This window comes from Panthera leo, chromosome C2 (assembly GCF_018350215.1).
Source record: "Panthera leo isolate Ple1 chromosome C2, P.leo_Ple1_pat1.1, whole genome shotgun sequence".
NCBI lineage: Eukaryota > Metazoa > Chordata > Mammalia > Carnivora > Felidae > Panthera > Panthera leo.
In genome coordinates this window covers 28,647,231-28,791,409 of record NC_056687.1, presented here as the reverse complement: position 1 = coordinate 28,791,409, position 144,179 = coordinate 28,647,231, and the positions used below count along the sequence as shown (strand labels likewise).

At 36.1% G+C, this 144,179-nt stretch overlaps 2 protein-coding genes and 1 non-coding gene across 3 annotated transcripts; 1 reads left to right on the top strand and 2 right to left on the bottom strand.

The window, feature by feature from the left end:
* Nucleotides 1–30,406: 30,406 nt before the first annotated feature.
* On the bottom strand, nucleotides 30,407–79,797 carry SAMSN1 (SAM domain, SH3 domain and nuclear localization signals 1). The gene is made up of 8 exons (XM_042903357.1): nucleotides 79,654–79,797; nucleotides 57,772–57,843; nucleotides 54,195–54,344; nucleotides 49,790–49,919; nucleotides 47,080–47,231; nucleotides 43,758–43,964; nucleotides 41,686–41,836; nucleotides 30,407–30,609 (listed from the first exon to the last, which is right to left on the bottom strand). Exons 1-8 carry the CDS (start codon nucleotides 79,708–79,710, stop codon nucleotides 30,407–30,409), a joined length of 1,122 nt encoding a protein of 373 aa, XP_042759291.1. The 5' UTR covers nucleotides 79,711–79,797.
* Nucleotides 79,798–86,679: 6,882 nt separating this feature from the next.
* Nucleotides 86,680–86,782, top strand: LOC122198971. Its single transcript, XR_006193257.1, has one exon. It is a non-coding gene; the product is annotated as a U6 spliceosomal RNA (small nuclear RNA).
* Nucleotides 86,783–112,184: 25,402 nt separating this feature from the next.
* On the bottom strand, nucleotides 112,185–141,764 carry LOC122198651 (putative uncharacterized protein ENSP00000383407). Its single transcript, XM_042903358.1, has 5 exons — nucleotides 141,733–141,764; nucleotides 139,910–139,996; nucleotides 132,361–132,440; nucleotides 113,957–114,083; nucleotides 112,185–112,584 (listed from the first exon to the last, which is right to left on the bottom strand). Exons 1-5 carry the CDS (start codon nucleotides 141,752–141,754, stop codon nucleotides 112,220–112,222), a joined length of 681 nt encoding a protein of 226 aa, XP_042759292.1. The 5' UTR covers nucleotides 141,755–141,764; the 3' UTR covers nucleotides 112,185–112,219.
* Nucleotides 141,765–144,179: the final 2,415 nt, after the last annotated feature.

Sequence of the window (144,179 nt, the reverse complement as noted above, 5' to 3'; positions counted from 1 at the left end):
AGGCACCCCTGAGTCATCTATGTTTTAAAAGGAGCCTTCTTAGGAAATTTTCTCACCCACAGGTGAGATGAGACACCATACCATGGCAGTTTGATTACTGGGGTGTGGAGGCTAGGGCAGAAGACAGGGAAATACTTTGCTTTTTGCTATGTTACCATTAGATACAGGGCCTTAGTATCACATTATATAATACCTAATAAATATGCTTATGTGTAGACCCAGGTTTGTTTGAAGGGAACCAATCCTCTACAAATGAGTACATTTATTACTTAGAATTCTAGAAGTTCCCAGACCTCTCTTGTGCTAAAAGCACAAAGTACACATAGTGGGGGAGATATGGGAAGAGGTCAAATATAGAGGTCTGTTGCTCTAGTCATCCTGCTTCAGGTATCCTTGGGTTTTAAAACATCATCCTCCAATTTACATTTAAGTTCAAGTACCTGATAGGAGGTGGTAGTAGGGAGAGCATAGAGAATACCCGTCCTAATTTGGGATGAGGTTGAGAATGCTTAGGAGGTGGGATGAGAGAGTGCAGGTAGGAATGAGAAGGGAGGGAGACCACATAATACTTTAAAAGACCTGAGGTTTATACTCCTGTAAATAACTAGGTTTATATTCACGCAAATAAACTAGAGTCTATATTCATAGGAAAAACTCATATAAATATCAGAAGGCAAGGCCCATTGCCTTTTTCTTTCTGTTCCAAGTTCTTTTTTGCTCAAGCTCCAGATTGTTCTTTTGTGTTTTATTTTCCCCTTTAAGATTTTCCTTGATTCCCACAATCTCTCTTCTTCATGTAGGTGATATATCTCTGCTCTGTCTGGATTTGCTCCATAATCTTGAGAGAAACCTGAATTTAACCATATTTCTTAACTAGGGATGCTTAAGAGAGGGGTTTAAAGACAACTAGGCAATGACTTAAGATGATTAAAACAAAGAGATGTGTGGTTAGGCACTCATTTGCCTTGTTTATGTTGTTCTGTCCCTCATCGAAAACTGTTTGGGAATCATGGTTTTATAAAAGAAAAGTGAACTAACAGTTTTATAATGCCTTCTAAATTTTTTAAACATGAAAGAGTTTTCAATGGAAATTCAACATAGTTTATAACATTCAGACCAAATGCCCAAGTGGTTCAGTCAGATTAATAACAGAATCAGGAAAATAGTCTACAAACTAAGAATGCATCCCACTTTAAAACAGAATCTGAACCAGGGTGTCTGGGTGGCTCAGTTGATTAGGCATCTGACTTCAGCTCAGGTCATGATCTCACAGTTTGTGAGTTCAAGCCCTGCATTGGGCTCTGTGCTGACAGCTCAGAGCCTGGAATGTGCTTTAGATTCTGTGTCTCCCTCTCTCTCTGCCCCTCTGCTGCTCTTGCTCTATCTTTCTCTTTCTCTCTCTCTCTCAAAAATAAATAAACATTATTTTTTAATAGAATATGAAGCTTATGCTATTTACAGCATGATTTTAACTGCTTTAATGCGGGACATTTTTCCCAATGGAGACACTTTTACCAATCAGTCTTTGCTGCTCTGAAAGAAGCCATTGTAAATTTTTGGATAAACAGTATTTCACCAGAGTGCAGTGTTTAATCTCAGATATGCATTCGACTCTTAACATTGTCTTTTTAGTCTGATTAAATGTGAATTTTTCATATTTAGTCCTAGGTTATGACATAAAGATGTAACTTCACCTTTTCTTCCCTCCCCCACTTTCAACTCTTCTCCCTTAGTAAGTTACAAGAAAGCAGTTAATTACAATTTGTGAATGGTGATCATAGTGATTCAAAACATGAGACATTCAAAGTACTCACTGAACTCATTTTTGATTCCATCACAAATCAATTTTATTTTCACATCATCTTTAGAAACTACAACGTGAAGAGGGGGAAAAAGATGGAACCCGTGAGCCATACCTACCTCTACAACCTCTGCCAATGCCTGCAGCTCCAGAATCTTCATTTCCCTGGCTGGGCCCAGGGAAGTTTTGTGCTTAATTTGGGAAAACAGAACGGAGGAAAAAAGGTAGGAGAATGAATTTTGTTCTGTTTGGCTTATAAACTGTGTTAGATAGAATCAGTGGGGAAAAATAGACAAGTTATCTTTTAAAAAGTATTTTTATTTCAAAAATAATACCTGTTCCCACAGAAAATACTGAAAAAAAATTTTAAAGAATTTAAGTATCTCTAAGAATCTCTAAAGGATAAAATATCCAATCCCCATGACCTGGAGAACTCCTATTAATGTTTTTTCAACTTTTGTGTAGGTTTTTCTTATACGTACATACATACAGTGTATAATATGTATAGAAGCCGCTTTTAGGCAACAGGCTTGAGCAATAGAAACTTAATCAGCACAAAAGGGCCCAGAGTGACCCCAACCTCATGACTGAATACAAACAGGCCCATTAAGCGGCCCACCTCAAAATATCCATAAACCCTAGCTGACCAATGGACTATTACAACCAGGCAGGAAAAATTCCATATGTCCCCATAGCTTCTCATCCCCCCTTTAAATACAGCCCTCACCCACTGCCTCTTTGCAGACTTCTCCTTTGCTGTCTTGCCTGCTGCTCCCTTGCAGTATATTCAGTGTATTTAATATACTTATATCTCCTTTGTCCTGCCTATGTCGCTGGCTTCCAGCTGATGGGGTTGCCCTACATTTAGGGGCCCCCATCCAGTCAGGAGAAACACCACAATATATATGTGTGTGTTTCATATATATATGCCCATATGCACACATATATACACTTATACAGCTGTGCATTTTATTTTATAATTTTAATAAGCTAGTAATAAATGATACATTCCAATGCTATTATATATAATCCTCTGTCCCCAAAAGCAAACAAATAAGCTAACCATTTCTCCATTGCATATTTTAGGTTTTACCCTTTCACTATATGTTGAATCTCTACTCAGTGTTAAGGATACAATTTTTGCTCTGGAGAGCAATCAAATTAACAGAGAGTGTAAACACACAATTTCCTGAGAGTGATAAATGCTGTAGTAGAAGAATGCCCAGAATTATATGGGAGCACACACATCAGGCTATTGAATCATAGTGAGGATATCTGGGACATTCTTTCAGAAAATGTTAGTATCTGAGCTAAGTCTTGAAGGCTGATGAAGAATTTCAGTAAAAGGAGCAGTCCTAGGTATGGGGAGCAAGGGGGTGTGAACCAGTTTGAAAGGTTTGAGAGCAAAGCACATTGAAAAATTAAAAGCAATCTCCTATCACAAGAGGATAGGGTAATGAGGTAGGAGTGGTGGAGTGATGAATGATGAAGCTGGAGAATTAGGTAGAAGCAGATAATTAAAAATCAGTGTAAATGTTTGAATTTCTTTTAGATAAAGTACTTGAGAGCCAGGGAAGGATTTTCAGTTGGGGAGTGGTGTAATCAGATTTACATTATAGGATACAGTCTGGGGAATGTATTGGAGACGATCAAGTATGGAGTTACTGAGATTAGTTGGAATTTTGATGGTATAATTTTGAAAAAGGAGATAATTACATGTCCTGAGGCTGAGGCAGTGGGCAGGAAGGGGAAGGAATAAGTTTGGAGTATAATGTTTTGGCATTGATGGGAGAGGAAAGAATCAATGGTCATTTGGATTTCTTTCTTTTTTTTTTTCTTTTCATTTTTATATTTCTAATTGGAATCTGGGTGGATGATGGAGCACTGGTAGAGAATAAAGTTTTGGAAAGAAGGTAGTGAATTTAATTTTGAATAGGCTAAGTTGGAAATTCATGTGAGACATTGAAAGTAAATCATTGAATTGAAGGGCTGGGCTGAAAATCTAGAATGGTTAGAATCACTGAGGTAAGTGAAAATATTGTTTTAGTTATTTTGGATACAGATCTGGGAGTGGAATTGCTGAGTCATATTGTAAGTCTACATTTAACTCCATGGGACCTCTATTTGAAGAACTGCCGAAATGTTTTCCGAAGGGGTTGTGCCATTTCCCATTCTTACCGCAATGCCTGAGGGTTCCAATTTCTCCACACTCTTAACATTCGTTATCATCTGTCCTTTTGATTCTAACCATCCCAGTCAGTGTGAAGTAACATCTCAGTGTGGTTTTGATTTTCATTTCCCTCATCACTAATGATATTGAGCGTGTTCTCATGTGCTTTGGGGCCATGCATATATCTCCTTTGGAGAAATGTTTGTTCAAATCCTTTACTCATTTTTTAATTGGGTTATTTAGTTTTCTATTATTGTGTTGTAAGGATTCTTCATACTTTATGGATACAAATCTATTATCGGATATATGATTTGTAAATATTCCCCCCAATCTGTGGATTGTCTTTATATTTTTTTGGTAGTATTTTTAAAAAAGTATCCTAAAAAATGATTTTTAATTTTGATGAGTCCAGTATATCTATTTTTCATTTCTTACTTGTGCTTTTTGTATCATCTAAAAAATATTGCCTAATACAAGGTCAGGAAAAGTTTAACCTTATGTTTTCTTCTAAGAGTTTTATAGATTTAGCTTTTGCATTTTAATCTATGATTTACTTTGAATTAATTTTTCTTTTAAAAAAATTTTTTTTTTAACGTTTATTTATTTTTGAGACAGAGAGAGACAGAGCATGAACGGGGGAGGGTCAGAGAGAGAGGGAGACACAGAATCTGAAACAGGCTCCAGGCTCTGAGCAGTCAGCACAGAGCCCGACGTGGGGCTCGAACTCACAGACTGCGAGATCGTGACCTGAGCCGAAGTCGGTCGCTTAACCGACTGAGCCACCCAGGCGCCCCTGAATTAATTTTTCTATTCTGTTTAAGTTTATTTTTTGCATGAAGATATCTAGTTGTCCCAGTAGCATTTGCTAAAAATATTATTTTTTCCTCACTGTAATATCTTGGCATGCTTGTTGAAAATCAAGTGGCCGTAAATGTCAAGGTTAATTTTTGGATTCTCAATACTATTCTAGTGATCCATATGTATAACCTTATGCGAGTATTTGGAATCAAGAAGTGTGAATACTTCAGATTTGTTCTTTTTCAGGATTGTTTTGACTATTCGGTGTCCTTTGCCTTTCCATAGGACTTTTAGGATCAGTGGGTCCATTTCTGCAAAATGGCAGAGGAAATATTGATACAGTTGCATTGGATATGGAAATCATTGGGGTGAGTTTTGCCATCTCAGCCATGTTGTCTTCTAATCCATGAACACTGGTATCTTTCCACTTATTTAGGTCTCCAGTTTATTTCAGTTATGTTTTGTTTTCAGTGTACATATCTTATACTTTTTAAAGATTAATTCTTAAGCGTTGTATTATTTTCCATACATTTTTCCAATTGAATAGTTTTCTTGATTTCCTTTTGGGATTATTCACTACAATTGTAAAGGAATGCAGTTGCTTTTTTAATATTGATCTTATATCCTCCTTCATTACCAAACTCATTTATTCTATTTTTTAAATGTGGAGAGGGAGAAAGCATTCATTCTTTTACCATTAACTAGGATGTTTTATATATATATATACTAATAAGTGTTTTTATCACGAAAGAGTGTTGGGTTTTGTAAAATACTTTTTCTGCATCTGTTGAGATTATAGAGATGATAAATTTTTCTTCATTCTATTAATGTGATGTATTACATAAATGGCTTTTTTTTTATGTCAAAACACCCTTGCATCCTTGTGATAAATCCCACCTGGTCATGATTTATAATCCTTTTTATATGTTGTTGTATCTGTCTTGCTAGTATTCTGTTGAGGGTTACTGCCTCTATATTCATAAAGAATATTTATTTGTAGTTTTCTTTCCCTTGTAGTATGTTTTAAGCTTTTGTATCAGAATAATACCAGCTTTATAGAATAATTTGGGAAGTTTTCCATTCTTTTATTTTGGGGGAGATTTTCAAAATATTGATGTTAAACATTCTTTAAATGTTTGATAGAACTCACTGGTAAAGCTATTTGGTTGTGGGCTTTTTTTTGTGGGAAGGTTTTGAATATTAATTCAATTTCTTATCATGCTATAGTTCTAGTTGAATTTTGTTTCCTCTTGAGTCAGTTTCAATAATTTGTTTCTTTGTAGGAATTTTTCTATTTCATCTAAGTTATCTAGTTTGTTGGCATGCAATTTTTCATAATATTTTTTATAATTCCTTTTGTTTCTGTGTAGGCAGTAATCACATCCTCTTATTCTTGATTTTACTAAATTGATTCTTTCTATTTAACTTCGTTTAGTTTAACAAAATTAGATTTATTAATTTTGTTGTTTATGTTAGTTGTTGATTTTTTTCAAAGAACCAGCTTTAAATTTGTTGATTTGGGGGCACATGGGTGGCTTGGTTCGTTAATTGTCCAACTTCAGTGCAGGTCATGATGTCACAGTTCAGGGATTCGAGCCCCGTGTCAGGCTTTGTGCTGACAACTAGGAGCCTGGAGCCTACTTTGAATTCTGTCTCCCTCTCTCTCTGCCCCTCCCCTGCTTGCACTCTGTCTCTCTCTGTCTCTCAAAAATAAATAAATAAGAAACTTAAAAAATTTAAGTTTGTTGTGGTTTTTTGTTACTTTCTATTCTTTATTTTATTTATTTCTCCTCTAATCTTTATTATTTTCTTCCATCAGCCTGCTTTGGGTTTAGTCTACTCTTCTTAGTTCCTTAAAATAGAAGGCTAAATTATTAATTTGAGATAATTCTTCTTTTTCAGTATAGACATTTACCCTATCAGTTTCACTCTAAACATGGTTTTTGCTGCATACACTAAAACTTGTCATGTTGTATTTTCATTTTCATTTATCTCAAAGTATTTACTAATTTCCCTGGTGATCTTTCACCCATTGATTATGTAGAAGTATGTTGTTTAGTTTCCACGTATTTTTGAATTCCCCAAATATCTATTGGTTCCTAATTCATTCCACTATGATCAGAGAGCACACTTCGCACTATTGCAAATTTCCAATTTAAAAAGAATTATCACGTAGCTGTATACTCAAGAATGTTCCATCTGCCCTTGAGAAAAATGTGTATTCTTCTGTTTAGATGGAGTGTTGTATAGATTTCTGTTAAGCCTACTTGGCCTATTATGTTATTGAAATCTTCTATTTAGTGAATGACCTTTTGCCTAGTTGTTTAAATGTCACTGTTTTTATCTTTTTAATAATAAAATTTAACATAAAATCTATTTGGTCTGAAATTTAAAAAGCCAGTTTAGTTCTCTTTTGCTTAACTCTGCATATCTTTTCCTGTCCTTTTGCTTTCATCCTATTTGTGTCTTTGAACTGGAAGTGTGTCTCATGTCAACAGTATATAGTTGAATCATGTTTTCTAAAAATCCATTCTGCCAAAAGGTCTTTTTATTTTTTATTATTTTTATTTTTTTAACTAAGTTTCTTATTTTAATTCCATTATAGTTAACATACAACATTATGTTAGTATCAGTTGTAAAATATAGTGATTTAACAATTCTGTACCTTACTCAGTGCTCATCGTAAGTGTACTCTTAATCCCCAGCACCTATTTAACCCATCCCCCTACCCACTCCCCTTCTGATAACTGTAAGTTTGTTCTCTGCAGTTAAGAGTCTGTGTCTTGGTTTGTTTCTCTCTCTTCTTCTTTGCTCATTTGTTTTGTTTACTAAATTCCACATATGAGTGCAATCATATGGTATTTGTCTTTCTGTAACTTTTTTCACTTAACATTGTACTCTCTAGTTCCATCTATGTTGTTGCAAATGGCTAGATTTCATTCTTTTTTTTATGACTGAATGTATGCCATTCCTTCTTTATACTTTCATCTATTGATTAGCACTTGGGCTGATGACATAATTTGGCTATTGTAAATAATGCTGCAGTAAACATAGGGATGCATGTATCCCTTTGAATTAGTGTTTTTATATTTTGGGGGCACATACCCAGTAGTGAGATTGCTGGATCATAGGGTAGTTCTATTTTTAACTTTTTGAAGAACCCTCCATACTGTTTTCCAGAGTAAGTGCAACAGTTTGCATTCCCACCAACAGTGTAAGAGGGTTCCCTTTTCTCCACATCCTTGTCAACACCTATTGTTTGTTTCTTGTGTTGCTGATTTTAGCCATTCTGACAGGTGTGAAATGATATCTCATTATGGTTTTAATTTGCTTTTCCCTGATGATGAGTGGCGTTTAACATCTTTTCATGTGTCTGCATGTATTCTTCATCTGTTCATGTCTTCTACCCATTTTTAGTTGGGTTATTTGTTTTTTGTGCGTTGAGTTGTATCAGCTCTTTATATATTTTGATTACTAACATTTTATCAAATATTTTTTTGCAGATATCTTCTCTCATTCAGTACGATTGCCTTTTAATAGAGTTGATTGTTTCCTTTGCTGTGCAGACCTTCTTATTTTCATGTAGTCCCAATAGTTTATATTTGCTTTTGTTTCCATTGCCACAGGAGACATATCTAGAAAAATGTTGCTACTGCTGATGTCAGAGAAATTACCGCCCGTGCTCTCTTCTAAGAGTTTTATGGTTCAGGTTTCACATTTAGGTCTTTAATCCATTTTGAGTTTATTTTTGTGTATGGTGAAAGAAAGTGGTCCAGTTTCATTCTTTTGCATGTAGCTGTCCAGTTTTCTCAACACCATCTTTTGAAGAGACTGTCTTTTTCTCATTGGGTATTCTTTCTTTCTTTGTTGAGGATTAATTGACCATATAATTGTGTGTTTATTTCCAGGTTTTTTATTCTATTCCATTGATCTATGTGTCTATTTTTGTGTTAGTACTGTGCTTTTTGATTACTACAACTTTTTAAATATAACTTGAAGTTTTCCAACTTTGTTTCTCTTTTTCAAGATTACTTTGGCTACTTGGGGTCTTTTGTGGTTCTATACAAATTTTAGTACATGCGCTGCTGAAGTGAGCGCTCTGTACAAAGTTTAGTATTGTTTATTCTAGTTCTGTGAAAAATGCTGTTGGTATTTTGATAAGGATTGCATTAAATGTCTACATTGCTTTGAGACTCTAGGCATTTTAACAATATTTGTTCTTTCAATCCATGAGCATGGAACATATTTCCATTTCTTTGTGTCATCTTCAGTTTCTTTTACTAGTGTTTTTTGTTTTGTTTTGTTTTGTTTTTCAGTTTTCAGAGTACAGGTCTTTCACCTCCTTGGTTAAGTTTATTCCTAGGTATTTTACTAATTTTGGGTCAATTATAGATGAGATTGTTTTCTTAATTTCTCTTTCTGCTGCTTCATTATTAGTGTATGGAAATGGAACAGATTTCTGACATTAATTTTGTATCCTGCAACTTTAGTGAATTCATTTATCAGTTCTAGTAGTTTTGATTGACTCATTCAGGTTTTCTATATAGAGTATCATGTCGTCTGCAAATAATAAAGATTTTACTTCTTTCTTACCAATTTGGATGCCTTTTATGTATTTATTTATTTATTTTTTGTTTGATTGCTGTGGTTAGGACTTCTAGTGCTATGTTGAATAAAAGTGGTGAGAGCGGACATCCTTGTCTTGTTTCTGGCCTTAGGGGAAAGCTCTCAGTTTTTCCTCCATTGAGTATAGTGCTCACTGTGGGCTTTTCATATAAGGCTTTTATTATGTTGAAGTCTTTTTCCTCTAAACCTACTTTGTTGAGGGTTCTGCAAATTCTGTCTTTTAATTGGAATATTTAAACTATTTACATTTAACTTAATTACTGGTAAGGTAGGATTTCTGTATGTAAGTGTCTTTGTGTTCATTTATTTCTCCATTACTTCCTTCTTTTGTGATATATAGATGTTTTGAATTAGACTGTTAAAATTTCTTTGTTTATTTTACTTTAAAGATTCTTAATAATTGTACTGAGGATTACAGAGTTGTAAATTTTAAAAAATTTAATTCTTATTAATAGAAGTTTAACTCAAATAGTTTGTAAACACTTAGTCCATTATAGCCCTGTTCTCTCTCACTTTTTGTGCCATTATTGTCATACAGATTAAATTTTTACATGTTATAAGGCAGTCAACAGCTTTATAGTTATTGTTTTCTGTAATTTAAATCAAATAGCAGAAAAAAGTTACAAATTAAATACATTTATAATGTTTTTTATATTAATGTGTGCACTTATCTTTACCAGTGATCTTTATTTGTTCTTGCACATTTTAGTTATTGTTTAGTGCCTCTCATAGCCTGAAACACTCCCTTAGTATTACTTATAAAGTAGGTCTGCCAGCAATATATTCTTTCAGTTTACAATTACTGAGAATGTCTTCATTTCTCCTTCCTTTTTGCAGGATAGTTTTGCTGAACATAGAATTCTTGAGAACATTGGTCAACAATGTTTTTCTTTCAGTGCCCTGTACCTGTCATTCTACTTCCTTCTAGAACCTATGGTTTCTCATGAGAAACTACCTGTTGATCTTTGAGGAACTTTGTACATTATAAGATACGTTTATTTTGCTACTTTCAAGATCATCTCCTTTCCTTGGTCTTTGACAATTTACTCTAATTTGTCTAGGAATGAATCTGTCTGAGTTTATCCTACCTGGAATTTATGTTGCTTCCTAGGTGTGCATGTTCATGTTTTTTTTTTTTAAATCAAATTGGGAAGTTTCTGGCCTCAGTTTCTTCAAATTGTTTATTTGTTTGTTGTTTTGTTTTGTTTTTTACCTTCTCTCTCTCCTTTTTTTTCTGGAACAACCATGATGTGCATATTGGTATGCTTATTGGTATCACACAGTCTCTGAGGCTCTGTTAATTTTTCTTCATTAACTGTCCTTCTATTCTTCCGCCTGAATAATCTAAGGTGTTCTGTCTTAAGATTCTGCCATTTCAAATCTGCTGTTAAATCCCCGTAATTAATTTTTTCATTTCAGTTTTTATACTTTTAATTTCCAGAATTTTTATTTGACCCTTTTAAAAACAATTTTTTCCTTTTATTGATATTCTCTATTTGGTAAGATATAGTCCTTAAATTTTCCTTTAATTCTTTAGACATGGTTTTATTTAGTTCTTAGAACATATTTATAATAGCTATTTTAATGTCTTTGTCTAGTTAAGTCCAGTATCTGAGCTCCTCAAAGACAGTTTCTTTTCACTTATTTTTTTTTCCTTTTTATGGTCTATAACTTCCTGTTTTCTTGCATGTGTTATAGTTCCCCCATGCCTCACCCTTGAAAAATAAATCTTTCTGACTCTGGAAATCCAGCTCCCTCCTCCCCCTCCCACATTCCTTGTAGTTTTGTTGTTTGTTATTGATTTGGTTGTTATGGATGTTGGTTTGTTTATTCAGTTTCCTGAGCAAATTCTGTAGAGTCTGAATTCTTTGTCTTGTATAAAACTCAACATCTCTTCTCAGTTAGTGTAGTGGTCAGCTAATGATTGGACAGAAATCTCCTTGAATGTACTAAACCAATAAGTCTTCCCAACTTTGTTGAGGGATTTGTGTGTGTTGGGGAGGAATATTTCAATACTCCAGTAGGCAGTTTAAAACACTACAATAGCCTTCACTTCTTGCTTGTGCAGACTCACAGGCATCTACACATGGGAGATTAGAGCCTCCTCAACGTCTTTCCTGAGCATGTGCACATTCTTGCACATGCATATGGCCTTTTAGATTTCCAGGAATATGTCGAATATTTTCAACATCCCACATAAAAATTTCATTCCCTGGTTTTTCCTTTATAATATTTTAGTAAGTTTCTTACTTAACCCAACTGGTATTGCTACCTCAGGCACCTGAATTTTTAAACGATTGATATTGATTTTCTTTTGACAAATGCCATAGGGGCAGGTCTGTTCACACCGAGTGAGCTGAGTCAAGTTTGATTCAGCAGTCACCCAGTTAACAAAAAATAAGTGCTGAGAATGGAGATAAAAAAACAGGTAAATAATGACAATTTTCTAAGGATGCAATTTTTTTTGGGGGGGGGTAGTAACTCCAAACCTGTTCTGTTTGTTCCAGTGGCTGCTAGGCTGCTGTTTTTCACAATGAATAAAATCATGTAGCTTTTGGTTTGAAGGCTACAACAGAGATTGGGGGTAGGGGTAGGGATAGGAAGAATCAAAATGCCACAAAACTTTGTTCTTACCAAGTTTCAGCTATTTTTCTTGAATAAATGCTTCTTATATTTTTGAAAACCTTTGATTAATTTCCAGAGTTCTGAAAAAGTTTATTTTGCCTATTTTTGCTAATATTCTCATTTCTTTTATGGAGGAATGGATACATGGAGGCCTTTACTCTGCCTTTTAAAGTGTTTTCTATTAGAATTTTAAAAGCTCCTTATGGACAGCTTCTAATGTTCAGGCAAAGTTGAAACCCACTTATTTTTTAGAGAAAGGTTCAAGGGCCTGATTATAGAAAACACAAGGCATTTAAGACCAGGACAAAAACAAGGAGCTTATGAATGAGTCAGATAGGGATTGGTTCAGAGATGGATGGGGCTTATAAAAAACAAAAGAGAAAAGAGTTTTAGGAAGAGAATAGTCAAAGCTATTGAATGCTGCCCACATAGTTCAGAAAATGGTTTGAAAACTACGGATTTGAATGATCTACTAAGAGGTCACTGTGATCTTTGTTAGAGCAATTGCAGTGGGGTGGAAAGGCAGAATCTTAACTACAGTAATTTGTAACATGAATAGGAGGTAAAAAAGAGAAAACAAGTTTAGAATGAAGAGCCTGGACTGTGAACAAAAGGAGAGATAATATAGGTCAGTAGCTGGAATAGACTGTGAAGTCAAAAAAGTTGCTTTGTCCTAGGGATCATTTTAAACACTTTACTCTTATTCACAATTTTTTTCTTTTGGTCTCGACCCTAGACCATAGGGCCATCACTAGTGGCTTGTATTTGAGGATAAGAAAAGTGACTTTTCTTCCATTGTATGGGAAAGAAATGTGACCTTAGACAGGTAAATTTTGCCTCAAAACAGATTCTCGGTGAAACTGTATGACTGGCATTGTGAGGGGTAGTGGACTGGGACATATATAAAGTCTGAGAAAACTGAGTTGAAATCCCAGCTCCGTCACTTTACTGGTGCCAGCTGCGTGATTTTAGTGGAGCTTCTTGGCTCTTTCAGCCTCACTTGTCTCATGTGGATAGGAATACCAATCTTTTGAGATTGTTGTGTGGATTAATTTATATAATACCTAGGTTTTACAGTAAAGAAGAGGATGTTATATAAGGAAGAAAAAGTTAGCCATTTAATCTCAGTTTTCTCACCGATACCATAAAAGAGTTGTATTATGTAATCTCCATGATGTGTTTCAGCTCTAACCAAATGGGCCCCCAATATCTTTTCATTCAGTACTATTCTGAACGAAACCTCTATTCTGGACGAGGTAGATATTTGGAATTGGTTGATGACCTACACCATTCTGTGTAAGATAGTTTCCATTAGAAAAGACATTTAGAATTCCAAAGGATTGACTTACAAATAAATTTGAAGGATAGCTTTGCTGAGCTGGGGTGTACTTTTAAATAGATGAGCTCATCCCAGGACATATAAGAGAGAGCACTCAGCAAAGCATATTTTAGATCCTTGAGAAATGAGCTTTGAGGAGATATACATCTGGCATGATATCAGATCCCAAAGATACCATATCTGTATTTGGGAATACAGATTGATTGTTCTGGATTGATTGTTCTACTTAAAATATTTGTGTTTGTGAATGTTTATAACTGCTAGTTTTGGGCGGTTGAGGAAACTTTGAAACAATAAACCACATGAAGAAGAAAGGCAGGTTTGAAACCAGCCAGAAAGTGCTCAGGGAAAGAAATAAAAGGTGAAGCAAGAATGAGTCAATGTATATAGGAGGCTTGTGAGACCAACAGAGCAAAATGAGAGTAGGATTAGATAAGGGACTCAGAGACACAGGAAAAAGTGAAACCAGAGGCCAATTGAGGCTGAACTGGACTAGAACAGGAAGAACAAAACAAAAATGATTTGCTTCGTCAGAGACTGATTTATTCTTCCTACCAATGCTCTCAGCTTGTTTTGTTGAGTTCACTGATATATTTTAGTAGAATTTTATTTGGTAGACATAGGGGGAGTGCCTCTCATTTCTGGCAAGCATTGAAAACTTGCTTTTCTATTAGCAGATTAGTGATTTAAAGATTAAGAAAATATGCTCTGTGATTTCAAAGATGAAATGCCTATAAAATAAGAACACTGAAACACGGTGCCATATTTATTGTAATTTTATTAAAACCACTCTCCGTGAAACTGAATCCACAGTGTCTCAGATACAGCTTCTTTCTGAATTATGAAAGATTGTACTTTGGTTCTTTTTTTTTTTCTTCCTCTGCTGATTCTTCTCAATTGGCTGTACCATAACTTTACTTTTAAAATTAAATATACTTGGCAAATTTTGCTTTAGAAGTGTCCCAGTTTCACACTACTTCTTCAAATGACTAGAATTGTCCAGGGTGGACTATTAATCTATATTGTCTACTTTACCAGAGGCTTCATATCCGTTCAAGACACTTTGCTCACATGTAACTTTTGGCAAAAGAGGATGACTGGCAGGTCATTGGATGGCCCCTTGTCAAAGTGGACTCTTTAGATAGGACTATTGATGAGCAGGGGCTTTGTAGGCAGCTGGGCAACACTGCAGCCCAAGCGATCTTCCTCAGCAACCTGCAAATGAAACTAACGTTACAAAGGATTTCTCCAAAGACAGACATCTTAAATTAGGCAAAGTCCTATAACAGGACACTTCTCAGGAAGATTTAAGGCAGAGCTGGTCGCTGTGCCAGCCAAGGGGCCTGCTCTGCCAGTTGAAAGGCAAGCACATCCTTCCCTGCCAGCTTGCAACGAGCTGGTTCTTGCCGTGATAGCACATCTACCATGCATGTTTGATTTAAGGCCCGCCATTACCATGCGTTTGTAATTATCATCAGGCAATGACGAGCCCTGGGAAAGGTAGAAGTCTTAAATATGGAGATCCAGGAGCCTAATCAAAATGCAATGCATCGAATATATCTTTCTTCTTGATGCTCCACCTCTTTCCAACCAAGCGTTACTGGTTTGAGGAAAACTGTAGCACAACCCTTTGCCAATGATTGTGATTCATTTTCACTTCACTAATCAAAATGTGTTTCATAAGGTCCTGACGGCGTTCAAGACTTCTTAAAGGAGGTATGACTTTTCTCTCAGTTGACTGGCATAGATTTCATAATTTACACGCAGATGTGGCAAAGATTTGTGAAAGCCTCCTTGGGCTTATAAATTCTCTTATTCTCTATTAGCATCCTCATAGATTCTTATAGATTCTCATCAGGATTCTATACGGGCAAACATTATATTGCTGACAATTTCTATTTTGTTATTACTTTGGGTCAATGATGTCCAAACTAGTGATTCTACTTTTTTCCTACTTAGGGACCATATGTTATTGTATAGTGTATGTATGTATAACACAGATTTCAGAGAATTTGTATGGGTGGGAGAAGTTACTTGTTCTTGATAAGACATAACTTCAGTCAGCGAAATTATGTTAAATATTCAACTTTACCTGGTACCCTGTGTTACTCCTATGGTGAAGCAGCATGCTATGAAGGAAAGATACCTGGAGTTAATTCCAGAAGATCCCAATGCAAATCTGAACTCTTCTCATTTGTGAATAGATGTTATCATGGATGGACCTTTATTCCTCTAGGCCTCCATCTCTTCTACACCATGATGGCATTGGAACAGACCCTCTCCAAGTCCCCTCCATGTCTGACATCTATGATTCCTTGAAGTCAAGAGTCCCTTCTTTTAAGGATATAGCCATTAGTATTCAAATATCAAGTATATAATTTGTAAAAGTCATTCTTTATGACACTCAAGTGACTAATATATAGGGACTCCTTTCTCCTAAGATGTCACCCCTACCTGTATTGTATTATTGTAAATATTTGAAATTTGGGGGAATTTGAAATAGAAGAAGGCTTTATTTGCACCATTTCCACATTCATGGATCCAGGGTTACAATAAGAATGGCTTCTTTTGGTTTGAGGAGTATTATAACCACTGAGACACTTGTGTCTGATAGATTCATTCAGCCTTTAATGTATGCCCCCCTTGTATTATTGTGTCATATATAAAACCTGACCTCCTAAACAGAAGATAAGTCCCTGAAGGTCTGGGAGTATGTGTAGGGGTTATAAATCTCCCTAACACCTACCATTTAACATTTAGCCCCACAACTAATCACCTATTATGTTATATGACATGATATTTTTGTGTATAAAAATGCTTATGGAAAAATTATATAGGCTAAAGATTTCCTTTTATCACTGAAATGTAAACAATTTTCCACAAAAATAAATGAAAATGGAATGTAGAAATGAATAATTTGGTCTACTGTGGGACATTGAAATTCACTCTGGGGTGATTAGTGATTATTCAGTTTTTAACTGACAATAACTCACATAAGTCATATTGTATACAACTAAGTAGTTGATACTTCAAAAATAGCTTACCTAGTATATGGTTATATAGTAAGTGTCTGTTTGGTTTCCGCCTCATTCCCCCAAAAAATATATATATTGAGGACCAGAGTGTCTCAGTTTAGAAGGCAAATATCCTATCTCCCAACATTTAGCGGTGTCTCCCTTCTTTGAACTCTACAGCTATTACTTTGTCCTGTTGGCTTGGCACTATGATGCATCTCTTGTTACAGGATTCTGTTGCTATGATACTTTTTGATATTTGTCATGCCTCCTCAGCTAGACTGCAAACATTTTGAGAGAAAACACCATGTATCCTATGATCATATATTCCAAAGTGTCTAACAGAGTTTTAATTATCTAAAAAATATTCAATTTGTATTTGCTGGAATTATATAGATAGGGCAAGAGACACATTGTCCATTGCAAGTTCACAATAAAATCAACATTTATCTACTTATTGAACTTCCTAATTCATGAAACATCCTTACTGCATAAACAGCTATTTTTCTCTTATAGAATTTAACTTCTCTAACTTTTTGTCATTCTGTTTCTCTTATATCAAAAGGTATATTTAGGTCTTTTAGATATTACCACAGTTTAGTCTGGGATCTTTTGTGGGAATTGGGTATTTCAACATTTACAATACCTTTAATTCATCTAAAATAACAATTTATTGGATAACTGAGTTTTTTATCAACATGCAGTACACATTAAAATTTGAGACAGCTTGCTAATTATTGAAAAAAGATAGTTGATTTTTATTAATAGAAATTTATGTGCTATCTGATTCTTGTTTCAGAAATGCACTAGTAAAGAATCCTTAAATTTACATACTTTGCCTACATTTTAAAGAGTTTTGGGGCTTTATTCAGAGGAAAACTATCCTAGACCTCTTAAAGCATAGTAAATAAAACATTTATAAAGGCAGTATAAAAGGTACACTCTAGGAAAATCTACATAAATCATAGTTCCCAGAGTCCTTTTTAAGATTCAGGATAAAAAGTAATTTCTCTCATTTAACTCCCTTGGTGTGAATATGATACTTCAATATTTCATAAATATTTAATGAATTATTATTTCCTACAACTTATGAGTATTTGGACAATTGAAAGAATTATTTGAAATACACGTATATGTCTGGCTGTGTGGAAAAATGGGTGATTATAAATGCTTGACACTGTGTGTCTTTAAAAAAATTGGGGAAAAATAATTTCTAAATTTTAAAGAAGGCAGGAAGGATGTTCGGTAAGATTCTTTATTATATAAATTTGAAAGTGCCTGGGAGTGCGCCTTCATTCTTAATTTTTTTTTTAATGTTCATTTATTTTTGAGAGAGAGAGAGAGAGAGAGAGAGCAGATGGTAAGTGGGGGAGGAGCAGAGAGACAGAGGGAGACACAGAATCTGAAGCAGGCTCCATGCTCTGAGCTGTCAGCACAGACCCCAATTCAGGGCTCGAACTCACCAACCATGAGATCATGACCTGAGCTGAAGTTGGACACTTAGCCAACTGAGCCACCCAGGCGCCCCTTCATTCTTAATTCTTAAAGTATTATTACCAAAGATAATATCACTAATACAAACAATGGACCTGACAGAGGTAAAACATTGCAGATATCATGCTAGGTGCCTTACTTGTTCAAGTTTGTTTAAGATACAACTCTGCAATGTAGGCACTAATGTTTCTTTTACACTGGAATAAACTAGAAGAACTTGAAACAAATAAGTGCTGAAACCAAGTCTTATTCCAAATCTCTCACATTCCAAAAATCTATGCTTTTAAATTGCATCATGTTCATTTCCTGTGTTGAGGAAAAGTTATTTTTCTTTTATTATCTAAAATATAGGTAGTTTTTTGCATACTGTTTCTGGCACTGTCTCACACAGGAGCTTCCAATAACTGCCAGTCACATGGTGACAATTATGCTTGATTAAGCAGATCCAGTAAGTACTTGATCGACTTTTTCCCATAAATGCTGACATTCTGCAGCCAAAGGGAAAAGAACGCTTGCCATTATTCTAAGCACTCTGGCCATCTCCCCTTGTCCCTCCCAGTAACACCAAACCGAGTTTCCTAAGAGCAGTGTCCCCAGATGCTTAGACTCAGCCCAGATTCCAAGGTTTCTATCAAATACTTACTTGGGTAATCTGAATTATTGAGGTCTGTAAGTCCTATAAGCTGACAGGTGACAATTTGTGAGATTTGAAAGGGATGTATGACAAAGTGTCATTGTTGCTATTGGTCATTCTATCCCTGATAATTCACTGCTATAAATTTTGAAGTCTTTACAATGTCCCAGAATCCTCTAAAAATACATAAGAAAGAGTGCTTTGGAAACTATAAAATCAAATAAAAGAGAAAGTAAATTATAAATTCATGTTATTATAAGAATGTAAAGAACTCCATGAGATAATACCATAGCTATTGACTAGCACATTGGTTTATAGTCAACTGAGAAGATGACTTTAGTCATTGTTCTCAAAAGGTGTTTCAGAATCGCTCAATGAGCTAAATACCGGTCTGGGTCCTATGCTCCTTGTCTCAGACCATCATACTATCAAACATAGAGTATTAGGGTAATAATAAGTGGCTTAAGACATTAAAGTTTAATTTTGTGTGGCACTCTAATATGGGTCAAGCCGCATAAAGAGCCTGAATGGTTGTCCTCCAAAAATGACCCGGGGGTTCAGGCTTTTCCTATAATGGGCTCTTTGGTTCAGAGTTCATTGTTTCCAGCTATACAAATAAAGGAGTGGGAAAGTACAGGAAAGAATAAGGGAAACCTAGAGAGGTGAGAACATGAACCTCAAAGGAGATCTTAGGAGCTAGGTCCTAACTTTGGCCAGAACTTGTCACACAAACCCAACCGAGTGCAAGAGGGCTGATAGACACAGTTTAATGAAACGATAGCATTTTTTTTCCTGCTTCATAGGTTAGATAAGTTTGTATAAAGCAGAGAAAAGAGAAATCAAGCAAGCATGAAAAATTTTGATCATAATAGAATTTTAATGGGTCCCCAACAATGCCTTTATAGTTAACATAGGCCTGTGCAAAAAAATATATGACCATAATGTGACTTTTAGGCAGGTTATTCTCATTTTCATAATCTATAATATGGCCCTTGGGACAATCCAAATGGGGACAATTGATAAGGAATATCTGAAACCAGGACTAGTTTTACAGACATGTAGCCTGTGTTGTTGCACAGGACTCTGTTCCCACAAAGCCTCCGTATTTTTTTAATGTTCTGCTACTACTGTCTTAAGAGTCTTAATAATTTTGAATATGGGGCTCTGCATTTTGATTTTGTGCTAGGCCATTATTCTAAGCTCTCGACATCCCCCATTATGTAGCTAGTCCCACCTGAAACGTATGCTTAAAATCTTTAAGATAAATAGTTAATGCTAATTAATGTTTTAAAGAAGACAAGTTACAATAGCAAAGTATACGTGCATGCATATAAATATACGCCCACGCAGGAATGTATCTTTTTAAGAAAGAGTTTATTGGGAGGAATTTGTTTTAATTGATATTCATCGAGCATCATCCCATTGCTTATTGTTAGTTACTCATGTGAAGAGTTGGTTGATGTCTATAGCACAAGCATTTGTTTCAGATAAATGGATGTTTCAGTTGGATAAGTTTTAATTAAGCAACCTTTATTGTACAAGTAGTTGTTTTTGAAACCATGAGAAAACCACCATAATTTGCTAATTCCGTTATCCAAAATCTGAAGGTGTTGTATCTTGTCTATAACCTTGAATACAATTTTGTCTATAAATGTCTCAAATAAGGAATAAGAAACTTTTCCACTGTAATGTTAAATTCTTTTTCTACCAAGACACAACTTAACTCTTCTCAAGCTTATAGAATCATCTAAAGTGAATGATTTATCTTTAGATCCTGCTTCCACACCACTTGCTACGGTCACTACTTTAGCATTTCACATTTCATAGGAATTTACTTATTTACACATTTGCCAAAGGAGTAAACTGAACTCTTTAACTCCTTGAGAACAGGTGTTGTTGCTGTTCATCTTGCTATTTCCAGAGCCTAGTATAGTTTCCAGGCACCCAGAACATGTTCAATCAATATTTAATGAAGGAACGAAGGAATGAAGGACGAAATAAGTCATACAAAAACATTTTTGCTTCAGCAAAACATATATTTCCAAGTCTTAAAGAAGGTTCTACTCTTAATAAAGCCAAAATTAGTTTTTGTTTTGTTTTGTTTTACAAGAATGTTTTAAACTTGCATTATCCTTTAGCTCATAACAGCTGTATTACAGGGGAGGATGAAAGAAAGCATACTCCTATTAAGTGAAATTTTAAAACATCTGAAGGGTAAGAATAGTATGTATTTAACTGTCATATTTATAAATTAGGTATTTTAATAAAAGAGCTTTTTTTCCTATTAAAAAATGAGTTGCTTGAATACATTCACCTAACACATGTAAAAGTAAGGAAGAACAATATACACAGGTTTCAGCAGATATATATGTTAATATTCCTTTGTATTAAATTGGTTGTTAATACTGTAATTTTTTTCCCATTGTCTACTAGTAATACCCATGTATAGGGGTTACTATCCTTCTCTTTAAGGCTGGGAATGGTTTATCCATGGTATTAGTTACTTGTGGCTGCTATAACAAGTTATCACAAACTTGGTGGCTTAAATTTATTTTCCCCTAGTTCTGGAAGTCGGAAGTCCCGAATCAGTTATCACTGCACCACAACTCAAAACATGTCTGGAGAGCTACACTTCCTCTAGAGGCTGCAGAAGAGAATCTGTTTCCTGACTGTTCCAGTTTCTGGTAGCTGCCAGAATCCCTTGGTTTATGGCCACATCACTCAATCATCAAAGCCAGCATCTTCAAATCTCTTTGCTCTGTCTTCACACTACATTTTCTTCCTTGTGTAAGAAATCTTTTTCTATTATAAGAATATTTGTAATTATATGTAGGGCCCACCAAGATAATCCAGCAGAATCTATCTATATAAAGATCCTTAATTAATCACATCTGCAAAGACCCTTTACCCAAATAAGGTAATATTTATGAGGCTCTGTGCACTAGGATCTTCTGTCTTTGGGAATGGTTAATCAGCCTACTATACTTTTACCCTGCCCATTTTTGCATTACTGACTAAGAGGTGGAATTCTAGATGATGTATAATAGTATATTTTTCTCTATGCTCATTGACACAGGAATGAGGGTGTCATACAGTAAGTGAGTGCTGGAGAACTATAAACTAAATAGTTCTATAAAGGAAATGCTGCCTAAAGAAGCAGGCTTTGGCAAGTAGGGCTCAGAGAGGGAGCTCATAACTTCATGATAATACTTCACATAAATTAAAGTAATGTTAATTGTCTCTTCCAAAACAAGGCCATTAAGCAGTTTATTGCTCCTACCTTAAGAATTTATTTTGGTATTTCTTGTGGTCCTACCTTTCCAATGGTATTTTACTTTTTACCCAGTGGGGATATAAACACCTCCATGCCAGTCCTTTCTGGTATATTTCATCTCTAAGGATAACAAGAGGAGGAAATAAATGACCAAATAGGTCCCGATAAGCTCTGCAGCAATCAAAAAACAAAAGTCTCCAGGAAGATATCAGTAGGTGGAGCTTCATTTTGAAATACAGTTCCTGACAAATGGAAAGAATAAGTTTGTCTACATTGCCTAGTTGTGAACAGCTAAACTGTCAGTGACCTTGTGCCTGAACAGGGAAGAATTTTGTTTCATTTTTTCCACTGTGTGGAGGTAAGACATTTGAACCAGGAGTGAAGATGCTTTATTTTTTTGGCCCATTTTTATTCATCTCCTACTATGCGCCAGCTATTAGGTGTAAAGCCCTGGTTAATGCAATTGCTTTCTTTGTCCCTCTGTCAGTGGTCTTCCATTTCATTTTCAAGTTTCTCAAAACTTTGCAGTCTTATGCTTGGTCATCTACAAGTGATCCAAGGTCACAAAAGGACAGCTTAGCTGGAAGGGAAAAAGAAGAAGAAGAAGAAGAAAAAAACAAGAACGCTAAGAAGTTGCATAAATGTCCTCTAGCACATTCCCTGTTCTGAGGGCTAATGTACTGTAGCAATTCATCAGTCATTCTAATAGTCTTTTAACTTCTGTCAGAAAGCCTACTAAATGCTAACATCTTAAATGTTTAATATTCTAAAACATATTTTCATTAATCATGCAAATTATCTGGGCATCCATATTTTACGATAACCTCTTTTGAGATTAAGAGTCCTGAGGCTTTGTGTATGAGAGACCCATGTTAGCAAATGATATTGTAGGTGAAATATAACTTAGAATTAAAGAATTTTAGCAATGAAAAGTCACTAGTAAAATTCCAGTATCAATGTGCCATCTCATTTATAAAAAAGCCAAAATGCTATTAATGTCAGATATTTTTGATTAGGTAGCAAGCAGCTAAAATATGCATTTGCTTCATTCTATTTTATTACATAGTTGATGGATGAATATTAATGTTGGTAGGTTGTATATTATCCCAATAGAAATGATCCTATGTTTCACAGCAAAGTAGACTGTTATTAGGAAAGGATAGAGCATGTGTTCCATGCATTTAGGTTGGTATGAACTGCACCATGAAAACCTTCATTTATATGCTGCCAATCCTATTCCAGTGATTCTTAGCTGCTTGGAAAAAGGAGAAATATGTGCATGGGCCTCATTAAACAGATTAATAAGAAATTGAAAGGGGTAAAGGGCATGAGTTTTGGTAGTGTTAGTGGAAACGCTTTACCTTAAAGCTATTTGTCAGTAGGGATGGAGGCTGGTAGTGAAACAGATAGAAATGACCTGAGACCATGTAAATGTAGTTATGCTGGAGTCATGGAGCAATGCTCATTAGACTCAAGAACATGACCTAAGTAACTGAAAGTCATGAGCGATGATAGATCAGTACACTAGTCCGGCTACCAAAAGGAAGCAGATGGCACAATCAAATTAGGATAATTCAAGGAAGGCTGATTTATAAAGGGACTAATTGCAACAGTATAGGCACGGTGAAGGGTAAAGGAACCATTAAAGGCTGTGCAGGTAGTGAGCTAACAGCCACAGAACAGTTATTAAATCTAAGCCTTTAGAAGTAAGAGGAAAGGAACAGTTACCAGAATCTGAAGGAAGGAGAATCATGTACAGAATGACACTTTTAGACCTTTCCTTAAGGGAGACAGGCAACATAAGGTGATCTCATGGGGTGAGCAAATACCCTGACCTCATTCCTCTCTCTCCCTCCAGTCTCTTGATGGGGCTTCCCATTCATTGAGCCCAACAGGAACCCGAGGGTACAGATCAAGGATGTTGTCCATACAGATGCGCCTCTCTAAAAGGATATCAGGGCCTCACATGTGGAGAGTGGATCTGAAGGGAGACATGCAGGGTCAGAGACATCTAATTTTGGTATGAATACAACCTCTTTGGTTTTGTGACCAAAATTCATAGTTACACTTTGAATGATTTTCTTATGTCCCCCCCCCTTTTTTTTTTACCCATTTCTTAAATTTTCTTTTATGGTTATTTTCTTTCACAATATCTCCTGAGGCTGTTTTCATTAACAAAATTTCTAGTAGCAATGCTACTTACCCAGTACACAAAGAAGAAACAACTTTAGCCTCTGAGTAAATATATGTATGTATATTTATATGTATGTATATATATATATATATATGTGTGTGTGTGTGTGTATGTATATATATAATAGCTAAATGCTATCCAGACAGTTTATTATTCTCTCTATATAGCTTTTTTTAGTATATCAGTGTGAATTTTTTTTTTTACATTTATTTATTTTTGAGAGACAGCGTGAGCAGGGGAGGGGCAGAGAGAGAGGGAGACACAGAATCAGAAGTAGGCTCCAGGCTCCGAGCTGTCAGCACAGAGCCCGATACGGAGTTCGAACCCATGAACCGTGAGATTATGACCTAAGCCGAAGTTGGACGCTTAACTGACTGAGCTACCCAGGCGCCCATATCAGCGTGAATTTTAATGTCTGTAATCTGTATTGCTAAAGGGATGGTGAAGTCTTCACTTTTCTACATGGTTTGCCTTCTAATTATATTTCTCTGGTACAATATTTAACCATCATTTCCTCAATCATGGGTTCTAAGGTGCAATGAAAAAAAAGCTAAAGGGAAATATATTTGTTACTTTTCAAAAAGATTTTTTTCTGGAGCATTTTCAATGATTGCTGCAGGAATGAATGAGTAAAGGTTTCAAGAATGAATAGTTGCAGAAAACCAACTTACTTTTGTACAGAAGTCCATGCAGCAGCCCCCCAGGGTAGAAGTACTTTTGTATCTCCTTTTGTTGAGTTCTCTATTTTTTTATGAATATGCATATTGGGGGAAAAACTTCCATCTGCTCTCTTTTAGCTGATTATATCACATTTTGGAGCTGCACATCGTTATGGAGCTTCAGAGAAAGATGATCATTTACATTACATATGGATATAAAGTAGAGAAGGAGTTGATGAATTGCAAACAAGTATAATTTATATGGACAAAGTGTGCCAGAAGTGCTTTTCACCCCATTTTACTCTGCAAATGGAATGATTCCTGCCCATTCACTTGGCACGGTTCCCAAAAACTCAGAGAGGAAAACGATCCCGTTAGCCTTCTGCATCAGGATTCCACTCCTTCCTTAAGAGGAGACAGTGCTCTGCCCTCAGGCCCACCAGGGACCCCAGAAGGCCAAAGGAGATCTCTGAACACACTAATGTCACTTTTAAGATTTTTCCATCATGGCTTCTTAATTTATAATCTACATCACGCACACAACCTAATAGTCAGACTGTTGGTAATTCAAATGTGAGAAGTTTGCATGATGAAGAAAGAAAGGGAGAATAATGAAAAGCTCATATTTTCCTCTGTGCTGTGATTTTCCCATGGCAGATCATTTGCCTAAATGCCTGTAAGCTTTGTAAATATGTGAAAATCTACAGTTAAGGTATCTTTCTAAAGGCTTCTGTGTGGGCTATTGCACAGTCAGCTGTGACTCCATATTGTAAAGACCTGGGCCCAAGATGCAGTAATAAAAGTAATAACCCCAAATCTTGTTTTATGTTATTTAATTAATTAATGTGGGCATTTAGTTATATATTCAATCATTCAGTCCTCAAAAGTGATTATTCCTATTATGTGTCAAGAGTGAGGAGTCAAAGCTAAATACCATACAGCCTCTTCCTAAACTGTCGTAACTCAACAAAGAAATATTCTGTCAGGACAAAACAGTCATTTATCTGTGAAGTTCTGGTGAATCAGCTGATTCTCATTGCTACTGGAAGACACAGTTGTCCTAGCCCTCATACAATCTGGGTCTGAAGAATTTCAATTAGTACGAGCCTAAGCCCGTCCTATGGTAGCATATGCACTACTTTTATTTTATGTTCAGATATTAGTTTTTATGCATGCAGTGCATGCACTGTGCTGAGTGTTTTGCACACATTATCTCATTTAATCAACACAGAAATATGAAATATTAGTATTATAGTATTTGTATTTCACAGAGGAGGGAAAAAAAAAAAAAAGCTTGGAGGATAAGTGATCCACCCAAAGTCACATAATCCTCAAACCAGGACCTCTGGGTCAACATTGGGTGTGATCAGATGAATTCAATGGTAAGATAGGAGGTAGCCTAAAGTAAGGGTTACTTCCATCTTAGTTCTGTAGGCAGAAAACCTGGTCAAATTTAGAAACTGCTGTTCTTTTACCTATATTTAGTCCCTATTCATTTTTCTCTCAACCTTTACATAATTTTAGCATGACTTCCCACTTTAGGAAGGAGTTCTTGAAGTGTGCATGCTGATTAGTTACACAGTTTTCTTTGGTGGTGGGGGGGGAATGGAAGCGTGTGTGTGTGTGTGTGTGTGTGTGGCGTGACAGAGTATCTAAAATTTCTTCATGTTATTTTTCTCAGAACTTAGGCCTGTAACGGAAGTTTCTCAACATGAAATGTCATCAATTTGGCCTCACACAGGAAGTTGCAAGGCGCTTGACTAACCTCAGTGAACTGGATGTTGTCTAAAACCTGATAATCTTTAGCTATCACTTTAGAAGTTTTAAAAGTTATTTTATTTCTTAACTCATTATCTTAGAAATGTAACTGATAAAAAAGAAAAGCTTCTGATAACAATTTCAGGGTTAAGATATATTGGTACTTATATCAGGAAAAGAATCGGATGAGGGGGGAGAATTTAAATGATCTCATTTTTGTTCTTATTATCAAAAAATTATTATAAGGATTTTATCCATACTTAGAATAAAATTTCTCTAGCCATGCATACTTCACATCATTCTTGAATTTGTAATTTCTGATTCCTGGGATCAGAATAATCATTGCATCCCAGAACAGTTTTACAACATTTCTGTACTGAAAGACTCAGCTTGTTCCAGTGAGAGACTATGGCAAGATTTTAATGCAGATTATCTGAGCCAAAGGGCCTTTATTGGCATAGTCTTGGGGAGCATATATGTCTTGGGGAGCAAATAAATGAACAAGACTGGGACTCTCTTGAAACCAGGTTTCAACCTAGAACCAGTGTGATCATCTGGTAACCATTAAAATGTCAACTTTCTAACCATCTTCACATCCACTCTTGAAAGGCTCAGATTCTTGTCTATCTTCTAGTCAAGGGCAGTGGAAGCTCTAAGTCTCTCAACTGCCTCACAGCCTTGGATGAACTATGTCTTGCCTTTTCACTCCTCTTTATCCAGCTTCCATAGTTGAGAGAAAAACATAAGGAAAATGAGCTTCAGGGATCCAGTTTGTGAAATGAAGGCAGCAGTACTCTCTTTAGTGTGGTGTATATGGCTACAGGTATCCTTTTCAGTGCTGTGCTATGTGATGGGGTCATCCTTCTGGTAACTTGAACCTCATGGAATCCAGTCTCTCTTCTTCTTCAATCTCCTCATGGCCTTTGTGGCATTTCTGCTCATAAGCGTTTCCATAAATCCTTGACTGGATACCAGATATTCATTTTAAAAGGATAGAAATCATGGCTGAGGACATTTCACCAGCAATTTCTACCATTTTACATTTAAGCGGTTCCTTAGATGGTTCCTAACCTACAATTTCTTGGTATCTTCATAAAGAAGCTGTACTCTCTGGAACTCCCTGAGGCAGCAGGTTGATGAAAATTTAAAAATTATGGTCAGTGGCTACGCAGTGTCCAAGGAGGTCCTAGAATAATCTATTTGGAGTGCTGACCATGGCCAGGAGTGGGGCCATGATGCAAGAAGCATGTTAGAGGGTTGAAACTGAAACACTATTTCCTGCTGTGGAGAGGGGAGAATAGAAGTAGGCATGTGATTTACTCCTGACCTGGGCGCTGCATATAGGATTAAATCTCATGGATCTGGAAAAATACACTAGAGATTAACAGTGTAATATTGTCTCCCAGCATTTGAAATAACATTTTGTGTTTCCTGATTTTTCCTAAAGTATTGTGTTTTACATATTTAAGAAACTTTTAGATCACTTTGGCAGGCATTTACCTAGAGACTAAGTACATTGATTTAAACATAAATATAGAATTGTTATATGGGAATAATTCCATTCAATGCACTTCACAAACATTTCCTAAGTTCCCATTCTGTACCCAGTATTGTACCAAGCACCAGGGATCTCTTTCACAAAAAGATCACAGTGTTGTGGAAGGGCAAGTGCCTTTCAAATAGATAAAGTATAATATGCTAAGTGCCATAACCAACAGAGATACAAGTTGCTATGGAAACACAGAGAAGTACACGAAGGAAATCATGGAACACTTCACAGAGTAAGTGACTTTTGTGATGTGTCTTAAGAGGAAAAACAGAGGGAGGCTCCTAGACGTAGAAATTCATAGTAGCCACTCCAGGAAAATAAATAGCATAAGAAAAGTCACAAAAGAAATAGTGAATTTGTAGAATTGCAACTAGATTGTTATGGCTGCAGAGTGTAGAATGAGAGAAAGGAGAGGAAAGATACAACTCATAGGTTAGGTAAAAAAAATGGTTGTGAAGAACCTTATGTATCTTGGAAGAAAGTTTAAATATTATACTAAAGATAGTGAGGAGCTAAAAAAAATTTCAAGCTGGAAGTACATGATTTGATATACAGGTTAGATCTTTCTGGAAGCTGTTGGGAGGATGGATTAAAAGGTAGGGCACAGGTAGAACAGGGGTGAGTTGGAAAGCCATTGCACTATTTAATATATGAGATAATGACATTCCAAAGCAATACAGGAGCCATGGGAATGGATAGAAAGCCATGAATGGCAGAGCACATCTAGAGGTCAGACTTGATTACATATTGAATCTGTATGAGAAATGTATGAATGAGATGAAGTGAGAAATGATTTTCTGTTTTGGGTAACTGGGTATTGGTGCCATTAAAGAGAGAGCTTTGTTTGGAATAAAAAAGGAGAGGAAAATTTTTAGAGAAAATCAAAGATTTAGGTATGTTGAGTTGAAGCTTCTAGAGTGTTATGGGCTGAACTGGACCCCTCTCCCCACAAAGTTCATATGTTGAAGCTCTCACCCCCAGTGTATGGTACCAGTGTATGGTATTTATAGATGGGGTTTTGAGGAGATAATTAGTTTAAATAAGGCTGTAAGGGTGGGGCCTTCATGATTGGACCAGTGCCCTTCTAAGAAAAAACACCAGAAAGCTTACTGTTTCTGATGTGTGAGGACACAGTGAGAAGGTAGCTATCTGTAAGCCAGGAAGAGCTCTCATTAAAGTCCACCCATGCTGCAACCCCATCTTGGACTTTTGGCCTCCAGAACTGTAAGAAATTAAATTTCTATTGTTTAAGCCACCCAATCTGTGGTATTTTGTTACACAGCCTGAGCTGACTAAGACATAGAAGTATTCAGGAAGTTGGATGACACAGATCTATCAGGAGGAGACAGATTGAAGTGTTGATTGATTTGGAAATTTTATATATATATAAAACATATATAATAAAATATTATACATATTAAAATAATATATGTAACAATATATATATTGTTTCCATAAGTAAACAATGTATTTGGTTATTATTATTAAAGAGATATTTACACTCAGATATTCAAGCCTGGCTATCCTAGAAGATAAAGTTTGCCCTTTTTTTTGCTCACTTGCAGTTTTGTGGGATTCATATATATATATATATATATATATATATATATATATATATATTCATATATATATATATATATATTCATATATATATATATATATATATATATATATATATATGGAGAGAGAGAGAGAGAGAGACTATAAAACCTTGTATGGCAAGAGATATTTTGTCTAGAAGTCAAAACATTAAAAAATACCTTAAGCACCACTCGTGTGGAAAAGAGTAAATACACGTAGTTCTTTTTATTATTAAAATTAAGCTATTTCAAAATTTAAAATATTTATAATTGAAAATGAAACATCTGTACAATTATTAAAATTAGTTTTACTAAATAAGAATTGACAACATCTTGTTAACTCTTCCTTTATACCAGATAACAGTGAAGAAATCAACAAAAAATAATTACTAAAACTCCACTCTGGATCAAGAGAAAATGTCTCCAGTGTCAACTCACACTTTCCTATTAAGTATAAAAATGAGTGTAACTGCTGCTTGGACAATTGGTTATACAGATACTCGCTCCATTACTATTTGTTCAATAACGTACATAAGTTCAAAACTGGCAGGGATGAAAAAATGAGTTTTTCACTGCAGAATTTTTCATGTTGCACTTAGAAAATAAAGATGAATAAATCTTATCTCACACACACCAAAGACTTACACCATACCTTTTCTCATACAGGCAAATGAAATATTAACATGTAGCATTCAAAATAATAAATATACATACTATTTACAATAATTGGGAATGTTGGAGACATGAACTTTTGTGTAAAATCATTCTGATTAAAATATTTTAACTTCAGGTTGTATTCGCAAATACTTCTCTTTCTCTCCTATTTGATCTTTTAGCTCAAATAGAATTAAAGTGGAATGTGTCTGTAGATACAAAGTTGAGAATGTGTATTCAGTCACTTGGCTCTGTGATAGTAATCTTCTGTACCATGTCAGAGAGATTTTCAGACTCCACATCTTCTTTGCCATTATCTGAATTTTCTGATGAGATATAACAACCAGAGTCCCTTGGGCAGTCCTCTAACTGTGACTTATTTAAGGAGATGTCTGGGCTTAAGGATAGGGGCACAGATTCATTTTCTTGCTCTTGAATAGCTGTAAATGGAAAAGAGGGCAGTAGTTAGGAGAAGCCAAGACAAGTTTTATTCATGCACTCATTCATCTTTGAGCCATTTTAACTGTACCAACCTTGACTTCATTACATTTGAAACTTCCATAAGTAAACAATGTATTTGTTTATTATTAAAGAGATATTTACACTCAGATATTCAAGCCTGGATATCCTAGAAGATAAAGTTTGCCCTCTTTTTTGCTCACTTGCAGTTTTGTGGGATTCATGTGAACTGCTTGCATAAGCAAAGATCAATATGGACTCTCATTTTACATTAATGATAAGTTGCCAGAGAAAGCAGATTGTATCCACAGTTTGACTGATGCCTTGTCCAAATACTCCTTAAAGTAACATTAGAAAAAGTCTTTTGTAGTTTAACTGTACAATACACCTCAATGGTGATCTTTGTGAACAATTCTAGAATCATGATAATGTAGATTAATGAAAAAAAATCTCTGTGGGCAGCAATGTACAGTTAGACTTCAATTACTTGGAATTTAACTAATAAAACTTAAAGCACTCAGATTTTCCTATGTTTGCATTCAACAGAAAAATCAGCATAAGAACCAGGTTGCTTTTAGATAGTAAAACACCACCATTTTCATTGGATCTGAATTGTTTGGTTTGTCTTCTACATCTTTGTAGTTTTGGATAACAATTATTTATATTCAGATTGGTGACTCTGTTATCACAGCAGTATTCTAGATTCCACAGACAGTTTCTTTGAAAAAAAATTGATATTAGAGATGTAACAAAATATATATTTACTTTTTTGTAATATTTTTCATGTTTATAAATTTTGAGAGAGAGAAAGAGAGAGAGAGAGAGAGCGCGCACATGAGGAGGGGAGGGCCAGAGAGAGAGAGAGAGAGAATCTCAAGCAGGCTCCAAACTGTCAGTGCAGAGCCTGATGTGGGGCTCGAAATCATGAACTGTGAGATCATGACCTGAGCCAAAATCAAGAGCCAGAGTCCTCAACTGGTTGAGCTACCCAGGTACCCCAGAAAGTATTTTTAAAGAACCTAAGCAGCACTATAAAGTGTTACTCTTCTCAAGAATCCTTCAGCATCAATGTTCCCTTTGTCAATGCAAAGTTTCTTTGTATGACTTCCCTGACACCAGTAAATGTGTGTTTCTCTGCATCATGAGATGGGGTCCTCAGGGAGGAGATGTATCTTAGGTCACCACCTGTCAGCAATATCAGCATGGCTAGCTCTTTCCCCTTCTAACCCCAGAGCTTCCCCACTTTGCACGATGTGAGTAACTCCACTTTGGAAGAACCAAACACATACATTTCAGGGTGGGACAAGACCTCTGCTGTCAGAAACTATGTACTTCATCCTATTCTAGTGAGGAGAAAATAAATCCCAACTTCAAAATCCTGGAAGAAGGAAACTGTAATTTTCCTCAATAGACTTTTAAAAAGTAAAATGCTAAGTAATTTATCTTTAAGAAATTCACCCCTTGTCTTCTCTACAAATATCCTGCTTTTTAAATGCAGTTTCTAGGCTCCAGATATCTTGTCAACATTATGTTCTACTGTGTATCCAATTGTTATCAACATCCTTTATGGGAAAGAATTGAGCTCTGGTGCCCTGAGGCATCCTTGTATGTAATGAATTAACTTCAGTGTATCTAGAATGGTACTCTTTTACATAGCATCCATGGAAGAATGGAGAAAAGAGTCACATTTTTTGTATTCTGTGGTTTGGATGAGGAACACAGGTTGAGAAAGGTTGGGGAAAAGGATAAAGATCATTTTAGTCTACTCATCTTCAAAATGAATCATAACAGTTCTTTTAACCTTTTCCTCAAAGCTTTAATTTGCAACAATAAAATGTTTATGCCATTATTCTGAACCTTTGCTATATTTGCCACAACTTTATTTTTTTTTTATTTATTCTTTTTATTGAGAGAGAGAGAGAGAGAAGGAGAGAAAGAGTTAGTGGGGAGGGGCAAAGGGAGAGGGAGAGAGAGAATCTTAAGCAGGCTCCAAATCCAGTGCTGAGCCCAACTCAGAGCTTCATCTCAAGATAGATCGTGAGATGATGACCTGAGCCGAAATCAGGATCCCCATGCCACAACTTTATTGAAGTGTGGATTCAAGAATCAGATATTTAAGTCTGGTGATGTTTTAACTACTTCTAGGTATAAGGAGCTTTAATTTTAATATGTATCAGTTGAGATTGTTATTTAAAAATTTTAGCTACTATGAAACATTTTCTCTTTGTTAGTTAGTCTTAGCAACTTTTTAAGTTTAGGAGGAATCTTCTTAACTTCATTAGTGTTTGTGAATAAGGGTCATTAGGTTTTGTTTCCAAGCCCTTCTGCTATGAAAAGACAGCGATGAAATGGGACCTCATTCTCTGAAGAAAACCTAGCTCCCCTGCCTCTGCTTTTGTATCTTATTGCCACTGAAATGAAAGAACAAGCTCTGAGTTTCATTATCCAAGTGTTTCTGGAAAAGGCCGGAGAAATTAGTCCTTTTGTAATGCTTCCTGCTACATCAGCAGTGATTCACCATATTTGGAGTGTGAGCTGAGCCATATTTCCCCAGATTGTATTTGGGCCTATCACCTCAACACAAAATTAAAAGAACAGAGTTAATTCCCTTCAGACTGACATTTTAAACGGAGCTTGGCATAATAAAAACTGCTCCCAATACTGTGTTCTATTTAGATTGATTACTGATTGTGGGTCCTCTTTAAGATATGACATTTAGACTTAAAGAACTCTGATTTCCAAAACCAGCTCTTTTCCTTTCAAAAGATAAGTACTTAGCTTGTTATTTCCTCCTCAGAAGGCTGTGTCCATTCACCTCAAAGGGTAACGAAGAAAACAAACAATAAATGAAAATCTGACTTTAACAGAGACTATGTCATTTTTTAATATTGGCAATAAAATGTATTTGTTTGTTTTTAGTTTCACACGAGAAATGCTATATCACATTCTCTCAATTCTAGGAATTGGTTTGTTTTAAATACAAATTATTTATTGTAGAAACCTTTTATCTGCAATTTCTATGGAAAAAGGAAATAGTTTCTCAGTATGAAAGTTATGCAGCACAGTAATTTCCAGAACAGCAGTAATTTGCTAAATGATTTCCTAGTGAAGTGAAAACATGACTATGCTTCCTTAAACACTTCCCACCAGGCTAGCAATAATTTCAGGCAGGTGATCAGCTAGAGCCCCTCAACTGTAACTATAAAAAGAAAAGGCAGGCCATTATGTTATATTATGGGAATGAAAGCTATATAGTATTCAGTTTTTGTGTTTGGAGGTCAGGGTTTTCCTTTTCTTCTTTTTTTGTTTTGTTTTTGTTTTTTTCCATCTTGACACTAATGACTTCGGGATTGGCACAAACCTAGGTCTAGTGCTATGGATAGTTTTTCCAGCACAGGGGATGAATTCATGCTAATATATCCATATTTTCTTTCTAAATCATTTAGTCCCTTCATGTGCCCGTGAAACAGAGTAAAGCTAACTGACCTACCTAGACCTGATGCTAATTGATAACCTTCTTCGGTTTTGGCCCATGGTCCAATCATCTGAGCTAACCAGGCAAATAACACATTGGAATAAGGGACAGTTTGCCTCCAAAATTATAGACTTACCATTATGAGATATGAGTGCATCTTTGCTTAATATAAAAAAAAATCAGTATATATGATTAAGTATTCTATTATCAACATTATGTGACAGCATATAGGCATATGTATATAATTCACAAATGAAAGTGTTAAAATTTTAGATAGATTTCCTCTTTATTTCTCACATCACCATAATGTTTTGTGTTTTAATAAAAAACAAAACAAAACAAAAAAATAAAATGGTACAGTTTTTCAATAAGCCCCTGAATGGTTTGCAAATACTCCAAAGACTATACATTTTCAAATCTGGGTATATTGGGGAATTATTAAATAATTTGAAAAAGGGTGTCTCTTATCACTGCCAGTTAACAGCAGGAATACTCAGAAGGCCAGAAAGCAGCCCCAAACAGTTCTGTACTGTATATAATGAAAATAAAATAATTATGTTAAAAAATTGAGGAAATATTTTGTCATAAAGAGCTAATCTGAATATTAAAATATTTTATTTCTTACCAAAATGTTTATGGAATTGTGTAAAGCCCATGGTTCAACATTTTAAGATAGTCATCAATAAAGATAAAAAGTGGCATGGTGATTAAAACAGAAGACAGCTAATATAATTATTCATAAAATAATTATATTGGAATTGTGACATTTAATTAATTAAATATAGGCAATTTCAATTATACTAAAAGTGAAGAAAGCTTTAAGGAAATCAAACTAAATCCTAATGCTGGAGAAAAGTTCTCATATTCTAAAGAGAGAAATCTGTCCTATATTCACATAGGTTTCTTTCTCAGGTTTCTTTACCCAAATATTTCAGATTTTAACTTTACTGTCTTGTGTGTCTTAGGTATGATGCTTCTGCCTCCTTTGGGCTTCTGTTTCATTATAACATAATGCAATCTAGAGGGCATAGAAGATGCCTGGCCAGGGAAAGTGCTCAATAAACATATTTTTTAAATAAAAAGAACGTGATGTTCAGATTAATTAAAGGAAATAGGCACTAAAGATCAAATAAGAAATGTTGTTGAAATTCAAATGAATATGCCTCTTGGCTTTTTGAATTACTATCCTCTTTTTCTCTACTGGTGCCATCTCCAAAGAGAAAAAGCCAAAGTTATGTCATCCTCTTTGAGGATGGCTCAAAACCTCACCCTCATGTTGGAGCCCCACTTGAGTCATTCAGAATAAAACTCAGGCATTCTCCAGGTAACAACAGCTGCATTTATTTGTACATGCGCAGTGTTGTCCAAGGAGGAGCATTCAGTAGACAACACGGCACAACTTGTAGTTGTTTCTGAGTTTGTTTTAAGCACATCCTTACATTATCTGAACATGTTGATTTTATAATTATAATGAATGTTTGGTATTCATTTCATTTAAAGACTAACCCACCTTTTAGAAAAATCCCAAATTAAAAACAAGAGTCCCTTCCTGGAATAACCAGTTGCTATTGTTTTCTGGAGGCCACGAGAACACAGGAACTGAAATGATCTCCCTCTTTTTGCACTGCTCTCTTTGCATCTTAACATCCTAGTCCACCTTGTAATGAAATGTGGGCCAGGGGGTGAATCTTTTCACTCACATCTGAAGCACCTTCCACTTCCAGCATGCTGGCTGCTTCAAGAAGGTCAGAGGCAAACTCCCCTAAGAGCTAATCACTCAGAACCAGCACAGATGCCACTCTGGGCAATCAGACGCCCTTGTGGAAGGCTTTGGTCCCAAGAAATATTTACCGTTGGTTGAGTTGTCATACTGGGCAATTTTGATAAGAATCTTTTAAATAAGATCAAAAACTATCATTACATACTGCTTAATTATGGGCCTTGGGAAATGAGTTTCATTTTTCTTATAGATTAAATTACTTGGTATAGTGAAAAAAAAAAACCACCTAATTTCATTATTTTAAAGCTTATTTGACAAAAATAGGGTTACCCTGCATGTCACTGATTTACAATTTGCTTGTACTATTTTAATATGTTTTGGACATATTTTTATATCAGTATGCATTACATTCTCTTAATATCTTCATTCTACTTTATTGTTTGCATATACTAATTAATTTAACAATTAATTATTACTGGAAGTTCACACTTAATTAAAAGTACTAGTAATTTAACTAGTATTTTTTACACATTTATATGTTGCAGTTAATCAAATTTCTGGATACAAAAGTTTGCACATTTCAAACTTGATAGCTTTTACATTATTGCCCTCTAGAAAAGTGCTCATATGTACTTGTGCATATACAGGCACACGTGGTTAGCATATACATAACACACATTTTGACCACACATACAAACACCCATCTGCCTACTAAAAAACTTTTATGTGCGGGGTGGGGTTACCAGGGACTTAAAGCTTTACAATCAGAAAAGCGTTTGCCTACAATTTATAAAACTCTTCATCCCCTCACTCAATGATGATTCATTGTACTTGTAAACCATCCACTCAATGCAAAGCACAGAACTAGGGGCTTTGGGAAGGCATTTGGTAACAGAGGATTCAGTCCTGTTTGACCAGGGTCATCCTCACAAAGTCACCCCTAGTACACAAACATAGTACAATGTAAAAACAAGCACATTACAAGTTCCTTAGGTGACAGGTTAAAATTCCGCGGGCTTTTTACTCTGGGAGTGGTTCTCTGATAGAAGAGTAAACACGTTTACATTTCATTTTGTTGTTTTGTGTATCATATGGAATATGGCATCGATTGTAAATTAAATCTTGGTTTTGGGGGAGGGACAGTAAAACTGAAGAGTAATCTGAAGAAATTGAATTGCATAAAGCCCGACAGCTCTGACTAGAAATACGTATTTTTTTAATTTAACAATTTATAAACATAAGTACATAGGAATAAAATGGCTGTGTGCCTTCTCTAGTGTGTATATGTGGATGGTTAGCATATCTTTTCTTAAAAGCTGTACCTTTCTTGAATCTAGATTCAAATCATATGGCAAGCGGGTTGGAAACACCAGGCATGCATGTCAGGGGCTAGGGCACCAAGCTACCCTGGCACGCTGTCAGGTCAACTGCTGGACTGCTGCTTGGCAGAACTACAAATCTCCCCGCTGGCAGCTCGTGTTCCAGGCTCCTGGCTGGGCTTCGCCTCTTGCCCTGCGTCGTTTTGGGCAGGTAGGCAGGCAGGAAGGCACAACTGGGGATAGCTGAGCAATGTGGAGCTGCTGTGACCACAGCTGGTGCCAACATCCTGGCACGCAACCCGCCCCACCCCTTTCCTCCTCACCAAGCCCTGCAAACAAAGGTTGCAGTTAACTAAAATATATTATACACAGCTTCTCGTACAGTGTGCTTATGCGGTTATTCAGTTGTTTTTTTTCCCTCCAATTTAAAAGTTAATTATTTCTGTGCTATAGGGACAACAAGATATTTCCATCACCCATTTTCCCTGAGGACAACGTACACATTCTCATAGACACACTTTTAAAACACATCAAAGTGCCTCTAAATGTGGGAAAAGAGGAACAAGTTCAGAATAAAGAGATAATATTTACTATAAATAGCAGTTAACTTTCTTATTATTTGCAAGAGGCATTTATTAGCTAGGCAAAAGGGTCTTGAAGGTTGTGTTTATGAACAACACACACACACACACACACACACACACACACACACACACATTCTCTGTTCTTACTGGGGATATTTATTCAAAGCAAACAAAGCATTTTAAAATTCAGATGATAAATAGAGAAACCCTAATGTGCACAAAATAAACAGATTCTGCTCTTTTGCTCCTTCAAAAGCTGAGTCTCACCCCAGTTTTCCTTCTTCTTCTATCCTCATCTAGATTCCCAGCTGAGGGAGCCAGTGACCTAATTCTGCTCAGTTCTAATGCAACACGGGAGTGAATTCAGAATATCTCGGTACTGGCCTTGCTGGGATTGCAGAACCCCAAAGTCATTCTCCTGATGCAGAGGTAATCCTGTAATCAGCGCTAACACCACTCACCAACCCTTCTAACAGCTTGTAGGAGAAACCCCTTTACCTCCTGTCAAGCAGTGACCTAAAACACTTTAATCCACTTTACATTCTCAAGGTCAGAGTGGGTACAATGCTATCTATTTTGGCCTAAGAGAAAAGGAAAATTTCTTGCTCTAAGTATTAGATTTCTACTGTCCCACCCTCTTGGTCCTTCTAGATGTATGAAAGGCTCACATGGGGCTTGTAGTATTCCCTTCATCATCTCAAAATTTTAACTCGTCCTCGAAAGAGATGCCCCTTCTCAATTTTTATACTGAAAAAATGGCAAGCAAAACTTCCCAGTTCCCAACCTAAGAAGCTCTAAACTAGGAATTTATTGACATTCCCCAAGTTGGCTTTATTCAATGATCAAGATAAAATGCATGCATAAAATCCTGGCCAATTTGCATACCTTATTCTTACACACACACACACACACACACACACACACACACAGAGCTAACTATTTTTTAACCTGTGACTGTGACATACATTTGTTTTTAATAATATCTTAGTTTTATATAACCATATATTCAAGGTCTTTATCATTCAAGGTACATGAAGGTTGTGCATTTAATCTTTAGCATGGTTGTAGAAGATATGATTCACAGAGTAGAGAATAGATAAAAATAAGCATGCAGCAGCATGGTGCCGAATCATCAGAACTCACCATCTTATCAACAAATAGAAGTCATTCTTCTTTATTTCTTGAGCAAAGCAGTTTCATATAAGATAAATAGCTTTCAGTCAGAATAGCCTAACATGCAATATGCATCTTTTTGACATGTATATTCTAGCACTACTTTAGACCGTAAGATTAAAATAAGAAAAATCTCAGCGTTGTGTGTTGACAACAAACACTGGTTGCATCGGGATTTTTCTCTAGTTTTCATCCCCCAGAATTTGACTCAGTGTGTGTAGGTTTGTACATTACTGGCTATTGCTAAATGGTCAGTTTCTAGTGACCTTCAAATACCATTTTCTAAAGTCTTATAGGGGAAATAATTTGGGAGATTTGTACTTTTTTATATTAAACATTGAAAGTCACATCGTGCTTTGGAGATACTGTGTTTCATTTTCAGAGATCAGGGCAGAGTAGAATATGTTTATAATAGATTTAGGAGGCTGGGTTCTAGATATGTGACCTTGGGAAGGCCATTTAGCTAATCTAGTTTTAGTTTCTCCATCTTGCAAAGGAAGCATTTGGGTCAGATGGTTTTTCAAATTACACCTAGCTCTAATACGATGTCATTGATACATTATTGTTCTTTTGTTAACATAGAAAGTAAATAGGGAATAGGGAGGTGGATGAATAAATTAAGTAGACACCTTCCATGGCCCAAGCCTTTGGCACTGGACCAATCTTCCCTCCGTGGGTCCAGACTGACCACTGTTTTATGGCTAAAAACCCTTCTCACCCAGGCTGTCTAAGCCCCTCCTATTCTCAAGTCCTGTTGCAATGCAGCCACAGTAGCCTTGCACCTTTAAGGCAGTGATGTTGCTGCAAGGTTTCTGTTCTCACTGAAATATTAACTTCTACTTTCTGAGACGGAAAACCTAACTGAAGCCCTTGAGAAACCTGGCATCATAGAAAACTTCAATTTTCAAATATTCATTGTTCTTTCTATATTTACCAGTTTGCATGTGTGGAAGAAAGAACTTGGATTTTTACAGCAGACTGCCTTTGCTTAAAACTCCAGCTCTGTTACTTATCTAGCTCTTTGGCCTCTTTGCAACTCAGCTCTGAAATATTTTCTCATCTGTACGATGGACAAAATACCCACACGGACAGTATTATAGAAGAAAAGTAATGTATTTACAAGTGTTCAAAAAATGCTCTCCTTCCTCGCTCTACTTCAACGTCAAATTATTTGGGAGGGTATTGACAACGATACCGAACATTCTCATTTACAAGAAATCTACAGAATCTCTTTTGTAGCCTGTTATTTAGTGAGAATCCATGTTTCGAAATGATAAGGGTGAAATAAACTGCCTCATTTACTGAAAGATCCTGCTACATCAGTTGACACTGATCAGTTTTGTTTTGTCTTGTACTATTGAGTAAATTGGCTCCTTTCTTAAGGCTGACCTTTGTCTGCCTCTGTGACCCCATCTCCCTCTCCTAGTCTCCACAACTTCAAAGAATGCGTGTAAACACATAGGCTAAGATTAAATAAATTCTGCAGGTGCCAAAGTAGTCTTACATGTGAAAGCTCTTTGAAAAGAATGAAGCTCTATGCAAACTCAAGAGAACTGAAATACAGTTTCCAAAAGAGTGCATTTATTCCTGCTAGATAAAAGGCCAGTGTGGAAACACGTACTGTGCCCGTTTTGGAGCAGATGAGGTCTAGGATATAGTATAGGCAAACGTACTGAGAGACACTCAGGAGGCCTGGGTCCTAAATACAACTTTCCTCCTTGCTCTCCATCTGGGCTGTTATTTGTGGAAAGTATAGTAGCATCACAAACACTGGTCCTGGCTCTCCAATTCGCTACGTGTGTGAACTTGGACAAGTTACTCATCTTCCCAGTTTCTCGTTATAAATATAGGGATAGTACTATCGAACTCACAGAAATGTGGAGTGCATGGAAGAAGATAATAAATGTAACGATCTTGGATCACGTTTTCCTCAGAATATACATTCAAAAAAAGTAGCTAATGATCATGGTTCATATCATTTTTGAAAGAGAACAGTTGAATTAGACAGTGTAAGTTCTTTCTCATCTTTAAAAGTCGACACCTTCCTCTTTTCTCCCTAATAAAATATTCCTTGTGGAGTTTGGCATGTTCTGAGCTCAGGGTTTCAGAAGGCTGAGCAGATTTAGAAAGACGAGTGTTCAGATTGGGCAACTGTAAAAACAAAAGCTATCCTATCTTTACAAACCCAGTCGGTAAGTGAATGTGCATGAATTACTCCATCTCCAGTTTATACGTTACAAATACAGAGAACCATCTCAGATAATAAAAGTGAGTGCTGAATATTTTTGCAAGCTATTATAACATTTTGAAGGAATACTATAAACACATACAAGATGTGACTATATGGTAATGAAATGAATTTTCCTGTGTGGCGCGAAAGCTCATTAGCTTAGAGCCTTGTTCTGTGCTGTTCTGCAGAAGTTGCATATGACATTTCTCACTAATGGCTCATGCTGTCACTAAATATTTGTCTCGAACTCCCTCAGTCTTTGGGAATGCAGACATCCACTTGTGTGTAAATTAATAGCTCTGCAGAATCTAAATGAGATGCCCGGAAAAGTCCTTTTCATTTGCTGAGTCCAATAAGGAAAAAAAAAGTCCTTTTCCTAATTATAGACTTGACCAGAGTTGTTGTTTCCAAATAGATAAGAAATTACTTGTTCTATGGGAAAGGATGCTTTGTATGATTCTCAGTAAATAAAACTGGGGCTTTGTTTTTAATAATTCTACTCTTTACATTGAAATGTGATTTTCAGCAAAGGAGAAAAGTAGGTGTGTACACTTACTTTCTTCATCAAGGAGATTTTCAGCAGCTGATAGTAACCTCATCCTGTCTTCTGGGTTTTTAATGTTTAATTCAATGAGATGACTCTCTTTTATATCCTTTAAATCTTCTAGGGTCTCATAACCGTTGAGTAACAGTGTTGAGGTATATTCCTATAAGGGAGAAAAAAATATGTATAGTATAAACTAGCCAGATTCAAATATTTTATTTTTAGTTCTCTTTAGATTTAAGGAAAGTGTAGAAATGCATATGGAAACCAAAGGCACTGATAGGACTCTTGTGTAACTTTATTTAACTTGTACTAGTTTTCCACATCTGAACTCTAGGGCATTTAGAAGAGTATGTTGGATAATTCTCACCTTCTGGAAGGACAAATGTAAAGAAGAAATAATTACCTTAAGCTGTGCAGCGCTAAATCATGGATCAATTAAATAGCTGGATCATTCATCCCATTTGGCACTTTTTCACTTCTCAGATAGCTCAATTGACAAAGCTAGGGTGTCCTTATGTCTATCAATAAAATGCCTCTGGAAGAGTAATTATAGTAATATTTCTGAATCTCCATCTCTCCTTGTTTGCTTGCTTGCAAAAATATTTGCCCTCACTAACTTCTTGGGGTAGTTTGAAAAGTGAATATGAAACAGGCACAATTCTTTATAAAAAATAGACCTAGCATTTTGTGAAATCATTATATAAACCGAAGGAACTCCAGACTTTCTATTTAATTAAAAGCTTTTATTAAGCATAAAAGCATTGTGGTTGGGAAAAGTATTGTTTCCTTTTCTCAGCATGTATATTTTTGTCCATCATTTGCATCAATATATATTAGTTTAAAATTCATAGGCTTCTGATTTCTGAGTCTGTATGTTATTTATGTAACCTCTGTTCTCTCTAACGGAATAAAAATGCAAAGTGAAGTTGCTTTACAACTTCCTCAAAACTTCCTTCCATTTTACTTGATCATAATTTCAATATCCTTATTTTGGTTACTAAAACTGAATAAGAGGAGGTATAAAAGTTTTAAGCAATTGGGAAGAACTACCAGCCCCTTTTTACAAAAGAAAGAGAAAGAAAGAAAAAGTACCACTTCTTTTTAAAAAATAATGTCTCCTAGATGGAGTACTAAGTTAGAACAGAGAAACCAAAATTCCCATTCTGACTTATGTCTGATTGTGGGTTCTTGAGTAAGTTATTTCACTTCCTCAGACCTGGGTTTTCTCATAGGTCACAGGGCAAACAAAAAGAAGAAGCAGGGTTTAAACTTGTACTTCATCCAAGCAGTGCCCCATTTGAGGGGCACCCATCGTAATGTAGGAAGGCCGAGGTAGTTTGTCTACAGACAGGAGTATAACTAGATAATTCAAGAGAAACAATTAAGGAAAGCTTAATTGGCTATTGCCTTGATGAATCTTGAAAATTATCAAAGTACTGCTGCATTAATTTTAGAAATGGATTGCAAAACAGTAAATTGAGTGAGGCTAGGTAAATTGTATGTACACACCATTGAACAAGGTAGATATTTCATAGAAATTTTGCTAATATAACAAGAAAATAATTGGATTATAAATATAAACAACAGTTTCCTTAACACAATCATCATGGGGGTTTAATGATCACTATTTCCTAACAAATTGCTTTTGGAACAATTACATTTATTTGTCTTCTCTTGACTTGCTTTTGATCTCTGCCCTATAGAAAATGCAATTTTCTTTTCATTTTTCCTTTCAATTCTCTGGATTTTTACCTTTACTCTTCATACTCCATCATTCTCATTTACATGTTTTCTCTGGGCCTTTTATTCTCCAAGGTATTTTCATTTTTCACTGCACTTTCTCAACATTAATCTCTACTGTCACTGCTAAGTACCATTAGAGTTTAGTCCAAGGGATGTTATATCAAGACCTGTCCTTGCATAATAAAAGTAATAAAGGAGAAATAAGAACTCTTCTTGGAAAACAGATTTCCCTTTGCTGTAAGTCATATATTTTTTAACACTATACAAACACTGATCCATTCTCCTCATTTATTCCATCCAGATGCCACCAGAATCAAACAGGCCACAAGTTTGCTAACCTGAAGGTCAATCCTCTGTAAGAACTCCTGCAGAGTCTTGGGTTTTTCCTTTCCACTCCTTCGGTGTGCCTTTATTTTCTTGGGGGCTGCTTCCTCTTCTGAGATGACATCCACATAAATAAATTTGAAGTTTCCCACCTTATTGTTCAGCATTCCTGTCCACATCCCCATTGGTGTTTTGCAGATAATGTCTATTATGTCTCCTTTCTAAAGACAAAGAAATATACCAATCAGTTTTCAGAGAACTCTGGTGCTATAACAATTGGTAGAAAGCATAGAATCATAGAAAACTAGAATAATGAGGGAATATGCTAAGGGGGGGTTACTCATAACAGAAATAAATCTAAGAGAAAAATTCTTTTAAAAGTTCAAGGGAACTATTTGCTAGTAATAATGAAGAAAATTTCAACCAACTTGAAAAAGCTCTTACACACATTTGACGATATCTTTATGTTTTTGGTATATCAATTTATGAACTTAAAATTGTACAGCACAATGGAATTTAGAAATAGTTTTGCATATACTGAGTCATTTTATGCCCATGATACACTGCTTAGGTACATATACAAGGTTTCATCATTACTCTAAATATTAGAGAAAAGAAATGCAAACATTAAATTAAATTTTGAAAATCATGGCAGTTGTCTGAATTCAAATGACAGAACCAGAACTCAAGTCTAAGTCGTCTGAACTCAAAAATGATGCTCTTTTCATTCATCTTGTCAAAGCACTAGACATGTAACAAAGCTCAAGCCATGATTCCTGGAGGAGCTCCCAAATAAGGAAGGGGAAAAAAAAGAAGTCTGTATCTCAGTCCATGCTTCTAGTTCATCTGAAAATTTTACCTACAGTATAAAATAAACCATCTAAGTGTAGCATTCATCTAAAATAAGGAAACTGTTAAGAACTTTGTATATACCAACTATGTAAGAAAAGTATGTGTGCACTATGGATAAATTATGCTACTTAATTATTTTAAAGAAGACAATACTTAGATTTAGTTCCACACCAAAGTTGGATTGATGTATGACTGAGCACATAAGCATGGACAAACCAATTGGTCTTTTTCTTTATTCACATCTGAGACTCTAATTGGTTATAGGCTGCCAGTTATTGGCAAGAGTAGAAAACACACAGGGGTACTTCTTTATAAGGAAAATTGATTTCTATGCAAATACAGTGCCTACATTTAAAAGTCATAGCTACTCCTTTGAGACTTATAAGTTTCTACCCCAGAGAGGACATTATAGATTTGATATTTTTACCATTTTAGGGGTCTACCCTCAAGCAAAGCATTAAGTCTGCTACTAAAAATACTTTTTTACTGGTGCTCTATGAATGTGTATTCTATCTAAAACACAAATTGTATTTTTAATAGTGGGATTCAATGTGATCAAAAGATCTGATATTTCTGATTTGTGATCATCTGCTTGTTTGACCCTATCAGCTTTTCATCTCGTTCTTCCTGCCTCTAACTATGGGGAATCAAATCCTGGGCTCGATAAGATCAGCTAAGCAGACCTAGAAAATCCCCAGAAGCTCTAAGGGAAGTTGCTAAGCATGGGAGCTCTCTGCTGCATCCTTCCTATTATCCTTTAAACTCATAAAAAGTATACATTCCAGGAAAGCCCATAGGTCACCAAGCAAAGACCCAATTTCATTGTGGATAAGACCCCTGATATAAACAATAGCATTCAATCCCCAGTGGTAACTGTAGGATTTTTATTGTGTCCTACAAGAGCTCTACAAATATCACCTTAGGCAGGACAAGTGGTGATGCACTGGTATAGCATTGTAAGGAAGGCGAAAAGCTTTCCTGAGTCAAATGGGTTCAATTTATTCCCTTATACAGTCCTTCCCCAACTATGGTTACTAGGCTATAAGCATTCTTCCCCCCAAGTCTTGAATTTAGACTTCGAATTATTTCATTCCAAGGATTGAGGAGCTAACTATGAAGAATAATGTTTTCTTCGTTCTCCAGCTGAGCTTACTCTGATTTATTATCCTAAAAGGGATAAAGAGAAAAGCTGAGTGTCTTGAATATTAAATAATAACATCAACACTTCATAACTTATCATAATTACTGGTTAATACTGGCTTGATGTTGGTAGTATAGAAAATTCATCATCTTTGTCCTTTTAGCTATATCTATTTGTGTTGCTAAAAGGAATAATTTAACATGTATAAAATGCTTTGGCACTAAACCTTCTATTTGTACTATTGCAACAGCACCTCCCTTTTAGTGTGAGTAGAACTACAAAAATAATAGATCTCATACCCACAATTATGTTGTATTATAGGACACAAGGGACTATGCAGATATAATTAATGTCCCAAATTAGTTAATTTTGTAGTTAAAAGAGAGCTTATCTGGATGTTTCCAACTTTATCATGTAGAAGCCCCCAAAAATAAAGAGATTTGAAACATGAGTGAGTTTTTCTTCTGAAGGCTTTGAAGGAACAAACTGCCATGTTATAAAGAGGACCATGGCTGGCAGCCTCAAGGGGCTGAGAATGGCTCCCAGACAGTATCCAACAAGAAAGCAGGAACCTCAGTCCTACAACCACAAGCAACTGAATTCTGCCAATAGCCAGTGAGCTTGGAGGAGGACACTAAGCCCCGGGTGAGGACACATAGCCCCAGCTAACAACTTGATTGCAGCCCAGTGAGACCTTAAGCAGGGAACCCAATTGAGCCATGACCAATGGATGGCCCATAGAACTGTGAGGTAATAATACATTTGTGTTGTTTAAAAAGCCTCTGAGTTTGTGGAAATTTATTACACATCAATGGAAAATACAGATAATAAGAGTAAGAAGAGGGAATTCAAGAGATAATATCGTTGGGAGAAGGATATATGGTCACTCATAGCAACCAACTTAAGTACTAAATTTGCCCAGCCAAGTCTGGTTCCCAAGGGAGTTGCTCTGCACGGCTCTTGCCAGATATCTCCAACTCTTTTCTCTCGCTCCTTTTACTCCAGCAAGCATCAGGCAGGGCTGGGCACCTCCAGTAACCTGTGAGGCTTTTGGCTTTCAGAAAAATGTAGACAATTTCTTCTCCCCTGACAGGCTTTGATTCTGCAGTATCTATATAACAGCGACATATGTTATGGCCTCAACAGATGGATTCCCTTACCCACCTCTCATGTTTTGTTCAAATTCTTGCTACATTAAACCAGTGCTCAGTTCTACTGCTGGGAAGAACACATTTAACCACCCCACCCCCCACACACCCGGTTCCCACTGTGCATTTCCTGACACAGATCATACAACCAGCACTAGACAGACCATACAGAATACAGATATGATGTGCACACACCTTGATTTTGAGGGAGTCAGTGTCATAGGGGCTTGGTGTAAAATCAGTATGTACTCTGGCACGGCCACAGAATGGTCCAGAGTATGGGCCATCATCATCAAGTCGAAAACTGTCCCGGTTACTTGTACCATCTGAACAACTTGTTACTCCACCTGATGAAAGCAAAGCAGAAGTTAACGGTTCTCCCTGAAGGTTCAAAAAATCCTGAACCATCGTCTGGATACAGCTAAGCAAGGACAATGCTGAAACATCAGATGCCAGCCTTTTGAGGGGGTTCTAAGTGATGGATTCCTATTTTTTTTTCTGCCTCTCAGTCACTCTCCATTCATGACCTCTGTCTCTGAGCCATAGCTGAACTTTCTCCAGCCAATCTGACTCCTCTTTCCTCAAACACTAACCAAAAACACCCTCTCACTTAGTCTTTATGATCTGATCTAGTAGCATTGTGTTTTGAGCACTGAACACTTGCTAAAGAGGCAGACAGTATAGGCTTAACTCCCTGTGCAGGCCAGACAATTAATTTTGTACCTGTAAACAAAGACAAAAACCTATAGCAACAGTTTGATCTTTGTATGCTACTGATCATAAATGTTCAAAGAATAAGACCACAAGTTTCCCCATGCTTATCACAATACAGCTGGAATACTCTCCCAAACTTCATATTATGTACCACAAGCCATTTTGAAGCAACATCTCTATGCATAAAAGATAATGCTTTTGCTTGTTGTTTGAGTGTGAAGGAAGGAGGATATGTACCTGTACCCAAATGGTTCTAAACTTTCTAAACTGGGCTTTTAAAACTGCTCCAAATCCTTGTTCTCTGATCCTTTTCCCTTCTGAGTTGGAAGCTCAGGGAAAAAAGAGAAAACGGATTCCATTTTGGATGCTTGCGAGATGGAGGCTAAAATGGTTCCCAGTGGAAGTAACTCTGTTTGTCCACCACTCTCTGTTGTCACCTCACTTTTTCTTTCAGTATGGCCCTTCAGTGTTCTGTTCAATGATGGAACAGCCCTGGTTTCTCTATGTATTCAAATAATTATGGCAATACGGTAAAGAACCTTAGAGATGCTCCATATTGTAGATGAACTGGTATAAAAGAAAGGTGAGCTGCATGTAATTACAGAAATTAAGCTGCATATTACAACAGCTAAGTGGGCCACCGTTTCCTCACACCCTCCCTTCCATGACCACTTCAGGCCTCGGCTTTAAACGGTATGCTCTAGTTAGTAAAATTCTACCCACATTCAGCATTACAGTTTAGAATTTTAAAACTTCCAGCAGAAATGAATACTAATGAAATCTGAGTTTCATGCATGCAAAAATATATCCTTCAAATGTTTCTGCATTAGCTTTTTTTTTTCACAAAATAACTGTTGTACAGCCAATAGGAAAATAAAAATATAATTCACAATGTTTGAAACATCTGGTCTTTGTGATCTGTCTTCAAATAAGAGAAAGTTGATTTCAAAGGAAATACAAGATGAATAAACCTTGTGCAACAACAACAACAACAACAACAACAACAACAACATTTAAAGCCCAGAAGAAATTAGAAGGATGTATAACAGTATACATATAATAAGTTATAAGGCATCATTCAGTTATCAGCAGTTTCATCCAATTATTGTAGTAGAAATGTGACTGAAACCCGAATGAATTCCTTCTTAGAAACACATGATGATTCATTTCTGTCACCTAATTAGTGGTATTCCTTCTATTTAGTATTTACATAGTATTTCACTCTTTACTCATAATGCTGGATGGAGACCTAAAAAGTAAATGTCAGAATTGATGCATATGTCCTGCTCTTTTCAGAATACTTCAGGTAAAATGGAAGGAAAAAAATGAGAGAGGACAGGAGAGGGAAGAAAGAAAGAAAGAAAGAAAGACAGAAAGAAAGAAGAAAAAAGAAAAGAAAAAAGAAAAAAGAGGGAAGGAAGGAAGAGAAAGAAAGAAAGAAAGAAAGAAAGAAAGAAAGAAAGAAAGAAAGGGAAGGGGAGGGTGGGAGGAAGGAGAGAAGAAGAAAGAGGAAAGAAGAAAGGAAGGAAAACAAAAGGAGGAATAAAGAAAAGGAAAAGAAGGAGAAAGAGAGGGAGGGAAGAAGAGATAGAAAACAGGATTTTGTTTTTCTGAATTCTTCAACTCATGTTAGTAATTATGACGCAAGATAATCCTAGTTCTCCCAAGCATACGTTTTTTTATCTTAAGGATGAGGATTTAATTACCCAACGTGATCTTTTTGAGACATGCCCCTAAGAGCCCTGCCAACTACAAAATTAAGTTTCAAAATAATTCATAATTCTAATATGTTGTATATCATTTTAAACAATAGCAATTTTATGGATTCATCATATCCTACATTTTCACTATTTCTCCTATGAAGTAGCTGGAACCTTGTTGCTAATGTGATGAGCCCCAAATCTATTGTTGTTTTTCATTTGCAATTTGTTTCTTTTGCACTGTTTTTTATTTTAATTCTGGTAGTATTAGCATCCAATGTTATATCAGTTTCAGGTATACAACATAGTGATTCAACACTTCAGTACATTACACAGAACTCATCATGATAAATGTACTCTTTAATCCCTATCACCTACGTCATCCGTTTCCCCACCCACCTTCCCTCTGGTAACCATCAGTTTGTTCTCTATAGTTAAAATCTGTTTTTAATTCTCAGACCTCCCAGTTGTCCCTTATTCTATAGCCTTACTTGATGAACTCCGCCCACTGTAGAGACTATCCATGGAGTCACTGGCTTCGAGGGAGATCTTCTCTGTGTGAGATCCAATCATTGGGTCACTGTTCCGGTATGGGAGGGTATCCTCTCCATCCTCCTCATCCTTCAGAAAAACATCAGAGGTTAAGTGCAGAGAACTGATTTCCTTGGAGATATTCACTGTGTGCATTGATTTAACAAACGAGACATATTTTAGCAATAAAATGCTTAGGAATACATCAGCATAAAATATGAGAGTCATTAATCTTTAGTTCAATTTCTAGCAAAACATATTATACTTGGAAAAATTCTTTAGATGAAACATTCCACATTATGGAATTCAACTGAAATTATAATAGTTCATTTGTAAATTAGGATGAATATCACATCAAGACTATTTAATCAGAAATGTTAGATTTATTAACATCTATGCTTTATCCGTGAAAGCATTTTTATTTCTTCATGTTCTTATCATCTATTTACCACCATTACTAATCCTTTGAGATCTGATATTACAAGTTTAAATTCTGCATAGTTGTTTCATGTCAGTTATTTGCACCCTACCAGATCACTAGATATGAATAAAACATGCACATTTTGCAATTCTAAAGCAAAGCTTATCTAAGAAGCTTTACAAATCTCATACCGTGCTTGCACACCTAGTCAAGTGAAAAGCAAATCCCGCATAAAATTAGGAAAGACAGACAATTTCAAAACAAATTACATCTGCTTGAAAACATCTCAAATGTCTTCCATATTCAGATTTTTGGACAAAACCTATACATTTCTTAATATTCATCAAAATGTAATTCAATATTCCTCATTTATGAGCATTTCTAAACATTGATGAAGTTTCAGAATACATATATGCTATGTATTCAGCTTGATTCTCTGCTTTTATTCATTCTTTTATTCACTTGTTCAGTCATTCCCCATATGTTTATAGAATACCTTGTAAGTACCTCTCATGTTTTTTGGAACTAGAGATACCATAGCAAACAAGGTAACAGGGTCCCTGCTCTAATAAAGTACGTTTAGTGTGATGGGCTGTGTGTGTGTGTGTGTGTGTGTGTGTGTGTGTGTGTGTTGTGTTTGGGGACATGTGTATAAACAAAATGGGCAAGAAAATTGCAGAGAAAAGGTGCTATGAAGGAAATAAAACAGTGATATCAGAGGATTAGATACTAAGATTAAGGTTGGGGAAGGATAGCTGATTTAGATGGAGTAGTCTCCAAAGACTTCCTCTACAAGGTAGTTTATGTTCTGAAGTTTTGACCTGAATGCTAAGATATAACATATGTGAAGATTTGGAGGCAGTTTTCTCAGAAAAAGGAAAATAAAGAACAAAATAATTAAATTCAGAATTAGTTTGGGTTATGCACAGGAAGACAAAGCCAATGTAGCTGGAGCTGAGTGAAAGCAGGGACAGTTTTAGGAGATGAGCTGTGAGATGGAGACTGGAACCAGATAAGGGAGAGCTTTATAGACCATGTGTGGTGGTCATGGAAATGTGCCACTCAGATCTTTTGCTGCAGGACCCTTCTTTGCCAACAGCCCAGCTACCGAATCCACCACTGTGTCTGCATGGAAGCCATGCTCTCTGCCAATCACTGAAAGAATGTGGGTACCATTTGAGTCGATTTGGGAGGATATCGGTCTCCTCTAGTGAAAAACTTTGGTTCAAGGACTGTCTACCAATCTGGCTAAAGCTTTGTTCCTCTCCTTTCACAGGTGTCAAACTTGCACTGTAGTCTGAAAGCTTTCCCTACCCATTTATTTTTTCTCTACTTTATCCTTCACAGACATTTTCCCCAATAATCTTTGGTGTGTCTATTCCTTTCTTAGGCTCTGTTTCTCAGAGCACTGGAATGAACATACCATAGTAAAAGAATGCATTGTGAAGGCATTGTAAAAAAAATTTAATCAAGGGGAGTGATGTATTCTGAATTCTACTTTTCAGAGGTCTTTGTAGCTTTCATTGGAGAATGGTTTTTATGGAGGAAAGAATGGAAGAAAGACAACCAATTAGGTGATTATTATGTTACTTGAGGCAAGAGAAGTTGTTGTTATTGTTTTTGTTTATTTGTTTGTCTAAAGCAGGAATAGCTTACATGGAAGAATTAGGGGTTTTAGATAATGCTTTGAAGTTTGAACCAAGAGGATGTGCTGATGAATTAGTGTGAAAAATGAGAGAAAGAAGGAGTTTTGAATGATTCTTAGGCTTCTTTCTTCTCTCCTCTCCTCTCCTCTCCTCTCCTCTCCTCTCCTCTCCTCTCCTTTCCTTTCCTTCCTTCCATCTAGAGTTATGGTAGTGTTATGGTAGTGTTGTCTATTACTACTAGGAAGACTGGACAAGAAACATTTTTTTTGGTAGAGCATAGAGAATTAATAATCCAGTTTTGGATATATTGGGTTCCAGTATCTATTGTACATTTAAGTGATGATATCAAATTCACAAGTGGTTGTTTAAACACAACAGATAAGATGTCATAGCTAAAGATATAATTGTGAAAAGCAGTCATGACATTGGATGAGATCACTTAGGAGGAGAGAGTACATTGAGTAGAGCATCTAGGAACAAGCCTCAGGAAGACTCAATATTTAGAGAGACAGGAAAAAAAAAACAAAGCCAAGAAAGGAAACTCTGAGAAAGAAAGAAAGCCAGAAGAACACTCAGTTAGATGAACCAAGAAAAGATGATGTTTAATATATATTGAAATCATCACTTGTCAAATAGAGTTGAAAAGTAATATAAGAAGAAAGAAAAGTTATCAGTGAATTTGACCACACAGAGGTCAACACTAATTGTGACTACTGTTTTAATGGAGTACTGGGGACAGAAGTCCTATTAAAAGGGGTTAAAAAGAGAATGGACATAAGACATACATATCAATGTAATAGAATTGAGAGTCAGAAATTAATCCCTATATTTATTACCCATAATTATGGCCATGTATTTATTATCAACTGATTTTCAACAAGGGTGCCAAGAAAATACAATAGGAAAATAGTTGTCTTTTTACCAAATTAGTGTTGAGACAATTGGATATACATATTCAAAAGAAGGAAGTTGGACTCCTACTATATTCCATAGAAAAATTAGTAGACCATACACCAAAATTTAAGAACTACAACTATAAACTCTTAGAAGAAAACACAGGAGTAAATCTTTGGAACCTTAGGTTAAGCAATAGTTTTTTTTTTTAAATACAATACTTAAAGTACAAATGAGAAAAAAAAGATCAGTTGGGCTACATCAAATTATAAACATTTGTGCTGCAAATGTTACCATCAAAAAAATGAAAATACAATGCACGGAATGGGAGAAAATATATCATACTGCAAATCATATATCTGATAAGGACCTGTATCCAGAACATATTTTTAAAAACTTTAATGTCAACAGTAAAAAATAAATAAATAAATAACCCAAGATGCCTGGGTGGCTCAGCTGGTTAAACATCTGACACTTGATTTTGACTCAGGTCACAATCTCATGGTTCCTGAGATCAAGGCCCATGTCAAGCTCTGCCCTGACAGCATGGAGCCTGCTTGGGATTCTCTCTCTCCCTCTCTGTCTCTGTCCCTCCCTTTCTCTCTCTCTCTCACTCTCTCTCTCAGAAATAGATAAACTTTAAAAAACCCAAATAACCCAATTATAAAGTGGGAAAATATTTGAATAGACATTCCTTTAAAGAAGATATATACAAATGGCTCATAAGAACATGAAAGATTCCCAACATCCTTAGTCATCAGGGAAGTACAAATCAAAGCCATATTGAGATTTCACTTTACACCCATTAGGATGGCTAGCAACAAAAAGACAGTAACAAGTGCTGACAAGCATGTGCAGATATTGGGATGTTCACACATTGCTAGTGGGAGTGTAAAATGATCAACTGCTTGGGTAAGCAGTTGCTAATTTCTCAAAATATCAGATAGTTACCATATTCCCAAGAGAAATGAAAGAATATCTCCACACGAAAACTCACACACGAATATTTATAGCAGCATTATTTACAATGGCCAGAAAGTGGAAACATCCCAAATGTCTATCAACTGATGAAAGGAAAAATAAAATCTAGTTTCCCTATAAAATGGAATCTTAGTTGGCAATAAAAATAAATGAAGCACTGATGTTTGTTACAACATATGACATACTGTTCTTCATGTACTATATGTGTGATCTTTCCAAGTGTCTGTTTCCTCTATTAAAATAGGAGTAATAATGTTGTTGTTGTTTTCCATCCAACTTCTGGGAAAAATTATTGAGGGAGAAAACAGATGTTTGAAGTCCTCCCTAAAACATCAAGTAATTCTATGTCTATAAGAAGAATCTTTGGCTATTTTAAGAAAAAAATTAACAGAAAAATACACATGATTAACAGAGGGTGCTTACCTTTTCCTCAGAAAGGGCTTTGATGTATTTTTTACCCACTTTTTTCTTCATTGTCCAGGAAATAGCTCTCATTTTTTTCCCTAAACTTCCTCCATTATTTGAAGTTTTATTTTGTTCTCCATTTTCATTTATGGATTCCCCTTCATACACCTAGTTAGGATAGTTTACAAAAGATAGAATAAAAATCATATGACTTCACTCATATGAGGACTTTAAGAGACTAAACAGATGAACATAATGGAAGGGAGACAAAAATAATATAAAAACAGGGAGGGGGACAAAACAGAAGAGAGTCATAAATATGGAGAATAAACTGAGGGTTATAGGAGGGGTTGTGGGAGGGGGAATGGGCTAAATGAGTAAGGGGCACTAAGGAATCTACTCCTGAAATCATTGTTGCACTATATGCTAACTAATTTGGGTGTAAATTTAAAAAAAATAAAAAATAAAAGATGAAATAATAAAGCAATAAAAATCATTTATTTGAAAACATTATTAGAGGGAAGATTCCAAATTTGTGAACTTCATATACATCGTATACCGCAGCTTCCAAAGTTTCAATCTGGACATAATACGTATTTTTAAAGTTGTCCAAGCCTGGTTACATGTGTTATGAATTCAGAAAATCAAACTTCTGATGTCGAAGGACCTGAGCTTCACATCTAAATTTTTTTAAAGAATTTAGCTATTCTTTAAATACCTGTACAGTAGAGCCACTTTAGTTTTACCCATTTTGAGATGCCAAAAATAGAATTAAATGCCAGGAATAATGAGTGGCTAAGTCTGCAGAGATGGGAGATACTTTACTGGAGGCTTTAGAAAGGGTATAGTGGGCCTTAAAATATCCTCTTGATCCTTATAGAAATAGAAATGGTCATTTCTTAAAAAGTTTTGGAATTAAGTAAATCCACTGAGAAAGTGCATTTTTTTTTATCTTTCAGGTAAGTATCCCATACATATTTCCCACATTGTCAAGCAATAGTAAATATGAACTTCGTCCAGGCATTGGTACAAAAATCTTCAAGTAGTTAACATGTAATTTATTCTTCTAAGTATTTAACATTACCTGATAATATATTTGTTTCTTTGATTGATTATTGCCTGCATCTCCCACTACGAGATAGGCTCCATGAGACTAGAGATTTTGTATTTCTTACTTATTCTAAATGTCTAGAATACTTCCAGGAACTGACAATATTTTTTGAATAAGTTAAACTTCTCATGTAGAACTTTGGAGTGACTTTTTTTTCTTGAAGGACATACTTGGGTTATATATCCTTAATATCTCAGATTGGCAAGAAAAGACCCTTTAAGGTCATCTAAGCATTGCCCACCATTCTCAGTGGATGGACAGCCAGATATTTCTTGCATATACAGAAATCAGGGAAACTTCTCTTTAGTGAACATGAATATTTTAATATGAAGGTTTAACCACAAAATTAACAGCATTATTAATAAATATTATGTTTTGCTTCGTATCTTACCCCAAATTGCCTGTGATAAATATGAATGGACAGCCAATTTAAGTACTTATTGAACTTTATTAATATCTACATTCAAGGTTATAAAGGCAAAGAGTTTTTGCTTAATCCAAAAGCCCTGAATAAAATATAACTTGGAAACACTTTAAATTTTTAAAGTTAGCCCTTTTCTTCTCTCTTCTCCCTATGTAAACTCTACCTTCTTTGTAAAACTACAAACTTAAAAAATAATAATAATTAAATAAATAAGAAAGTATATTTTTTATTACCACCAGTGTTAAATTACCATTGCCTAAGCATCAAAAAAGTATCACAAATATTTGTAATTTTAGGTTTTACTATCATTCTTTACAGAAGTTTCGAAGAAACTACCTCAGCATATTTTAAACTTGCACATTTTTCTATACTGTTCTCTTTCATAGCCTGGATTACAACTTTATTAGGTATTTATTTACAATTGTTGTTGCTTTTCTAAGATCTGTCTCTCCCTCTAGACTTTAGGCTTCATGTATTAGGGATCTTCATCGGTTATTGCAGTAGTAATTTCTGAGTGCCTACTGGAAACCCTGTCATAGAGTAGGTGTTAATAAACACTTGTTAAATGAATGAATGCTGAATTGCTGAAAAATGTGTGAACTACTTTTTCAGGTTCACTAAATTCTTTCACAAATTACTAAGTCACCATTCCTAATCAATGAACCTGAATGAGCCTAAACTACTTTTACAGGTTAACTCTAGAATTATAAAGTAAATAGTAATAGAATATATCTCTGTGTGGTTATGGAAAGTTGAAAGTGTATATAAGATTATAATTGGAAATGAAATATACGCTTTCTCACATAGGTCTGTGTATATATATATATATATATATGGATAAAAGACTATATATGTAATATACATATGTATAAAAGGGGATATATTATACCCACGTGCATATATGTATACTAATGGATATATTTAGAAAGTAATAATAGATGCCATTCTATTTTAATTTCTTTTGTTTAGAATTTCCACTACTGAAATAAAATTATTTAAAAATATTATAGATATATACACATAAGAACCTGAAAAGTATGTTGAGAAATTAGATATGATAAATGGAAAAATTCCCTACAAAAAACAAAAAGTAAGCATACAATAATGACAATGAGTAACTAAGAAATAGGTAAGCTCCAAAACCTACTGATCTAAAATGTATCACATGTGGAGTTGTTGAATCACGTTCAATGATAAACATGTATTCTTAGTTTTCTCAATATATATCCTCCTTTTTATCATTTTATTAGTTGTTATACCTTTCATTAATCACTTATCACAGTTGACCTTTCGTTTGTGAGATAGTATAACAGAATGGCAAACTTGAAGTCAGACAAGAAACTGACTTCTGTCTTTGTCATTTATTAACTGTGTAATTTAGAAGTAATTTTCCTCAATGAAATGTCTTTCTTCAATGGTAAAATAGTAATGTTAATAGTTCCTACACTATAGGTAGGTAAAGTGTTTAGTGTTGTGCTTATATGATGATGTATTCAATTAAATGTAGATATTATTAGAACTATTACTATTATTATTATTTACACTTAATTTTATGGGAAGCTTTTCTCGTGCTACATCTAAAGTGTTCATGATTTGCAAACGTGTATGTAATGGTCACCTATGAGACATTTAAATGCATATGGTGGAAATGTGAGTACAACTGAACAACTGTATGCTCTCCTTGACAAACTTACAACTAAGCCATTTAATTATGCAATTAAATTAAAGCAATTACAACTTACATAAAATTTAACATATACATTGTTTTATTGTGGAAATGCTCAGAAAATTTGGGAATATCTGTATTACTTTACATTGTAACTCTCTTCATAAGTTCATGTTCTGCTTTTCCTAATATGTTAGGTTTCTTAGATAGCTGTTGACTTTTAACACCCAGCATGGTATTAGGTACTAAATTGTTTGTTCATTTATCATAAAAATATTGGCAGGACTGTGATTTTGAAATACACTTATTTTTCTTACTGTACTTTGCAAAAGTGATATTGGCTTCATAATTTTTCATAATGTGTTTGCCTAACAATTGTAACAAAAATACTAACCTCAGTTGAATCATCTGGTTTTGAAATGGAATGATTCCGAAAACGATCGAAATTCCCAAAACTGCTGCTGCGCTATAAAATAGGAAAGAGAAAGGAAAGGGCATTTAGGATTTGTGACTTTCGCTGATAAAATTGCTAAATATATTAGATTATGGTTCAATAAGTGTCAGTATAGTGCAATGATCGGATTAAAAAAAACTTTCTCTCTGGAATATCTAAAGGCACTGAAGGTATAACTATTATTAACATTATAATATTTACGGTTGATTAAATGCCTTCATATGTTTTATGCTATAGTGTTAAGCACCTTGGAGAAAATCTATTACATTATTTTCAATTGATAGTGTTACTTCTGCTCTTGGGAATGGCAGCTGAAGAATCTAAGAATTCTAAGCTGAGCCTTCTTGAAGTGAGTCAACCACAAACTTATTTCCATGAGGGAATGGCAAGAATTGAGAACTAACCGACTAATAAATATATAACAACTAAACAAACACAGACATCTAAGTAGATCCATCAATATGCCTCATAAAGATCATATTTGTCAAAAAGCCAAAACTGAACACAAATACATTTATCACTGATAACTTGATAATTTGAGACTCTCCACTTGGTGTCAGAAAGAGAAGGCATACACAGAGACCTGTTCATAAATTGAGAGCAGCGTTTAGGCGTACACAGTCTAAGGCTGGGAGTAAAACAGACTTTGTCCACATTTAACATGGAATAAAATGAGACCTCTGGGGAAATTTCATTCACTGGTTTTGACAAAAAGCTCAACATGTTAATGGAAGACTTGTTCCCTTGGATACTTTTTGCCTACAAAACTAAATTTTTATTCTCATGTATGTAACTCATTCTAGGCAGGTAATTATAAATAATCCCTGATATGTTACAAAGTAAATTATTATCCTAAATACATGTTCAACAATCTTTAGGGTCGAGTCAAAACACTGATGTGTCTTTACTGCCTGTTTACTTTTATCCATTGTTTGGAATGGTGGCTATCTGATATTATGCCCTTTATGTATCCATAAATCCTCAGAATATGTTCTATACAGAGAACTTAACTTCATTCCAATCTTATGATATTTTCAAAACAAGCTGGTGGTATTGCAAAACAACCTGGTGATTTGAAAAGTTAACAATGGGTGTCTGTAATTGATAAAACCTTGTATTGTCTTTTCAGAAGTCACAGCCCAGATTAGTTCAAGTCAGTTTCAAAGGCTCTTCCTTCGTCCACGCACTCTTAGACTTATGTTTCCCCACCAGCTATCTTTGAAACTCCCTGTTTCCCTTTTAAATGAGCTGAAAATAAAAAGATCCTGACGTGTGACAAGGGGTTAGCTTGATAGACAGTGTGATACATAATACCGCTCGGAGGATGCTGGCTGTGTTAGACACAATTAACGCCTTTTGCTGACTCGCCACCCCTGCTGAACCAGCCCTTCGGCTTGTGGAGAGAAGAGAGAAAGACAAGGGCTGAGACTGAGAACCACACTGGAAAATACGAAGTCTTCTCATGCAGGGCTGACTAACCTAGAATGACTTCCCGAGCATTAATCACTTCAACCTGCCTAGTAGGCATTTCCATGAGGCTATCACCGCCCAGAGATCACGAAAGGCAGTTGAATGTATTGTTGTCCTGCTTATAAACAATCTGAACACAGGGAAATCTGTTACTCTTATATACTTGAAACATTCTGATGGCCTATTGGAGCCTATGCCTGGGGCAATTTTGTAGCCTGCATCCAGCCTGTGTCCTGCCTATTAAATATTAATGAGGGTTACAGCATGATTTCCACCACTGGATAATGGGTCCTGTTGCCCAGGAGGGCACAGAATAGGCTCACTTCAGCATTTCTCAACACTATCTTCTGCCATTAAGTAATCAATAGTCACCACCTTTTAAAATTAATTCTCCCCTCATTATATCAATAAAGAGAAGCAGATTTAGAAGTAGTGGCTTAAGAAGTCTCTAGACTATTACTTTGGGTTTTGTCAGTCATCTCATTGTGAATCACTCGACAGCTTTAAGCCAGAGGAGTATAATATCAATCCATGATAAGACACCGTTAAGAAGCGAATCAAAGCATTTAAAATGCTGTTTTAAAAATTTCATTATTCTCTAGTCTAAAAGTTAGTGACTTTCTGAGGTGGTTTCATAATGTATAGGTTACGGCTTATGATGAAAGGGCTAATGCCTACTATGAGGTATGCACAACGAACAAATTTATAATTTGTCCTATTAAGTTTCTAACAAAAAGGTGAATCATGTGGAAGCAAGCTGGCTTCCCAGATAATAGTCCTTGATAAATGAGAATGTATTTGAATATCAATAATTTTGCATTATAATCATAATGGATTAGCTTTAGCAAATATTATCTTGTGACAGAAGCTCCCATCAAGACAGAGCCGTTATATAAACGAATAGCTATCAATGGGAACAGTAACTTAAATAAAACTGCAATTCATGTTTCAGATAAGTCTTTGTTTCTGTTGACATTAGATAATATTTAGTTTTAATTCCACTCTTTCTCTATTTATGCAATTTTTCCTTCTGCAATTAGATATGCATTTGTAAAATGGCACAACATTTATGGAGGGTAATTTGGCAAAACTAACAAAATGACATATATATTTGCCCTTTGACCCAGGAATTCCATATACCAGAGTATACCAGAGATACTCTTAGCTATAAACTGATTTACACATCCACATTCATTGTAAAATTTCTATATTATAAAAAAGCTGTAAACCCTAATCTTCGTCAAGATAGGTTGAATGATTTATGGTAAATCCAAACAATAAAACAATACAACTGTAGAAAGTTAAAATGTATCTCTTTATACTACTATGGAATGATCTCCAGGATATAGTGTAAGTGAAAAAAGCCAAATGTATGTAGAGAAAAATGTACATAGCAGGCTGCCACTTATCTAAGGATTTAAATATATGCTTAAGTTTTAATACAGGCAAATACATATTTTCTTTCTTAGAGAAATGGGGCAAAATGAATATACCTTGTTTTGTAGATTTGACTTTAAAACTATGTAACTTTTACATATTTTTAGCAGAAGTAAATAAAATAAAATAAAAACAATCCTGAGGTAAGGGGGCACCTGGGTGACTCAGTCAGTTAAGTGTCAGACTCTTAATTTTAGGTCAGGTCGTGATCTCATAGTTCCTATGAGTTCAAGCCCCTCATCAGGCTCTGCATTGGCGGTATGGAGCCTGCTTGGGATTCTGTCTCCCTCTCTCTCTCTGCCCCTCCCCTACTTGTGTTCTCTCTCTCTCTCTCTCTCTCTCTTTATCTCTCTCTTTCAAAAATAAGTGAATAAACATAAAAGCAAAAACAAAAACAAAATATTGCCTGGGTGACTCAGTCCTTTGACCATCTGACTCGATTTTGGCTCAGGTCATGATGTCACGAATGGGCTCCCCGCTAACAATGTGGAAACTGCTTAGGATTCTCTCTCTCCTTCTCTCTCTGCCCTTCTGCTCACGCTCATGCTCTCTCTCTCTCTCTCTCTCTCTCTCTCTCACAAAATAAGTAAACTTTAAAAAGATAAATAAAGGGGCGCCTGGGTGGCGCAGTCGGTTAAGCGTCCGACTTCAGCCAGGTCACGATCTCGCGGTCCGTGAGTTCGAGCCCCGCGTCAGGCTCTGGGCTGATGGCTCCGAGCCTGGAGCTTGTTTCCGATTCTGTGTCTCCCTCTCTCTCTGCCCCTCCCCCGTTCATGCTCTGTCTCTCTCTGTCCCAAAAAATAAATAAAAAACGTTGAAAAAAAAAATTTAAAAAAAAAAATAAATAAATAAAAAGATAAATAAAAAAGAAAAGCAATCCCTAAAAATTTCAAATAAAAATGAAACAAATGAACCTAATTGTATGTTGAATTGGTGGCTTAGAGAGAAGAATTCTTTTAAGTGATTTTTAAGAACAGTAATTTGACTGTCCAAAGAAAAGAAAACAATGACAAATTAAATGTTAACCCATTTTCAGTAATCATATTGTTATTAATACTATCAGTATATATAAATACATATGTTGAGGGACAATGAAAATAAGTAATGATGTTAATGACATTTGCAATTAAGATTCTCAGTCAAAATTCTCATAGTGGTCATAGCATAAAACAATAAGCTTTCAAAGCCTACTATGGCTAAGTCAAAACAACACAGGGGCCATTCTGAAAATATTCTCACTGCGATAGATTGCATCCAAAGATGGGATAATTTTCGTATCAATGGGAATAATAAGTGAATATTGAAATATATCAAAGTTCATGAGTTCATAATGATACCAAAAGAAAAAAAAAAACAGTGGCCACATTTGGAAACATTACAGTTATATTATGAAAACTGGCAAATAAAGGGAAATACTTAAATATTTAATCTGCTTTTCATGTATGAAATATATTTCAGAGTAAATAGTTTATGAAAAAAAATTTATCTTTGTGTGTGTGTATTCTAGCTAATCAATTAAGAATGGTGAAATTATGGAATTACTGAAACCCCTGAGGAAATAATGGATCCCAGCGATAATACTCAATAGCTCCTAGAATTTCAAAAAGAAAGAACCAGAGTATGTGTTTCATAATAGTAGCACCTAATCCCACTAGTGAAGAACCTAGTAAATAAATTAACAAAAGCAATCACACCAAACTTCTGTATGTAACTACCAGATTACATAAAATACAGAGACAAGGGAGCATCTTAAATGACATCAAAAAGATGCAGTGAATCAGAAAAATCTAGACAATGAGAAAATCTACAGGACAAATAGCCTGGTTTCTTCAACTAATCGATAGAAAGAAGGAACACATAGATTAATAACCTCTAAGAATTGTATGATCAAATATAGCCCATGGATCTTGTTTAGATATAGATTAAATAAACCACTATAACAAAAACAGCCAGGAAAAAACTGAGGACATTTTTTAAATAACTAGCTATTTGATGATATTGAGAAAATACTGTTATTTTTTAGTTGTAATTCAAGGTAACCTAGTGAGAATATGAAATTTATGAGAATATGAGAATAAAGTGTATGAGAATAAAGAAAAAATATGACTGGTCATTATTTAATGATTAACCAGGTGATAGATACATGAGGTAGATTGTAGTAACCTCTTTTTACATATTCTTGAAGCTTTCCCTAGGAAAATGTTAGGCTAAAAGAAAAAGAGAGAGAGAGATGCACCTATAAAATATCTAAAAAATAATTTACAAAGAGTTAATCACGTGTGGGGGCAGAAAGGTTCATGGGAAACTGTACTTCCCTCTCAATTTTGCTGAAAATCTAAAATTACTCTACAAAATAGTCTTTTAAAAAAAGTTGATGGTCACATAAGTTTCTAAGGAAACAATTTGTAAAAATATCATCAATATTTCTTAGCTCATAGTTGTTTGGAAGTATAGACATATTTAAGGAGAAAATAAAGTTCTGCTTTCCAAGTTTATTTTAGAACAACCAACTTTCTGACATTGATGCACGTTATTAGATTGACTTTTGAATACTATCTGCAATTACATGAAGCAGATTACTTTCTTCCACTTAGTCTACTTGGTTTCCACCTAAAAGGGCTGAGCAAGTGTCATTTGGTGTGTTTGAACATGTGTGTGTGTCCCTACACATGCAATGAATAATATAAAAGAACTTAAGAGGATTCATTTTTTTTTTAGTCAAAATTTTTCTCTAGTTTTGTTTAACAATTCTAATCATTACAGAATGTCATTACATGATATATAGATGACAGGGTTCTTGGAAATTATCTAATCCTTCTCAGTGAGGAAACTTATGGGAACAAGAACTTGCAAAAATAAGTTCCTTCTTTTTCAATTCTTCACACTGATGTGCTCTCAACTATGACATTCCATTCTAAAGTTTTGATATTGTCTTCCATTTTCAAAGGAACTTGCTATCTAAACAGGGTGGAAATTTGGAAAGTTAGCTTGATAGAGCAAATGGAACTAAATAGAATTCTTAGAACAATGGCGAGCCTAAATTTATCAACATGAAGGACAACTGGCGGCGGCGGGGGGGGGGGGGGGTCTCTTTTTGGAAATGTGAATCAACTTTTTGGCCAAGGCCAAGAGAACTTGACCCTTATTTTCATTTCTTAACCAGCCATCAACTTTCGGGGTATTTAAGTAAAATCTTATCTCCAGCCGTTTGGGTAAGGAACGGGTGGAAAAGTTTCACAGTCTATTTCAAAGAAAAAATTTGCATATCTGACTCAGACATCCGCAGTATTTTGAAATGTACTGGCAAATTAAAAATTACACACACTCTGCCAATGCGTTCTCACATCTTCTAAATACTGCACATAAAGCAATGGTTAGTAATGTGCTCTTGAAGATCAGAATTGTTTCAGCATGCACTTGTGTGAATATTTTCCAATAATACTATGCTAAATCTCAATAAGCTTTCAGCCTTTATCCAAAGGCATTCGAGGATTTGATTGTCCTAACTTAATGAAGGTGCTGAGATCTTTTGAGGAGTGCGAAACAAATTTAACTCAGAATAACCTGTTAGGATTGCTTCAGTGTTAAATAATTACACTATCATGTGGTGCCAATGGAAGATGGTTGTGTGGAGTGTCAGGGGGCTGCAAACTAAAAGACTGCCTGAGCTGTGAAACATAACCTTCAACACTAACATTTTAACCTTGAGTAAAGGCCACCCAATGTTCAAACATATATCAATGCTCTAAATATTATTAATGTAGATCTGGGCTCTTGGAACAAAAGTTAGTTTACTTGATCTTTCTGGTTCAGTGTCTTTTCTGTCAACTGCAAAATATCTAAAGGAAATGCAGATTCTGACTCCACTTTAGTGTTTTAAAGTTGTGTCAAAATTTCCATGTGAAGCTTTACTTTCAAAAGTCGATGTGCACTAGAGATGTTTTCTGCAAATTGAAACTGCCTTAAAGAAAATTACCCAAATGAAAGAAACTAGAATTAAAAAAAAATCAATGCAGAATGACCCATTACCTGTAAAATGGTTATTCATATCAGCCTATTTAATGTAAAAAAACAAGTTTTGTGAGTAAAAAAGACTCAGATATTTAAAATTGTCAATTGTACCTCTGCATGATTTATTACTGTATGTTATGATTTACATTACATCCACAGATTGTAAGTCATGCTGCAGTTGTAAGAACTGAATGGAAATTAAGATAGTCTATTTTAGTTGAAAAGAGTTTTTAAAATAAATAACATCGATAGGTCTTAAATATCTTTTTTCAGGTAAAAAGCATAATGTGGCAAAAGTTCAGTCACCTGATATCACCAGTTCTTACAAAATCCTGTGGAATAAAAAGGAGATGAAAAACTTTTTAAAATGTGACCATAATCAGACTACCCTGAACTGATCAGCTTCTTGTTTTCCCTATTGTACAGCTTCTGCTTGGCTCGCTCACTCCTAGACTATTGTTATATATAGTACACTGTCTATTCCTTCATTCTCTCTTTCTCCAACTACTAAACCCATTAACAAATACACTAAACGGTCCCTCTTGATCCTCCTGGAATTGTTTCATTATACCACTGCTTCCTTGAAATCTTCAAGAATTTCTCCAGGGAACCCACATTCATAGCTGTTCTAGGCCTCAGTGGCTTCTCTGCCTGCCTTCGTGCTGGAAGGCAGATGTACCAACCAAGGGCTCTTTCTGCTTGTATCCAGTTGCCCCTGAGGATCTGCTTTGATTTTGCCTTCTGAGCCATCTCCCTGCGCTCTTGGAAACCTATATTTGCTCACTTTGGGAACTTTGGCCATATAATGGCCAATATACCACACACGCAGTCTTTCAGCCTCCACATCTGGTCAATTCTTTCTTGAAATCTCTGTTTTAGGCATTTATTTTCATTACTGCTGGTCAAATATGTGCTGATAGCCTCATTCCTGAGCCAACCCACTAACATTCAGCTTCTTAGTCCCCAAACTCTTGCTTTTCCAATCCTCTAACACCACACCATTGAACTAATTTTCCAAAAATACCAGTTCTTATCATTTGGTTCCTCTCAAAGTGTAAAGCTTACTCCATATTGTTATGATGGTTACTGAGAATTTGCTCCATGCTGAGAGATTTATCGACAGTTATCTCATTAAATAAACACAATCACCCTCTGAGCTCAGTATAGATGTCTCCAGTTTACAGGTGAGGAAAAGTGAGTCTCAGAGTTTAAGTAGCTCTTCCTTAGGCGATAAAATAAAGCTCAAACTCAGCATGATGCACATCCATGGTTCCCCATGGTATCAGGTAATGGTAGTCAGTCTTATTCGGCAGAACTTCGGACAGTTCTTGCTGGTCACTGTGGACACGTTCACTTTTGCTTCTAAGCTGTTGCTTATGCTGGTTTTTGTTTGGTGTTTTTCCAAGGAATGTTCTTCCTCTTTTCTTTTTCCTCCCACTCTGATCCAGTCCATTCTTCAAGGGCAGGACCCAGGCCCATCTTGCCTATGAGATCACATGCCAGTGCCTCCTCAGTTTAGCACGCAGTGGTTGTTCCTGCTCTGCTATGGCTCTTAAGTGCTATATAATACCTCTGCAGAAAAGTCCTACTGCCGAGAGGTGTGGGAAAACCACAGCAGATAACATCCTACATTCCTCTTCAGGGTAAATGCCTCAAAACCATATATTTCATGGTTAACACAAAAGCAAATTATAAGCTGGTCATGTCATAGTCACAGAAGATGATTTGCTGATGTTTAATTAAAGACTGTAATTCAACATAAATATATTATGCAGTTCAACACAAATAAATTAAGTGGCTTCTATGGCTAAACTTTATAGTTGGGGTCAGGCTGTCTGCAGGAATAAGACAAGAATCTATCCTGGAGGAATTTACACTCTATTGGTGCCATCAACCAAATAACTGCAATCTGTAAGAGTTAAATAGAATCGTATTCAAACGAATGGTATACAAATATAGAAGCAGTTCCTTAAAGCAGATTATATTTATTCACAAAATAAATGAACTTAATAATGTATAATAGATGTCAACCTGGAAACTTATATTCATTCACTAACGAATACTAATTGGCACCACTTAGTGCATGAAAGGCATTTTGTATACATATGTCTATACCTATGTTATTTATAGTCAGTCTAAAGAAAGGCAAATTAAAATGAGAAATTTTTAAATTAGCTGAAATCAACACAATTTGAATTTGCCTCAAAAATTATTTACCCTGAGAGATTATGTGGTTGCTGACTGAGGGACTCTTTAAAAATCTCCAAATCCAAAGATGGTGATTGCTAAAATGATGACAAAGAAACAAAAAGGTGATGGGCCACACACTATATATTGAATGGAGTACTGGATAACAAAAATGTGTCTAATATAATTATTTCCTGAACTCTTCAAGGGTTGTTTCTAGTGAACATAGTAATTTTGGTCATTATAAGTGTGTATTCGGTACAAGAATATTTCACTGGGATTTTTCCGTTGTCTGGAAGGACTTTCTCTCAAAACCAAAATTGGCAATAAGTTTTCAATTCTTGCACCAGCACAGATAGTTTGTTTAAAGCTTCACAAAAAGCTGTGTTGAGATGAGTGAGAGGAGTTCTGAAGCCATGTTCAGGCTTAGAGTTAAAGAGATAAGGATTAACTGTGTCAACAATGGTTACAGAAGATACTATGTGTTTTAGGGAAGACAGTGGGGAGAGGGATAGGAATTATAGGTAATAACAAATTTGATGTATTTACCATCCTTACTCTCAGTAACTTTCCTGACCATTTCTTATTACTAATTTTGTTTTCTAAGTACCTTGAAAGTGAGAAGGTGGTAACAAAGATAGATGATTTACATTTCCAGTTATAAAAATATGTATTATCTTTCCATAAATTTATAATTTGTTTTCTATTGTATGAATATTAGATTTTTTCTACTTACAACCAACTATTAAATATTTTAACTGTTTGCACATAATTATCAGCCATTTTCATCCTATAACTAAACTCCAAAAACAAATAAATACCTGTGCAAAAAATATATAAATAACTGTATAAATAATCTTCCTGTGTAGGATCTGGTTAACAAGAGAAGATAATAGTGAATATGAATATGATGGTGAAAGAAGGCAACAGTTATTTAGGAGAAGAATAATTTTCAAGTACTAATCATAACAGGCCTTCCTAAATTGACCATAATCTTAAGTATCAAAATTCTGGTTTTCTTAAAAAATACCTGATTCTTCTATTCTACCTTTTTTTTTTTAAAGTTTATTTATTTATTTTGAGAGAGAGAGAGAGTAGGGGCTTGCAGAGAGGGAGAGAAAATCCCAAGCAGGCTCCACACTGTCAGTGCAGAGCCCCACACAGAGCTTGAATTCACGAACTGTGAGACCAAGACCTGAGCTGAAACCAAGAGTGGGCCATTTAACCGACTCTGCCACCCAGGTGCCCCTTCTATTTTAGCTTTTAATGAAATTATATCATATGCATTTTGCATAGTTTCGTTAATCTAAAAGACAAACTATTAAAAATATAAAAGAAATTATGTCTTCATTTTTATCAAAGGGATTTAAAAAAGAATAAGAGTAACTTACTTAAACTGAGCGTTCTCTTTCTGAATCTTAGACTTATTTTTTTTTTCTTTTCGATAATCAGAGAGAGGAAAAAAGTCTTGAAAGTGCTTCATTAGCATGGTGAAAGAATATACTTTTAAGTCTATTATGATACTTTTTAACAGACTTAACAGTTAAATTTTGATTAAACTTTAGGTTCCTGAACAATTTCCTACCATATTTACCAATCAAATGTTTATACCACTAAATTCAGTTACTCCAGTTTAAAAAATAAAATCATCACGAAGAAGCAAATACTCATTGTTTGGAAATAATGGTTAAATAAAGGAATGCAAATTAAGTCAGGAAAACAGAATCCCTTATAAACTTCCCCGTCAAATTTTCTGGAACAAAACCTGTTACTCTCATTCGTCTTCAATGTCCTCTGCATTCACGTGGCCTCTGGGTACATAATAACCTTTCTAAAGGTCTCCTCAAGGGATATTTTAGTCATGCAGTGATCTCCTTGAACACAAGTAATGACAAACAATAAGCTAATTCTCGAAAAGTTTTTTTTTAAGTCATTTTTACTACTTTTAAATGAGTGTGTTTGATGCATGATTTTGGTCCCCCTGATTAATGGTCACCGCCGGCCCAGCTTCTGGAGTTGTAATGTTTCCGTGAGCTTCCCTCCAGCAGAGCTCGACCATTAATCCAATGGCATATGTCAGCTCAGCAGAGCAAGGTCACTCTTCTGCTTCAAGGGGAACCTTTTTAGAAATAATAAAACTGACAGAAAGTTCTTTTTTGCATGCTTTATGCCACCTGAGGTTGAGTGCTGCAGTTAATATCATAAAGCTTATAAACATTCCCATCTCAGGCAGCACCCGCTGCCACTATGGTTAGGAATTTAAACGTTTTTTCCTTAGTAAGAACAGACATGTTTATGTGGGGCAAATATACAGTATGTTATCCCAAACAGGGAAAGAATGGGTGGGAAAAAAACAGTAGTAAGTTCATGCTAGGATATTTGGAAGAGATGTTAGAGTTCTATAACTTCCTTATTATCAATTATATTCTCTTTTCAGCAAATTTGGGTTTGGCTATATAAAGATTTCAGTGTATTGAGGGGTCGATAGTGATGTTGAATGTAATAGTTGTGGTAGAAATGAACTCGGTTTATGATAATACTAAAGCTTACAATATCATGTCTGACAACGGTAGAACATTTACCTTGGAAAGAATTTTCTTTCCAAAATTACAAATTTGCTGTAATTATTTGTTTTATATAGGTAATGGCTGCTTTAAAATTGATAAATAATTATAGTGAGATATTTACAATCTTAAAGTAAGTTGAAACACAGATGGCCTGAGAAAAGATGATGCCTATATATAATAACTAGCAATATAAGGAATACATACCCATAAGCAGTATAAAATTTATATATTTAATTATTCATTTTATTACTTTTCCTTATTAAAAAAATCAATGCTGCACAACTGTAACCATATGAAATATTCAGAAAAAAACTTCTAGAAAAAATATCTAGATTAATGCCATGTCACTATATATACTATAAAATAGAATTTACTGCAAGGTAAACCTGCTTTAAATCTTATCTCAGGAATTTAAAGTATTAAATTTAAGGAAAGTATAGAAAGGAAACGTCATTATTTATATTGAGTTGTCTTCACTGTATGTATGTAGAGAAAAAGTGGTAACTCAGGCTCATCCATGCTAGGAAACCAGTTCCTTGGCCAGGTCTCCATGTCTAATGTCAGACCCTCACTTTATCAAGTAGAGAAACTTTATTTTTCAAGCTTTCTGAAATAAACAATCTCTGAGGGACTGACTCATAAGCTAAACTAAAAAGGTAGCAAAAATAGCAATACCAAGTATTAATGAGGTATGAGAAATTCAACTGTCAGGAAAAATGCATATTCTTGTTGACTTAGCAAAGAATGTTCTCCCCTGGAGGAAACACTGTATGAGACACAAGATCACTGCTCACAGTTTGTTTCATCTGTGTAGTAAAAGCCACAGTAACTCGGCGGCATAAAGGGCTAGAGGCACGCACGAAGCTACATGGCCTGAATTGCATCTCTTACCTAAGTGAGCAAGTCTGCTGAGCCAAATGGAACATTTGCTTCGGCTGATGGATGTTGTTCTGCAGACACAGTGGCACATTTCTACTGTCCCACTCCTTTCTAGTCTTCCAGCAAAGCAAGCCCCTTTGCTAATGCTTTTCTTTTCAGACATGTTAAATCACAATGTTTGATTATCGTTTTGTTTCATTACATTCTGATTCCAACAATGGTTACTTCGCTTTATGTGGGTGTTACCCAGATCTTTCTCAATGACCCATTTGTAAACTATGTCCTGGGGTAGAATCCTTCTTTAGGTGACTAATATTATCCATTAGTCATTCCACACTCATTGTACACACATTGAGACATCACAGTTATGTTCTATATGATAAGTGTTCTTGGCCATAGCCCAAGTGTAATAGGAAGCACATGAGTCTGAAAGTCAGACAGACTTAGTCCTCCTCGTTCCCCAACAAAAACTCCAGGGATGCAAATATGCATAATAAACATCCCCTGTTCTTGATGGTGACTATGGTTGGGAGAGCATAGTGGAATAAACTCTTAATAATAGTTAAGAGAAACAATGGAGGTTGGAACAAGCACTGAGAAAACAGAACAGAAGGTGAGGTTATTAATGAAACATGTACTATGTGCTAGAAAATTTACATATGGTAATTAATTAAATCCTCACATCAATCAGATGTGACATGCTTTAATATACACTTCTCCAGATAAGCACACCGAGACTCAAAAGGGGTTTAATAAAATGTGCAATGTCCCCTGGTAAGGAAATATAAAAATAGAACCTCAAAACCTCAAAACCAAGTCTGTATGACTATTTAATGTTTACTTATTTTTGAGAGAAAGAGAAAGACAGAGCATGAACGGGGGAGGGGCAGAGAGAGAGGGAGACACAGAATCCGAAGTAGATTCCAGGCTCTGAGCTGTCAGCACAGAGCCCGACGCAGGGCTAGAACTCACAAACTGGGATATCAGGACCTGAGCCGAAGTTGCACGTTTAACCAACTGAGCTACTCAGGCACCCCTTATGTGACTTTAGTTCATCTTCCCTACTGCTCTGCCAGAATGCCCTCTGACACATTGCCATGGGCTAATTAGAGGCGTTGTTGCGGGCTTAACTGTCTGGCTAGACAGATGAATTTAGTATGTAGCCAGAAAGTCACTGGCCAAAGGGGTAGAGCAGATGTTTTACTTTTATTAGTTTTCAAATGTTTCTTAATAGGGGCCTAGTGGGATGTTGCAGACGTGAGTTTAGATGGAAAGAAAGAACAAGGAAAAAGACTGAAGAGTGTGTGGGTAAAAGGGAGCCACTGTAGTGAGGTCAGGGGGGCTGGCTGAATGAGGGTACTGGTCAACTGGAAGTGAAGAGGGGTAGAAGGCAATTGGAAAGAAGGAAGCAGCTGAAAATCAAATCTTCACTTTTCATTAGTAGAACTTTATGGGCTATGTTGTGAATGGAACGTGTATTCCAGACCTAATCCCTCGTACCTCAGAATGTGACTGCATTTGGAGATAGGACCTTTAAAAAGGAAATTAAGTAAAAATAAGGCTGTTCTGGTAGGCCACAATCCAATCCTCTGGCATCCTTTTAGGCAGATGAGATTTGGACACATAGAGACACCAGGGATATACATGGACAGAGGAATGAGCAAGTGAAAAGGAGCAAGCGTGGCCATCTGCAAGCCAGTGAGAGAGGCCTGGGGAGCAGATCCTTCCCTCATGACTCTCAGAGTAAGACAAACCTGCAGACACCCCGATCTTGGACTTCCAACCTCCAGAGTTGTGAGACAATACATTTCTGTTTTTGAAGTCACTCAGCCTGTGGTATTTTGTTATGGTCACCCTACCAAACCACTAGAGGCGAGGTCAAGACTTCTAAGCTCATCATGCGAAGCAAGAAAGAAGACATAGCCAGCTGTGTTGACAAATGACCCTCTCTATGTATAGAAGAATCACTTCGTCTACCACTAGAGACAGCTTAAAAACCTCTTCTATTCTTATTAATCAATTCTTAATGTAGGACATTTTTGTTCTCTAAGAAGCTAATTATGAATGTCTTGTTTCTAAAAGTTCACCTAAATCCTTAACACTAGAAAGAAAGAGAAATGGATCAGTTCGGTAATGCTAAATTTGGAAACATAGATATGTAGAGTATGGACTTAATTCCATTAGAAAAAACAAAACCAAACCCAATCTTGAGGGATAATGAAGCCATTTGTCTCCAAAGCAAGGCAAGAAAAGATTAAAGAGATGTGTCTCATTCAACTGATTTGTAACAAATCCGGTGCTTTGGTAGTCAAAGTAGTGACTTGTTGCTCTTCCTATAGGATATAATATCCAAATTTCCAAAGAAAGAGAGGCTACATTTTTGTCATTCTCTCAGCCATTTGTCTCCTGAACTTTCTGTATACTGTCTGGACACTGTTTTTCTCCAAGGATAGCCAACCTAGTTGGCCCCTAATTTTTTGCTACTTGCTTGCAACACAATTTGATTATAGATTCAAAGCCCACAAAATGGGAAGGCTAGAATGAATTAGTGTTTTGGAGAAAAGTTTTCAAGGCAAAATTATTTAACTCTTTCAATTGAACATGGCGAAATGAACAAATTAGTTCATCTCTTCTGATTGAAGTGCCCTAGAAATGAAAATTAAGGTCAACAGAAAATTGTATTTTGAAGAAAGAGGCAGAAAATTTTGGGAAGTGGCACATCAATTTGGGGATGAATTTCTGGTGGCTATGACAGAGAAATATGGGCATTTCTCCTAGACTTGTGGGCACCAATTAGAAGCAAGAACAGTGTAGGGCGGTGGCAACCCTTCTGTTTATCATCTTTTGGTCACATGTGGTGTGGTTAAGTTTCCTGTGCATATTCCAATGGATGCAATATGTACAAATATATCCCAAATTCAGCATCTCCTCAACATCTACCCTGCCTGCTGCTCCCCTCGTGTGAGCCATCACCATCTCTCGCCTAGTTTCTGTAAAGCCTCCTAACCAGTCTCTTCTCCCTACTATGTCCAAATCTTTCAGTGTATTTGAAACACAAAAGACAGAATAACCCTACTAAAATGTTATCCAGAACGTTTTCTCACAATCTTTCAATACTAGCTCACATCCTTATCATGACCTGGAAGCCCTCTGTGATCCTGCTGTTTGTGAACACTCTTCCCCTTATGCACTCTGTTCCACTGTTTCTCAAAACACTTGGGATGCTTCTGCCTCACGGTCTTTAGACTCTATCTCTCTTCTGCCTGGAATACAACTTCCTCAGTCAAACTCGTGGTCAGCTCCTTCATTTCCTTCAGGTCCTTTTTCAAATTCCCATCCTCACCAAATCTTTCCTGGTGCCTTCCTTGTATCCTTCCTTCCCTTTTCAGCACTCATCATTACCTAGCATGCTATATATTTAACATATTTATCTCGTTTATTGTATGAGGGCAAGGATCTTTGTTTTATTCACCACTATATTCTGCACATATGGTGTATATTGTCTCTAGTAAGCACTCAGTAGATATTTGTTGTATTGAAGAATGAATGAATGAACGAATGGGTAAATGGATTAATAAATGACCTAAGTCTTTTGAAAAGGTTAGTAGAAAAAATGTCTCCAGATGGGGTAACTAAAAATTCGTGATGCTCAGGCACATCCTATATTAGGTAATCAAAATATTTGAAGGTGGAGTCCAATCATTAGTATTTCTTAAAGTTCTTCAGTGATTCAAATGTGCAACCTAGGTTGAGAACCATGGATGTGAACATCATTTCTAAACTCTGAAGTGTTCACAGGACTCCTAGGTATCTTGTTACAATATATATTCTGAAGTAATAGGTTTGGGGTAGGCCAGAGAATCAGCACTTCTAACAAACTCCTAGAATGCCAAAGCTGCTAGTCTGTATGAACACACTGAGTAGCAAGCACTTAGATCCATGTTCAACTCAGCCTTGGTGGCCCTGTAAAACCCTCTAACAGGATTTCTACTCCATTTTCACCTGAATTATTTTGTTTTAGTTTGGGATCATAATCTATGTTAACTATTTCTTGGAAAACAAATGTGACATAAATACTAAGTAAATATATAATTGAAGAGCACCTTTTGGGAGATTTGGGGGGGTGGAGAGAAATAATAACCAAAAGCAAAAAAATATGTGTATATATATATATATATATATATATATATATATATATTTACACCCATCATTTTTAAATGGGAAAAGTGAATTTAAAATATTACCTACATTGTATATCACATATCTTATTTGGGATCACGTTGTTTGAAAATCCAAACATTCAACTGAATTCATCTAAATTAAAGTCCAAAATTATACACCAGATGAAGAAGCAAAAAGAAGTAATGGGGGGGGGGGGGAAATCCACGGGTTTAGAAGAAGAAACTGTCCCATATAATCTTGAAATTTTTTTTTTTTACTAGCAATGTTACCTTGAGTGAAATATTTCATATCTGCAGAACTGTTTTCTTTCCTGTAAATTGGGAGAAGAATGCCATAAGCCCCTTGTGTAAGTGCCTGGCCTCAAGTAAACACATGTACATGTAAACATTTCTTCCCTTTCTTATACCTGGTTAGATAAGAGTTAAAATGTATTTTAGCAGTCTTGATAGGAAAAGCAGTGAAGAAGGCTCTTTAATGCCACAACTACGTGTCATCCTTGTCTAGGAGCATAAATTCGCACAGCGGGCAGTGCAGTGAAAACAGCTCATAATCAACTCATCACCTCTCATCATTGCTAGGATCAGATGCAAATGGGAAAGAATGCCACTTCAGTCATTGCTAGTGAAAATTAGCTTCTGTGACACTAATGGTGTCTCATTTAGTATGTACTTTAGATTTAAAAATATGGTAAAAAAAAAAAAGGCTATTTCCAGAACTGCCATTATTCCAGTGTTTCCCTTTAAAATAACTGTGGTATTTGAATCTTCTTTACTTAAAAAATCCTGAGTTAAAATTTATTAACAGATCATTAATCCCAGATGAATAAAGGCCAAGTTATTCTAATTATAGTTGCAAAGTTTCATTTGTCTATTCCTTTCCTGATTTTGAAGTTTCTACCATATTCCCTGACCTGGAACAAAGGTCTATGGTTATGTAATGGTGGGCTTCTCTAGAGAGTCTGGCACAGCATTTGCTATATTGGAGTCCTTAAAATAAAACTTAAAAATAAGTTACTGTTTGCATTTACACACATACACATAAACTTTCTTATGTGCACGCTAGCAGACTTAGTGCCAAGAATAATGAAAGTACACTGCACTAAAGAGTATTTATTCCTGAACTAGGATACATAGAGTAGACTCAAGAGACTCTATTCACTTTACAAATATTTATTAGGGCCTACTACATCAAAGGTGCTATGCTAGGTGCAGGAGGGAGATACGTGGTTATACTTATCACAGTTTTAGGCCGTTATTTTTTTTTTTTTTTTGACAATTTGAACATGTGAATATTTAAAAAGTTATTGTGGTTTTACAATTTTAAGCATTGACAGTTGAGTGGACACCTGGAGGGATTTTATTGGTGGAAGTCTTGTACCTAATCAGAGACAGGAACGGGGGATCTCCAACTTCCTTTCCAACTTGCAGAGGCTCTTAAGCATATGTTCTCCCTGGTTTTCATAAAATTTAGCTGGTAATTAAGACAGAAATAGAAGAAATATCTACAATCCCTATGCTCATAATGGCAGCATAATAAGAACAGGAGTACTGGAAATTGACATATCACACACTTTTATTTTTCATCTGAGTACGTGTCCCTGCTCAAGTTAATTAACCGTCTCTATGCCTTCTTATCCGTGCAGCTAAATAAGAGTGATTCTCTCACAGACTTGTTAGAAATATTAAACAAATTAGTGTACAAAACCTGAGAACCACAGCAACTAGTATATAATATACTCACAATAAATATGGAAAACTAAAATAAAACATTTCAGATAGAGAAACAATCACAGAAAGTTATGTTCTAAAAATTAAGCATTTATAGAGTGTAATGAGATCGTATCTTATCTACTCCGAATCCTAGATATGCTCAAAATTTTAAAAAATCACTAGCAGCAGTGGGCAGTAGTGATGAGAAGGCAAAAACAGACTTCAAAAAAGAAAGTACAGTACTTTGCATGTATGTTAAGCAAGGCTATTTTTGAAAGATTAATCTAAATATATAACACTTAAGCACTATTCATCAAATTTCTGTGTTAATTTGAAATTTGCCTATATACACCATATAGAGTTCTGAAACACAAATTAAACTTGTTGGAATCTATTAACATTCCAGTATACATCATGGGTTTCTTTGGTAATAACTCTCCAAAGGTTTTCCAGCTTCCTTCTTGGAGTATCTCTGGTCTCACTCTCTTAGCCTCCACTATGAATCTCTTATAACCACTATGAATACTATTGGTCCTATTTATGAGCTATCTCAAGGAAAGATCTCATACCAAAAATGGAGAATCAGGAATAAAAGCTGAAAATGATGACACATTAATGATAAAATTAAAGATGGTAAAACTGAATTTTAATGTGTGCTTTCATTTTTTTTTTGAGTCATGAACATGTCTATTGGTAAGTCTTCTGAATTTAAGAAAATAATAAATTATTACATATATAGATTTATAAAATCTATCGCTACATTTTTATATCCATGAATACTTGGAACTTTCTCACAATTGTAAGATCTGTTTAAAAATACTAATAACAAAGTCCTTCTCCATTGATATCCTTTTCAAATAAACAGTTTCCTAATTTTTTTTTTAACGTTTATTTATTTTGGAGACAGAGAGAGACAGAGCATGAACGGGGGAGGGTCAGAGAGAGAGGGAGACACAGAATCGGAAACAGGCTCCAGGCTCTGAGCTGTCAGCACAGAGCCCTACGCGGGGCTCCAACTCACGGACCGCGAGATCATGACCTGAGCCGAAGTCAGCCACTTAACCGACTGAGCCACCCAGGCGCCCCCAGTTTCCTAATTTTTTATTTGAGGGAACCTTAGTTATAATATGCATTCACCATTTGAATTGTGTACGAGGTCACCTGAACCATAACCCACAGGAGTTAACATGAACTAGATACTGCAATAATAGTTCCCTCATTTTCAATGCTATCGCTCTTTATTTCAACATTCACAATACAAAGCAAGCAAATCTCTCTCAGACATTCTGAGACTATCGCACAAGGAGTATGCCTTTAGGGGTCAGGAGATGCAAGCTATTGTTTGGTATGTACTTAATTAGCTTAGACTGTTATTCCCCATATTTCAGACAGATTTCTTGATGGTTCTGTTCTATTTTTCTAGACACAGATCCTCTGGTCCCTTCCGGTAGATGAAGGAAATTGCACTCTTCATTCTATTAGCCATATGTTTGTAGAGATCATCATGACATCCATTTCTACCATCTCTTAGGGATTCTGTTGGTTTTCCATAAAATACACAACAATTATCCAGTAAAACAAATAAATGTGAATTAAAGAGGAGTTGTTTCTAAGACATAATTACAATAATTGGAAAAATATTACCTCAATATAAAAAGAAAGGCTTTTGTTGACCCAAAATGTATGAAAAACACACTTGTACATATACACTCATATATCTCTTTAGATTTGTATAGAATGAAACCACTCGTCTAAAGATAATGGGACTTCATTCACAACATAAGTTAATATGTTTCCAATGTGACTACTCTCTGTGATATGTTTTATTCCTATATATATATAGAGAGAGTATCAGATATATTTTTGTAAATGAGTAAAGTCAGTAGGATGAACAATACCCACTTATTTTTCAATAGTTTCTTCAATTAAGGGAAATGATGATGAGAGACTAAACTATTATTTTGAAAATAGTTCACTAACATAATTATGATAGTAACTCACTACATAATGCAGTCCTTGTGAAATACTTTAACTTCAGATTTTAAATACCTAAAGGAAAAGTACCAATTCATATTAACTTTTATGATCCCCTTAGAACCTACTATTGTCAACTCAATATTAGTTGCATTTAATTGAGTAAATTCTATATACGATCAATCTTAAATATAAAAGTAAGTGATGCTTTTAGAATTTTTTTTCACTCTTTGGGAAACATGCCTTTGGATTTTTATTATATTAGGGGAAAAGATAGACATCATGATATATTATCCAGCTGTATTTTTAACTGAAGATCCCTGACTTATTTTTTAAAGATTGGAAATCATTTATTTATTAGTTTCCTTCAGACAGGTTGTATAGTAACTTGCAAAGACTTATAAAATATTGACCACTGTTCGATGCCTCATCAATCCAGAAGTTCGCAATCAATTCCCAACTCCTTTCTCTCAGAACAAGTGCCAAGCAAATACAGACCAATAATAGATAATAAGTCAGTCCTTTAAAAAGACATCTGAACTCAGTTATAGCTCATTCACAGATAGATTAAAAATGTTATTTATCTAAGGAACTCAAGAAATGTAAACATATTGGAGAAAACCTTTGACACCAGTACTTGATGGTTTCTTTCACATGATTAATGAAACTAATTTAGAGTTCTACAATAGAATCTAAACTTTGTTATCTCATGCTGTACTTTTATGTAAGTGGCAATTATTGTCAAGACAAAGGATAGCATAATGTTCCAAATAGAAACAATTAGGCAAATCTATCAATATATGGAGTTTTGATGCTTCCTAAAATATAACCCAATCCACTCTCTAGTATAATGTTAGTTCAAGCAAGAGTGGGAAACATAATCTTTTCAACAAGCTATCATATTTTAATACAAAAAAATGAAAAACATCAAATGCTCAGCCAAATCCTCTCTATTTACTATCTTCTCATAATTAAAAGTAATATGAGAGCTGAACCCATAAGGGATAAATTGCATTCAGTTAAATAGACATTGACAAATTTATAGTCATGAAAAATGTTCAAGAATATTTCATAATATCCACCTTTCAAGCAGAGACCACCAATTGATTTCCATGAAGTTGGATCTGAGCTCCAACTTCAGTTACAAATGTAAATGATCAAATATACACTATAAGGTAAAATTACAGAAACAATAATTGTCATGTAGTATTTAACCTCTAAGTTTTCAACTCATTGTTTTTCACACCTGCCACGAGGCATTTGACCCTAGGGTTGAATTAATTTATAACTGACAGCTAAGAACAATGTGTGTGTGTGTGTTTGTGTGTGTGTGTGTGTATGTGTGTGTATTCTAGTGTATTCTATTAAATGGTTTGGTTTTATTTAACTGTGTATAGTTACCTTACCTTTGGTTTTTGATGTTTCTCCTTCTCTGAAGCATTGGATGGTTTTCTCTTCAACATTTTCAATTCACACTACTCCAAGTGAGTGCACTTCCTGTTGTTACAGAAACAACTGAAGGCTGTCAGCAGTGTGCGTCTATGATGTACAGCAGATAAGTTTGAGCCCAGTGACCTGCCACTTCCTCCTTTTTGGTCAGGATATGACCTCACAACTACATGGGTAAAGGTTTTTGGTTTTTTTTAATGGTAATTCTTTGGTAACTCTTGAATGTTCTGTATTTTCTATAGTCTGAGGTAGATTCCTAAATCTCACACTTCCACATGCCTTTAGGCATAAAACTATATGATAGAGAATATTCTCTCATTTATTTATCTCCCATAAAACTATATGATAGAGAATATTCATGATAGTTTTATACTTCTAAGTAAACTTTGTTATAAGATGAAATAAACTAAACTTTATGAAATACTAATCCTACTTAAAGTGTATATGCATATACTCAAAAGTAGAGCATGGATGAAATTAATATAAATAGGAATATGACTTCAGAATTAATTGATTATGCATATTGTTACTTTTTAAACACATTACTATGTTGTAAAGCCCTGATTAATGTGAAAACCAGTTAAACAGAACCCTGAATTAACCAGATGTCTTTCTGCTACAAACGATAATGCTATATCCTGATAACTGCTATTCCAGGGATGGTCCAATGCATCAATGGTACATTCACATGAAGCATCCAGTGTCTCAATTTAATAGACCTGGAATAGGGCTAACATGGCTTAGAAAGACTTTTCTCGTCAAAATAAATGGTGTAATATTTTTACTATAGTGTCAAAACCAAGATACCCAGAAAGTAAAAGCAAGAAGTTCAAGCTTTCTTGTTGATGAGGGATTTACCAAAGGGAGCCTTGTGGAATGTCTAAAATTCCAGTTCTAGTAAAACAGGCTTGTTAAAATCAACCTGGCTTTCCATTTATAAAACCCCGGGGTTGAAAAGCAATGGTGCCATATTCTTAATTAGCAGCTTCTCTAGGTAACAATCAGCTGACTCTATTTCTCAGTCTTCCCTCATATCTCTGAGCCCCTCCCCCCTGAGGCCCAGTTCTAAGTATTCAAATTTCACTAATCATTTAACAAATATTAATTAAACATTGTGTGCTGTTTGACAGTATATCATACCTCTTGATTAGCTTAAAATTATTTATGTCCTATAATAGAATTAAAGAAATACACTTAAGATTATGATTAATATGCTTCTTCCATGAGATATTAAGAGCACAATTCTATCTTTAGGAGTTATTAGACTGGCATTTTCAAAATAACAGTGAGGACTCTGAGGTTGGGTAATTCCCTAGAAGTATGGCTTAGGTGAAGGCAGTGACCTAAGTGTATTTTCATTTCATCTTTTCAGGAATTGAAAGCCATTACAATATATTTCTTAACAGAAACATTTGCCTCACTTTCTTTACCTGTGAATAGAAGTTTAATTCAGTTGTGGAGTTCAATCAACAATATGAGAATGATAATATTTTCACTTACTACAGTAATAGAGTTTTAGTGAGAGTAAAAGCGAATACCAATAAAGAGCATACTTATCATATGACTTAACATTTAAATACTGTTTTATGTCAAGAAACGTTTGTGGACCTTGAAGTATGAGATTTCAAATTATACTTCTACAGTGATAACTAAAGACTAGAGAACACTCACATTCATGATGACATACATGAGCTAGACTATATGCAGTTTTAAAAAGTGTTACACTCAAGTAATTTGATAAAAACTCAATTTATGATCTCTAGGCACTTTACCATCATTAACACTATCAGAAATATTTTAAAATGTAAGTAAAACAGGAATATTTTCTTTCAGAATTACAAATGGGAGAAGCAATTTTCTCTTTCTTTTTTTAAAAGTTTATTGATTTATTTTGAGAGTCAGAGAGTGAGCTGGGGAAGGGCAGAGAGAGAGAGAGAGAGAGAGAATCTCAAGCAGGCTCCACACTGTCAGCACAGAGCCTGATGTGGGGCTTGAACTCATGAACTGGGAGATCATGACCTAAGCTAAAATCTAGAGTCAGACTCCTAACCAACTGAGTCACCCAGGTGCCCTGAGAAGCAATTTTCTAACCTCTACTACTCAGGAAAACTGTTTTCTGCAGATTAAAAACATCTCAAGTCCTATCATAGTCTGTTAAACAACTTGTTCCTCAAAATATCTCAGGTGGTAAGATAGCAAATTTTTTTTTATCAACTATCTACTATGTTTTGGAATTCTGGGGCCACCAAGACATTTAATTAGTGACCAGAATGACCCAGAAAATTCAAAAGTCAAAGGTGAAATAAGAATGGGGTAAAGAGTAAGTCTTGAGCACATCTAACTCCCTATCATGATTAAACCACTAAGCCACATGTTGCTTAAGACTTGTTCTGAAGCAGGGAAATTGCAAAACAGCAGTCTGGGTGCTTTGTTTTTACAAATTACCTTAATGGTCTTAGAAGCCAGGCAGGGCGAAGCAAGGTTGGGACTTTGTGACATACATATGACTATTTCTGCGTCATAGGTTGTGTCAAAATTTTAGAGAAACTGCAATCAAATAACGGTTATTGGGATGTAGATGTTATGAGAAAACAGAGTGCGACTATAAAGAGTTGTTTCAGTAGTTCAACAAATATTTATTGGTGGATTGCTACAACATGAATTATCAAATTCAAATCAGAAAAGAATAGGTAAAAGAAAATGTGGTCTGATGCCTTTCATTCTGATATCTTGATTGCCTGATGGCCTCTGTCTCTTTGTTCCCTGTCATCAGGTTGAAGACTGAAATTTGTAATGTTTGGATTAATCCTAGTCTATACTTTAAAGACACATATATTTTTTTCAATGGAAGGAGGGTTTTCAAATCTTTTAAAATGGAACAATAATCCCCACACCCCCTTAATGTGTACACCTCCAACATGTGGACTCAGTCACAGTAAATCTAAAGCTTCCATGTGTTACTGGGGCAACCATGACCGAAAGCGATTTAAGTAACTATAACCTAAAATACTCCTGACTATACTTCAAATGTATTGTTGGAGGGGGAAAACAGAGAAACATCTAAGAACTTGAAAAATAAGAGAAGTGAGATTGTTATCATGAAGTAAAACTCTGAAGTTCATATTTAATGTAAGATAGAATCCTTATCTTATAGAAAAAGTGGATTGTATTCCATGTAGATCTACAGACTTTAGTCACTTACGATAAAGAAAAGAAGGAGTCAATCATAAAAACACATTAAACGTGATAGTTCTGCTTTTCTTTCTGGCTCCTTGGAGCAGGTTTCTCTTTACAGATGGGGAAGAAAAGTTTATAGGAAGAAGCCCAGTGGGGCTGCTCTGTTCTTGCCTGTTTATGGCTTGCTAGAAGTGGAGATCCTACACTATCATACAAATTCCAACTCTACACAGGATTTCTTGAAGCAAACGCACATATCGATCTGATGATGTTCTTGCAGATCTTTACTCAATAATTTGGTTGGTAGTTTCAAAGTCATATAGCCATATACAACATATTGGGGTTGACTTATTCGTACAATATGATGGATAAAACACCTCCTTGTTTACACTTGGGTGTTTATAGAGAAATCGTGATATGGATATTCCCTCATACCTACAGCGGGGATGAAGGGGAGGGGCGGCTGGGGAGAATGGTGGATTTTCTGTGAATCTTCTACATTTTCTACCTCTCTGAGGTCATTTACCAGGGTCTCTGGAGTCCCTATTTACTAACCCTTTTCTGTAAGGGACCCACCCCCTTCCCTAAGCTCTTGAAATCCCTTCTAATGTCTTTCTAATTGAAAAGTCTTACAGTGGCTTTTCTGCTTTTCCCAGTGACTTGCTTTATGGAATGACGAAGAGTTTTTGAGGAGATACTTGAGAGAAGAGAAAATTCTGATCCTACTAACAGCAGGTGTTAAGAAGCTATAGCGGTTTGTTTTTCTCAAAGAGGCCTGAAATTAAGCATATGTATCCCAAGGATTAATTTTCTTCCAAGAACCCATACGAAATCCATATGAGAAATTCACATTTTACCTATTAATTTCTCCTTGTGACATGATGCCCTGACTGAGTTTTATTACAGAGTTCTCATACCTTCATTAACAGTGATGGGGGTGATGGCCAAACCACTCAGAAGGTGGGAGGAAGTCTTAATTTATTTCGCCCCACATAGAGAAAGAAGTGTAACAGAGGCAAATATTTGGTAGTACCCACTCAAGCCCCTGGGTTCAAGAAAGCTTCAGTAAACCTCGAGTATCTGAATTCTCTAACAAGATAATCCATCATGCGGAGATGGATGCATCAAGCAATTTTAGCTGGATTTCATATTTTTTATGAAACTACTATTTTTTTTTATTTTTTCTAACTACTTTCTATTTTTTATTTTTATATTTTTTTCTAACTACTTCTCTTTATTTTATTTTTATTTTGAGCTCAAAGAGTAAACTTTAAATGATGAGTGAATTCCTTGGGTAGGTCTGCCCACAGGAGGCAAATGTATTGTTCATACGGACATCAAATACCTGAGACACTGCAATCGTATTTCTTAGTAGAAGTTAATGAATTGCTATGCTGATTGATCAGAGTATGTCCCAAAAAAAGATCCACTCTTGGTATGCTCAAACATTATCCTTCTGAGATAGGAGAGCAGCTGGTCAGGCCCTAGAGATCCTGGGAAGTCTCTTGAGAGAGAGCCTGGGCCTGCAACATTATTTCATATTTTAAATTTCCCACAAGATAATTGAGAATCTTATCTCATTATCTCGGTTGTAGAAGAAATAGAGGAATGACATAAACAAAAAGGACCAATGATCTAAGATGAATGGGGAATGTAAAGAATCATACAGTAAGAAACTGTCTTGAAAGAGACAAAGAACTTAGATCATATCTGTGCATGGCAAGAGGTTGGAAAACAACATAAAAGAAGACTTAGTAAGCAAAAAGTGAGGTGTACCAGTTCCAAAGTGACAAAAATAATTAGGGAAGCTTAGTTTGAGATAAGTGCAAACTATTCAGATTATTCAATAGATTATAAATATAGACTAAGTAGTCACGATTAGTAATGATAAAATAAAATTTCATCTCTTTATGATTCAAAGTTATAATAAATACTCATAGAGTAATCTTAGTTTCAAAGTTCAAAATAATGAGTATCAGTTTTGAGTGATTTTACGGCTACCATTATGCTGAGTACTTCAGTCATATTTTCCATGTAATCCTCAGAAAATCTCCATAAGCTGCTCTAACGTTGTCAACCTCAACTTCCAGGTGAAGTTAGGTTTGGTGTCCAGTTTGCCTCGCTGGAAGTGGTGGGATCAGGATTTAAACCAAAGCCTCAGCTCATAACCATAATTCTCTATCATAGTTATGCATTGGCATATTTAAAGACCTGCCATAAAATGGGAGTGATTTCTTTGGGGATTAGGTTCCAAATGGTAAAGGATGTGAAGAAGGTAAGGCTGAGTGGGAGACAGTGTTTCAATCATCATGTTTATAAAATAATTTAAAATCAGTAATTGTGCAACCCATCTAGAACCCTCTTTAATTAAGACAGCACCACAGGGATACCTGCTACCACGTCATTTTCCTTCTCCAACCCAAGCTACCTTGTTTGTGACTCTAAGAAGAGTTAAGAGCCCCTCAATCTATCTTTACGAATAATTTCACACGTGTAAAAATCAAGGTAGGAGTACAAATTAGACTCATCCACACTTTATGGAATTACCTATATTCTGAAGTACCCCAAAGATGACTTTTGATACTTTTCATCTATAAACTCATGCTATCTGTGAAGATACTACCAGGAGCACATTTTTTTCCTCCTTGATCTGGAGCAACAGCTCCCAAATTTATGTTTCTAAAATTTATGTATTATTCTCTTAATCTTTGACTCTTAATTTCACCAGTTTCTGCTTGCTTCAAGGTCACATCTAAATTATCGTCACGATTTTCACATTTCTATAATACTTTTCCCTTCAACACACCTAAATACCATTTGAAGTTCTGTAAAAATTCAAAAAACAAAAAACAAAAAAACAGAAGCTTCCCTGTCTACTTCCAGAATTTCTAGTAGTTCTTTTCCTGACTAAAAGAATTAAAAGCATTCTAGTATTAAAAGCATTTTTCTCATTGTGCACATTCATGTTTTTCTGTGATAGGCCCAAACTTTCTTGAGTATTAGACATTACCTGCTGATTCCTATTTTTATCCTTGAGGATTTTGTACTCTTTCACTCCCCAACTCCCTTATAATTATTTAGTTAAATCAGTAGTCATTATTATTTTGTAAATATTGTCTGTGGCTAACTCAAATTGTGTTTAGTGCTTTATGCTTAAATTTTTTGTCCATTTCTAGAGCTCATGATTACTTTCCTTTTTTCAATAGTTGATTCCCTATGTATAATTATTAATATATCCCAGATAAATGCCCCAACAAATCTATCAACTGATTAGTTTTGAATATTTAAATATAGACGTCATACTTGTAATTTCAAATGCTCAAACATCTCAGGTTTATTTTTTTCTCTGTTCCAAAGGGATCTGGTTATTCTCTAAGTATACATGACTAAGGCTGAAATGGAACTTCTCAATTCTCTCTTGATTTGGATACTCTGTGGCCTGAGTCTCACATCATTGTACTTGTCTATTTTCTCATTTGCTAAAACACACCTCCCAAATGGCAGTGTTCTAGGTCCTTGTAGATCCTTCACATGTGGATGCTATTTTGACCTAAAATTGAATTCTACCCTTATTTTTCCTTAGAATTTAGAAGGACTCTCCATTGTCCTCTAGCCCCCAGAGTTGTTACTGAAAAGTCTAATGCCATTGTGATTCCTGGTTTATTGCATATGGACTCCCTGTCTCTAACTGTATTTCCCCTTTATGCTTGGTATGTCCTAAAATCTCATATTATGTGCCTTGATATGGGTTATTTTTTCATCCCCTGTACTGTTCATTCAATGGTTCTTTCAAAATGGAAACACACATGCTTCAGCAGCAAGTATACTGAAATTGGAACGATACAGAGAAGATTAGCACGGCCCCTGCACAAGGGTGATATGCAAACTCATGAAGCGTTTCAAAATGGAAACACACACCTTCTGGTCTGTGTTTGTTTAATAAATTCTTCATCTCTCTTTGTTCTCTCTTTCTGGTAATCTAATTAATCCAATGTTAGACATCCTGAATTGATATGCATATTCTTTTGTACTTCTCTGTTTCTACTTCTTTTTCTTTGTTTTGTTCTTTTTGTTGTTTTTTTTTTACCTTCTAGGAAATTCCATTATTTTTTCTACTAATGATCTAATAAATATTTTTAGCTATAATATTTTATTTTGCCAAAGTTCATTCTGATTGTTCTTTTTATAACATTCTGTTCTTTTTTATTTTTAATATCGCAGTAAAAACTAATGAAATCAACTGTCATTCAACCATATGGATAATCTTAAAAATATAATATTAAATGAAAAGAAAACATTCCCAAAGGAATTACATATAGTATGATTGTCTTTAAGACACACACACACACAAACACACTTTTAAAAAAAAGGAAAGAGTAAGGAACACAGCCCTGAGTATAATGATTCACTCAGGGGAAGAGTGCAGCATAGACAGATACAGGTTATTTTCGAGGTCTCACCTCTTATTTCCTGGTTATATTTTAATAATAATATATTATTAAAACTAAAGAAAGTGGGTTTTGAAAAACATTCTGTTTTTAATCCTTGATTAGGTAGTAAAACGTATTGGGTAAGAGGGTGCACCTTTGAACACAGTAGGCTACCTCATTTCAAATCCTGGCTCTACCTTTAGTAGGATGTCTTTGGAAAGTTCCTTGGCCTTTCTATAAAATGGACTTGGCAGTATTGCATACCTCAGAGAGAATACTGTGACCATTATGTTAGACATTATTATAAAATTAGTACAAAGAAGCATCTGGCATGTACTAGACACTGAGAACTAAATACATACATGAAATATGTTCTTTTTCTGAGGTCATTAATTGTCATTAGTTGTTTCCCTTCTGTCCCTTTCTTTATCTTGGTCTCTCTCTGACTTCTTTCTTCTGTCTGCTTTGATCTCTGTCTTTCATCTCTGAGGTGTTCTTTAAACGTCTAGCTACCTTTGGCTGTTGGTACATCACTAAGAGCATGGTATGAAAATCCTTATTGGCTCTGTAAATGGGTGGGCTTATGAGGTGCCTGGGCAGCGAGGAAGTTTTTTCAGCAGAAGACCCCCAAAGGCAGTTTCTGGAGTTCTATTCTCCGAGAGCATTCAGGTTTGGCAGGTAATAATCATTCTGTGTCCTGGAAGGGCTGTGGGGGAGAGGGAGGAGCTTTCCTGCAGTTCTCAAACGCTGCAGCTTTTCGTGGCTCTTTGGTGTATGCTGCCTCACTGTGCTGAAGCATCCTTTTCTGCAGGTCCTGAGACTGACACTTGCTCCAGTCCTCCATTCACTTATGGTCCCAAACTCTAGCTGGCATCTCTCCTCACACCTTTTTACCGAGTGTATTTGTTGGTGTGGATTTTCATCTTTCTGATAAACGTATGGAGATAATATACTACATTTAGGCAAAGTCTAGTTGTGCCAACTCTGTTTCTTCACATCTTTATCACCACTGACTCTCTTCTTTCATTCTGTCCTTTAAAACATTTGCATCTTGGGGCACCTGAGTGGCTCATTCGGTTACGCATCTGACTTGATTTCAAGTCAGGTCATGATATCACAATCCTGAGAGATCCTCTCATTAAGCCCTTCATCGAGCCCCGTATCAGGCCCTGTGCAGGGCATGGAGTCTGCTTAAGATTCTTTCTCTCCCTCTCCCTTTCTCCCCTCACCCATCTCAAAAGAAAGAAGAAAGAAAGAAAGAAAGAAAGAAAGAAAGAAAGAAAGAAAGATTTGAATCTCTTTATCTTATTTGCCACGATCCTAATTATATGGAACATACATCTAATTACAAAAAACCAGTCCCTGTCACTACTACTCCTACCTTACGAATTCTAAGGTATACATAGGACATGGCTACTGGTATGACATGGTAGGAAGAAGCCAGGCCACAAACAGGAAGCTTTTCCATGTCAAGTCCACTCTCACATTTAAGTATTTGTGCTCTCTAGACATTTTCAGATTCTTTTCATAAGCGCAGACATACAGTATCTTATGAAATAGTTTGCCTTTTAATTCTTTATAGACAGTATAAAACAATAATAAAAAAACTTACATTTCATTAAAAAAATCTTCAAAGTAATTTTTAAACTAAGACTATAATTCAGTATCACCTGAATCATATCTCATTAGGCCGAAAGGAAATTCCGACCAAAAACTGACCAAACAAATTGAACTAACTTTGCACAAAAGTGTTTTCTAATGAACTTTTATCTGAACACTGTACACATCACATGTGCTGTTAAAATCCCCTGCTTAATTTGTACTTCTTTCCCCAGAAGTACAAGAGGAAGGTAGACTGTGTGCTGATCAATAGACCATGATTTCCTGTCTTCACCTACTGAAGAAAAATGCAATTAATAAAATATTGCTGAAGAGATATATATGAGTTCCTTTCCTCAGAAAACCTATTTTTAAACTGGAAGAACGAAGTCATTTCTATTTCCTTTCTCTCTTCACTCATCAGAAAAATTTACAGCCAATTCAAGAGGGACCAGACTGTTTTTCAGACCTTACCATTTGAATCTGCACTAAAAGTGTAAAGCTGTAGGAGATAGTAATTGTATACCTTATCTATTTAAATAATTAAAATCCTTTATGTGATCTTCATTCCCTCAACTTTGGCTACAGTAGAACATGAAATACATTAATTGCGTATCAGTTTCATTATGAAAGAAATAAATAGAATGTGATTGCAGTGGATGTTTTTAATGTAAAAATGTTTACACGGCAAAACCAAGTTTCATAGTGTCATATATATACTTATACACACATCACATACATTTGCATATACGTGTATATACGTGTGTATATATACGTGGTATATATGTGTGTGTCAGTGTGTGTGTGTATGTGTGTGTGTGCGTGTGTTCATTTGGATGAAATTCCTTCTTTTCTTCTTAATACAAAGGGTAATGGGAGAGCTTGTTAGGAGATCAAGTACATTGTAAATAGATACACATTGCTTTCCATGACCCAGCCCACATAAAGTAAGGTTTCCATGTAAAGTGTGAAGCCGCAGTGAGGCACGGCTCTTCAGAAACCCCCCTGTATTCTAATTTTAAAGCCTCTGAATTTGTCATTTCTAGGAAAGGAAAGATCAGGTGATCATTTACAGGATTTTACAAGTATGTTACCCACAGCTCAATTCTATTTTCCTTTCAATCAAGAAAATTTTCCACAACTTTTAGGCTATACTTTTGAGAAATGAAAGAAAAGTCTGGTTTCCTTGTCGATCAGTAGTATTTGGTGAGCTAAAGAGCCAAGTTAATATCTGTGCCCAGTAGCCAGAGAAAACTGACAGATGAACTGGAAACTAATATCTGGTTGGAGAGAAAATTGGATTCCCTGTTTATTTTCAATGGCACAGAATTCCAACCACCCAAAGTGGTCCCTACAGTAAACATTCTGGTGACTAGTCCTCTGTTGAGCAAGCCTGCCTTGGGGTCTGATTTTCCTCATACCACCCATCCTTGGGGGCCCTGTGGTGTGATGAGAACATATGCCATTTAAGTTTTTTTAGTGTTTATTTTTAAGAGAGAGAGAGAAACAGAGTGTGAACAGGTGAGGGGTAGAGGGAGACACAAAATCTGTAGCAGTTTCCATACATGCTTGGAGCTGTCAGCAGAGGGCCTGATGTGGGGCTTGAACTCACAAACTGCGAGATTTTGACCTGAGCCAAAGTCGGACACTTAATCGACTGAGCCACTCAGGTGTCCTGAGAACATGTGCCCTTTAGAGGACTGATGTAGGTCTGAACTCAGACAAGCTATATAAACTTGGCCAAACCTCTGATCTCTCAAAGTTTCAATTTCTTCACTGGTAAAAGGGTAAAATAATATTTACTCTTAAGAGTATTCATGTATGCATATAAATATGTATACAATTCCCGACACAAATAAGGTCTTAACAAAGGCTAGTTTCATTCTTTCTCCTTCAAGTACAAAGGTAGAAAAGCATGAGATTCTTAGGGATTCAAGCCCCACCCTCATTCTGATGTGGTCACAGTGTGTCCCAACTTCCTGGTAACATGTTCAACCTCTGATTTCCAAAGCCCGCGCATGATGTCCTCTCATTGTCACGTGTTATAATGATATTTGAGTATGCTGTTTATCCCCTGCCAACAACCAGGGGAAATTTCTACAGGGGAACTCACTTCTACTTTCACTTAGATTGGGGAATGAACATTTAACTGTGGATTTGCAAATGCACTTAAAACAAATTCCATACTCTTTACCATGACCAGAACATGGGGGTGTTACCCTGAACATCTATGGCCTTTGCCTATCTATGCCACTCTCCTCTTTTCTCTGACCTGGCCATGTTTGTCTTCTCTCTGTGTTTGGACACCATTGAATTTGTTTGTTTGGTGGGTTGGTTGGTTACTTCAAAGGCAGAGGCTGGCACAGAGAGAAGCATAGGAAGTGTTTGTTGGATGAATGAACAAACTAAACTCTACAGGTTTGCACAGGTTAGGGGCCACCTCCTTGGATTGACAAGTATCAGGATCAAAATCTCAGAATTCATACCCCTAAAAGGACTATGGCAGGCAGAATAATTGTTTAATTAGACATTATGAGAAAAACATCTTGCAAAAAATTTTGAAATATACAGACTATAAACCACTTTATAAAATACTTTCTCCTTTATGGAGAAACACATGAGATAGATATATCAACATACCTCCTAATGATGATAATGATCTATTGTTGATTTATATAACATTCTTTCCTAAAGTTTGAGCACCTTTTAACATAAATTATCTTACCTAAACAGCTTTCCTATGAAGTACTTATCCTGTTTTTATGCATATGGGAAACTGATTATTTGAATTTCCTCTTCTATCAACTCAGCCTCTGATTCCAGAACTTCTAATTCTGAGTTGATGAGCTTTCCTAAAAAACATTCATTGAAATGAAATATCTCCTTACAAGCTGTTGAAAGAAATTATATTGGTCCCATCTCCACTAAAATCTTGGCCCTCGAATTCTCTGAATATTACAGCTTGACTTATCCACTCATCCTGTGGAGATGCTTCTTTCAAAAACTAACACTTCTCCTTTGAAAGAGAAAAGAAACTTTCTTTACATGATAAATATTTACAGGAAAAATGTGGATGTTGTTTCTAGTCCTTAGTGCAATCAGTATGTCATATGGTTCGTGCAAAGCCAACTTCTTTCTATCAACCAGCAAAGGTCCTATCCGCTTCTGAAGATCAGTAGGTAAACAGAAACTACACAGTACCACCTCAAGAAGGTACCAGTTGGGAAACTGTAGACATCTGTCGCTGGTCTTTAAGTCATTGCGGCTTTGGCCACCATCTTGGAAAACCTTAATATACTTTAAGGCCTTTCCTGTGACTGACTCTTGCACTGGTGAGGAGAACTTGGTATAATCCCTCTACCTATTAGGTAGACAGAAAGAAGACTGAGTGGGATTTGAATCCCTCACAGACATAAGATGTTGTTTTTGTTATTCTCTTACCATTCTTATATTCTAAGATGTTGAGGACAGCCCCTCCTATTTATTTGTTTAAAAAGTATTTATTGAATGACTACCGTGGGCTTGGCATTCTGCCAGATGGGAAGGCCTGGGCACTGCTTTATAAGAATTTACAGTTTAGTGGGACTACAGGCAGACCAAGAGACAATGAGAATCCAATGTAGCACATTCTGTATGTGTGCAAGTTGCAATGTGTGGAGAAAAAAATTGAGAAAAAAATATTGCTAATTTGTGTGGAGAAGTAGGGAAAAAATTCACCAAGAAAGCAATGCTTGAGGTAATAGTGAGCCAAATAGGAATTTTCTGGGCAGACAAGAAAAAAGAAACATTCTAGCAACAATAAGAGTATATGATAGGATCAGAGGCATGAGAGTGTTTATCCTGGAGTGGACGTAAGGAGTAATTTCTTACAGCCAGTGTGTATGGTAAACAAAGAGAAAGAGAGATGATGGGGCTGGCAGATGGTTTAAAGCCAGACCATGAATTGTTTGGAGGACATGTGTTATGGGTTGAATTGTATCTTCCCCCAAAAAGCTATGTTGTAATCTACACCCCCAGTACCTCAAAATGTGACCTTATTTGGAGATGGGGTTGCTGCAGATATAGCTGGTTAATCTGAAAACTGGAATAGGGTAAGCTCTTAGTCCAATATGGCCAGTGTCCTTAAAAGAAGAAGGAGATGTGGACACACACATGCACAGAGCAAAGACTAAGTAGAAACACACACACACAGAGGATGGCCATGTGAAAATGAAGGCAGAAATTGGAGTTATTCTGCCACAAGCCAGGGAACACCTGGGGTACGAGAGGCTAGAAGAGTCAAGGAAGAATTCTCCTTTTCTTCTTCTTTATGCTTAAGTTTACTTATTTATTTTGAAACAGAGAGAGAGAAAGTGGGAGAGGGGCAGAGAGAGAGGAGGAGAGAGAGAGAATCCCAAGCAGGTTCTGGTTCTGTCAGTGCAAAAACCCACGTAGGACTCAATCTCACAAACTGTGAGATCATGACCTGAGTTGAAATCAGGAGTTGGATGCTTAACCCGCTGAGTCCCCCAGATGCCCCAGAAGAATCCTTTTCTAAAAGCTTCAGAGACAGCATGGCTGTGTCAACACCTTGATTTGTGGCTTCTAACCTCCAGAACGGTGAGACAGTAAAATATCTATGTTTTAAGCCACCCAGTTGGTGCTGCTTTATTATGGCAGCCTTGGAAACTAATGTGCCATACTAAAGAGTATAGATTTTAATATAATGAGAGGATACATTTGTATGGGGTGGGAATTACTGAAGAACTATTGCCGAAACAAGAGAGTGACCCAACCAGATGTGTGTTAGATAGAAAGCTCTGGCTGAAATGTGGAGCGTAGACTGGAGAAGAGGAATGGAGAAAACCTGCAAAATTTCCAAAGCTTCTTGACCACTATACTTAGGATCGCCTCATCTATGAAACAAACAAAAAGGATGGAGAAAAGGTCACTCTTCTTCTCTTAGTTTGGTTCAAAATGTTACAGCGAAGCTCTCCTCTCTGTATGTTACCTGGATAAGGAAGTGGCACACTTTGAAATTCATCCTGCCGGACTACCTTGTTTAGTGATGGGAAGGTCACAATGAAAAATGATAGTAGTACTAATATGATGATACAGACACTTTAAGTGATTTTGATATTGATATTTTGATATTGATAAAAAATATAATTCAGTTGAAAATCTCATAACCATGAAATGAATAAAATTAATTTTCCAGTAGCAAGCCATTTGAGTTCCCAGAATGGTTTTCTTTGATCTTTATCTTAATTGGACAAACTGATTTATATCCATATTTTGAAATGTCCATTCCTATGCAAGTAAAAACTTGTGAAGAAACATACACTAAGAACAATACTAGGGATGCTGGAGTACACCTGTTGTTTCTGTTAAGTGTATTTCCTAGAAATATTATGAATTGCAGTGATAATTGGCAAATTTGATACAAATGACTTTTCAATTGGAGTAGGTGGCATTCAAACCTCTGACACTTCTAAGGCTATATACCCTTTAGCTATTTCTAATCTTAAATGGTTTAAATAGATCTTATTATAAATACAGAAGGTTTGAGTATGTTTTCAGTATTTCAAGCAATGTAAATGCACACACACACACACACACACACGCACACACACACACACTTTACAAGTGATACATCTTTACCAAAGGGATAGAATTCACTAGACAGCAAGAAGACACTATTAAGGCATTCTGACTCACATTCTGCCATTTCATCATAATCTCCTGAGACACATCATGTTGTACTTGCATATATGAGTAAATAATTTGATGAATATAAAACATGTCTCAATAACTTTCATGTACTGAATATGATAATTGGTGTCACAGAAATATTAATTTTGGGGTGCATGGCTGGCTTAGTTGGTATAGCATGTGACTCTTGATCTTGGGGTTGTTGAGTTCAAGCCCCACATTGGGTGTGGAGCTTACTTAAAAATATATATATTAATTTTATAGCATAACCAAACATGTAAAGTACATATGTTTCTGATTGTATTATATTGAAGGAGCAATTTAACATGACTTCCCTTTGTTTTAAACACGAAGTACCTAGTATGATAAATTTAAAAATCACGAGATTGTTAAATTAAGACTCTTCCTAAATAAACATAGAACACTTGTGTATGCAACTTAGTATTTGGATATCTTGAACACTGACATATAAAATTATAATATTCCCTTGGGAAAGTTAAGGCTCAGAAAGATGAAGAGCCTTAAGTTAAGGAAACAGAGATAGCTAATGGCAGCAGTGATCTAGAGCCTGAGTCTTTTCACTTGTGGGACAAATATAGTGCTGTGCCGTTGCCACATGACTTCTTCTTCAGTGGTAAGCTGTGGGTACACAAACAACAGGGGGTTCTGTACCTAGTGATTCCTACAAAATGACTTTTTAGAGAAGTTGGAAGCCTTAATCAGTATTGTGCGATAGTTTCTTATTCTGTAAAACACATTTTCTCCAAGGAAAAACAGATCTAGAATAGCTGCGAGGGGCTGCGGATAAAAGTGGTATCCTCTCTGTAATTAATATTTGTGGCAGTACCAGTAGTGGTTGAAATACCTAAATAGGGAAAGGCTGAGCAAGTGATACAGGCACAGTTAAGAATGGAAGTGAAAGTAAACAAAAAATACCCTGTATCTATACGGGGTGGTCACGTTAGATACATTTACCCACAGGTATTCATTCATTTCTTTCATTCCTTTCTCCAAATACATTTTTTAGTGCTTACTATGTACCTAGCACTAGAGAATATCTCCATTAAAGAAAAAAATGTTTCATTTGCATACGTTACCTGGACTTCAGGAGGAAGAAAATTACTCTTTCTGAACCCATGCATTTGCTTTTAAATCAGATAATATAAAAAGAATTTAGATGCCTCTAAAACACTGGCTTGAAAGAAGAGTTATATGTATATATAGACAGAGAAATATTGTTTATAAGTTAAAAAGCCACAATGCCCCATACTCACATATTCAGTCTAATTTGTTATTAAAGTACAGAAGAGACAAGAAGAGTGACGTCTTGGAAGAATAAAATGAGCAAATATTTACTGATACCCAGCTATAGGCCACTGTATCTCATTTAATCTTAACAACTGTTAAGATTATATTATATTATATTATATTTATTATATTATATTAATTATATTATATTATAAACTATTATTATCTCTTCACTTATAAACAGGAACCTGAGGCACAAAACAGCTAACTCACCTAAAGTCAAAAGGCTAACAAGGAGTAGAGATTTGAACGCAGGCATGTCTGACTCCACTGTACTACAGAGCCAAACACTTTATGCAAAATAAAACTCGAAGCAAATTAAGGGAGAAGATTGCCTGCAAAAAGCAACACCTCTCATTTCTTTGGTAGTTAGGTGTGCATATAAAACTTGGTTTTATAACTAGAGAATGGGCCACCCCCTCACCTTTGTCCTCTGTCCCTTCTTCTGGTCTATTTCCTTTCCCTACTTTCTATTTTGCTCTTCTTTTCTTGGGCCTTGCTACACTACCCCTTCCTCCTAAAACCCCAGTGGAGTATTTTTCGGGATCAGTTACAGAAGGAAATTGAAGGCAGCTCACGGTAAGCTCAAAATTGAGCCAGGAGAAATTGAAGAAGCACAAACTCACCATTTGGCACGCAGGCTTCCAAGGGATTTAAATGCAACTGGAGACATTACTGAAATTGAGCAGAAGCGAGGGGAGAAAAACAGAAGGGATGCACCACGAGGCATGGAAAGCTAACAAGAAAACACATTTTACTCTATGAGTGTCCTACAGAAGTCTTCAAAGAGGTATTCAAAGTATCCCCAACTATTGACCCTCTATTGACCATATTGACATTTACACCAGCAGCCATACTGAGAAATTTAGAGACAGTATTAAAGTTCAAAAGCAAGTAAAGAGCTCAACAAACTGTCTCATTTACCCCTAAATTTATAATTTCCACACTGGTGTTGAGATGCAGCTTTCTAAAATATGCGTTTGTTCCATTTTAACATTGGTTCTTGGGGCTTGGGGTAACCATCTATATGCCGGGCAGAGAGCTAAATAAGCACCTTCACATAAAATATCTCTTACCATTTTAGCAATAAGTCTGGGAGAAGGGCTATATTTTGCCCACCATGCAGAAGAAGCAACCGGGGATCAGACAGTAATGTGACTGTGTATGCCATGGATTCCAAATTTAACCTCAGGATTCCTTCCATTAATGTCTAATGCCTTCCCCTTATCCCATGCTAGAAAACTTCTAAGTACAAGGCTAGCCACACTAAAAATGCAAAAATTTTCTATGGATACTAGGGGTTTAATAAATACTGATGATTGGCTGATGTGTTTAATTTCAAAAGGCAAGCCATCGTAGCATGTCTCCCTGTCAGTGGGGTGGGAAGTGAGGCATATGTCTAGACAATGGAAAGAACGGAGACATACCATAATTTATTCACTTCCAATTACATATGCGCAGACTGACTTTTTAATTAGTCTTATTTTTGTTACTGATAAAGATATAACTTAGCTGTTCTAATAATTTTCCCAGATACAAAGGTCAGACTATTGCTTTGGTTGACAACTCGTTGGCAGCAACCACATTTGCACTGCGGTTCCTTTGGTTGACTTTAAATTCAATTGTATTTTAGTCAAAGGAGACTTTTCTCCACTTTCATCAGAACTGAATTAATGCACAATAAATACGGCCATCAAATTTACTAATTGTGGTGAATATGGATATTCAGGGGGTGCAGACTGTCAGGAAAAGCACATTACAGAAGCTAAGTACTCAGTTTCAAAAAGCCTTTTAACATAAATATTTCAAAATCATCAGTTTTGTTACCATTTAACACCAATGATTCTCATTTCCCACAACCTATTCTGACATTTAAAGGAACATTATAAAAAAAGAAAAACCCTATTGAATCATATATGACTACCATCATATAATGCCACTTACAATTTACGGGTTTGGAATAAAGATAAAGACAGAAGAAGGTTGGCCATGGTGAATCAAAGACAACTTTTTTCACATGTTTCTTTTTGAGTTATGTTAATGTTATTTGATGTAAAGAAACACATAATCACATATACATACACACACTGCCTCGATATCCCTTCCAAACCCATCAGCTTGGTTCAAACATTTTAGGGCTTAGGGATTAAGACCAAATGAGATTGGAAATACTTACTAAAGTAAGTGGGTTGCATAATAATATTGGGCATTTTCTTTAATCCTCTGACAGGAGATGACTTTTGCTCCTCAGTGATTGGGTAGAATTTTGTGTTAGGGGCCTTAGGTCATACAGAAGTGTTGGGAGAGAGTTCCATGACTACTAGAACCATAGGAAGGCAACTCACTAAAACATCCATACGAAGGAGGAGTTGGCAGAAAAGAGGATTGAGAAAGGCTACATAGAAAAGAGGCACCCCATAAATTGAAGAAAGTCACAAAAATGACTTGGCCAAATGGTTTTTAATCCAACTTGGATGTTAAGCTCAAAAGAACAGAGCAATGATCCAATTAAGAAAATCAGATTCTACTTACAAAGTTACTAAGGAAAATTATGATTATGTCATAATCAAAGAGTTATTTATATTCAAAAGCATTTTGTAAAATCTGGAAGATGTATGGTAAGTGGTCTGGCAGTTTGTTATATCCTTTATCTGGGGACTTTTCTGCTCTGTGATTTATCAAAAGCCCCAAACACTCTCTGACGGGTTTTAACCAAGTCAGTTTGGAAAGCACAAAACTACTTCTGGGGATTTATCAGGTGTACCCATTAGAGGCTCTGTATACTTTCATGCAGGGTGATCATAAGGGCTTTGAGTACTGAGAGTTCCCAAGGGCTGCCTGGTGCATTATTTTCCTGTGTTCTGAGCATGAGGTCCACAAGATGATATGACTATCTTATAGGAATGGGATTCAGAAGACTTTGACTGAATGTTCAGCTTGGCCCTGGAACAGAACTTGGGTAGAAGTTCCTTAATCCACAGAGCCCTATTGACTCTTTCAGAAAATTGAATTATCTACTTATATAAATGCATATATATATTTTTTCAAAAATACTTTCTGGAGAAGTGAAGATTAAATTGGAAAATCAGGGAATCATGAATTGTTTTCTTCTACTCAGAGGTGATTCTCAAACTTTGGTGAGCATAACAGTATCGCCTGTGGAGCTTATTAAAGAATGTCCATCCTAGATATTCTAATTCAGTAAGTCTGGCATAGGTAGACGTTAGTAACGAATGCCTTAGGTGATTCTGATGGCTTTGGTTCATGGAACCACACATTCAGAAACACAGTTTTAGAACACAGTATTCTAGCAAAACTGTGAAATAGATATTTTATTTGGAATCATCAGATGTGCTGCAATTCTTTCTTCCAATGTCATTTCTCTCCTTCAAACCTTCAGGTTTCCAAGAGTTTCTGATTCTCATCTAGAATGAGCTCTCTAAGTCCCTCTCAAAAGTGAAACTATATCAACCTTTCAGATCCAAGCAGCACTGAGTTCTAGTAAGTGTGCAATGACAAGATACTCAAGTTAGAACGCTACACTTTGCCTAATTATTTAAAATTGGGTAATAGATTTTCACCATTTTAACTTTTAAAATGTAAGGCTCTAAGTTTAGGAATATTTTCATGGGAATTAAGTCCTATCCCCAAGATAATGGCTTAATGTAATCTTCAACTGCTATTCATTCCTTCACAAAGTTGATTCATAAATATTTATCCCTGAAAGATCCCTTACTGGTTACCTAGTCTTATCCATTTATTTTACAGCTAAGGAAATTATAACCTATATTATCTGGCTTGTCCTCCAACTCAGAATCTTTGTTCTTCGCAAACGAAGAAGTTTCCCACCTAAGAGAAACCTAATTGAGAACTAAGTCTACACTTAGAAAAATTTCCCCACTGAGTCACAGTTTGCAAGCCAGCGTCGAAAAAGGAACCCAGGGCCTTAAATTATAGTAACAATTTCTTCATATAAATAGGATGCAGGATATTTAGGTTAACTTCCTTCAGAGTATTTAATTCGTGGAATGAAAAGGCAAGATCATTGATTCATCTCACAAAGAAATACACTACTCCAACAAAACGAAATTACTCAGAACTCTTTTGACTTCAAGTACTGAAAATGTAGCATTAAAAAGCATTAACGTTACTTTTTGTGAAAAGAGACTATCTGCCACATCCCATAGTAAAATCTGAATGCCTTTTGGGTAATTGCTGCTTTGAGTATGCCCCCATTTTCCTTCCACATGTACAGAAAACTTAGAGCTGATGATATTTTTAATCTTAATCCTCATCTGCTGTTATTATAGATTATTTCTGCACTTTTCAAACTGTGTCCTGTTAACCCAGGGCCACACAGCTAGCAAAACTCCCTGGAACTCATGCCTCTAATTCTCTTCTTCAATCCTGTAAAGCTTTGAAAGATATTGATTCTGCAAATGTAAAAAAATTAACTTATCAAAAAATAGCACGCATAAAATGGGAACAGGCCAAAGAAACCCTAAGAATATTGTTTTAACTGGAAGTTGTACCATTAACTGCTACAACTTACTGTATTCCTGTTATGGCTTTTTGCGATATATTTATCATTGTGTGGGAGCAGTTTAATCTACTCCATACAGAGAGCAGTAGGAGCTCTCAGGGGCTTCAAAATATGATGGCTCTCACCACAAACAACTAATCTAAATTTCTTGCAGGTGGCAGGTCTAACTTTTTTTTTCTAAAAGGAAATAACCCTTCTCTAAAAGTCAAATTTGTTTTTAAAGCTGCGGTGTCTTTAACCACTTCTTTTTCCAGTTTTTCAGGTGACACCTTGTCATGACTTACGGTGGGTTGCATCAATCATTCTGGGTTCTTACAGAAAATATTTTGTGGTGGTGACTATCACATGCAAGAAACTAAGTGCCCTTTGTGGGTGACTGCGCAGGTACCTCTGATTTCTTGCCAAATCATTCAGAATGCCGCAAATCCATTAAATCTCTCCACAGGGAGGAAAAAATTCCCGCATCCTAGAGAGAGAATTTATGAGTTCCTTTCAATCACCACAAATGAAAGCCACCCTTAATATTCATTAGAGATTTTATGGTGGCAATATGCATTATCTATTCGCATGCCCCTCTGAAAGGCCAATTTCCCTTGAAACCTTGCATGGCTCCAAGCCACTCTTTGTGGAAACAATGGCCTATGTCCAAGTGGAATCGGGGAAGCAAATGGATGACATTTCCTTATCCGTTGGTAATGATTCCATTAAGTCACTGTGGTGGCTCTGAGCTTCTAAGTTTTAAAAATTAAAGCACAGATTTGGAATGTGCAGTCATGTCACCGTGTCACTTCTCTGCTGTCATCTGTGACCATATGTCCTAAAATGAAAGGGGCTTTTCGGTTTGCATCACAAAAAATGACTTTCAAAACCGATGTTTCTTTCCTCTGGAGAAAGGTGTGCACTAGGAACGCAAGTCTACAAGCCTGAGAGCTTTTCATTAATCTCTTCTTCTTTCTACCACCAGAGTTCAAGCCACCGTCATCTTGCGTCAATTTTTCCCTTCAATCGAGGTCTCGTCACTATGGAGAGTGATCTTTTAAAAATATAAACTTAAGCCCATATCTCACACCTTCAACAGCTAAGGAACAAACAAACAACAAAAACAGACCCTAAGCCATTGGTTTAAAACACTTCTTGTGTAGCTTCCCAATGCTTTTAGGGGACAGACAACAAAACTTAGGATAACCTCTCAAACCATAAGTGACTCGTTCCTCAAACTTACCTTGTGCCACATCTCCTCGCTCTCTCCCAGCTGTTCTGACCATTATCTCATTCTCCCTAGCTTTGACTAACTAACCTCCACTGTTTTCATCAGGTTTGAGTTCAGTCATCATTATCCCTGTAAGTTTTTCCTGACTCCTTGACTAGATCCAATCTGCTTCTTGTAGGCCTCCACAGAACCACAGAGCTCTCCTAGCTCTCATCAAAGGTTTCATTTCATCCTTATTTGTGTGATTATATCTTTGTTTGTCTCTTCTTGGACTGTGAGGTTCATAGTGCCTGTTTCTGCCCAACAGTTCATCCTCCCTAATGTAAATATTCCGAAACAATGTCAATATTCCAAAAACAAATTTGTTCAGTGAATGAGTAAATGACTTCTTGAACTTCATCCATTTTCTGCCCTGGCTGAAAATCCCTTTTTACGAATGAGATGTGGGCTTCAGTTTGGGTTGGGTTTAAGATGAGCTGCAATAAGGCCATATTTCTAATCCAATTATTTATCAGCATAGTTATATTTAATAGCTAGGAACCATGAGACCTTACACTGATCACAAAGATCTTGCACTGAATGTTCATATGGGTTTTTAGAGTGAATTCAACCAGTTGCTTTACAACTTCCTAGGAAGGAGAGAGAGCATCAATTTCTTGCCTTCATTTTTCATTCTCTTCTTTAAAAAAGGTGAGTTATGCCTGAGAGTTATAGTCTGGCTGTGAAATAAATATAGTAAAATGCATATGTGATATGGCTATGATAAATACAGGAAAGGAGCCTTGAAAGGCTAAAATAGTTTTACATAAGTAACATGCTGCTAATACAGTGATAATTTGAGGAGTCCAGAAAGGGCAGTGGTCAGCCCAGCACATACACCCCCAGCCCCACCTTCTTTTTGTCTGCATGCTTCAGAGAATCACAGGCATGAAGTCACTACAGGAGCCCCAGGAAGCTAAAAGCAGAGCCTCACCCTACACATACTGTGTATATCTGAACTAGGCAGTTCTGGCTTTCTTATCCCCAGGGAGAAAATCGGGCAAACTGTGTAAAAAAAAATCTTAAAAATCAGTGAAAACTAGTAATGTACATTTAATACAACATTATCTCATAGGATATGATGTTGCAGGGAATTATTGATGGTGAGATGCTAATGCAAAGTACATGTCTTAGTCATCTTTGTGGCCCCACAACCCAGCACAATACCAGATGTCTTAGACGTTATGTTGTGTTCATTGAGTGAAGGATAATTATAAATGCAGAATTGTAAATTATAATTAAATAGTAATAATTTCCACTAAAAATAGCAGCCTTTCTTCATTAAGTTCCAACTGGGTATCAGGTACAGTTAAACACTTTATGGGCAATTCACAAAGAAATCTTCGTTATGTCTATTTAATAGATAAGAAACTGAAACTCAGAGAAACCAACTGGCTTAGTCACACAGTAGGCAGTGAGGCTACAATTTGAAGACCAAGCTTATTTGGCACCAACATTCATGGAATTTCTACCCTGTATCCTTCCCCTTTACAGGCATATTTATTTCCCTTTCTGCTGAAAAATAAAAACTACTTAAAGACAACTTAGTTGTAGGAAAAGTCTAGACTGAGACTTAGGAGGCTGATGTTTAGTATCTGCCATAATCTGCTGTGGAACCTCAGGTAATTCACTTAATCTTTCTTGTGCCTCAATGTCTCCATGTGTAAAATGGCAATAAAGTTTTGCCTAATTCATAGAGCGAGTATAAGATAAAATATGGGAAAAGTTATATTGTACCTTGAAGGCTGAGACTCTATTTATTAAGCTATTAAGCCCCTACCTTGAATTGACACTTTCACATGGATCATTTCATTTTTATACTGCAAGGTAGGAACTAATGTCTTCATTTTTACAAATGACACAGGTAAGTTGCTAGCCTGGTCTCAAATGCTACAAAGCCATGATCTTTGCAGTAAACTTTTGATTCTTATAGATTTGAGCTTAAAATCCAGCTCTGCCACCTACTATTACATTGCACAAATTATTTAACCTCTTTGAGCTTCAGATTTTTATCATAAACATGGGGGTAATAACACCACCTTACTGAATCATGACACCAAGATAGCCTGTATAAAAGCTCCTGAAACACGTTCAAGTGCTAAGTCAACGGAAGCCATGATCATCATTATACTGACATGTCTGAAGGTCAGAACAAGATCTCAGGGCACACAGTACTCAAGGTGGCACTTAGTGCGTGTGTGTGCGTGTATGTGGTGGGTGATGGTGACAAAAGAGGATGTCTCACTCCAACCCGGCACTCTTTAACCCGCATAGCCCCTGCTTTTCTCCTCCCCTCTACAATCTTACTTAATCACCCACCCATTTTTCGAAGCAGAATTCAGTCCTGTGAAATTATATTCAAAAGGATATTTAGAAGCTGTTCTTTGTGAGTGGCAGAAGCCTTCTTGGCTTCTGAGAATGGAAATGTAGACATTTTGGTCCATGAAGAAGATTTCATGGCTATATCCCAAGGGAAGTCAATATTCATATACACAGTTGCTGGTTCAGAACATGAGGGAGAAAGGAAGTAACAGGGACAGAGGAAGTGCAGTTGGTCAGGAAAAATAAAAAACCATAAACCAAAACCCAAACCTAAAATAGCTTATGTAAAAGAAAAAAAAATGGTAGAAATAAGGTCAATAATGGTCATCTGAAGAGTGAGAAAAGAGCTGCTTTTAAAAAGCTGAGAGAGGGGCACCTGGGTGGCTCAGTCTGTTAAGTGTCCTACTCTTGGTTTTGGCTCAGGTCATGATCTCACAGTTCATGAGTTCAAGCCCCACATTGGACTCTGCTGACTTTCAGAACCTGCTTGGGATCCTCTCTCTCCCCCTCTCTCTGCCCCTCCCTTGCTCTCTCTCTCTCTCTCTCTCTCTCTTTAAAAATAAATAAGTACTTAAAAACTGAGAACAAACTGAGGGTTGATGGGGGGTGGGAAGGAGGGGAGGGTGGGTGATGGGTATTGAGGAGGGCACCTTTTGGGATGAGCACTGGGTGTTGTATGGAAACCAATTTGACAATAAATTTCATATATTGGAAAAAATAAATAAAAATAAATAAATAAAGTAAAAAAAAATTAAACACCTGAGAGAAAATCTACTCACTAATCTTTCTGTATATAGAATCCATCATCCTCGGTGTGTCCTCATAGTCCTAAACATTGAACATAAAATTAAATAAGACCTTAAAAATAATTGTTAGTCCTCCCTCATTCTAAAGATGAGGGATTAAGCAAAGATGGAGATTAAGCAATCTGACTCACAGTGATTCTATTAAGTGACAGAGTTGAACTCACACGTGACTCTCCTGGCTTCAACCTGTGCTCCTTTGATGTGTAACATGGCCTCCAACACACCATGCTACACACTCAGAGTATGACTTTGGTCTTTAGCTTGCTTAGCAAAAGTTTGAGTTAAGTACTTCTTTCTCTTCCACAAAAGAAAATCTACCAACATTTAGAGTGCTTTCCAAGGCTCATTATATTATATACAATGTTCTAATAGTCAGGCTTTACTCTCAAAAGTTGATGTCCAGATTTAGTGATTTCTTTGTTCTTTTGAACCATGCAAAATAATCAGGCTCTAATTAAGAATGTTATTTAGGGGCGCCTGGGTGGCTCAGTTGGTTAAGCATCTGACTCTCGATTTTGGCTCAGGTCATGATCTCACAGTTGATGAGATCAAGCCCCCCAGTGGGTTCTGCACTGACAGCATGAAGTCTGCTCGGGATACTCTCTCTCTCTCTCTCTCTCTCTCTCTCTCAGCCCCTCCCTCTCCTCTCTGTTTCAAAATAAATGAGTAAACTTAAAAGAAAAGAAAAGAAGGACATTTAGGTCTCCCGAGGCCAGTGAGCATCATTGGATCCTCTCTTCAGATTGATGTTCTTTGTCCTCCTTCCATTTGAAGATCCAGTGAAACAAATTTCAACTTTCTTGTGGAAACAAAAATGTAGTTATAATTGACCATCATGGATCCCCTTCCATTATCACAAGAGCCATTTCAAATGACAAATATTTTATGATGACTTTAAAAAGATTTTCTTGTGAGGAGTACGAATCAACTTTCTCCCTAATTTGATGCATTTGAGTAAACAAGCACACAGTGAAAACAAAAACAAAAACGAAAACCAAGAGAAAAGTGGGGGAAAATCTTAGGGTGATACATGAAGGAGAAGGATTCTTTGCTTCTGTAACAGTTTTAGAACTAGATCACATGTATCTTATTCTCACTGATACGCATGAGGTTTGTGTAACCGGGAAAAGCCATACACCAACCCAAATAATTAGGCTGGTTTTCATTCTACCTTGTTCTGCCTCAAAAGTCTAACTTAGTGATATCTCTGGTTACCCTGGACTTGTAGAATACTACTTCACACAGAGCAATTACATTTTCTCATTTAATATTTTTTTGTTATCCATAATTTTATTAGAAAAGACATTCAAAAATTTTATACACACTTACAACTTACTTTCCTCAAACTCAGCCTAAAACATTTCCATTAACCTGATACCTTGTACTGTTACAACGTCTCATGATTTGTTTCTTCTATAATCTCTTTTTTTTATTAATGGAAAATTTGTTTACATGTCTCACAAGCTCTTTTCCTGGATTGTTTTACATACAATTACTGCAGTGTGTTTTCCATCCTAGTGTATTTTCACACCAAGGATTGTGTGATTCTGTTCCTTTTTAACTTTTCCTTTTAACCCATAAACTCTCATTATAAATATGAAATAGTAGATTGGCTACCCCACATACACACTTCTAAGCTCATACATTCATAGCCTCACGAGGCACTTAACGAGAATTTGCTAACGAGTGAATGAATCGATGAATGAAGGAAAAAACGAATCAATAAGCTCTTACAGCATCTCCTAGTTTTCACATTCTTCTCTTGGGTAAATGTTAATTCTCCTGCCACCAAACATCATATTGGCTACAGTTAAAAATTTGTCATGTAAAATATTTGTAATTAACTAATTTATTCTTGTTTATTTAGGCTTTTAAAATTATTTTTAGAATCTCAATGCTCCGTTTCATCAATTTCAGTGCAGAGTGTAGTAAATATAGATATCTTTTGGTATTTTGGTATCACATTTTTCTATTTTTCCTTTTGATTTTCTCAGTACAGATTATTTACTTTGCCTTCCCTTTCAAAATTGTCCAAATCTACTCATTGAATCATATCCTCTTTCCATACTACTGTAATTCCAATGTTAGCAGATAAAAGTTAAATGGTTTTTGTTGTCACAGTTGAACACAGGGGAATGAAACTATGAGAAATTATGCATAGATGGTTCATAGCCCGCCTCCCTCTGGGTGGATTCGTGAGCAGTCTTCTTTGCCTGCGTTATTCAGTGGGACCACAGAGACTTTTTGGTAGGAGTCTCACATCACTAACATACAAAGAAAATAATAGAATCTCTGAAATTAATGCTGCCTTTTTTTCCCCTAAACTGTGTATTTCCTTACTCTCTTTTTACTGGTCGTCTCAATCTTCATTCCTTTTCATATCCATATTTTTTTCTTCAAAGTGTACACCATGGATTCTTACTTATCCATCAACACTTCTAAACTTCCATACTATTCATCAAATAGGTAGAGAAGAAAGGAAGGACTAAATGGGGAAACAGTATAAATAAAGCTAGGAAGATGGAGAAAAATCAGTCTTTGGCAAAAGGGTGGTATCACCTTGTTGATAGCAGAGTATGTGTGTGAAAGAGATTTGTGGGGTTCTAGTTAAGGCAGATTAGGTGAATGAGTTTGCATTTAATCCTGTAGGTGTTGAGAAGATATTTAAAGGTTTGCGAGGGGTGCAGTAACATTAGGTTTGAGCTTTAGAATCGTTAATCAGGTAGTCAAGTAAATTGATCTGGTAGATTAAACTGGTAGTGACGTGTCATTTTGATTGAAGGAAGTAGACTCTGGTCAGAGAGACTGGGAGAGATTGCCAAGGCTGAGAAAAGAGAAATTAGACACGCAAAAATAGCGTATACTGGTCACTTTTCTCTCACAGATCAGTTTTCTTGGTCAGTATAAAAACTCTTATACCAACTTAGCAGTGGGTCTGTGGGTCCCAAGATCATTTCCCCTTGTCAATAATTAGAGCATACATTACTTCCCATTTGAACGATTAATTGTAAGACATGTTGTTCCTTTACTTCTCGGCGAGCATCAGCAGACATCCTGTTCCTCTCGCTGAAACAGTTCCATAAAGAAATTTTCCATTATCCACACTTTCTCTTCTGGCACAGTTTTGACAGGTTCTCATAGTACTCCAAGAAGACCTCAGATCTCTACTCTTCTCGTCTTCTTCTTATGTACCTTAAGATGCTTTAAGTAGAACTCTGTTTATTATCTCACCCTGAGAGTCTGTATATAAACTTCACTCATTTTTTTCTTTGATTTTAATGCAATTCTCACTATTATTTTTCTATCCACACTGCACTTGAATGATCCTGTGCTCTGAGTCTCTGTTCTGTTCCTTCAGGCCTTTACTTTCCTCCTTCCTGAAAGAGCTTTTGTTATTATCACTTTTTAAATATATCATTCTATTTTTATAAAATATTTTGGAATATCAAGGGAGAAATGCATATCTGCTCCCCCTTTTCATGTCAAGATTACTTCCATTTCTTAATATTATAAAAATAATTTATCTCTCTTATAAATCTGAAAAATTATCCCAGATTTTGAAAAATACGTTTGCTATTATCATGACATCGTATTCAAGGAAGGCCTCACCTCCTCTGCAACACACAAATTTTCTTTCTTGCTCTTCTTCCCGACCAATTCTCTGACTCACTTCCCTCTTTTGTTAAGATTTTTCAAGCTCTTAGCATGCAGAGCTACACTGTAAGTACCCTTCAATCACTCTTCTTCTAAATTGATTGTAAACACTTGGCTTCAAATATTATTTTTGGCTACCTTCACTATTACCTTTCTTAAAGCCATCTGAAACCCCCTCTCTACACCACTCATCTCGGATATGAAAAAAAGAGCTCTGCATCCTTAAGTAGTTTTTCTCTTCACACTTTTCTTGTGGAGTATACACTTTCATAAATCTGGCGTTACCCTTCTCAGTTTATATCAATTCCATAATCACATATCTTTCCCCACGCCCCAGATCCCACAGACCTTGCAAACAACTAAACTGTGCGTTAAATATCTGTGTATGTCTCGTTCCTCTCCTGTTGACTACTGTGAAAAGCCCTTCACAAATAATACATTTCCCTGTCTGGCTTCAGTTTGTTTATGGCATCTCAACTGAATAAAATGTTGCTTCTTTCCAAGTCTAGCACAAGCCTCTAGATTCTTTGGTTTGGGTATAAATATTATCGGCTATCAACTGAGTCCTGGCACCATTTTCTTTAATCTCCCCCAACAGCCTTGCATGATAGACATCAATAATCTTGTTTTACAAATGGGTGTTTTCAGCACACACAAATTCACTCAGAAGAAAGGGGATGAACAGAGTTGGAAAGCAATGCACAGAACTGGAATTAGTGGGTTAAAGAGGGTAAAGAATTTGCCTAAGCTCACTCTGCTGGCGATGTCAGAACCGGCGTTAAACCCAGTTCCATCAGAACCAGCTTTGAGAGTATGAGCCCGCAGGGCTTAGTCGAAAATCAGACTAGGGTCAATAAAAACTTTCTGCAAGACAAGTCAGTTTCAGGCCACCTGAAAACTCTGCTTTGATAATGGCATCAAAGGAACTGGAATCTACTATTGCTGAAATATTTGAAGTTAAGGAGAAACTAGCGTCTTTGTGGATTGGTTTATTTCCCTTGAAATGTGGGGGTTTGGCTCAGCTCCAGCATATCTGTATATGTTGGTACATATTTTTTTTAAATATGGTCATATTTTTACCCTTTAAAATTGCAAAAATGTCACCTCTAACTACTTGTCATTGATGGTAAGTAACACTCATTTCAGAAGCAAAACTTTTCCCTCAACACTATTTGCCTTCTGTACTTTCTATAGAATGAAAGTTAAAGTATAACCCAAGTAATAACCCTGCAATTACTACAGAAAAAAATACCAGCTATGCTAAAATGAAACTGGGTATTTTTCAGTTGGTATTATTATAGAATATATTGTAGAATATAAAAATAATAATTTGCACTCATCCAACTCCTTTCATTCTATGTCTCAAATCCCTGAGTGTAAGTGGTCTCATTAAGTTTACCAAACCAATTTAACTCTAACATGTTCTTGAACCCTTTCTCCAAATCCAGAGAGGTTTTCCTGTCACAAATGCTTAATGTTATCATCTGAAATTGTGTGTATTCTGTAGATATGTTTGACCTTCTGCAGATAAGACTCATTTACTTAATCATTTAGGTATGAACTATAATAGACAAAACTACCAAAAAGAAAAGAAAAATGCTACTATGTATATATACTTAGATCTATATGCACATTCACAAACACATACACATGATAACTGAGTTTATATAGATTGGATTAATATGAGAATAGTTAAAAGAATAAGGATAAATGTTCCATGTAGATCTATGGAAATAAAGTCTGTTGGTTTCTAAAACTCCATTTATTTAGTGAAAAAATGCTACTCAAGTATTTATTGAGTTCCCATAATACTCTAGGGATTAGAGAGCATACAAAGACAAGTATTTATAGGAAATAAACAGATGCCCAACTAATTCTACCATAGAGTAGTACTCAGTAAGGTCCATGAAGACAGGGGCAGTGTATGTATTGTTTGGCTCTGTATTCCCTAGTGTCTAATATTGTGAACTGATACAAGTGATGCCAATATGTGTTTTAAAAATATATAATGAAAGAAAAATGCCTTTAAGTTCCCTAAAAAGTTCAAAGGAAGAAGCAATTATTTTTATCTGGCACGACCCAGGTAGCATTTCTAAAGGACAAAGTAATCTGAGGGATAGGGTAATGGTTAACGGCAAGAATAGCACGCTAGGCAGAGGCTGATACGTAAACACAAAGATAAAGAGGCAGGAAAGAGCAAGCCAGTCATTAGGAAGAAGCAGATCATTCAGTTTGGCAGTCCAGCACAAGTTTTCCATAAGGAAGCTTTAGATCAAGCTGAGAAGTTAGACTGAGGTCAGACTGCTAAAATCCAGAAACGCCAAGTTAAGGAATCCAGATGTTATTCTTGAAAGAAGCTCTGAATATTTGAATTTAGATTTTTATACACCAGCTTTGCTACTTGCCGAGTAGTCCTTATTCTTGATCCTGATTCTAAAGCTGTCAGGGGGAGTCTTCAGAAGGAGATCCTAATTATATTATCAGCTGCTCTCCGAGAAAGTGCTCCGGGAGGAAGCTTGCAAAGCCCAGAAGCCCCACAGGAGAAGATGAAGACTAAGGAATTGGGAGAGACCTTCCTAAAAATAATTGATGTTGGACAGTTTTATCAGTTCTGAGTCTGCTATTAGACACCTGTAATATTTAATGTGGTACTTTGAACAATTACTTTAGCACTAGTCTGCAAAGACCTAACTTAATACACAAATCTTAAAAGAGGAAAAAGACTCCAAGCCTCTTCAGAGAGCGCTAATGCACCATGAAATATAGCCTCTAATGAGAGACTGATTCTTAAAGCCAAGTGGTGTAGAGTAGGGTTCCTGCATTCACAAAGTTGTTCCATTCACTCACTACAAGCTCAAATGGCCATGAACTGTAGAGAAATAAAGGTATATAACACGTGCCTTTAGTAACTTATAACCAAGGTGAAAAAAAATTGCTCTTAAGTGCTAGAATATTTGTACTATTTAATTTCAGTTTCCTAATTACCTCATGAATTTAATATCACTACTTCCATTTTACAGTTGATACAACTAAGATGAACATGTTTTAATATTTTGCCTAAGCTAAACAAATAGAAGAGCTTGGATCCAAACCCAAATTTCTGTCACTCCAGAGTCCACACTCTTTCTCTTGTACCATATAGCCTTAGAGCCTAGTTCAGTAGATGGGAAACACTGTTATTAGCTAAAAGCAGGATCCTCAGTGTATGATTGATCTTGGTTCCACTTTTGTTGGCTCTGTGACACTGTACCTATTGCTATCTTTTTGTGTCTCATTTGTCTCAATTATAAAATGGGGGAATTAGCATTAAAATAACATTCCCTACCTTACAGGATTGTTGTGAGATTTAAATAAAAGAATGAAGTGCTTAGGGGAATGGCAGGCACATAGAAAATGCTCATTTAAATTAGCTATTATTTGTCACAGAAACTTCATGACCACAGCAGTGATTTAGACAATTCAATCCACACCTTCTTGAGCTGGATCAACATCCAAAGTTTTCTTTCCACTAAAAAAAATTATCTCAAAAATATCGTGCAGTAGTTTATTTGAACACAAGGAATATATATACAGACTATAGTAACGTGATAGCAAAAGTCACAAGAGCTGCAATGCTTTCTGGAAAGACAACTCTAGTTTTGGTAACTTTTCCTGACACTGATACAGTTGACTGATTAGCACTTTTATTATCTGTTTCTTTCTTGCTGGTACAAACATTGAGATGAGACAGTGCATTTCCTCAGTTTACAAACTTACCCAAGAATGTGGGAGATCCATATCTGTACAAGAAGACTTAAGTTGTGGGTGGTGAGTGCAGCGCAAACAGTCGTTCCAGGGTCCAACTTGGGCAATTTGAAAATCAACACATGTCCAGAGAGGGGTTTCTGGAAAAAGCTTCCAGCTGTTCCACATCTGAACTTCACCTTCATTGTGTGATAACATTTCTGCCATATTGCCTCCAGTGGAAATGCTGGATCTAACCAGTGATGCAGAAATAGAATCCAATCTCCTCTCCATTTCTTCCTTTCCCCTTGTGCTAACATTACTAATTTTCTTTTCTTGGGATTTGGTTAATTTCATACAGGAAATTAAAGTTTCATCTTCATCTTCTGAATTACAAAGAAAAATCAGTTAAGAATATAATATGGATTTTATACTTCCTTTGATATAGTAGAAATGAATGAACATCACAGGACAAACCAGGAATTCATTTACCTTCACAAAATAATTTAAATTGCAATTCTTTAAAGAGTAATCCTTTGTATAGTAAATGATTTGTTTTGTAAGAACAGATTGACCTAAAAGATTTTGAAGCTGTATATAACGATAATATATAGTCTGGCTACACTGACTGAAAGCCACATGCAAATAGTATACTAAAAGATATTTTAGAAAAATTACAAACTAAAAAATTCCCCATATCATATAAACATGGTATGGTCTGCTTGCATTCTTTTTTTAATGTTTATTTATTTATTTTGAGAGAGAGTGAGGGGAGGGTCAGAGACAGAGAAGGATAGAGAGAATCCCAAGCAGACTCTGTGCTGTCAGTGTGGAGTCCAACATGGGGCTTGACTGCACAAACCATGAGATCATGACCTGAGCCAAAATCAGGGATCGGATGCTTAACCAACTGAGCCACCCAGGTGTCCTGGTGTGCTTATATTCTTAAGTTTTTTTTTTTTTTTTTTTGGAAATAATGTGTATAGAGAGCATCATAAGAAAGTAAATGAATTATTCCCTGTACGTAAATAAAAAATGAAATCTCAGTGGACATGGGCTGAAATACCACTGGTATTCTAATTTTTTTCTGATATCAGTCTATAAATAGATTTATGCATAAAGTGTTTCTCATAGTGAAATACTTTGGAAGAGGAAGAACAAGACTGAGAGAAAACAAAAAGAAAGTATATCTTTAATACTATGAAGTTGATTAGTGAGACCTATATTTTTACATGTGGTGAAGGGTCTGATGAAATTTCTAGGAATATATAAAACAATTACAGAAAATAGAAATACATGCAACCCATGTATGGAAATTATACCATATCACAGAATCTCTTTCAGTTCAAATGTTTCATTGATGTAAACCAAAGATTATGATTAATAGCATGTAATTGTGAATAAATAAATGAACTTCAAGTTGCATGTCATGACATGCCATTTTGCTGCACTCACATAAAAATTGAAAAATACTGTTTCCCGTGGCCAAAGAATGGGAATAATGAACAATTAGGACCCTTATTATCTCGTTCTCCCACGCTATCCCCGAGTCTTGTCTTGAAGGGAAGGAGATATGGTATATAAAAGCAAAATTCAGGAATAGGGTAAGGATATCTGTTTCACAAATAAATTTCTAATTTAAAAACCTTGAAGATTTAATGGTTATTTTAAGACCTTATCAAAATGGCCTTCATTTTATATATGCTACTCAAATTCTTTCTCAAAGAATTTTTGGCAGCTTTTTGACTTCTTACTTACCAAGGTTTATTAATGTGGGTTTTATCTCATTCAGACTCGGCACCCTGGCTTTCTTGGTCCAAACCAGTTTCTGTAGTCTCTTTAACGTCCCCATTGATTCCGCTGGGTCACCGCCTGATGTTACAGCCTAGTACAAACACAGCTCAAGGTAGGGACAAATTATTCTTCACAAAAGATTAAATTTAAAATGTGTCGAGATCATAAATATGAGAAAATTAATAATGTGACCTCAAAACCTGTACCCTGAGACAATTTTAAGCAATAACTTGAAAGCAGACAATTTTTTGGTTTCAAACTTGTAAAATATATTACAACCAGCCAGTCATACTAAAGTAGGGCATTTTTTTAACCTTTTTTTTTAACTTCAAAATGCAACAAAATGGATTGAATCTGGTGCCATCTATGTGCTTGTGCTCAGTGTGAAATAGTGGAAAGACGCAAGGTCTTTGCAGGCTAACAAAGAAGGAATAAGAGGTTTAAAGTTGCTACTTGCAAGTTGTTGGAACAGACTGATGGTATGCACAAAAAAACAAAAACAGAATTTAAATTTTCTTCATTTTTCTTCATTTTTTCTTTTGGAAATTTCTGGTAAACCAGCATTTTATTTCAAGCATGAAATGTTTTCAAATAATATACTTTTCTTTGAATATTGCTTCTTGCTTTTTAGATACACACTGAGGAAAAAAAAAAGACAGCCATATTGTTCTATACTGTAGTATATAAGTGTCACTGGTTTATTATAGCAAAAAATACGGATAAAAGAAATAGTAACGCTTATGACTCAAAATTTCTTCGGAAGGTACAGAAACGCTTCCCACGAGTTTAATGTTGGCAAATTTGTATTTATACTGCTTTTCCTTATTATATTTAGGATAACCTACTCTTAACAATTTCACAATATTTTGGAAGCTGATATTTTATATGTTAAATTTAATACTAATTGGTAAAATAGTTGTATTCTGTGATGTTAATTAGATATGAGGTATTACATAGAGGAATACTTCCTTCTCATCCAGAAATCGCTGGACTCAGAAATATTTCTCTCTGCTTTTGCCTATCCTTTCCATTGAACGGCTGATAAATGACATCTAAATAGATACTGCAGTTCGCAAAAGGTGAATGACTTTGCTTCCTCATTAATGTTTGAATGAGAAATATTTATAATAGTGCTTTCCCATCCTTTGAGAGAGACTATAAGCCCAAAGAAATGTTTGCAAGAAAAGGCTCTCTGGCATCCAAACATTTCCAGTCATTAGATTCAGCACTTGTTCTTGGTCTTTAAGAATGACTTTGAGCAGCCAATATAAACTTGAGGCTCTGTCTCTGCATAATGGCACCTAAGTAGGAAATGTGACGTTTGTCAGAGAAAGCCATACCTGTTTGCGTTAAATAAATGGGGAAATATTGAAATCATTTTAATCTTTCAGAGAGGCCTGGGATGAGATTTTCTTGATATGCAGAATCTTCCCTCTCTTCCAAAGGTCATGCTCAGCTCAACACAATTTCTATTGCTGTTTACTTTTGTATCATTTTCTCCCGTGTTCCTCTTCAGTATTTTCTGAGTTACTCAGTTTTACAGGCCCTGTAACTCAAGAAGAGTCATTTTCTAATCTTCAGGCTCTTCCAGCAATAATAAAGCTGACATTGCACAACCACTGAACACAATTTTCTTTGTTGTACTTCTTTTCTTATAGCAACCTCTTCCTATTCCAGCCAATGCTTAATTGCTCCACTGAAACACTGGCATCAAAAATGGCCTTTTCCCTCCCCCTTCTTTGTGAAAATGACTCCCACTTGATATGGGGAAAGGTGTTACATACCAGGGTAACTGAATTCCATATTAATGATTTGCCCCTAGGAGGAAGAGAAGCATTTGTATAGTGTCTAAATTCATATAAGTGAGATCTCATGGCCCAGAGGTGTTAAAACAAACTGACCTCTCATTATTTTGTTCAAACTGTGTTATAGCCTTTTTAAAGCAGAGTCTTGTTAACTTTCATATCTTTAATCACTCATGGAGCTTTGAGTTAATAGAGATCAGTCTATTGCATTTTATTCATTTTTCAATTACATATGTCTAGTATAGTACATGGCCTGATAAATGTTTGCTAAATGTAAATACACTTTTGGGTTCATACATATGTTTTATCTACCAAATGGATTATCCACAGTAAATTTTTTACACTAGACTGGCTACTTTCTAATAGCAAACTACTTCCAAAAAGCTTTCTCTTGCTATTAGGTAGTACATACCTGAGTGATGAAACTTAGAATAAAAATTATGATAAGAGATATAGAATCATTAAGATTATCTATTGAAAAGAAATCCTTTAGAATATTTCCAAAATTGTTATTCACTGTAGTCTCCTAATCTATTACTTATAAATTTGTGCTAAATTTGATTAAAATTACAATAATGTGCCTTTTATTCTATTTTTTAAACGTTTATTTATTTTTGAGACAGAGAGAGACAGAGTGTGAGCAGGGGAGGGGCAGAAAGAGAGGGAGACACAGAATCTGAAGCAGGCTCCAGGCTCTGAGCTGTCAGCACAGAGCCCAATGCGGGGCTTGAACTCACGAACCATGAGATCGTGACCTGAGCCAAAGTTGAATGCTTAACCGACTGAGCCACCCAGGCGCCCCATAATGTGCCTTTTAATTCCTAGATGTTTTCTAAGAAGACTGACTTTTAAATTGAACTTACCATTCAACCAATCAGTGAAAGTTTATTGAGCACCTACGATATGCCAACATTATCATGCATTCTGGGGATGTGGCATTGGGTACGTGAAATGAGACCCCTGCTTTCATATAGTCTACATTCTAGAGAGAAATGACATACCATAAACAAATAAACAAGTACATAAACAAGAAAATGTGCCATAGGCTATGCTAAGAACAGCATGACTGAGTGTAGATGGGAGGACGGTTACTAATTTTCATTGGTTGATGGAGGATGTTCACTAAAACTGAGGCCTGAACCTCAGTTCAGATGTGAAGATTTGGAGACAGTTTTGAGCTCCACGGATAGTCAGGGAGGACATTTCCAGGACTATGATTTAAATAACAGAGAAGGGTCAGCTAGGCAAAGAGCAGAGGGAAGAGAATTCCTGTGAGGATAAGACATGTGCAGGGGTTCTACAGCTGAAATTCCGGGAAGAATTCTTAGCATTTGCCCCAAGGAAGAGAAAGGAGGGGAGAGGGTCATAAGATGAGCCAGAGACTTAATGAGGGGCTCTCAGGGAGGCCTTTGTAGAACAGTTGAAGAGCATGTATTTTGTTCTAATCAGGCAAGTGACACATTTGGTTTACATTTTTATTCGTCTTCCGTCTTTACTGATCCCTCTTTGTGATCATCTTACTTTTTAAAGGACTTTTCCCAAAAGCATTCCAATATGCTCTGATCTGATCCATCGTTAATTTACCATATTTTATTTACCACCCTTTCTGCCCCCTTTCCCATGCATACTTCTCAGAAAAGTCAACTATGTTTACTTCCCCTAACTCCTTTCATTTCTCATCCCTTCAAATCACGTCCTGTACTCAGCAATCAGCTTGTGTTTCTGATATTCCATTTAGATTGCCTTTGTTTTCCAATGAACCATTCCCAAACTCCATTACTGCTTGGTATCCAGCAATACTGACTGTGACGACCTTCAAGAAACACTTTCTTTTCTTGGTTTCTGGGACACCATGTTCTCTGGTTTTCCTTTCACCAAATTTTTTGGCCATTATTTCTCTAACCCCTACATGCTGACAATTCCTTTCTCTCAAAATTAAATGCTTACATCCTTTACAACTAGCTCTGGGCCCTCATCTTATATCACCATCATTCATCATTCATTACACACACACACACACACACACACACACACACACACACACACACACAATTAATGCCACTTAAATGCTGATGATTCCCAATTTATTTCTTCAGAGCTTCCTTCAGAGCTTCAGACTCACATACTCAACCGTCTATCTAAAATGATTTATAAGCCCTATCAAGACTGACCTCTAGCCCCCAAACATGATTCTCATCTGGTATTCTTCCACTCAGTGAATGCCATCTTCCTCCACCGTATTGCACATTCCATAAATAAGATTATCACCTTTGCCACTTACTCTCCTTTGTCGACTTATATTTATTTCATTACTAACTTTGGTCTGTTCCATTACTGAGTTTGGTCTGTTCTTTAAATGTATCTTGAATCTGTTTCTTTTTCACCATTTCCATCGTTACCACCCAACTGAAAATCTCTAATTGGTTTTCTTTTTCTTTTGCCTTCCTTCAGTTGATGCCCAATAAAATGTTAGAGTTCTCCTTGAAAGATATAAATCTGATGATATTACCGTCTTGCTTAAATTACTCCAAATTTCCTGGTGTTCTTTAAATACAATCCAAAATACTTGACTCAGTCTGTATGACCTGTGTTTCCAGGCTCCCTTCATACTCACAAGGTAAATATATTTAGGTTCCCAATCTCCAGAGCTCTTTTTTCTCAGTGTTTTTATGTATGCTGCTCCCTCTGCCTGGAATGCTTATTCTATTTCTCCTGGATTAGTTAATTCCTACTCACCCCATAAACTTCATACTAAATGCCATTTTTTCAGAGAGATCTTTCCTGACTCCCAAGCCCAAATTAGGTCCCCATTCTTTTACCTTCTTGGCTTTCACCACAGTTTCAGATTTATATTTTTGTCATCATTGGTTAAATGTCTTTCCTCCCCATAGACTCTAAACTGAAGGAAGAAGACAGGAGCCATAACCTTCCATATAGGTACCATGCAGTATCCTTAATACCTATAACATTGTTGATAGTTGGTACTCTCTATGAATTAGTTGAAGTAATGATATGAAATGAATGAATGAATAAACGGATGAAGACTTGATTTGGTAAAATATATTTCTTTAAAATGTAATGATGCAGAGAACAGCATTGGAAATTGAAAATGAGAAGAGATAAGAAAATTAGTGTATTTAGTTTAGTTTTAAATTTTCTCCAATAAAATGATAATTATATGTGAATATAAATTAAATATTTCCCATATGTATGTTTTACGATGTATGTTCTGTATCTTTCATATATAAGTATGCATATACTTTAGTTAATTTTGTTCATATTCCTTAAATAATGTAAAAATTTGGTTAGAAGTGTTAGATTAAATACACCTCCTTCTGACACTTTGCTTGACTATTAGGATGATAGAATAATTTTTAGAAAATAGCATCAATGAATTATTGAACTGGATTAGTCTTACAACCATATTTTATGAACTAGGATGGAACTTATTGGACATCTAGTCTACCAGCATTTTAAAAAATGAGAAAAACCAGAGAAGCTAAGTGGCTTATCCAGAGAAAGATAATTCATTAATAATACAGCTAGGATGAGAATCAAATATTATGACTTTTAATCCAATGTCCTTTCTCACAAGATTTTTAGAAGCTAACATAACTACTAGTTATCTAGGATTGAAAGCCAAATTAAGACCAACCAAATCCAAGGTTTTGATTTATAAATTAAATATGACTCTTCAATGGAGGATATCAGGTAGACACTCTTAGATTTATAGGCCTATTCTTTTTTATATATATACCTCCTGTTTCATGTATATATAAATACATCATTTTTATTTTTATCTTATTTATATATTATATATTTATATACAGGTATAAATATGTAAATATTAAACACCTCAAACACACACACACACACACACACACATCTTCTTTAACATACATATTTCACTACAAGGGAATTTAATTGTTTTTTCCAATAGGATCCCTTCTTTTACACAGAAGAAATTTAGGCTTATGGAAACGAAATAAATCCAGACCACCTGTCTGAATTGAAAAGGAAGCTAGAAAGTAACGATAGACTTTGCATGAAGTAAAATAATTTCCCTTTGTTCTTTTTTTGTTGTTGTTCTTCTGATTTAAAAAAAGAATTGTTCCTCTCTCATGACCTTTTTAACAAGTATTCAAATAGAAAAAGTCTGATCACTTGACGTCTATTTCATATAATTTCTTCAACATGGGAAACAGAGATCTTTTAAAATTAATTATCTTGGCTTATTTTAAAGGAAGGCTGTAGTGAACACTGAAATGAAACCTCAGATAGTTTCACATATTTTGCTTTGACAATTGTTCTCAGCTCCCTAGTCTGACTCTTCACTTAGTTACCAAAGATTTGCCAATTTTAGGGTTTTAGAAATGATTTTTCAATGGTCACAATACACTATTAAGTAAAAAGTCAGTACGTAAATTTGCACAGAAAGTATAAACACCACTCTAAGTGGCTTTCTTTTCCTTCTTTAAATAGTTGGCATTTCCCAATTTTTCTACAATAAAGACATATTACTCCTATAATTGAGAGAAATTCTATATTTTAAAAAACATATTTAGAATGCAGGGTTTTTTTGTTTTTGTTTTTGTTTTTAATGTTCTGAGACAGAGACAGAGCACAAGAGGGGGAGGGGCAGAGAGAGAGGGAGACACAGAATCTGAAGCAGGCTCCAGGCTCTGAGCTGTCAGCACAGACAGAGCCTGATGCTGGGCTCAGACTCACAAACTGTGAGATCATGACCTGAGCCGAAGCTGGACGCTCAACCGGCTGAACCACCCAGGTACCCCTAGAATACAGTTTTTATAATCAAATCTATTTCTGCCAAGCAGAACATAAGTACCCAGTGTTTTTACTGTGAATTTATTTCTAGCCACTTGAAAAAAAAGATACCTAGGGACTGGGTAAAAATGAGGAAAGTTATCTTCAAGGTAAAAACAAAAGGAACTGGTTTTAAATGGTGAGATTATTAAAACCTCGAAGCTAGGGGCACCTGGGTGGCTCAGTCGGTTGAGCGTCCGATTTCGGCTCAGGTCATGATCTCACAGCTCATGAGTTCGAGCCCCGTGTCGGGCTCTGTGCTGACAGCTCAGAGCCTGGAGCCTGCTTCTGCTTCTGTGTCTCCTTCTCTCTCTGCCCTAAACCACTCGCAGTCTGTCTCTGTCAAAAATAAATAAACATTAAAAAACAAACAAACAAACAAACAAAAAACCTAAAAAAACCTCGAAGCTATATGTGCATTCGCTTCTATATAAAAGTGACTACTGTCTATTTACGACTTAAAACATACTCTAAAAAGATAATTTGTAAGGTCACAGTGATCAATTAACACTTTGTAACTCGATGCACAGTAATAAAACCAAGAATTATAAACTAGAATCAATCAATGCAAACATATAAAAATAAACAAGTCTCTTTTCAGAGGATTATTTTACTGCTTTCTTGGAACTACAACTAACTAAAATGACAATTTGAGAATATTTCATCTGGGGGCACCTGGGTGGCTCAGTCGGTTAAGCGTCCAACTTCAGCTCAGGTCATGATCTCACCGTCCGTGAGTTCGAACCCCATGTCGGGCTCTGTGCTGACCGCTCAGAGCCTGGAGCCTGTTTCGATTCTGTGTCTCCCTCTCTCTCTGACCCTTCCCCGTTCATGCTCTGTCTCTGTCTCAAAAATAAATAAACGTTAAAAAAATTTAAAAAAAAGAAAATATTTCATCTGTATAAATGAGATATTGATTGAAAAAATAATTGGTGGAAAAATTGCCATGTTGATGTTAGGTATTCTTATGTAATTATAATTACAAAATTTATTATTTTTTAATAATAGAAATTAAGATAAAACTCTGGACCAATACTTAAAATAAGGTTAAGCACAATTTTTAAAAAAGGCAATTGAATGCATATTCAATTGAATGAATTAGGGAAATAGAATACACTCTCCTAGAAGAATTATAAAATATTTATTCATTCAACACACATTTACTAAGCATATAATCTTTGGGAGATTCAGGTATTTGTCTGTCATTGCTTAGTATGAGTGATTTTAAAAATGAGTAGTCTGTTTCTGTGCCTGTCCCCTCCAAGAAAAGGGTGAGCTCTTTGGGGTTCCAGCGTTATTTTGCACATCTCAAACCTGGTCTCTAATATGCTCAATAAATAGATGTGAGCTGAACAGCTGGCTAAAAATACATCTGGAAGAAAAGGTTAATGTGTGTCATGTGAGAAGTACAAATAAAATGTGTTGGTTACTCACAGGAGAGAAAGATCGCATAAGGTAAAGTGGGGAAGGGAACTGCACTTGCCTGGAGAATTAACAGGCATTTGAACAGCTAAGCGGTATAATTCCGCAAGTCTAACAAAGCCCTTTATGTAACAGTCTTATCCCACTATATAAATACAAATCACGTCCTCAAGTTCTAATACATGTTTCTGGCTCCTTCTGCTTCGTCTCAGGCAGGTTTTGGTGTTCACAATTCTGGTCTTGGAATAATGTGCCACATGGGCTCTATTCTCCACAGCACAAGGAAGTTACAGCTCCATGGTCATCTCTCCTACTCCTGTCTGGGAGCCAAGACTGCTCTTTGCTCCTTTACCCACAGGTTGGGGTCAGTCTTTTAATGCGAAGACTTTGAGGCTACCTGGTGCCTGCCTGGATTACATCAAGTCAGAGATTACTTTCCATGTAATAGCATCTGCTCTGAAATTTCAAAGAAGTTTCTAGAACTATTCATAGGAATATTTCTCTTTAGGTACATTCTTTGACTGACCCCCCAAAATGTACACAATGTAGGAAATATAAGTGCCAGTATACAAATTCATTAATTTTTATTAAACATCTACTAGATTCCTAGCATACAAGGAGCTATGAATATAGGAAATTACATAGAAAAAAATACAACCCTTGTATCGAGGAGTTATAATCTCTACAAGAAATAAACAAAAATGTCAGGGAAACCCTGACTTGATAGAATCAGCCTTGGTCTGCAGATAAGCTGATGTGGGAAACAAAGGCAAAAGAAAATTAAATTTCCTTACAACTTACAGCCCATTGACAAATCCTTGAGACAGTCAGAGTGACGTTCCTCTAGGAACTCAGCTGCCTTGATGAGGACATTTTGCTAAAGGCAAGAGGCAATCTTAGCTTAACATTAGCCTGACCGCCCCAGAGTCCTGTAAGTCTACTTTAACATATAAAAATTATTTTGGAAACTTCCTTTATCTCTACCCCCCAAATCTATGCTAGCAATCATCCACCAAGTGTATGGCACACTGACATACATCTGAAGGGTCTCTTGACAGAGTTTTTACTAAACAGTAACAAATGGCCTTTTCCTAACAATAGCTAGCCTCCTAAAGGTCCTGGAAAGCTTGCTTCCAAAATTCCTTAGAGAATTGGGCTATCCCTAACCCCCTCCCAACTTAAAAATATATAATCAGTCACCCGTCACAACCCCAGGGCTGCTCTTACTGCCCACGGGTCCTGTCCCCATGCTTTGATAAAACCACTTTTTTGCACTGAAGACGTCTCAAGAATTCTTTCTTGGCTGTTGGCTCTGAACCCCAACATTTCCACATCAAAGTGACTGTTTTGCTGTGATGTTCTGCTTCGTGACTAGCCATGTGAACTTGAACAAGCCACTTCACTTCTCTGTGCTTCTATAAAATGAGGATTTGGATCACAGGAATTCATTGTTCTTGTAATAAGTTTAGGGACATTAAACTAGATAAGTATCTTCTTTTGTTACTTTACATAAACTCTTGGACCTGAGAGGAATATCAAGGAAAAAGTAAGAATGAGCTACTATTGATCACAGATTATTAGAACTTAAAAAGATCTTTGTGTTCATCTAGTCCAATACCTTACTTTCAAAAGGAGGAAACTGAGGCACAGAAATGTGAAATTAATAGCCTAAGAGCATCGGGGTAGCTCCAGATTTCTTGATCGGGTTCTCTTGATTCTGTTTCTAATTAAGTTATTTCATAGTCCTCCCAAATGCATAGCTTCGTTTTCATCTAGGAAGTCCTTTTTGTATTCATGATGATTCGGGTTTCTTTCTTTCCTACAGCTGTTTGATATTTAACTAGTTATTAAAAACTTAGAAGGCATGAGAACCAGCAAGGGCAGAGTACATTAGTTTTTCAGGAAATAGAAGTAATATTTAAACAGTACTTTTTCATCACTTCTTCCTACCTAGAATAGCTATCATCCCTTAAGCAAAAAAAAAAAAAAAAAAAAAAAAAGTGCTGTTGAGAAGAAAACTATTCTAGAACCTTAGATGTTAACATCTTAATTATCTTTGGGAAGAGCGTGCTGTGAAAGGAGATGCCTTGAAATTATCATGTTCATCCCTACATCAAGAAACATGATTTATTGAAAGTAGCTATTTGCCACAGAATCTGCAAGTTTATATTACATTGTAGGAAATAATAATCAAATAAATCTGTATCATTTAGCTTGCAGTGTTCCCAAAAGCAAGTCTAGAAAAAAAAATTGTAAAGAGGGCTTACAGTGTATTCAGTTCCATAACACTCTGGGACTTGCTGACGTACGTGAGTATCCTGGAAATTTTCCATACCTTTTAAAACATGTCCATTTCCTGAACTTGTGTTTAGCAATGGCCAACAAGGAGAGGACGGTGGTTAATATGATCTGAGGATTTTAATACAAGAGAGAGCTGGCACACAAAGATACACTTTTTAACACTACAAAATTTTCTTTATCTCAGGAAAAATTCCTAAATTTGGGGGAATTTTTTTTTACAATAAAGACTCATCTTTCTTTAAAGGTACCGCTTTATGCTTAAGTCAGAAAGCTTTTCAATAAGAACAAGTCTTTTTTATATTCTCTAAAAACACTTCCATGTGGCAAATGTAATAAAGAACTGTAGAAAACAATTCTCATTGCATTAAAAGTACAGGGAAACAGAAAAAATAGTATGATTTGGGGAAAAGTTTTCTGCTATTTCTTTGGCAGTAGGTTTTACATGTCTTTTAAAAAAATTTTTTTAATCTTTATTTATTTTTGAGAGAGAGAGTGTGCGTGTATGAGTGGGAGAGGAGCAGAGAGAGAGGGAGATACAGAATCTGAAGCAGGCTGAACTGCCAGCACAGAGCCTGACATGGGGCTCAAACTCATGAACCAACTGAGCCATCCAGATGCCCGGGTTTTACATGTCTTTGCTAATGAAAGAGACTCCACCATTTAAAGGTTACCCTCTTTAGCATTAGAAAAACAAGATTGATGTTAACATTCTTTAACAAAAGTAAATAAAAAAAACTGCACAAAGGTGTAAAATAGTGAGGAAAGGATCCATATTCTCAATTATAATAATCAAGTCATCAAAATACATTGATTAATGTTTCATCAAATACATACATATAAAGGTGAATATATGTGTGCCGGTGTTTTATATATATATATATATATATATATATATATATATATATATATATATACATTACATATAGAGTGGATTCACTTACTATCCTTCACTTTCTCTAGTCCCAACACATGATCCGTACCCAGAAGTTGGTAGAAAGAGTTAGAACCAAGAAAATGGCTTATGAAGCAATCTAAACCTTAATCCCCCTAACACCCTTCACTATCAGGTATACAATAGGCATCCTTGTTGAATATCTGATAGAGTGTGAAATCGAACCACATATATATTTGGAGCTGAGTAATATCTGGAATCATAGCACAGGATATTTTAGGTTTAGTACTTGTCCATGTAATCTCCTTACTGTAGACATCTACTTGAAAAACCCATGTACCTGGCATTAAGCTAGGGGCATTGGATGGAGTTTGTAATAGAATAGAAGGGAATTTCAAATTTTATTTGAGGGTAGGGCCTTCAGTAGGATTAAAAGGAGTTTAGGGAGAGGATGCAAATGTTCACTGAACATCTGGGGATAATATATGTATGCTGTTTCATTTAATATTTTTAACAACCATAAGAAGTTTTTCTCATCATCATTGGACACATAAGGAAACTGAGACGCGGAGAATTTAAACAAGTCCAAAGTCAAAAGTTATAACTCATGTAAAGGTAAAGCAAGTTTGGTTACTATAAGGTCCAAAGCTAAGCAGAAGTCCCACAAATCCTACCTAGCCAAGGACTGAGAAGCAAGTAGAAATACAAAATAGCTCAAGGGACTGAAGCTCATACTGAATGCCTGCATTTTATTTTGCCATTGGGTGTAGCATGTGGATTTTTAGAGGATTAGGCCAACATTTTCAGGTCTGTGTTACATTTTAATGATGTCAAGTAGTACTTGGTGTTTGGCCCAGTATAAGTTACTAGAATGTGCTCATGAGACATTTTTTGTATTGTATAACTCTTTTAAAAATGAGAATTGTGCTAAGGAACACCCAAATAACTCCTATCAACCTTTTAAAGTGGTCAAGATGGGAAAATATCTGTATATATTTAAGTTGGTTCATTCGTAAAATTTATTTGTTAGAACCAGGCATTTATTTTCCTTGTATAAACTAAAAGTTGAAATGGCGACTGCTTAACCTCTTTTCCTTGTTTTATGAGGGAATAAATAGATGATAGATGATATTAGATAGGTAGATAGATAGATAGACGATAGATAGATGATAGATAGATGATAGATAGACAGACAGATGGATAGAGAATGACTTCAGATACTAAAATAAGAAAATCTACTCTGATTTTAATTTCATTTCACCAGAGACAAAGATACGGATTTCATACTAACATTCAATATTCCTTTAACACCAACTAAAGCCGCTTTTTAAAATCTTCTATTAAAAAAAGAGGTTTCATTTTTCTTCTATAACAAATAGAGCTCTACATTCTTTCTATCTGCAAAATGAGTTATAATATTGCTCTTGGGATATTGGGAAACTCCTCCATCTATAACGTTGTAATATTATTAGGTAGCTCTGGTGGTTTTAAAATATGTTCCTAAATTGTTTTATATTGCTCTCTTCAAAAGGTGGGTCATAATGCCCCTATCCTTAGTATAAGCTGGATTTAATAACTTGTCTATAGTAAATAGAATAAGGTGGAAGTGATGGTGTATGACTTCTGAGACTAAGTCTTAAAAGACATTATGGTACCCTTCTTACCCTGTGCCTTGGATCACTCATTCTGTGAGAAGCCAAGTGCCACGCTATGATATACTCAAGCAGCCATATGGAAGGGTCAACAAGATGAGGGGCTAATTCCTCCAAACAGCTATTAGCAAGGAGTAGAAACCCTTGGCTACAGTAGGGGGAAGGAGTTTGAAAACAGACCCTTCAGCCACAGGTAGCTTTTAGATGACATTTTGATTTCAACCTCATATGAGACCCTGAGCTAGAATTACCAGCTATCCCCAAACTCCCGACTCTGAAACTATGAGACAATACATGTTCGTTGTTTTAAACACCTAACTTTGGGAGTAATTTGCTATTTAGCTATAGATAACTAAGACAGTAGCAAAGTTATATAATGGATAAGAAAGTACTTGAAAATAAGATCAATGCATAATATAATTTGTTCATTTTTACATTACATCATACATAAAAACTACTTTTTGGTTGACACTGCAAGTGCTATTTAAACAATCTGTTGGGGCGCCTGGGTGGCTCAGTCAGTTAAGCATCCAACTTCGGCTCAGGTCATGATCTCACAGTTCCTGAGTTCGAGCCCCGCGTCGGGCTCTGTGCTGACTGCTCGGAGTCTGGAGCCTGCTTCAGATTCTGTGTCTCCCTCTCTCTCTGCCCCTCCCCCACTTGAGCTCTGTGTCTCTCTCTCTTTCAAAAATAAATTAACGTTAAAAAACAAATTATTAAACAATCTGTCATTCTGGCCTCTTTTTTTTCCTGCCTTACCGTTTGTTCACAATCTTTGTTTAGAACCACCCCAAATCTTGTCTGATGAAAGCTAAGGAGGGACCTACCTGTCCTGCTTATTCACAGATCACGGCATAGCCTTAAGGTTCTTCCCCAGCCGCCTGGTGTCCAGTGCCCTCGGCTAAGTGCACCAAAAGGCAGTCCCGCTTTGATCCAACTTCCGTGTTTTTCCAACAGCGGTGTGCTGCACCGGAAACAGTTTTAAGTCTGTACGTTGCCAATGGGTTGCGTGTAGCCAACAGGTTTTTGTCGCTGTCGCTGCTGTTACTAATCCAGTTTTCCTCTTAAAGCCTAAATGACTAACTCTCAACTCTAGATACTGATTACACTGCACGAGAATTGGAGGAGGCTAGTTTAGATGGCACAACCAGAGCTGAGTCCAGCCACCATCTAACCCTGTGGGCGAGGTTTGGAGCAATCAAGGTTCCGCGGTAGCAAAAGTGGCAATTTCACAAACAAAATGTATTCATGAGGAACACGTCCCGCTTTGAGGGACAGAAAACCCAATCACAGCAGCTTAAACAAGTGTAAGGCTTATGTTTCCCCACAACAAGAAGTCCAAATATAGGCAATCCAATGCTGATGCAGTAACTCAGGAATGTCGCTGATGAATCAGGCTCCATGGCTGTGCCCCACCATCCTTAACATGTGCCTTTGGCCTTATGGCTGAAAACAGCTGTTAACTCAGCAGATACCATGTCCAGCATCCAGCAGGGAGACGGGCAAAGGGCAAAGCTTTCTTCTCATGAAGCTTTGCTTTTTTTTTTCCCCTCCCGAAAAGAACCCCCTCACCCACTCCACCACCAGGCATTTCTAGCTATAATTCACTGATCAGAATTGGATCCCATGACCACCCTAGCTACAGGGGGAGCTGAGAATTCAAATACCTAGCCTTGCAGTCTCCATCAAAAAAGAAATCGGTTGAAATGGGTGTGAAGTGATGTAAGCCTTAGAAGAGAACCTAACACACCCATACATATGCAGGCATACTTTTAAAAATGAATTCACTCAGCAACACTTTTTCCACTGAAGGAGCTTAGGGAGAAAATGTTTTGGTGCAGTCCTGGGTGGGGGTGCTTGACAGTGCTTAATATCACCAGCACTGAAAGTAATAAATGTTATCCCTCTTTTCTATCATGAATATGAATGACGCTCTGAAGGCTGAAAGCAACCTCAGAATTTACGTGAGAAATGAGGCATGAAACATTTTTGAAAATATATTAGCCCAAAGTCTGTATTACTGCATAGTTTATACCCTTTTCAATATGCTACAAAAGGTCTGAGCCATCAACTGAATGCTGCCAGAAAAGAACAAATAAGAACAAGGATACGAAAATAAATGCTGGGAGTCAAGTTACCCCAAGATGTTCTTTATGGTTGGGGTAATGATCACGGTTACCAGGCAGTCTGCTGTGCTTCAAACTCTCCGCATCAGCGCTTGTCCTGCCAGCTGGGTTCTCCAGCAGGTTTATCCCAGACCCAAGTAGTCAGAAATAGTTATGGAGCTAAGTCACTATTGAAGAGAGCATTCCGTGAACACTTCCTGCTCCGACCTCCTGCCACTTGGTTCCTAGTACTTTCTTCTATGCCTTAGATCTTTCCTCTTCTTTTAAGTACATTAAAGGAACATGTCTAGTTGAGTATTTCTTTTCTTAAAAAAATTTTTAAGGTTTATTTATTTTTGACAGGGAGAGAGAGAGAGAGACAGAGCATGAGTGAGGGAGGGACAGAGAGAGAGGTAGACACAGAATCCAAAGCAGGCTTCAGGCTCTGAGCTGTCAGTGCAGAGCCCAATACGGGGCTCGATCTCAGGAACCTCGAGATCATGACCTGAACCGAAGTCAGATGCTTAACAGACTGAGCCACCCAGGTGCCCCAAGTTGAGTATTTCTGATTGGAAATTCAGTAAATGTTAAAAGTTTTTATAATGAAAGTTTTTTATTATCCAAAATATATTTCATAGGCCTAGTCACATGATAAGTATAACTATGAATATGTTTTACGTCCTATGAACTTTATCTCATGTTAATGATATTCAGTAAAATTGCCAGCCATGTGAAAATATTGACCCTGTTAAGATATTATTTATTATTTGTTTAAGTTTATTTATTTATTTTGAGAGAGAGGTGAGAGAGAATGTGAGCGGAGGAAGGGTACAGACAGATGGGGAGAGAGAGAGAATCCCAAGCCAGGTCCATGCCATCAGTGTGGAGCCTGATGAGAGACTCAAACCCATGAACTGTGAGCTCATGATCTGAGCAAAAATCAAGAGTTGGATGCACCATGAACTGAGCCACCCAGGTACCTCTTCATTATTTTAATCATTTCTACTTTTACATGATCTTTAAATGTTCTATAATGAATATATATCATTCTCACAATATAAGACAAAAATCAACTTCAGTTTTTCCATGAGGCTACTGTCTTGCCAGACCAGACATGAGCCAGGTTTGGGCTTGGAAAGCGAAATTGCATGGGGCATCATATCAGTAGACAAGTGCCCATCAAATGTCTGGATGCCATGGAGTCTCATGGTACATGTACTTAGTTAGCACCATCAGGACACTCATAAAAATACCTACTCCTGGCCCCCAGACATGATAATTCATTTGGACAGGGGTGAGGCTCAGAAGTCTGCATTTTTCACAAATATCCTGATTCTGACACAGACAGTCCCCAGGCCACATTTGGAGAAATATTGCTCCGATAAGTCATTTGCTCACTTGATAAGAGGCTACAGTCTGTGCCAAAGTCCATTCTTATGGACGTCACCGACAGGTCAGTTTGCCCCTTCACACGAGAGAATGTGTCCCTCTCTCTGCCCCGTCTTCCAAAGGGTAAACAGCTTTGGCTTTTCCTCAGTCACAAGGAGTTAAAAAATTAACAAATTGCATAACATTTCTTAATACTTAATCGTATCTCATTATAGTATTTTGTCATACAGAAAAAGTGTTTCTTAATTAGTTAAGTTCAATTGAATGCCCACCATGAATATGAAGAGATATACTAAAGATAGATAAGACCACCCCTACCCTCCAAAATGAGAATTTCTAGATTAGATATCTCCTGCTCGTCAGTCACTGCTTATGGATTTTCTCAAATGATCTTTAATGATAAACTACATAGTACAAGTGAATAGTTACTGTTCTAGAAGGATCATTTCTTAGCCAATGAAAATGCCAAAAAAAATTGGTAAAGATTTACCTTGAACCCTTTTCTTCCAAGAACTTTATATATTATTTTCTTCATTCTAAGACATGGTTCTGGTTTTCTGCTAAAACCCTAAAGAAGGACTTCTCTTGGCACAACACATGTCTGGGAATTCTTACTGTAAATCAGCCTTCATTTCCTCCTGGCTATCAGACAATGTTTCACTTAGATACCGTATCTGAGGCCTCATCTAAATTTAGGAGAATGAAACTGCATATTTCAGAAATAATCTCCCAGCCGCACTTGTGAAAGTGTCCATCCCTCGCAAAGAGTAAAAAGAGGAGGAAGGGGGAGAGAGGAGCCTTGGGGGACAACAACAATTGAATTTGTTTTATGCATCTTCTAAATGCCAGCCATGATGCTAAGTGCTTTACTGAAGTATTTCACTTCATCCTCACGGCAGCCATGAGATAAAGGTTCTTTATAGACCAGTTTTACAGATCATGAGAACTGAGGCAGAGAGAGATTAAGTAAATCGCCCTGAATCACAGAGGTACTAAGGGGCAAACTAAGATTCAGAGCTCTGTTTTCAGAGCTCTCCACTGTGCCCTGCGGGAGAGCTCACTGGTTAAAGGCCCTCAGGCAATGTGGTGTGGACCCTCAGGAGCGTAGGATTGTGACTCTGGCACTGTCAGAACAGCCAGTAGAAACTGTGGTTGATCAAAAGTTATGGTCCACTGTCTACTCCATCGGACGGCCTCCGACAGTCTCAGGTATCAGGCTGGATTGAGGAACGCGAGCTCCTTTTGCTCACCCAATCAGTCCCTCACGATTCAGACACTGTATCCCGTCTTCCTATTGATAAATCTACTGCACCAAGGAAGGCCAGTTTTAACTTTCTAACAAATAAAACTATCAGAATGATTAAAGAGAATCTCATGGCTGTCAGAAAAATATCAAAAATCAGTATGATGCTGGAGTTGGCCCGACTGACGCACATACTATTTTTCATTACAGGGTGAATAGCAACTATTTGGCTGTTAATTAATGTTATATTATTATTACTATCAGGGAGGCCCGAGGTTCAGACATTCTTAATTGCCTGAACTCCTGGGCTAACTAATGCAATTTATAAGGGATATGTCAGAAATAATAGTATATGCTTTTATATCAAACGTAAAAACATGAGGGACATGCCCCTCACTAAAGGTTGCCAGACAGTTCTCAGCACTTAACATAGGTCTTGTCAGAGAAAATCCCAGTACATTAACTTAACAGGTTTAGAGTTACTTATCAAAAGGCTGTAGAGCATGATGTTTTGCATAATCAAAATGGCTTATCAACTCAAGGCATCAGTGAACGCTTTCATTTATATTCCAATTCACAGAGACATAAGCGTATCAACTACAAAACAACCTACAATAACTAAAGATAAAATAGTTACAAGGCTAAGTATTGTACACTACATCTAGAGTATTACAGAGCTCAATAACAAGATGATGTTCACAAAACACCACACCAAGTGTTGATTGTTCACATTACCTGACAGGAAATGCCTTGTGGTTTTTTTCCTTGAAAAGTATGCATGTAATTACTCAAAAGAAAATCCTCTTCATTTAGATCTATGAAAAGAGATAAATGTTATATATAGATCATCAGAAATTACAGGATTTTAGAAGTTTAAGTGCAATTTAATACTCATTATAGTTTCGTTTAGTCTGTTAAGGTAGTACATTGTCTAGATCATAAATGTTTTATTTTTCTAAGGATATGTTATTCTCACAAGAAACAGATCAAAATAAAATACAAATTTAACAACACCACCACCAACAAAAATGAAGAATGTTGCTGGCCATCCGTGTATCTGAGCAAGCCATGGAACCTCTGTGGGACTCAGTTTCCCTCTCAGTAATAAAAGAGTAGCATACTAGCTACTAAGGCCATGTCTAACTGCAACATGCTAGGATTCCACGAAGTTATCTCCTCACCTGTTTCTGTTAAACGAAGTTTTCCACCTCTGGCATTTTGAGCTTCATTAGCTTATGTCTTGTCAACATGGATTATTTGTGTTGAAATTGTTCTATGTATGCTTTTGTAAAAGCTTTCGAATGTGGGGTCCGTTAGCTTGCAGCTACATGAAATCTTCCAACATTTCCCTTCCAGGCTCTGGAAAAGGGGCTCCTTTTATGTAAATCTGAAATGCACATGCGCTAAAAGAGGGCATCCCTCTACACCTCACTTAATCCAACCCACTTGGATGAGGAAACTGAGACTACAGAAACCACCTGGCCACAAGGCCGGTGACTTTCCCTCTCACCTTCACTATTCATGTGCAATCACTGCTTCAGTTTCCCACTGTTCCTTGTTCTCATATTCACCGGGAGAGAAAGCGGCCAAGACCTACCCTCCACACACAGTGAAAAACACGGGCAAGTTGTCCTCCAAATCCCCATCTTGGCTCTCTTGAAAAGATAGTTCAAATTCCCAGCTCAGTCTCAGAGTTGTTTACATCACTAACAATATTTAAAATCAGAGTAACCACAAAGGATTCCAGAAAATACTTAAATGTTAAAACGAGCTGGTTTTGTGAGCTGGCTCTTTGAAGCAAGATTTTCCATTACAGTGTCAGGATGCCAGAAGCAGTTTTGGCAACTTATTATTTTTTTTTTTTTTAAGGATTTGTATTCAGGAAAAAAAAAATCTGTGCTCTGTTCCTTCATTCCTTTTCATCTCTCCCCTTTTTGGATTCCTTTAACATGAATTTTGGAGAACTCCCTCTATAATTATCCTTCTGGGTATGGGAAAAGAACAGTAAAGTGGTCACCTGTACTCTAGAATCCGGAAGCAGCACAGGAGTGTGCACAATGCATTTACGTCGCTTATGTAACAATGCAAAGTAGGAAAATGAGTGATTCAGATGCTACTGTGGGGACGGATCACTATGACTCAGGGTACTCCTGGGAGAGGTAGGGCCCCAGTGGAAGCTTGAAGCGTGGATGTAGTTTGGAAAGGTAGAAGAAAAAGCAAAATGACAAACGTAGAAGCAGTGCTATGAATGCTAACCTACGGTGTGGAATAAGTGGAACATATTTAATTAAGTGTAGAGATTGAAACTGGTCAAATGATAGGCAATTCTGAATATAGCATAGAAGGAGGTAGGGCTGGAAGAGTAAATAAAGTAAAATTTTAATAGTCCTTGAGTGCCAGGTCAAGGAATTTGGACATAACCTACTAGACCAATGTTGCACATATAAATATATCTGCAGAACTCAAACAAGTAATTTAACTAAATGATGTGAATTTTGTCAAGGAGATAATGGGATACATGTGGTGAGCTGAAGAGTCACCATTGCTCTCAGCTTTCCCAACTGAAATCACCTCAGACTTTGAGCTCAGTATTGTCGATATAAATACATGGATATTCATGTAAAATTTCCTGATTTTTAAAATACTGTATGGTCCAAACAGGCTTTTTCTCAGAATAACTTCAGTTACACGGCTACCAGTATATGGCCTCTGCTGCAGACAATGGAAGACCTTTGAGGGTCTTGGACTAAGGAAGAGACACCGGAAAAATTGTATTTTATGAAGATTAGCCATTTGTTTTGTGGTCTTATACACTTTTATCTATTTGTAATCTCCCAAGTATTACCCGACGAGAGAATATTTATAAAAATGGAAGCAATTTGGTCCTACGTAGCAAAAGAGTTGCAGTGGATGAATTAGGCAATATGCAGTTGTGCTTTCCAAAAATGGCCACCAAAATATCTCTCATACCACATATTCTGCAATATGAACTTGGCATGCCTCTTCTTATTGAATGGAGCTAGTCTCAGTAACTCACTTGCCACAGGACAATGCAATGTAAATGATCATTTGTAAGCCCCCAAACTAAGTCAGAAGAAGCCTTACAGCTTCTGCTTTGATCATTTGGGATGCTCACTTTCCAGACACTTCCTCCATGATGTGTGAGGCTCCCTTTCGTGTCCCTCCCTCTTGCAACCCAGCTCTTGGCCTGAAGAAAGCTTGTGTCTCTTGGAGAGGCCACACATTGTTCTCCAGTCGAAAGTCTCCACTGAGCCCAGCCTTCAAGTTATCCCAGAACAGGTGCCAAATATACAGGTGAAAAAGATTCTAGATGATTCCAGACACCAGACATTGGAGTCCTCCCCAGTCAGGCAAGTCTTTTCAGAAGAAGCTTCAGATATCATGAAGCACTTGTCTTGAATAGATTCCTGGCCCACAAAATCCATGAGCCTAATAAAATGTTGTTTGATGCCCTTAAGTTTTGGGATAGTTTGGGGCACCTGGGTGACTCAGTCTGTTAAGCATCCGACTCTTGACTTCAACTCAGGTCATGATCTCATGGTTTGTGAATTTGAGCCCCACGTCAGACTCTGGGCTGACAATGCGGAACCTACTTGGGATTCTGTTTCCCTCTCTCTCCGCCCCTCCCTGCCTCTCAACAATAAATAAATAAATAAATATTTTTATTTCAAAAAAGTTTTGGGGTAGTTTGCAGCAAAAAGATTATCAGAACATGCATAAACTACATAAGTGAGTCACAAGCAATAGTATACATAGGAATGCACCATTCAACATGAACATTCAGACTCCAACTGCCCCTCAAATTCAGATGCAGGGAAGAAATGCGATTAGGTAAAAAAGCAATATTTCTAATCAGCTTTCAGGTGATTCTAATGAAGATATTTCTGACCATACTCAGGCAACTATCATCCTAGTAAGAACTCCCCTAAAGAATTAAAGGGAGATTCATTTGTACAAAACACCAGGATGCTGAACATTCTCATCACTCAATTCAGAAAGACCTCCTTGGAAGAGGCCCACTTATAGTGGCCTTTGCTCAAGGAGTTTACCCCACAGGATGAGCGTGTAGATGTTCGGCTGTGAAATAGGGCTTCTCTCTGTCACTCCTCATGTAATCCAGTCTAACCAGAGTTAAATTACAGGCTCCAGGGAAACAATTTTTGTTTATTTATTTTTAAATATTTATTTATTTATTTTGAGAGGGGGCGAGGAGCAGAGAGAGAGGGAGAGAGAGAATCCCAAGCAGGCTCCGCACTGTCCTCACAGAGCCTGATGTGTGGCTCAATCTCCCTAACTGTGAGTTCATGACCTGAGCCAAAATCAAGAATTGGATGCTTAACTAACTGAGCCACCCAAGCTTCCCGAGGAATCATTTTTAATTTTTTTTTAATGTTTTTTATTTTTGAGACAGAGAGAGACAAAGCATGAACGGGGGAGGGTCAGAGAGAGGGAGACACAGAATCTGAAACAGGCTCTAGGCTCTGAGCTGTCAGCACAGAGCCCGACACGGGGCTCGAACTCACGGACCGCGAGATCATGACCTGAGCCGAAGTCGGACGCTTAACCGACTGAGCCACCCAGGCGCCCCCGGAGGAATCATTTTTAAATTAGATTGTGGTCCCTGAAAATTAAACAGAATGGTAAATATGTTTGCGACTTTATACATTTGCCATCTTGAATGTGAAGGTATCAAGCCAACAAAGAAAGAGAATTAATAAGGTTTGGAAAAATTAAGTCAAAATATTTACATGCTTACTCTGAAGAGGCTGGCCAAACAATAATATTGACTCGAATTCAGGAAAGGTTTCAAAGGAATGGCAATTCAAGTGCTCAACTGGAAGGCCCTAACTACATCCCTCCTCTGCTAGGTTTTTTGGATAATGAGTCTCATCAAAATCACACGAAAAGGGTATTTTTAAGATAATTTCACACAGTATGGGTGAAATTAATATTCCTTTCAATACTAACCATCTTTCTTGACCTTATCCACCCCTCACTTCCTTCACTAACAGGTCAATTATTTGGGGCATATTTTACGTTTTATGGAATAGTCAGTCTGTCGTGGTCACACCGTTTGAAAAATCTCCAAATATGTTCTGCGCCCTTTTTATTATTTAAAAAAAAAATTGCTTTGTTTTTATCGTTTGTACTTTCTGACATTAAATGTGAAAACCTTGTTCTGGATACTGTCTTTATTTAAATGAAAACTTGATCTTAGGTAAGCTCCAATTCACAGATTTCAAAGTTTGTTCTTTTCAGACTTTTATTTTCTTCGTAAAACTAAGGCCAAAATAAATTTGAAAACTTTAAATTTGATCTTAATTTACTAAAATATGTACATGATGAATATTCTGCCTGTTTGTGATGCTGAAAATACAATTAATATGAATTACAGATTAATTTTCCTTCATACCTACACTTTGCCAATGCTTCAGTCATAAAGTCCTGAGCACTCAATTTATCCTGCATTTATTTTACAGATGTAGTCTCTTTTAACAGCACAGATGGAGGTTTAGATAAAACTCTTCTTATAAGAAGGAAATGGACTAGATAAACTAAAAATATTATGCTTCTGGCACTCAACTTATTCTGATAAATTTTGTCTTAACTGACACAACATAGTCTTTTATCAAGCTATGTGAATATCTTTATGGATTAAAACACCAGGCACAAATCCTTGGCTAAACATAGCCTGTGGACGTTTCTTTCATCAGGCCCAATAGTCTTTAGGCCTAAAATTAATATATTAATTTGTTAATTATGTTTATAATTTGCTTATATGTTATGTTTATATACATATTATGTTTATAGCATGTTTATAATTAATTTGTTAATGTTAATATATGTCATGTATAAATACCATTTTGAAATTGAAATTGAGAGAAATATCCTTTTTTTTTTTTGGTCTTAGTGTTTGTAACAGATTCTTTAGGAATCTGTTTTGCCACTCCTACCATTTAATTCCCTATATATTTTCTTCTATTTTATTGCAGCTGTCTTTAAAATGTCATCATTCATGTTCAATAAAATAAAGGGCTCTGGATGATAACAACGATGCACCTTCCAGCCTTCATCTCACTAAACCTCGCAGACTGCCGATCCTCAGACACAGTAAACCTCTCTGAAGTAATTATCCAATTAACAGTTGAAAAGTAGTGTTTAAAATGAGAAAGAAATATTATGGGTTGATGTGTAGGGCACTAATTGCCTAGAAATACTCTGAGCTTTCCAAATGAAGCTACCCCACCCATAAAATCCAAGTCCACAACGTGTGTCCCTCCCTCCCCACTGAATTTCTCCCCTCGATTTACAGTGGCACCAACAGCCTTGGTCTCAGGCCATCAACTCTCCCTAGCACAGCATTAATCCCTAAGAAATGTCCTGTGACTCAGCTGCTACCGCTGAAATGCCAGTTGAACTTTTAGACACACACACACACACACACACACACACACACACACTCACGCAGGCACAGACACACACACAGGATATAGGGTAGCTCAAGAATCCGCGCAACCAAAGCTGAGAAGCTTTCTGTAAAGGATTTCTTGTTTGTTATTCTTCTCTGACAAAGAACACATCACTAATCAGAAACGCCGCATTTTAAACCAAGATTTTTTTCCTCAGAGTAGCTGTAATAGAATCACCTGCCTATGACTCCTCAATTAAAAAAAAAAAAAAAAAATCTCAGAAAGGTAGTTTTAGCGAATAGAATTCTTGAAGACATTTGTGGCAAAATCTATAACTAAAAATAATTTATAGTGCAATTATAACTTCTTGATCCATAGGTCAATACCCAATAATCTAAAAATAGCATGTGTTTATTAAAGGGATGCATGGATGGATGATGTGGATGAGTGTTTGACTAATCTACAGAGAGTGTGAATGAAGATAGCTGGCATCCTTGGGGTGAAGACAGAATCCAATCAAAACATGATATTATTAACGCATTTCCTCTGTTGTGATTAAAAGAAAATATCTAGGGGGGTGCCTGGGTAGCTCAGTTGGTTAAGCATCTGACTCTTGATTTCGGTTAAGGTAAAAAAAAAAGAAAAGAACATATCTAAATCCCAAATGTTTCAACAATTTATTTACAATAGAGTAAATTGTAAATATTTAAAAATTCAGTTAAATTTATTCAGCAAAATGTTACATAATCTTGAATAAAACTGAAATGTTTCAAAATAAATTATTTTCATAAATAATTACTTTGTAAATCTAAGAGCAGTGTTAAACAAAAGGTGAGATCTGAACAGAATATAAAATCAAATTATTAAGCTCCTAGTGATAAAAATGCATTATAATTTCCTTCCTCCCAAGATATTAAAAATATTTGTAATTAAAAACTAGAAAATCTTAATCAGTAACTAATATCAAGAATTTCTTGTTCCAGTAACTACAGAAGGAGAATACCAAGCAGATAACTTTTTATGCTGTTGTTCATCTTCGTGAACTCTTTTTTTTTTTTTTTAATTTTTTTTAACGTTTATTTATTTTTGAGACAGGGAGAGACAGAGCATGAATAGGGGAGGGGCAGAGAGAGAGGGAGACACAGAATCCGAAACAGGCTCCAGGCTCTGAGCTGTCAGCACAGAGCCTGACACGGGGCTCGAACTCACGGACCATGAGATCATGACCTGAGCCGAAGTCGGACGCTTAACCGACCAAGCCACCCAGGCGCCCCCATCTTCGTGAACTCTTAAGACTTCCTGTTTTCTTCATTACCTTCCCAAAGTTAAATAATTATAATTATGAAGTCATTTATCATTAATAAATTTTTATACCAGGCTGCTGATTTTTGCTTCTTGGGAATTTTTAAGTTATGAAATGATACAATTTTGTATTAGTAGTTGAGATTATTCTTTTGTATTTTTTAAGGAAAACCTAAATGTAATAACTATTAATATACTGATGTTATTTTTAGAGGGTTTTTCTATGTGGTGATGTTTAATACATTATAAAATTCTTATAGACATTAAAGACTTTCAAATATTATTTGCAATTGATTCTTCAACAGGCAACCTAATTAGATTCCACTTCCTTTTTATTTGTCTGTATGTATCTATGCACACGTAAACACACGCACGTATCACATGTATATATGCTATTAACAATACGTCCTCTCTATTCTAGTTGTTTTTCCCTTTTAAGTAGACCACAATGCCCAACTTATTTTAATAGAGAAAGATGTAAATTTTTCTTACCTGCCCTTTAAACTACTTTGGGAAAATGCAAAGTCAGCTGAACTAAATTTAACAATTACCTTTTAGCTGACTGAGTCTTCTGATGTGGGAATCATTCTCTGGCTTGCTGGGTTCTTGCCAGGTTGTGTCATTCGCTATTTTCCTTTCTAAAAAAGCAGAGGATTGGTTAGCAGAATTCACGGTAACATCTGCCCAGTAAGTGTAAGAAATTTAAAATCAGAACAAGATCAGCACACGGTTGTAACTTGGAAAGTGATAAGAGAGCTCTCCAAAATGGAGAGTTATACTCCCTGGTGGACAACCCCAAGTGGCCTGTGGGCTCCAATTTATTTCCATGAACTACAAGGGCCCATGCATATGTGGTAGAATGGTGCTATTGAAATACTTGTTGATAGTTTCTGATTACATTATTCTTTGAAGTATTTTTTCTTTTTTTAATTTATTTTTTCGAATAAATAAGTTCAAATGTCCCCACCCTCCACATTCCTCATCATTTTCAACAAAATGACTAAGTGTGTACAGAGTCCATTGAGCTGTGATAGTTTCAAGAAACTCTAATGTGAGATCTTGAGTGGAAGAACAATAACTTGCTCAGCCCTGTCCTCCCAACACCTGCAGCAGGGCCTGGGCACGCTGTGAAGGACCAGACTGCACCAGAATGAAGAGTTAAGAATCCCTTCTAATCTCCTTACCAAAGATGAATCATTCCACATGCTGTGTTATCATATTGGAAAAGTAAATTTGACATAATGCAACCAAAGCATCTCATGGAAACAAAGTCAGCATACCTGTGCTGTTTATAAAGTCACTTTTTGCTCTCATATTTGACTTTGGGGAAGGCAGTCCAGCATCAAGAAATATGTTGGGATGCAAACACCTATAGCTTTGTGTATAGAAACCACATAGCATGCTATGAGAATAAATCTAGATGGAAAACAAAACTGTGCCTTACTTCCTTTTATTTAAGATTATGCATTATTTAAATCAGGGATGATATTCAAAATGACCAATTGCCTACAGAGTCTTAACTAGTGACATAGGACATAGCCCCTGTGGACGCTGCCACTGGAAGAATATGTGACCTGATTAAAATACAGACACCCTTGGAAGCTGCATCCATTGATGATCACCACTTTGGTCTGAATGAGCTTTTCAGAGCCTACCTAGAAGACAGGCTTTTGTAAAGACAGGGAAAGGAGTTTGAGCATCCAGCTCTTAAACTCTGCTGGGGAGAAAGGACACCCACAAGTTTGACAAAATGCATAAAAATAAATTATTGACTGAACAATCCAGATGTTTTGTCACTGTGACTATTTTATAACTAGTGACACTATACTCTGCAAGAGAAGGAGAGCTATTATCCATTAGCTTTCTAAAAGTGATTAATAGAATTAGATATTTGCTTCAGAATTAAGATAGAAATTAAGCCAATTGCCTTTATTAGTACTACAGATACTGTAATCACAAAAACAGAAAAGGTCCGGTGTTTGAAGAGTCTTTTGTAATACAAGCATTTTTTATTTATTTTTCGTTCACTCTTAGATTCATATATCTAAAAAGATATTGAAGAGGTCACCTTGACCATGGTCGGCCAAGCTAAAGTTGGGAAACTGGAAGATAATCATCCAATAAACCATCAAAGAGAATTATATTTTTAATGTAAAAGGAAATTGTTCTGAATAAATCAATTTCTTTGTCTTAGCCATTTACAGTTACAGTGGAACCACATTCCTTTTTAAAAAATTTCTTCTATAGACTTCAAAGACAACTCAATTTGACTTCCATTAATCACTTATTGTTGCTTTATGGAAGGAGCAGAAGAAAAGAACTTTTAAGGAAACAAAACATATTATCTGCATGAGTAATCTTATAAATTACTAACCAAATCCTTTGTTTTCAGACATAGATCTCCGGATTGACCTAGAAGAATAAAAGAAACATATTTAAGTCTGCATCTAGTAAATAACATTTTTAATCAGACAGAAATTAGATCACCTAGACATATTTGCAATACCTTTGAGAGCAGAAATAGTTCTACCTCTAACTAAGGTCTATATATGGCCCTGAATTTTTCTGACCCTAGCTGGCAAAGTGCTGTTAATGTAAGTACAATCTTGGCCTGGAAATTTCCATGCAACATTCATAAAACCCACACACAAAAAAAGTGGGCCATTTTTACATGGAAGTGTCTCAAACTGGTCAACAGTTAATGTGGAAAAGCTCTTTTTAAAATACTTCTGTTCAATAAATACAGAAAGAATGATAGGAATTGAGTATAATCATATACAATCCCTAATGAAACAATAGATCTAAGCAATAATCAACAATTGCTGTTAAAACTCTTAACTGAAAGGCTGATGGGCAACTGTACTGGATGGATCAGCCAGATACCATCTGAACCCACTAAGCAAATTCACAGTCATAAAAATAGAGACAACCAGATATATGGGCTTCCAGTGTAATGCAACAGGAAGTATATAGTCACCGATGACCTACTTTTAAAATATATATACATATATCAAACTTGAACATTATCAAGCCTTGAGATCTAACTAAAAAATTACAGGAAACATAGAGGATAAAAGAAAAAGTTTTTTTTTTTTTTTTAAATACCACAATGATGCAATCAGCAAAATTCAAAAATATGGAAAATTCCTCAGAACAAACAATCCAGTTTCTTCAACAAATCAATAGAGAAGGACCTATGAATTAAGAGACAAGAACCGAATGCATTGCATGGATCCTGTTTGGATCATGATTCAAGTAAACTATTAAAAAAAGCACTTGCGACTATCAGAAAAAATTTAACAATGACTATATATTTGGTCATATTATGCAATCTTTCTTTTTTTGTTCTAGTGCAGTGGTGGTTACGTAGTTATGTTTTTAAAAATACAGTGCTTGCTTTTTAACTTGCTTTTGCATCAAGACATGAAATTACATGTCTGGGATCAGCTTTAACAAAAAATAGTGGAGATTGAAGGGCTGGGGAGTCAAATAGGTAGAAATTAAACAAGTTTGACTATAGATTGATACCTGTTCAGGCTTGGTGATGGGAGTTCATTATTATTTCATTTTTCGTGTATAATTGAAAATCTCCATAATAAAATGTCTAAAACAGAGAGGATAGGACTATGCTGACTCAATCATGTTAATTATTTTGTGCACTCGGTGAACACACACATGTCCTGTACCTACAGTTAACTTTGTTACAGCTTAAGTGTTTTCCACTATTTATACTCTTGGTAGTCATTAAATTAAAGCCAAGTTCATCTTAAGCTCAGAAAAAAACCTGCATATATAATTTTTTTCTTTACCGTTTTATTTTGGTTTGTTCTTTATTTTTTTAATGCAAACACTGAGGACACCTCTTAGCAAATAGTAAGTATTCAAAACAGCTATTTATACTATCCTAAGGTGAAGTGGGTGCGTAACAACAGGAGATGTTCCTTTTAGAGGAGTGGTGGACAAAAGAATTAAGAAACTCAAGAGCCTTCAGTTTGATTTTATGTGGTTGGATTCCAAGGAGCACATTAATGGATTTTGGAAAATCCTAATTCGGTCAGCATCAGGAGCTTCCCCCTCACCCATTCCCCATCCACCCCTCCATGTTTTGTATCCTCTAATCTATAGAAGCATCAATCATAGGCCAATGGCTGTAATCTCATTTAAGTATTTTATTTGGAATTGGTGAGTTCCTTATCCGTGGATAGAATAAAAAGCTACATCGGCACGGCAGTTTTTAAGCCTGAGAGAACACTGCCAAAAAAGCTCCTTCTTCACTCCAGCTCAGGCTTAAAATGCCACTTGCGAAGTTTAAGTACTTAACTGTGGCTAAAATACAACTACCCTTGCCTAGCAGGTCCTCTAAGCTGTTAATCATCCAATTACCTTCTTACTATGGATGTGTTTTATATCCTTCCTGGGAGAAAGCAGGAAGGGGAGGAAAGCCTAGGAAAGCAGAGAATGCCTTGGGGGCAGGAAAGCAAGACTGTCCAGAAAGACTACATCCGGAGAGAATTTCACCTGTTAACAATTTGGTCTCAGACCATTCCAGAGTGCAAGGAAGCTATTCTGTATCATCAGCAACCAATCTGGAAATTTCCCCACACACCAACTTCCGGCCCCTATGTATTTCCTATGTGTTGGTTAAAATCCCATTACCTTATGCAACATGTGTGTATCACATCCTCCGGCAGCTTGCTGTGCTGACTGTAAAACCAAGCCTGACCGAAATAACCCAAATCTCTTTGCAAACACATTTTTATTTGGATTAGAAGAACTCTTCAGAAGATTAACAGGTCACCAATAGAAGCGTGTTTTGGAGGA

Coding starts and splice junctions, on each gene's coding strand:
- SAMSN1 (XM_042903357.1), bottom strand. CDS start 79,710: ATGTTGAAGAGAAAACCATCCAATGCTTCAGAGAAGGAGAAACATCAA. Junction 57,844..79,653: donor AGAAACATCAAAAACCAAAG/GTAAGGTAACTA, acceptor CCTATTTTATAG/CGCAGCAGCAGTTTTGGGAA. Junction 47,232..49,789: donor CAGTGGGCGGAGTTCATCAA/GTAAGGCTATAG, acceptor TGCTTTCATCAG/GTGGAGTAACAAGTTGTTCA.
- LOC122198651 (XM_042903358.1), bottom strand. CDS start 141,754: ATGTCTGAAAACAAAGGATTTG. Junction 114,084..132,360: donor CACAAGGCATTTCCTGTCAG/GTAATGTGAACA, acceptor TGTTTGTACTAG/GCTGTAACATCAGGCGGTGA. Junction 112,585..113,956: donor ACCCACATTAATAAACCTTG/GTAAGTAAGAAG, acceptor TTTGTAATTCAG/AAGATGAAGATGAAACTTTA.